Source organism: Lemur catta, chromosome 17 (genome assembly GCF_020740605.2).
Source record: "Lemur catta isolate mLemCat1 chromosome 17, mLemCat1.pri, whole genome shotgun sequence".
NCBI classification, from domain to species: domain Eukaryota; kingdom Metazoa; phylum Chordata; class Mammalia; order Primates; family Lemuridae; genus Lemur; species Lemur catta.
Genome location: NC_059144.1, coordinates 14,465,601 through 14,603,818, shown reverse-complemented (window position 1 = coordinate 14,603,818; position 138,218 = coordinate 14,465,601). Strand labels below are relative to the sequence as shown.

At 44.8% G+C, this 138,218-nt stretch overlaps 3 protein-coding genes and 1 non-coding gene across 8 annotated transcripts; 1 reads left to right on the top strand and 3 right to left on the bottom strand.

Annotated features, from left to right (window-relative positions):
• Nucleotides 1–33,131: 33,131 nt before the first annotated feature.
• On the bottom strand, nucleotides 33,132–61,209 carry SNX5 (sorting nexin 5). 3 transcript variants are annotated; one of them, XM_045529114.1, is made up of 14 exons: nucleotides 60,999–61,209; nucleotides 60,680–60,762; nucleotides 49,344–49,448; nucleotides 48,283–48,393; nucleotides 47,232–47,353; nucleotides 45,606–45,729; nucleotides 44,498–44,593; nucleotides 42,899–43,004; nucleotides 42,736–42,811; nucleotides 41,821–41,860; nucleotides 41,647–41,733; nucleotides 40,203–40,362; nucleotides 35,390–35,475; nucleotides 33,132–33,919 (listed from the first exon to the last, which is right to left on the bottom strand). In XM_045529114.1, exons 2-14 carry the CDS (start codon nucleotides 60,728–60,730, stop codon nucleotides 33,869–33,871), a joined length of 1,215 nt encoding a protein of 404 aa, XP_045385070.1. In that variant the 5' UTR covers nucleotides 60,731–60,762; nucleotides 60,999–61,209; the 3' UTR covers nucleotides 33,132–33,868. The 3 variants fall into 3 exon arrangements, with proteins under 3 accessions (XP_045385070.1, XP_045385071.1, XP_045385068.1); XM_045529115.1 differs by lacking the exon at nucleotides 60,999–61,209 and adding an exon at nucleotides 60,315–60,590 and having other exon boundaries at nucleotides 60,680–60,877; XM_045529112.1 differs by lacking the exons at nucleotides 60,680–60,762; nucleotides 60,999–61,209 and adding an exon at nucleotides 52,637–52,736.
• LOC123622958 lies at nucleotides 54,210–54,446 on the bottom strand. The gene has a single exon (XR_006729695.1). It is a non-coding gene; the product is annotated as a small nucleolar RNA SNORD17 (small nucleolar RNA).
• On the top strand, nucleotides 60,918–75,604 carry LOC123622612 (mitochondrial genome maintenance exonuclease 1-like). Of its 3 annotated transcripts, none has more exons than XM_045529119.1 (5): nucleotides 60,918–61,307; nucleotides 61,956–62,531; nucleotides 66,893–67,109; nucleotides 73,940–74,072; nucleotides 74,454–75,604. In XM_045529119.1, the coding sequence occupies exons 2-5, from the start codon at nucleotides 62,024–62,026 to the stop codon at nucleotides 74,613–74,615; spliced, it is 1,020 nt and encodes a 339-aa protein (XP_045385075.1). In that variant the 5' UTR covers nucleotides 60,918–61,307; nucleotides 61,956–62,023; the 3' UTR covers nucleotides 74,616–75,604. The 3 variants fall into 3 exon arrangements, with proteins under 3 accessions (XP_045385075.1, XP_045385077.1, XP_045385076.1); XM_045529121.1 differs by lacking the exon at nucleotides 60,918–61,307 and adding an exon at nucleotides 61,329–61,340; XM_045529120.1 differs by lacking the exon at nucleotides 60,918–61,307 and adding an exon at nucleotides 61,351–61,524.
• Nucleotides 75,605–96,773: 21,169 nt separating this feature from the next.
• On the bottom strand, nucleotides 96,774–122,061 carry OVOL2 (ovo like zinc finger 2). The gene is made up of 4 exons (XM_045529123.1): nucleotides 121,630–122,061; nucleotides 120,737–120,963; nucleotides 109,312–109,501; nucleotides 96,774–97,479 (listed from the first exon to the last, which is right to left on the bottom strand). The coding sequence occupies exons 1-4, from the start codon at nucleotides 121,727–121,729 to the stop codon at nucleotides 97,163–97,165; spliced, it is 834 nt and encodes a 277-aa protein (XP_045385079.1). The 5' UTR covers nucleotides 121,730–122,061; the 3' UTR covers nucleotides 96,774–97,162.
• Nucleotides 122,062–138,218: the final 16,157 nt, after the last annotated feature.

Below are 138,218 nucleotides of genomic sequence, written 5' to 3'. Positions count from 1 at the left end.
TTTTTTTCCTGTAGAGACGGGGGTCTCATGATGTGCCCAGGGTATGGACTTTGTTTTTAAATTCAAAATTTTACCACTGACCCAGTGGCTTTGGTATGTGTTCTGTGTAAATGCATAAAAGAAGGTGTCATTGCTAAGCTCTCAACCATGGTCACCTGGCAAAGAAAGCAAGGTTCAGATAGGAGGCAGGAACAAAGGGAGACCTTTGTATTAACTCTGTATACTTCTGAATTTATGTGGGGGTTTTTTGAGCAGCATATATTCCTGTAGTCTGTAATTTCCAAAGTCAAAAATGAAGTGAGACAGTTAAAAGTTGTTCTAACAGATTTTGCCACTTTGCTCTGATAAGGCCTCACTAACCCTTAGAATTTAGGAGACTAGACCCAGCAAAATTTCATTTTAATAGAGTTGTTCTATTGTGTTAATACAAATTCAACTCAGACCTGTCACTTTGTACCAAGAGTCTCTTAAGCTAACGGTGGCCTGAACAACCTGACCAGGAAGATGCAGTTGGCATGAGAACAATGAAGGTAAGTCCCGGGCAGGTTTTCTTGAGCTGCCCAAGGGCTCTGCACTTTCTCATAACAATCCTGATACTCCTCAGATTTCACCAAATAAAGAAGTGTCAATCTCCTGAGATGTAAATGTCAATGAAAAAAAGTTACTGTCATTATAGAGGCATAGAAGGAGAAAGTCAAATTTGAGCTCCTAAACGAGTTGAAATCTGGCAAGAATTGGCATGTATATTACTAATTATCAGATACCACGGCTTCCCCTAAGTGATATATGGCATATTAGACTCCAGTGTCATGAAACAGGATTCACAATAAGGAGATTCTAATTAAGGATAATTAAATTTTTTTAAAAGGGGTTGTATATTGGCCTTCTGAGGAGGCTTCCTCACAGGAGTGCAGAAAATAGCCTTAGTGTTTAGTTTTGAGACATTCCACTAGATTCAAAGCTAACTGCATTCCCTTTTCCTCTGCAGTTCTGCCCATCCTTATTAATGCATTTAGCAGCTGACAAAAGCTCCGTACTGACACAAAAACCAATTTTCAACTTTCCCCCCCAAATTAGGGCTTCCCCCCGCTCATACCTGGCCTCTTCCTCAGAGCCTGATAATCTAAGAACATTAACTTCTATAAATCTATTATGATTCTGGGAAAACATGTCACCATATTGACCTATGGTTTCATATGTGTTGACCCAGGTAAATATAGGAAGAGATTTAGTCATAAGTCAGTGTGTTTCTAGGTAACCAGTTCGCCTACCGACTTTAAAAGGAGTTAGAGAGGAGTAATTTGTTTTAATCACTGCAGCTTTCCACCTGAGCAATTAAACATTTGATTACAACCTACCCTATCCTCTCACCTCCCCACCCCCCCACCAAAAAAGTGAAGCAAGGGAATAGTTGGGGGGAAAAAAATCTTTTTTAAGAAAAAAATAGGCCAGGAATAGTGGCTCAAGCCTGTTATCCCAGCACCTTAGGAGGCCCAAGCAGGAGGTTTGCTTGAGATCAGGAGTTTGAGACCAACCTAGGCAATATTTTGAGACACCCCACCCCCATCTCTACAAAAAAAAAAAGAAAAGAAAAATTAGCCAGGTGTGTGTGCCTGTAGTCCTAGCTACTCCGGAGTTTGAGGTGGGAGATTCACTTTAGGCTACAGTGAGCTATGATTGCATCACTGCACTCCAGCCTGAGCATCAGAGTGAGACCTTGTCTTTTAAAAAAAACGAAAGAAAGAAAAGGGATAGTTGGGACTTCTATTTTTAAAGAAACAAGTTGTTTGGAGCTGGTACCTAAAGAGAAACAATGTGTCTTAAACCAATTAATGCTAAATAAAAGGCAGAGCTCACCCTTCTTCCCTCCTTCCTTCCCTCCCTCCCTCCCTTCCTCCAGCAGAGGCTTAAAAAAGTTAAGCAGAGATGTGCTGCTGCTGGAAGTCTAACCTACTGATCATTTAAGTTTTTTACACTATGGAAGGGAACTTGAGAGAATCTCTAGAAGCCCCTGGTTGACCCAAAGGCTTGTATATTGCCTTAACGGTAACAGTTGTGGAATTTGAGTAATGCATTTGTGAAGGTCTAGTAATAAAATGCTGTTCTAGGTTGAGCAACTTCCTTTCTACTGAAGAGATAGACAAAGATATGTAGATATAAATAGAACATTAACCGATAAACTTAAAAGCCCTTTTCTTTGTCTCCCTAATCCTATTTCCCTCTCTCCTGAGACAAGCACCATGATAAATTTGGTGTGTACGTTTCCCTGTACTGTGTATCCTTTTATAGTTTTACTACCTATACTGGTCTCCACGAATGATACAATTTTGCTTTCTGTGTTTTTAGATTTTACTTGGTTTCAGCATTTGTGTCTGAGCTCTCTCCAGGTTGCCCACTTCTACACTCAGTGCATTGCTTTTACCTGTCCCGCGGTATGCCCTTACCTGTCCCGCGGTATGCCCTCATATTTTACTGTCATGCTGATGGACTGTTCGGTTAACAGTGTTTTGCTGAGACAGACAGTGCAGCAGCACACAAGGCACATGCAATGTAGTGGAAAATAGGATGTGGATTGGGGCTCTGCCACCTACTGGCTCTGTAACCTTGGACAACCTACCTTTCTGTGCGTGATTTCCTCATCTGTAATTTGGGGGAAAATAGTAGTATCTACTTCTTAGAGTTGTGAGGATTAAATGAAGCAAGCACTTAGAACAGTACCTGACATAGTGGGAACACAATGTTAACCATCATTACCAAGTGACCAAACCTGAACCCGTCTGCTGGGTCACAGCTTAACATGACTGCGAAATTCCTCTCCAAAATGGTGATGATAACTTACTCTCCCAGTGGTGGCGCCTGAAATTTCCTCACTTCCCACATATTCACTAACACAAGAGTTTTGAGATTTCCCTCCACCGCTGATGGGATGAAAGTAGTTCCTTTTTTATTGGGAACAGCATTATTGCTTGAATAAAATCTGCTTTAAAACGGGACTGCCATCTAGCGGCAGGAGACGTACACTGCAGCTATGGAGCACAAGCCAAAAATAGGCAGAGCTCCGTGTATCAGGGCAATTTGGGCGTTATGGTCACTAACATAAGTCAGCTTTAAATCAAATCAACTACGTGCAGGGTCTCCCATTGTCTACTCCCCGTCTTCAGGCCGCTTGTACTTCTCACCCTTTCTACTGCAGTGACATCGAACCTTTTCTCTAAGACCAAGAAAGAAACCTGCCTGCACAGTCCAGTGAGGCCTCCCTCTTACAGCCAAATGCATCTGGGTCACTGGCTGAGAAAAGTGGAGGGGCAAAAATTAGGAATGAGGTATTTACCAAACTGGCAGGAGACTGCAGCCCAACCAGAGCAGGCCTTCCCTGAGCACTGCTAAATCTCCAGCGGGAGAGATGGTAACGCACACATTGGTGCTGGTCACATGAACCACACAGAGGATTGAGCCGAGTCTGCTTATGAGAGTCCCAATTAATGTCTTTCCAAATCATCCGTGGACTGTCTGCTCGAAGACTTCTAAAATCATAGTCTAGGCCGAGCATGGTGGCTCACGCCTGTAATCCTAGCACTCTGGGAGGCTGAGGGGGGAGGATCGCTCGAGGTCAGGAGTTCGAGACCAGCCTGAGCAAAAGTGAGACCCCCGTCTCTACTAAAAATAGAAAGAAATAAGGTCACAACAAAAAATATATATAGAAAAAAATTAGCTACCCATGGTGGCCCAGGAGTTTGAGGTTGCTGTGAGCTAGACTGACGCCATGGCACTCACTCTAGTCGGGGCAACACAGTGAGACTCTGTCTCAAAAAAAAAAAAAAAGAAAAGGAAAGAAAGGAAGGAAGAAAAAGGAAGGAAGGAAAGAAAGAAAGAAAGAAAGAAAGAAAGAAAGAAGGAAACAGCGGAGTCAGCGGAGGGCTAGCGCAGCACAGGACAGCGCGGGGCATGTTCTGCCCAGTCGCCCACAGGGGCCCAGTGCACCCCTGGAACCCACGGCTGTCACCTGCTCACCAGCCACCCCGTTTTGTCTTTCTTCCCTTCCTTGTTTCACTTCCCCACTACCTCCTCATGCCTCCTGGGGGCAAATAAACGACTGTCCCCGGGTCTGCTTCTGGGGGAGCCCGCACACAGCTGGGGAGCCGCCGACGGGCTGCGTGGCTGGGTCTGCTTAGTCCGCGCCGCGGGTCCCTCGCACATGCTGCTGCCTCCGCAGCGCGTCTAGACGACTTCGGAGCACGTGCACGGACAACCGTTCCCGCACAGGAAAAAGCACTTCTCAGCCGTCCCCACCATCCTGCTATTTGTCATTCCACCCATCTGCTGTCCCCACGAAACACCCACGTCAGCTAAAATGGTACACTGGGCTTGGAATCGGCTGAGGAAACGTCAGCCCCATAGAACAGAGGCGAGGACCCAAATAGCAACTGCGCAGACGTGGTGGCGACACAGATCCGCCCCTTTGCGTGGAAGGCGGGACTCCGAAGCCCAGGCGGCCCCTCGTAGGGGAACTGGCATGAGCAGGGGAAGGAGAGGGTGGGCGCCGGGGATCCTGAGCAGCTAGGTCAGGGTCCCCCCATCGTCTCCTACTCAGTTCTGGGGTGTTCTCCACCCCTCCTCCAGCTGACCTTGCACCAGTCGCTGCTGCTTGCCCCCCCTGCAAGAACAGGGGCGTACTGCAAACACAGAACTGAGTGTGTTTAAAGGTGCTGTTTACTCTTAAATGTTCATCAGTCACTGTTCCAATCAGTCTTTCACGTAACAGTTCAACAAAAATGTGTGGATTTTCATGCCTAAGGTCAGTTGCAGGATGTACCTCAGGGAACAGCATGTGCCTTTCACTGGGAGCTGGGGACTGGATGTTTTTTTCCTTAGAGGAAAAGGATCATTCTAAAAGCAAGGCTATTTTGATCTTAGAGGATTAGATACTTATATATTCATTCATTCTACAAATATTTATTGCGTGCCTGTTTTAAGCAAGGCACTGTCCTGAGCTCCAAGAATGAAGCAGGAAACAGAACAAAATTCCCCACCTCATGGAGATTATAGTCCAGTGGGAAAGGTGGACAATAAACAAATATGTGTATAAATGCCAGGAAATTCTAAGTGCTCTGAAGAAAAGCAAAGCAGAGGATAGAAAATAGTGAGAGAGCGAGGCTGCAGTTTGAGCTGGGAGGGTCAGGACAGGTGTTCCAGTTACCGCCTGCTGCATGACAAACCCCCTCAAAGCTAAGTGACTTAGCGGGGCGTGGTGGCTCACTTTGGGAAGTGGAGGCAGGAGGATCGCTGGAGGCCAGAAGTTCAAGACCAGCCTGAGCAACATAGCGAGACCACATCTCTACAGAAAAAAACACCAAAATTAGCCAGGCATGGTGGCGCACGCCTACAGTCCCAGCTACTCAGGAGGCCGAGGTGGGAGCATTGCTTGAGCCCAGGAGTTCGAGACTGCAGAGAGCAATGATCGTGCCACTGCACTGCAGCCTGGGTGACAGAGTGAGACCTCATCTCCAACAAACAAACAAAAAACTAAGTGACAATCATTTTATTATGTCTCAGGATTCTGTGGACTAACTTGGGCTCCGCTAGGTGGTTCTTTTGTTCCACATAGATTTTTCCTGGGGCTGCAGTCATCTGGGCCTTACCTGGGCTGAAACGTCCAGGGTAGCTCATTCCCATGTCTGGCGTCCTGGCAGGGATGGCTGGAAGGCTGGACCTGCTGGGTGTTGGGACAACAGGGCCCCTCCCTCCAGGTAGTCTCAGCGCCTTTCTGTCTCCATGAGGCCAGTCCACAGGGCCTCTAACATGGTCTTTCCATGTGGTCTTTCCAGCAGGGTAGCCAGACTTCTTACATGGCAGCTCAGGGCTCCAGAAATTCACAAGCAGAAGCTGCCAGGCTGTCTGAAGGCTGAGGCCTGGAAGTGGCACAGGCACACTTCGGGCACATTCTGTCAGTTGATGCAAGTCATGGAGCCAGCTTAGGTTCCCTGGGGGAGAAGACTCCAAGCGGCAGTGCTGGGAAGCCTGGTTCAAGGGGGGCCGGCCCCCCAGAAGGCCTCACTGATGCAGGGATAGTTGAGCAGAGACCAGAAGAAAGGGAAGGAGTGGGCCATGCAGCATGAGGGGCATGCAAAGGCTCAGAGGTGGGGACGTCCTTGAGGGCAGTGGGAAGGGGGAGGAAAGGAAAGAAGCCACTGTGGCAGGAGCTGACTGAGCCACCAGGTCAGGGGGCAGCCAGGGGCCAGACTGCCGTGGCCTGCAGCCGTGGAAAGGGATGTGGGCGTTATTCTCGGTGTGGCGGGAAGCACTGGACCTGCCCTGACCCACGATTGCCCCCTGACCTCAATGCTCTTGGATCCTGAGCTTGGGGAGTCCCCCCCCGAGCGTCCCACTAAGGTCTCCCAGATCGCCCCATTTCACCCGCAGCCTCCTCTCCCAGCACCCTCCGGCAGCGCCTCTGCCAGGGGTCTCTCTGCTGCACTTAGCACCACCTTCATAATTGGTATTTTACTGATGCCTCTTATGTGTTGTCTACCTTCTCTCTCTAGCATGCAAACTTGACACAGGCAGGGATCTTTGTCTGTTTTGCCTGTAGGCCCACAATAAGTATGTGCTGTGTGAGTGAACTCACCATTCGGTTGTCCCCAGCTCACACTAACACTCTTTTGGCACATGGGGGCCCCTAGCAAAAACTGAACGAATTAATTCGGTGACAAAATAACTTTTACAGTTCCACTCAGCTTATCCAAAAGTAAGCAATTATTCAGGGAAAAAAAAGAAGAAAGGAAAACAGCCTTCAAAGCAAACCAAAGAGTGACTAAGGATCATGGGACAGCCCTTCATTCACCTATGATCTTGGTACACTCACTCTATCAGCCAGTTATCAAGAATTGTAGGCGGGGCGCGGTGGTTCACACCTGTAACCCTAGCACTCTTGGAGGCCGAGGTGGGCTGATCGTTTGAGCTCAGGAGTTCAAGACCAGCCTGAGCAAGAGCGAGACCCCGTCTCCAGTAAAAATAGAAAGAAATTATCTGGACAACTAAAATATATATATAGAAAAAATCACCTGGGCATGGTAAATATATATATAGAAATATATATATAGAAAAAATATATATAGAAAATATAGGCAAAACAGACAAAACAGACAAACAGGTGCATGCCTGTAGTCCCTGCTACTTAGGAGGCTGAGGCAGAAGGATCGCTTGAGCCCAGGAGTTTGAGGTTGCTATGAGCTAGGCTGACGCCATAGCACTCTAGCCAGGGCCAAAGAGCGAGACTCTGTCTCAAAAAAAAAAAGAAAGAAAGAAAGAAAAAAAAAGAAAACACACCTCCAGGTGAGATGAGCCCTACTGACTCCCACCTCTTCCCTCCTTGCCCAGGGGCAGCTCCTTCTTACCATCCCTCTTTGATTCCTCCCTAACTCCCCTGCTTCTACGCTGGCACACCCAGGGCTCTGTCCTCAGGGAGCACGATGGCATCCAGCCCCGTGGCTTCTGGCTTCCACATCCCAGCAAGGCTGAGATTCCCACCTCCACCCTGGCATGTCTCACGAGCAACTTGAACAGATGCGAGCCTTACTCTGGATTTCCACCTCCCCAACCCAGCTCCCCCCGGGTCGTTCCATCTCAGTTAATGGCACCTCAAATCTCCCAGTTGCCCAGAGCAAAACCTTTGGTCTCATTCTTGACTCCTCTCTTTTTCTCGATATCTGGATGACCGTATAATTCATTACGTAAATCAGAACTGCCCCAGACAAATAAGGATTTAGGTCCGTCCATTAACCCACATCCAGTCCACCTTAGCTCTATTTTACAAGACGGCCCCAGCATCCGGCCACTTCTCACAACCTCCCGCTGTCATCTTGGTCCCAGCATTCATTGTGTCCTACCTTTATTTTTGCAGCAGCCTTCTAATTGGTTTCCTACTTCTAGCCTTGCCTCTCACCCCCAAATCTGTGTTCACAGCAGCCAGAGCACGCCCGTTAAAACAGAATTGAGAGAGTGTTACTACCGCTCAGAACCCTCCGTGGTTTCACAATTCATTCAGAAGAAAAGCCAAAGTCTTTACAACCGCCCCCAGCAGCGATCTGCTCCCCGTGACCTCTCTGGCCTTGTCCACACGCTCCTCATCTCCTCTCTCTCCACATGAGCTACACTGGTCCTCATGCTCCTCAAACCAGCCAGGCACACTCCTCCTTCCTCATGGCCTTGGCCTTTGCTATTCTGTCTGCCCAGAACACTTCCCCAGGTAACCACAGGCTCCTTCCTCACTTCTGTCTGGTCACAGGTCCCTGATATAAGATGACACCCATCTCCACCAGTATCACCTCCACCGCCTCCCAGCCCTCCTTGCCTTATGTGGCAAATTGTAATTTCTAAAAATGGCCATAGCGATACGTATGGTCCATAAGCTCTTCTGGAACCACTCCTCCCACCAAGAGAGTCTTACTTGCCCCCTCTTGAATACAGACCAGCCTTAGTAACTCACTTCTAACAAGTAAACTGGCAGAAGTGACACTGCAGGACTCCAGAGACCAGCTCTTAATCTGTGATGACATGGGCTCTGCCTGACTCTCCCACTTAGGACATTCTCCCTCTTGACCTACAATGTCACTGGAGCCCAAACTAGCCCGCACACAGAGATCACGAGGAGGGGGTCCGCATGGAGAGGAATCCAGGCACCCGGCCCACAGGCCCCACTAACCACCAGGTGCATGTGTGACCGAGCCTGCTGATGAATCCTGGGACCCGCCTTCAAGTCTTCCAGCTGAGGCCCAGACATGACAGGGTAGAGAAATGCCATCCCCTGTGCCCCTACGCTAGGCCCTGTCCAATCCCTGACCCACAGAATGTGTCAGTTTTGGCCCAATTACTTGCACAGCCATCGTAACTGGGACACCTCATTCAGTTTTTCCCTATCGTATCTCACATAGTATTTATTTGTTTATTGTCTGTCTTCCCCCTAAGACCATATGAGCTCCTTGGGGGCAGGAACTTTTGTCTATTTTTTTCGCCTCAGTATCTAGAAAAGTATGTGGCACACAGTGGGTACTTGAGAAATATTGTTGAACAAATGAATGAAAGAAAACTGCTAAAGAAAACTGCTCCTTACTATAATTCGCAATACCTTCTGCTGAGGCATGCGACCTTTTCCTGAAGAAAGCGTTCTCTGGTGTGTTTTGGACCAGCTCCCTATTAAAAAAAAATAAAATCTCTTGTCAGCCATCTGGAAAATGATAAAGTTGGATCCATACCTCCCACTACACACCAGGAAACAGTCCAAACAGATCAAAGATTTTTACATGATAAAATGTAGCCATTCAAATCCTAGAGAAAAGCATGGCAGAATCCCGAAAGAACTTCGGAGTAGGAAGGCCTTTCTAACGACGACTCCGTCTGCAGCAGCCATAAAAGAAACTGATGGATCGATCAATTCGAACTACATAAAAATCTAAAGCTTCTGCTTGGCCAAAGCAAAAAATTTCAAAAGACGTGTGTGCACACACACACATACACACACACACACACAGACACACAATCCAGCATGGGCAAAATAAAAAAATAAATGACAATCTGGAAGGAAAACTGACAACTTAAATCACAAAGGGCTAAACTTCCTGATATAGTGAAACAAAGAATTCCTAGAAGTTGGGCAGAAAAAAAGACCAAGAAGTTAGGCAGAAACACCATGGGGAAATGGGCATTCAGGCAGTTCACAGTACAAGGAACTACAAACGGTCCTTAATCGTATGAAATTGTTAGCTCTAACAACTGCATTTCTGGGAATTTATCCCACAGATATTCTTGCACATATGTGAAATGACACGTGCATAACGTTACTCGTTATAGCATTCTCCATGGCAGCACAACACGGGAAACAACATCAACATGAGGCTGATAACCTAAGTTACGGTACATCCATGCAACACCATAGTAGGTAAGGAAGAATGAGAATGCTTTTTGTATTGTTCTGGAAAGAACTACTAGATGTATTATTTTTTATTATTATTATTATTTTTTTTTTTTTGAGACAGAGTCTCACTCTGTTGCCCAGACTAGAGAGCCGTGGCATCAGCCAAGCTCACAGCAACCTCAAACTCCTGGGCTCAAGGAATCCTCCTGCCTCAGCCTCCCAAGTAGCTGGGACTATAGGCATGTGCCACCATGCCCGGTAATTTTTTCTCTATATATTTTTAGTTGTCCACATAATTTCTTTCTATTTCTAGTAGAGACGGGGGTCTTGCTCTTGCTCAGGCTGGTCTCGAGCTCCTGACCTCGAGCGATCCACCCGCCTTGGCCTCCCCGAGTGCTAGGATTACAGGCGTGAGCCACGGCACCCTGCCCAAAATTGTCTTTTACACTTTTCTCATTTGTCTCATGGAGACCAGAATTTTCAGCCATGGGGGCATCAGGTGTTAGAGAGAGGCACCTAGTGGCAGCACGTGGAATTACAACCTAGCGCAAGCAGACACTGGAACCCGCTGCCGCATGGGCTACCAGGAGATCCACAAGTGCAGGAGAAATCCATACCAGGAAACACTCATGGGTGAGGCCCCAGCAGGAGAAACAGGGTCAGAAAAATCCACCCATGCACCACCAGACTGAAATCTCCAGTATCACATCCCTCAGGTCTATCACGACGCATAGCACCAAGGAGATACATGTTAGTTACATGAAAAAATAAATAAACAAATAAATAATTGATTAATTCTGAGGATTCTAGAACTCTGCCATTGAACATGTTCTTGTCTTCCTTAACATTATTTTTCAGCTGGACACATCTCTTAAGTTATGAAGTCAATGTAGAACCAGGATTTCAAAACCCTTAGCTGACATAAAAGTGTTCAAAGATCAAGAAATGTTTAGACTTTATGAAATCCTCAAGAACAAAAAGACACCAAGATGTTTGGGTCTCTGGTAAAGCATGAAAAGATGTTCTTGTTTTTTTCCTTTGGCCCAAAGTGGCAGGAATTAAAGACGGCTTACGGGATTGGGAGGTGGGTAGGACCCTAAATCATGCACTCATCCACTCAGCTCACAAATACTGACTGGACCACCCCCAGGTGGTGGGAGATGAGCAGAACTGGAGGCTACTTATCTGAGTCTTGCACACAAAAAACCAGAATGCACTCAAGATGCATCCCCAATCCGGAACTCATCCTGGGGCAGAACAAGCACTCAGCAGAGATCTGGGCGGCTGAAGGCAGCTCGTGATCTCTGACTCTTCTGAGGCCTTAGGGACCCAGGTGCTGGGAGACTGATGCTGTTGGGTGCAAATTTTGGCTTTAAAGAAATTGGGGTGTAAACAGTGATGTAGTCCTAGGGGCTTATGGAGGACCTTAGTTACTGGGGAGGTTTTCTATGGGATTCAAGCAGCCTGATCAGCAAGACTAAGTCAGAGCTTTCTCCATGAGCTGGTGGCCCACGGCTGCCTGTGGACCACTTGCTCAGAATTGGAGGGGTCCCAGGGTCGGGTGTAGCTTCAGAGAGGTGGAAGAGTCAAAAGGATCATTCATTATAAGGTCCACAACAGTCCCCCAAACAAGGACAGTCCTCTTATTTGATGAACTTTTTCTGAGCTTGTGCCTGGCACTGTACTAGGATCTGGAGAGACAGAGACCAATGAGCTTCAGCAATCTGAGGGGTAGGGCCCTTCTCTCCCTGTCACCCTCTTCACAAACCCACTTGAGCCCCTGTTAACTCCCAGCATAAGTTAAGTGTTATTTCACAACTCTTTTACCTTTTTTAAATTATTTTTTGTTTATATGCTTTTATTTATTTATTTATTTATTTTTGAGACAGAGTCTTGCTTTGTCATCCCGGGTAGAGTGCAGTTGCTCACTGCAACCTCAAACTCCTGGGCTTAAGCGATCCTCCTGCCTCAGCCTCCCGAGTAACTGGGATTACAGGCATGCACCACCATGCCCAGCTAATTTTTCTATTTTTTGCAGAGATGGGGTCTCACTCTTGCTCAGGCTGGTCTCAAACTCCTGAGCTCAAGCAATCCTCCTGCCTCGGCCTCCCAGAGTGCTAGGATTACAGACCTGAGCCACCATGCCCGGCCCACTTTTACCTTTATCAAAAGGTCACAGGTACCCAATATGAAAAAAAAAATGAGCAAATTAATTGAACAGTCACGTCACACAAAAGGATACCTAAGTAGCCAGTAAGATTATGAAAAGATGCTCAACATTGATGGTTACATGAAAATGCAAATTAAAACTACAATGCTCTATGACTACATACTCACTAGAGTGGCTAAAATTAAACCTCTGAAAATATCAAGGATCAGTGAGGATGTGGAGCAAGTGAATTCTCATATACTGCTGGTGAGAGTATAAATTAGGACAAGCACTTTGGAGAACTATTTGGCAGCTTCTTCTAAAATTAAACATACACTTACCATATGACCAAGCAGTTCCAATCCTGGGTGTATACCTTGAAAGAAATGAGTACTTATGCACACTAAATTATATGTACAAAAATGTACATTGCAGCTGAATTGATAATGGCCCCAAACTAAATACAACCCAAATGCCCATCAATAGAAATTGGATAAATATATGGTGGTGCACAGCACAGCAAGAAAAATGAATAATACTGATGAATAATATGCAATAATACAGATGAGTCTCAAAAACACAATATTGATCAAAAGAAATCAGACACAAAAGAGCACGTCCCATATGACTAAACTTATATGAGGTTTAAGAATAGGCAAAACTCACCTCCAGTGAGAGAGGTCAGAGTAGTGTTTACCTGTTGGGGCAGTGGGAGATGGAAATTGACTGGGAAAGGGTCCGAGGGAACTTACTGGAATGAAGGAAATGTTCTCTGTCTGATCTGGGTGGTGATTATATGGGCGTATACGTAGGTAAAAATTCATTGAACTGTCCACTTAAGATTTGTGCATTTTTTACTCTAGGCAAATTATGCTTCAATAAAAGAGTAAAAACAATCAAAGGTCTTGGGTGACCACACTGGAGATAAGCATGGCTGAAAAATCAGAAGCTTGCATGTAGTACGATGAATATAGTCATTTAGGAATTTAATATAATTTCATTAACAGCTCAAAAACAGTCACACTTACAGGGCCCTTGGCAATAGCTTCAATGCTTACTGCTCACTGGCACCAAAAGGGTGGCCCTGCCAGAGGTCTCAACAGATGGCCTCCCCTGAGGTGTCCTACAGCTCCTGCAGCACCTAGGGCCAAGCCCCTGAGATGCCAGCTGACCCCAACACTCCAGGCAGCCAGGCCTGTTCAGACTCAGAGAGGGCTCTACAGGTCCTTAGAGGAAACCTAGGAGGCCCAAGTACACTGGACACGCAGAATTGACTTGTAATGAGAGCTTAGAGGAAGGAAGAAGCCCTTTAGGACGGTCCTTGTTTTCTTCTGGGGATGTAGGGCTCTGGGCACCTTGTACTGCTGCCCATGGACCAGGAGTTCCCAACCTGGGCTGCACATCAGGACCACGCACAGAGGAGCCCACCCCCCACACACGAACTGAATCAGAATCTCGAGTGAAATGCTTCTCAAAGGAGCAGCAGCATGGTCACCTGGGAACTTGTTAGGTATGCAAATTCTCAGGCCCCGCTCCAGACCTACTGAATTCAGGGGCTGGACCCAGCAACCTTTGTTCTAGCTGTTCTATCAAGCTCTGCCAGGGAGTTTGATGCACACACAAGTGTGAGACCTAAGGCTGTAATTAGAAATTTGCATTTCTAACAGGTTTCCAGGTGATGCATGCCTGGCTACTCTGGGGTTCACACTTTGAAAACCACCAGTATCTAACTGTCTCATGGATAGAGCCAAGCTCTGGGAGAGAAGTGGGGGTGGGGCCGGGAATGAAAAGCTGCCCAGGTGAGCCACTCTGATGCAGGTGAGAGTTAATTAGCACTTTCATAGATTTTTTCACCACCTACTCTGTTTTTTTTTTGTTTTTTTTTTAGACAGAGTCTCACTCTGTTGCCAGGGCTAGAGTGAGTGCCATGGTGTCAGCCTAGTTCACAGCAACCTCAAACTCCTGGGCTCAAGCAATCCTCCTGCCTCAGCCTCTCGAGTAGCTGGGACTACAGGCATGTACCACCATGCCTGGCTAATTTTTTCTGTGTATATTTTTAGTTGTCCATATAAGTTTTTAGTTGTCCACATAATGTCTTTCTATTTTTAGTAAAGACGGGGGTCTTGTTCTTGCTCAGGCTGGTCTCGAACTCCTGACCTTGAGCGATCCACCTGCCTCGGCCTCCCAGAGTGCTAGGATTACAGGCATGAGCCACCATGCCCGGCCTGAAGTTGATTTTTAAAATAGCAAAAATGAAAATATAAAAATAACATAACAAATAGCAGAAAAGGAAAAAACAAGGATAAAATAACAAAAATAAAACAAAGAAAAAATAAGAGACTTAGTGATAAATAAATACAATGGTAAAATAGGGAAAGCGCACAGAATGGAAAGAGAGATGGACCAAGGTGGAACCCCTGAAGACCTGTCTAACCTGAGGAATAGAAAAAGAAGACTCGGCAGTGTACAAGGCAGTGTCCCCTGGGGACCAAGGAGGTAAGGAGCTTACAGAACAAGGACAGCAGAGGCTAAAAAGAGCCGAGGTGGCAGTCCGATCAGACCCCACCTTCAGAAGTCACTCTTGAGAGGCCAGTTCCGAAGGTGAAGGCGGGTTGACCTGGGCTGAGTGGGCACAGAGCTTTGCCAGGGAGCTCGGGGAAGGAGAGTGGGCTCCTAACGGGAGGTTGCTATGAGAATCTCCAGGAAAACCCATGATGTGGCCTGAATTTCCTGACATCTGTGGCCTTTCAATTCTTTATTCCTACAGAGGGATGGATATTGCTATTTTAATCACTGCCCTGGGCAAGATGTGCCAAAGGTCCCGCACCCTTTTTCTGTAAGGAGTTTATTGTATGTTTGTCCTGACGAAAGCTAAATAAACCAGGTGAACTGCCCCACCTCAACTTCCCAGGAATGACTCTGGCTTGTGCCACGGAGCCAGTCTTCCCCACCCGCCTGCATTGCTGGTGGGAACATACATTGGTACAACCTCCACGGAAAGCAGTTTGGCAAAATCTATCGAAATTACAAATGCATAGACCCTACACTTCCATGTCCAGGTATTTATTTTGCAGATACTCTTGCACACATATGAAAGCATGTATGTACCTGGTTATTCGTTGCCTCACTGTTTGTGACACTGATCAAAAAGACCCAAATGCCTCTGAATAGGGGCATTAGATAAATTTAATATCTATTAATTATTTATATTTGTCTTAGTCCACTTATGCTGCTGTAACCAAATACCTTACGCTGGGTGTTTTGAAATTTATTTTTTACAGCTGGGGGGACTGGAAAGTCCAAGATCAAGGCACCATCCTGGTGTCTGATGAGTGCTGCTCTCTGCTTCCAAGATGACACCTCGCTGCTGCGTCCTCACGTAGCAGAAGGCAGAAGAACAAGACACTCCCTTCAACCTCTAGCCCTTTACAATCACCTCCCAAAGGCCATACCTCTTAATACTGTTGCACTGGGGATTATATTTCAACATGAATTTTGGAGGGACACCATCACTTAAACCAGAGCAATGGTGAAATATTCAATAAATATTGAATACTTATATTTTATTATTTAATATTTATTTTTTAGAGTAAGGTGCATGCACACAATGAATACTATTCAGGCACAAAAAATTTGTAAGAATGCTCTCTATGTACAGACATGGAAAGGTTTCCAAGATATATTTTCAAGTGAACGAAAGCAAGACGCATAACTTCTGTACAAGATAAAATTTTGTTAAGAAAAAGGTGTACATATAGGTAGGGTGTAGAAGAATACATTTGTTTATGTATGCCACCCCGAAAAAGCCTTTGCAAGTGTTGGGAAGGAAAAACTTTCCTCTACTCTCTTAGGTTTAATACCTGGGAAACTGCAAATGAAACTGACCAAAACAGATTAGCAAGAAGAGTTTAATGAAGCGCATGGTGCACATACACATGGAAATGCTTGTGGTGGATAACTCAAAGGGGTGGTTAGAATTGGGGCTTTATCTACCTAACTTAGCAGGGGAAGGGGAGGACTACCTGGGAAGAACAATAGGTTTCCAAATGGGTTATTAGAAAACAAATGGGAGATTAAAAAGTTTGTAATGCTTGTATATGTAGGTGCAAATGTTCTGTCTTCTTCGTGGCCACGAAACTCCTCCAAATAGGGGATTTACAGTAGGTTTACTCTTGGTCTCTTTCCTGTAGGTGGAAGCTGCCCCAAAGATGGAATTTACTGCAGTTCATAGTGGATCCCCACACAAGGCCACGCAGGAAAGTAATATTAATAATAGTGGTTAGGCATTTGTAGGGCACAGGATGGAGGGAAATGGGAACCAGGAGCTTGTGAAAAGGGACTTGGGAAGAATTTTTGCAAAACACTTTTTTAGTCTTTATTTTTTAAACTTTAGAAAGGTATGATTGCATTGCCCATTTTTAAAAGAATTTAAGTTCTAGGCCGGGCGTGTTGGCTCACGCCTGTAATCCTAGCACTCTGGGAGGCTGAGGCGGGTGGATTGCTCGAGATCAGGAGTTCGAGACCAGCCTGAGCAAGAGTGAGACCCCCGTCTCTACTAAAAAATAGAAAGAGATGATCTGGCCAACTAAAAATATATACAGAAAAAATTAGCCGGGCATGGTGGCTCATGCCTGTAGTCCCAGCTACTTGGGAGGCTGAGGCAGTAGGATCGCTTAAGCCCAGGAGTTTGAGGTTGCTGTGAGCTAGGCTGACGCCACAGCACTCACTCCAACCTGGGCAACAGAGCAAGACTCTATCTCAAAAAAAAAAAAAGAATTTAAGTTCTAAAGGTATTTCTAATCTATTTAAGGTGTGTTTCCCCCATTTAGGAAAAGATGGATTTTGTCTCATTAGCAAGGCCTAGTGGGATTCAACCCCTGAGGGAGGTGCAGAAGATTTTATCATCGCCTTTATCAGCATCACTGTAGTTTCTACCCAGGAAGGTTACAAAACAGGGTCAGGTCACCCTTCCCACTTTGCTGGGAAGGACACTACTGCCTGTGTCAGCTGTCAGTCCCAAGACCTCTCTTTGCATCCCCCCCTAGTCTCCAGAAGATCAAAGACAGCTGCAGAGGGTAGGGGGTGGGCTGAGGGTGGAGCCCAAGATCCACTGGACTATGGAAACCTTCCCCCTGCAAGCAGATGTCAGGATTATTATTTGGGCTTTGCATGTGGTAGAGAGAGGACTGGTGAAGCTCCAACAAATGCTTACCACTTGTCCTAAAATTCCTGACTTATTGCCAATAAAAGTTGAAAGTGCTTTCTAGCCTAGAAAGGGAGCTGCTCCGAATTTGAAGAAGATTCCAGAATATAAATTCAAGGTCAATTGAAGGTTTTGCAGATAGAGCTGGTGAGCAGGTCTTAAATGGCCTGGAATTCAAAGATACAAACCAGAGAAAGAAGAGATCAAAGCTCTGGTTCCAGGGACACATCAAAAACAAGATCTTGACACATCTTGGTTCTGAACAAGCCAAGCACTTTCCTCCCTTGGAGCATCTAAACCAGCCTTGCACTCTGCCTAGAATTCTCTGTCTAAATCTGCTCCTGCTGGCTCCTTCTTCTCATCCTGATCTCAACTTAAATGTTCCCTCTTCAGCGAGGCCTTCTCTGGTCACCCAAAATATACTGTCCACTCAAGTGATCTCTAACACATTCCCTATTCTCGTTTATTCTCTTCGTAGCCCTGACTACCAACAAATTCTTTCTTATTTGCTTGTCGTCTATGTCTCCCAGTTAGAACGTGCTCTCATGGTACAGCCAGACTAAATTGTTTTTTCTCCCTGAATCCCCAGTGCTTACAACCAGTTGCCTAGTACACAGTGGATGTTCCATCAATATTTGCTCAGTTAATGAAAAAATGAGTAAAAGCTAAACTTGAGATGTCCATGAAATATTCAAGGAGAGATGTCAAGAAGAGAGTTGTCGAGTAGTCAAGTGTGAGAATGATCCAACCTGGAGGTATAGGGTTGGGCATCATTAGAACAAATTCAGTTTTTAAATTCATAAGAATTGATGAAGTCAACAAACAAGGATTTAAAGAAATATCAATAGAGTCAGGCCAGGCATGGTGGCTCACGCCTGTAATCCTAGCACTCTTGGAGGCCAAGGTGGGTAGATCATTTGAGCTCAGGAGTTTGAGACCAGCCTGAGCAAGAGTGAGACCGTGTCTCTACTAAAAAAATAGAAAGAAATTAGCTGGACAACTAAAAATGTATATAGAAAAAATTAGCCTGGCATGGTGGCACATGCATGTAGTCCCAGCTACTTGGGAGGCTGAGGCAGTGGGATCACTTGAACCCAGGAGTTTGAGGTTGCTGTGAGTTGGGCTGATGCCACAGCACTCTACTCAGGGCAACAGAGTGAGACTCTGTCTCAAAAAAAAAAAAAATGACCCCTCTCTACTAAAAATAGAAAAAATTATTCCTGTATGCATCAGTAAAAAAATACGAAGGAAAAAAAATAGAAAAAATTAGGCAGGTGTGCAGGCGCATGCCTGTAGTCCTAGCTATTCAGGAGGCTGAGGCAGAAGAATCATCACTTGAACCCAGGAGTTTGAGGTTGCAGTGAACTACGATGATGCCATTGCGCTCTACCCAGGGTGACAAAGTGAGAATCTGTCTCAAAAAAAAAGTTGTTTTTTTTTAAATAAATAAATAAATAAGAGTCTGGACCCTGAGGAACCCAAAATTCAGAAGTTGGGTGGAGAAAAGGAAACAAAGAATGAAAGAGACCAGTGAAGTAGAAGGAAAACCAGAGGCTAAGAGACAAGAGTGTTTCAAGAACAAGGAATTGGCCACCCATGTGGATCACTGCCATCGTAGTTGCCAACACGGATTCTGTCAGGACCTTAACGAGAGCAGTTTCAGGGCAGCAGTGGGAGCAAAAGTCTGTGGTAACAAACTGAGGGTTGAATGGGAGGTGAGGCAGGAGCATTGAGTGTCAATGACTGTTTCTAGGAGTTTGGCTGAGAAGGACAGCTGACAAATTGGGTGTAGCTATAGGTGGGTATGGGTCAAGGGAAGATTCTTTTTCCGCTCAACTTTTTATTTTGAAAAATTTCAAACCCGCAGAAAAGTTGAAAGAATAGTACAATGCACACCTGTATACCCTTCACTCTAATTCATTTGTTAACACTTTGCCACATTTATTTCCCAGGCACATATCCGTATGTATTCATTTTGGGGTGATCATTGGAAATAAAGTTGCAGATCCCGCTAAGTGCATCAGCATGCTTTTCCTAAGAACAAGCCCCATTTTCCCACGTGACCTCAATGACATATCCCACTCAAAGAAATTCAGCAATGAATCCAAGTCATCTAATGAACAGGCCATATTTACATTTCTCCACCTGTCCAAAAACATCCTTGGTAGCTTTTTTTCTTTTTTTTCTGGTCCAAGATCTGATCAAGAGTTAGGCATTCCATTTGGTTGTCGTGTCTCTGTAGTTTCCTTCAATCAGAAACAATCCCGTCTTTTTTTGTCTTTTATGCCACTGACATTGAAGAGTTTGGGCCAGTTGTCACGTAGCGTGTCCCACAGTCTCGATTTGTCTGATTGTTTCCTCAGGATAGGATCCAAGTTAAACACTTTTGGCAAGAATATCACATAGATGATGTGAGTTCTCAAGGGAGAGTCTTTTTTAAAGACAGAAAACACTCAGCCTACTTAAGTACTGACGAAAATGATCCAGTAGATCAGGAATGGATGATGGGGACGGAAATTGAAAAAATGAATGAAGTAATGAAGTCTAGAGTTGGCAAGAGGGGTGGGGTCATGGGATAGGCAAAGAGATTTGCCCTGACTGGGAGCAGACACACGTCTTTGGTTGTAATAGACAAGAAGAAGGGGGAGATGGTGTCAATGAACATACTCTCAAATTGGGAGATGAGTGTGTTTGGATCTCATGGCTTTTACTTTCTCAGTGAAATAAGGCAGAGTCAGCCGCTGACCCTACTCTAAGAGTGGGGGGATGGGGAGAGTTGGAGGAAGATAAAATATGACTTGGTCATTGGTGGAAGTGGCAAAGTAGGCTTCCTGGAGAAGTATAAAAAGTTAGGCATAGAGTTGGTGGGAGTGTAAAATGGAACAGCTGTGGGAAACAGTAGGGTGGTACCTCAAAAAATTAAAAATAGAATTACCATATCACCCAGCAGGTCTACTTCTGGTTACATACCCAAAAGAATTGAAAGCAGGATCTCTAAGAAATATTTGTATACCCACGTTCATAGCAGAATTATTCACAACAGCCAAGAGGCGGCGTGGAAGGAACCCACATGTTGGTCGATGGATGAATGGATAAACAAATACAGTGCATTTATACAGGGGAATATTGTTCAACCTGAAAAAGGAAGGACATTCTGGTACATGCCTCATCATAGATGAACTGTTAGGACACTATGGTAAGTGAAATAAGCCAGTCACAGGAAGACGGATCCTGTATGATTACACTTACATGACAAACATAGAGTACTCAAATTCACAGAGACAGAAAGTAGAATGGTGGCTTCCAGGAGCTGGAGGGGAGGGAAAATTGGGGAGTTATTTAAAGGGTGCAAGGCCGGGTGCGGTGGCTCACGCCTGTAATCCTAGCACTCTTGGAGGCCGAGGCGGGTGGATCGCTTGAGGTCAGGAGTTCAAGACCAGCCCGAACAAGAGCGAGACCTCGTCTCTACTAAAAATAATTGTCTGGCCAACTAAAATATATATAGAAAAAATTAGCCGGGCATGGTGGCGCATGCCTGTAGTCCCAGCTACTCGGGAGGCTGAGGCAGAAGGATTGCTTAAGCCCAGGAGTTTGAGGTTGCTGTGAGCTAGGCTGATGCCACGGCACTCACTGTAGCCAGGGCAACAAAGCGACACTCTGTCTCAAAAAAAAAAAAAAAAAGGGTGCAGAGTTTAATGCTCCTGAAGGGTACAATTAGAAATGGTTAATGTGGTAAATTTTTTGCTGTGTGGTTTTTACCACAACAAACACATACATACATACATACGTGGAGGAAAAAGAAGTTAGGTGGGTCACGTTTAGTATCTACTTGAACCTTGAGATAATTCATTTATAGAGAAATCCGTCAGCTCAGTTGCAAAATTTTCTCTAGCCACGTTCCAGTGTTCAGGTGCACATGTAGAGAAAGCAAACCCTGTGTTCATTAATGACTGGGTTCTATTAATACAAAGGGAGATGTGCCCAGGAGCTGAAGGAGTTCGTAAGGAAGTGTGGTTGGCTGTGTTGTCACTCAGTAAATATGTCTCTGCCTGCCCTGCCCCACCCTCAACCCAGGGGATGGAGAAGAGTTCCCTGCGCCCATTGCCTTTGGGCTTGACCATGTGACTTGCTTTGACCAATAGGCAGGCAGAAGTGCCAGTGTGCCAGTTCCAAACTAGGCCTGTGAAGTCTTGCATGTCCCACCCCTCCTCTTATGATCCTGCCGTCTGCCATGCAAAAAGCATGCCCCAGACAGCCCCTGCTCCTTCAACCTCCATCCTAGAATAACAGACACTGGAGCACCAAGCCCAGTTGTGCCAAAGCAGACCGGCAGCACTATTGGTAGGAAGTAAACTTTGCTGTGTGAGCCACTGAAATCTGGGGGCTCACTCAGGTGGATTTCACTATGTATGGAGTTTTTGTTTTGTTTTGTGTTGTTTTGTTTTTTAAGACAAGACCTCATTCTGTTGCCCAGAATGGAGTACAGTGGCACAATCATAGCTCACCACAACCTTGAATTCCTGGCTCAAGAGATCCTCCCACCTTAGCCTCACGAGTAGCTGGGACTACAGGCACATGCCACCATGCCTGGCTAATTCTTTTATTTTTATTTTTGTAGAGATGGGGGTCTCACTATGTTGCCCAAGCTATTCTCAAACTCCTGGGCTCAAGCAACCCTCCTGCCTTGGCCTCCCAAAGCGCTGGGATTACAGGCACGAGCCACTACACCTGGAGGACATGTGGAGTTTTGTATCCTCCTTCTTTCCCTTGAAAATATATCTTCAGCATTTAAAACTTCAAAGATATTATTCCTAGCGGCAACATAATATTCCATTTAATAAATATACCGCAATTTACTTAACTGTCCTCCTAATATTGGACACTTAGGATTTCCCATTTTTTCATTGTATTAAATAACACTGCAGAAAATTTCCTTGTATATAAATCTTAATCCTTAGGATAGATTCCAGAAACAAGCCATAAATACTTTTAAATTTATACTTTTACCAAAGCATAATACACACATGGGTTTTAAAAATCAAATGAAAAAATAACAAAAGGTCAGTGGATATTTGAACAATGCCTCTAAAATAAAAGACAGGAATTGCTGGGGACTTACTGCTGAGAAAACCCCAGTTCCTTCTAGTGGGAGGTTGAATTAATATTTTCACCACCACTAGAATCTGAGATGGTCTCGTGACATGCTTTGTCCAACAAAGTGACGCAGAAGTGACAGTGTCCTGATCCTATGGTCCTGATCCTAGGTCTCAGGAAGAACTGGGTTTCTGCTGGGTTGCAGAACCCTGCCCAGCCCCCCTGTGAACAGCCCAGGCTGGGCAGTGAGAGACCACGTGACGGACAGCCGAGTGAGACCAGCTGAGGCCTCAGAAGATCCACCAGCCCCAACTCACCACCAGCTGCCTTTACACAAGTGAATGACCCCAGGCAAAGTCAGCAGAGCCCAACATAAATCAGCAGGAACAACCAACCAACTGGTAGAATTGTGACTAAAAATAAATGTTATTTTTATATACCACTAAGACTTTGTAGTTTTTATTAGGCAGCATCATTGTGCCAATAGATAACCAATACAGAAACCAAAACTTAAAAAACAAGTAAAGAAACTTCTGGTTTCCAGTCGAGCATATTAAGAACTTGGAAGTCATCACTCCATCTTAATAAATAAAGAGCTGAACAAACTGAAAATTATCAACTCTTCCTAGATTCGTCACACAATTGAGGTCACAGGGCAAACCACTGCCCCTAAAATTGGAGAGACAGACAGGTGGTACAGAGGATCACAGCTTGTCTCTGCAGAGACCATGCACAGAAACCTCTACAGGAACAAGTTTGGGGGTAGGAAAACCAGAGCTATAATGGACAAATTGCTGGAGGCTCAGTGTGGACAAGTCTGAGAGTTAAGGCCAGGCGTGATCTCTCACGCCTGTAATCCTAGCACACTGGGAGGCCGAGGCAGGAAGATCGTTTGAGCTCAGGAGTTCAAGACCAGCCTGAGCAAGAGCGAGACCCCGTCTCTACTAAAAATAGAAAGAAATTAGCTGGACAACTAAAAAATATATAGAAAAAATTACCCGGGCATGGTGGTGCATGCCTGTAGTCCCAGCTACTTGGGAGGCTGAGGCAGTAGGATCACTTGAGCCCAGGAGTTAGAGGTTGCTGTGAGCTAGGCTGACACCACGGCACTCTAGCCCAGGCAACAGAGTGAGACTCTGTCTCAAAAACAAAACAAACAAACAAACAAAAAAACTCAAGCAGACAAACAAACAAACAAAAGTCCGAGAGTTAAAACTCCAGGAGGGCCCAGTCTTGGGGAAGGGGAATGTCCCTACTTTAGTGAGTTTTACCTGCAGGAGCTCTGCTGGGTTTTCACAGTATGGAATGAAGAAAAATCCCCTTGCACTTCTGGTGAAGGGATGGGGAAAATAACCATTTTGAAATACATTAGAGCACTTTGTCCTTCTGAACAAGGCCTCCCTTCAAAAGAAACTCTTTCACCAGAGCCTAAGTATTGGGGTTTTATCAGAGCCCATCTGACCCAAGGAAAGGAAAATATCCAGCTTCAGCTCCCGCTGGCCATCCTGTGCGTCCTAAGGGAGGGGCTGAGAAGCACTTATAAAGTCCACAGTCCGGAGCAGAGGCTCACCAAGACTGAGACCTAAACACAGGACTACAGAACCCTTCCCCTCCCGCACATCTTATCACATTACTAAAGGCATATTTGCCAGAGTTCCTTTTACCTAGTACATCATGTCTGACTATCAAGAAAAAATTACAAGGCATACTAAAAGACAAAAAATAGTTTGGAAAGATAGAGCAAGCAGCAGAATCAGAATCAGATACGGCAGGAATGTTGGAATTATCAGACCAGAAATTCTTTTCAAACTGACTTGGCTGGGTGTGGTGGCTCATGCCTGTAATCCTAGCACTTTGGGAGGCCTAGGAGGGAGTATTGCTGGAGGCCAGGAGTTCAACCAGCCTGAGGAATGCAGCAAGACCCTGTCTCTACAAAAAATAAAATAATTAGCCAGGCATGGTCGTGCTTGGCTGTAGTCCCAGCTATTCGGGACACTGAGGCAGAAGGATTGTCTGAGCCCAGGAGTTTGATGTTGCAGTGACTTAGGACAATGCCACTGTACTATAGCCTGGGCAACAGAGCAAGACCTTGTCTCCAAAAAATACAAATATTTAAAAAATAAATAAATAAATAGGCTGGGTGCGGTGGCTCACACCTGTAATCCTAGCACTCTGGGAGGCTGAGGCAGGAGGATCGTTTGAGCTCAGGAGTTAGAGACCAGCCTGAGCAAGAGCAAGACCCTGTCTCTATTAAAAATAGAAAGAAATTAGCTGGACAACTAAAAACATATAGAAAAAACATGGTGGTGCATGCCTGTAGTCCCAGCTACTCAGCAGGCTGAGGCAGGAGGATCGCTTAAGCCCAGGAGTTAGAGGTTGCTCTGAGCCATGATGACACCACTGTACTCTAGCCCAGGCAACAGAGTGAGACTCTGTGTCTTAAAAAAAAAAAAAAAAAAGGAGCTTATTGTCTCTCTCCTTAAATCTGGGCTGTCCTTGTAGATAGTTTTGGTTTACAATTTGGCCAGTCCATGTAAAATAACAGCCCCACTCCCGTCACTTTCCCTCATATACATCTGGCCCTAGCACTCATCACCTCGTCTCTTGATGTGTTTACCTGTGTGTGTGTTTGTTGCCTTTCTTTCCCCAACACACATATTGGATTATCAGCTCCATGGGCGAGGAGAGTGTCTATTTTCTCCATCGCGACCCTCAGTGCCCAGTGCCTAGTAGGAGCTCACAGATGTGTGGAACGAATGAGCTCATCTTGCGCCCCGGTGATCCCTGCCCGCCGGCCCTGCACCCTGAGGAGACGCATTCCGGGCGTCCCCCCACCTGCCTGCCTGGCTCCGGGCCCTCACTCCCTGAATCGCAGAGGTCATTGCACTTCCAGCCCTCCCTACTTGGTCCTCCTTTCCCTCAACCTGCCAGTGGTGTCTGCAGGCCCCACTGTCCACTTCATTTTTCAGACAAGGAAACTGAGCCTGAGTGACCGGTACCAGGAGGCAGGTGCCTTTCCCTCACACCACTGGACGGAGGTGCCGCCTCCGACTGCCAAGGGCCCGGCCAGGCCCACTCAGCGGACCCGGAACTGAGCCTTTTCTCCTCCCAACCTGCACTGAGGCCTGAATTGTCCCTAACGTGGAGAGAGCAAATGCCCTCCCTGCAGTGTGAAGCCTCATTAAATTGACTGTTAACTTCATTTCATGTAAAGCTGCCGAAGGAAAAAAAAAAAACACAACAGGGGCTGTTAGACCTTGGCCAGGGTCCCCTCGACTCTCAGGACGTCAGAGAGAATGAGGAAGAGGGATGAGGAGGAGGGTCCCCCAGATGGCCTCACCCAGCGGCCCCCTCTGCACCTGCCTCCCTCCAGCACAGCAGCCCGCCCTGCCTCCCGGGCGCCTCAGGGGAAGGCCTCTGTAATTTGGGAGGAACCCGCACAGCCAGGACCTCTGACAGTCACCTGTGACTGCTCAGCAGGAAGATTTGGGCAGAAGCGCTTCATGGGGAGGCGGCCCCAGGAGGCGAGTGTGCAGGTGAGACAGGGTCTCTTGCAGGACTGTGTGGAACCCATACCCAATTCACTCCATGGGGGAGGAACACAAGGACCCACTAGCTCCTGTCCCTTGCTGGGTGAGCGTCATGCCCAGAGCACCAACTCTGGGCATTCCAAGCCTGGTAGAGCCTGTCCCTGCGGTCAGGGATGCCCTGTGGTCAGAGAGGCAGGCAGATCCTGAGGTAGGATGCTGCTGGGTGTGCAGGAAGGAGGTGCAGGTGGCCTGGTGGGCCAGGGCCCCTGGGACAACAGAGAACAGCATTGCTGATCCTGGGGACCTGCAAGGCCCCGGCCCCAGGGGACAGAGAGCAGAGGATGACCCTCTAGGGGGGCATTTCAGCAGAGGTGGCCAGCTCGGAGTGAGAGGGCCCACCCCCTTCAGGCTGGGGACTGACTTTTCCAAGCCCACCTGGCTGAGGGGCTTTGCCCACACAGGCACCTGAGCACAAGGCCAGAGCTTTCAGAGAGCTGCTAGCTCCAAGAGAGCAGGATCTGAGCCACCACAGGAGAGCTGCAACTGTCGCCTCTGGCTACACCATGGAAGTCCTGAGGTATGAACTCTTCTGCAGAAACGGGGCTCCTGGAATCAGCCCCCAGACCAACGGCTCCACATGCAAAGGTACAGACAGCATGGACTGAGGGCCTACTGCGTGCACAGCTGCAGCCAGAATATGAGCAGGGACCTGTAACAGAACACCAGGGTCATATTCTTGAAGCACTTACTGAGGATGGATGACTTATCCCCCCATGCTCACAGCCCCTCGGGCTGGTCTTAGCTACTGTCCTCCTCTGAGGTGGGACTGACACTCCTGATGCCCCTCAGGGCCGGGGAGGGTACCAGCCCCTTCACAAGCTGCACCCACCTTGTGCTCAGACTAGCCTCCCCCCACCTCACAGCAGTGCTTCAAACACATCACAGAGTCCTGACCCCGAAGGAGCCACAATCCAGCTGGGGAAACAAGGCCCTGAGGAAAATGAGCAAGAGAAGTTAAACCACAGGACAGGCAGTAATACAAGAGCGGCTACAACCGGGACCGAGATGTCCCCCACCCAGGGTCCGCGTGGCTGCCGCCTGCTCAATCCTTCTTGTAATGCCCTTTCTCAAGAAGTGTCCCCAAGAATACGTAGAGTGGCACTTGGTGGATGGGAGGGGTTGTGGCCCCCTACTCTAAAACCCTTGCCAACACCCCTTTCCACCCCTTGGGGCTCTGCAGAGGAGCCTCCCTGTTAGCAACTGCAGGAAAGCTGCCCCTTTCATCAAGCCAGGGAGGGGCCTGCCGGTGGGAACAGAGCCCCCAGTCCTTGGGAAACTGCTGAGGAGGCAATAAAATTAAAGAGAAGGACAGCAGGCAAATTACAGAGGGGAAGAGGGTGGCAGGATAGCCTTTCATCAGCCCGATTAGCCATGGAAGGAGGCCCAGCCGAGCAGGGAGAGGAAAGGCCGGGGGGAGCTTGTTCTGTTCTCTGCCTCCTAAGGAACTGAGGGCCCCTATTTTTTTTTTTTTTTTTTTTTACGTTTACTGGTTTATTACAAAGGGTATTTTAAAGGATACAAATAAACAGCCAGAGGAAGGGATACACAGGGTGAGGTCCCAAGCACAGGAGCTTCTGTCCCCATGGAGTCAGGGGTGCCACCCTCCCAGCACATGGATGAGTTCTTGTTCACCTTCTTGTAAGCTTTATGCGTTCAGCAATCCAGAAGCCCCCAAACCCTGTCCTCTTGGGCCTTGTACAGAGACATCGCTGATAGGCACGATTAACCATGAAGGACCATGGTGGATGTGACTGGACAAAGGGTATGATCTAATACAAACAGACTGAGTGGGGAAACCCGGCAAGGCCCGTCTGTTCAGATTCTTTTTGGCCTCTCTGTGCAGCGTCCCTTCCTCCAGGGGCACTGAGGGCCCCTCCAAAGCTCAGAGGGCCAAGCCCAGGCCTATCCCTCTGTTCAACCTGTCCCCTCACTGCAGGGGGAGGACCCAAAGATAGTCCCAGATATGCCATTTCTCACCCTTTGATGCTGGGCACCTGGCCTAGCCTCTCAGAGCCTCGTTTTCCTCATGTGTAAAATGGGGCTGATGAGAACCCTGGGCTCCCAGGCTATGACTGCGATCCAACTACAAGTGGTTCTTAACCTTTAACCCTACCAGAATCACCAGGCGAATTTTTTAAACTACTAACATTTGGGCTGTATCCTGTACCATTGAAACCAGAATCTTTGAGGGTTAGAGGGGTGGGGACATTCCAGGCACAGGGACAACTGGTGCAAAGGGAGGCCGCAGTGGCTGGAGTGGAATGAGGGAGGGAGCCGGCACAAGGAGACAAGGTCAAGAGAGAGAAGTCAGGGGAGTTCCAATTACATTGCTGAGTGACAAACTACCCGACAGTGCACAAAACAACCACTTTTTAAATTATGCTTGGGGCCTTTGGGGTCAGGAGTGTGGACAGAGCTTAGTGGGAATGTGTGTCTATCACACAATGTCTGGGGCTTCAGCTAGAAAGAGGGGAATGTCTTGGGGGGACAACTGTCCAATACAGTAGCCACTAGGCAGGTGTGGCTATTTAAATGTAAACTAATTAAAATTAAAGTGTAAAACTCACTTGCTTCCTCACTTGTACTAGCCACACTCCAGGTGCTTAACACAGAATTGCCAGACCTGACAAATAAAAATGCAGGACATCCAGTGAAATTTGAATTTTAAATAATTGACAAATAATTTTTTTAATGTAAGTGTATCCCGCATGGGACATATTATACTTAAGTATTTGTTATCTGAAATTCAAATTTGACCCCTTTGGAAAATATAATTTTGGAGGGCGGGGCATCCAATGAGGGAGAGACTTGGGCTTTTATGGGGAGTCACAGAGGGTATTTGCAGAGAAGGATCACAATCTGACTCAAAAAGACCCCTTTGGCTGCTGTGTCCAAACAAAACCTAAGGGGTAAATGTCCACCTGGGAGGTTGCTCAGGTTGTACCTAAGCCCTGAGCTAGGCTGAAATCAGACCCCCCCCAGGACTTGGTAGTGGAGGAGCTGGCTGGCCAATCCCAGCCTCTGGGCCCCACTTCCCTCCTGGCTCCCCCCAAGGCCCCTAGCTAGTAGCACCTCACTTGGCCTCACCTCTGCCCCCAACTCTGGGGCAAGTCACATAGGGTCAGTTTCACTCCCCCCAACCCTGTCTCACAGGGACAAGGGCTTTAACAGGCAGTGCAAGAGGGGTCAAAAGCGATGCAGACACAAACCAGACTTTAGAAAAACACATAGTACAAGCCCTGTTGGGATTTGCAGCAGGCGTTTCAACGTTTTTCTCGTGCTGCAGGGATTTCCTGTCTTCTCAGACATTCACTCATGGGGGAGGGAGGAAAGAAGGAAGGAAGGAAGGGGCTTCACTAGTGCTATTTGCAGGCTCTCTTTAGCTCCCTTCATCTCCTCCCCTTTGGGTCCTTTTCAGGTATTCCTCCTACTCCTGCCACATTTTCTGCCCCCAGATAAATGCCCGCCACCCGCCTGTCCACAGAATCAACTCTCGGGCTCATGATAGAACAAATGCAAGCAGCAGACAGGCCCAGGGAGCAGCAGCTGGGTCCAGCTGGAATCTCCAAGGCTGGCTCTAGCTCAAGAGTTTCCACCTTCAAGCAAGCGCTCAACTGCTTCTCAGAAGCCTGCCTAACCTCAGCAGGGCAGGGCAGGGCCATGGGGAACTGGGACTTATGTGAACTATGTCAAGAACTGCCATGGGCATCAGGCCTGAATCAGAATAACTGATACACACAAGCCTAACACCTCAGTAGCATAGTGACCATCAGAGAGCATAAATCCTCCCCTCCTGTGGTTTTGCAATGTGGAGGGGACAGGGCAAACATCACATCATCTCCATTGCATCTCCAAACCCCATCAGGACAGGAAAGGATCTGCAACGTGGCAGTTAAAACATAAGTCCCAAAACATAAGCAGCTGGCCAGTCTTCTGCCACATTATCCTTGCAGCAAGCTTCAGTGGAAACCCTATACCCCAAATCCCTACCCTTTGACTGATGCTAAAAAAATCCCCTCAAATAGGCACATTCTTTAGCTGTGGGTACAACCAATGAATTAATGCACATTGGTAAGAGACGGCAGGCAACCATCAAAAATAAGTGTCTGTGACCAAGTTTGTGGGCTCTTCTTCTCACCTTTTGAATATTACAGGTCCCACAATTTAACAACCTTTTAAGTTTTGTAGGGCATGTATTACAAAGTAATCTCTAACTGGTTAAAAATTTAATTGGCATTTGGTTAAAATTAAAATCCTCCTAAATAGTTCCCTAAATCATTCACACCTCCAGGGAAGGAAAGCTTTGGGGGTGGGGGGATGGATGCTTCAGGGAGAGGGAGAGAGAGAGAGAGAGAGAGAGAGAGAGAGAGAGAGAGAGAGAGAGAGATACCTTTGTCTGTCTGCAGGGGGCTTGGGGGAACCTGCAGTGGAATGACAAAGATGCACAAGAACTGCTTTGGGGCCTCTGGAAAGCTAGCCTGTGAATCTCCATGGATACCATTCCAAAGGGAGAGACAGTCAACAATCAGAAACCTCTAGAAACCCCAACTCTGTCATCTTGAATCATTTCCTATAAAATACATATATGGATAGGAAAAAAATCTGGGAACATTTAACAATTGACTTATTTATGAGATGTGGCAAAATAGGGGACTTTTACTTTATAGTTTATTCATTTTTGTATTATTTGAATTCCCTGCATGTATTACTATTATAGTTCAACATAAAGATTAAAAATGGGCCGGGCTCGGTGGCTCACGCCTGTAATCCTAGCACCCTGGGAGGCCGAGGCGGGAGGATCGCTCGAGGTCAGGAGTTCAAGACCAGCCTCAGTAAGAGCGAGACCCTGTCTCTCCTAAAAATAGAAAGAAATCATCTGGCCAAGTAAAAATATATATAGAAAAAATTAGCTGGGCATGGTGGCACATGCCTGTAGTCCCAGCTACTCAGGAGGCTGAGGCAGTAGGATCACTTAAGCCCAGGAGTTTGAGGTTGCTGTGAGCTAGGCTGATGCCATGGCACTCTCTAGCCCCGGCAACAAAGTGAGACTGTCTCAAAAAAAAAAAAAAAAAAAAAGATAAAAAATGAAAAAAGTCAACGTCTTTGAATGGTGACCCACCAAATCTCCAGTAAGAACAGTGTCTGGAAAGGCCACCCAGACAAGAGATACCATGCGTATGTGTGTGCGCTGCAGGGGTGGAGAGTGCATGTGGGAGGGCCCCCCTGGACCTGACGGCCCCCAGCTGTCTGAACTTCGTAACCAGCCACCTTCCAGGCACATCACATGGCCCAGATCCAGAGCCCCATCACCTCACAACTGTTTGACAGAACATCCAGATGAGGGGTACTGGGTCAGAATGGCCTCAGCAATGGAGGTTGTGTTTTGGGTCCCCACGCATGTGAGGACTACTGCAATTCTGGAGAGGACTGCTCGTCCAGGACGACACCATCCAGAACTACTTGAAATAGCATGACATTTCCTTCCTGCTACTGTGGGACTATTGGCTGCAAGCTGATAATCAGCAGCTCTGCAGGAACGCCTGGCTCGCCTTTAGCTGTGGAGAGGCCCATGCAGTGGGCAGCTGGCTGTGCTGGGTCACCTCTGTCACCTACAGGATGAAGGCTGATGGTGCATGACACTCACTTCCTCTTCTGCTGAAGACACCTTCCAACAGAAAGTGCCCTTCACAGAGCTGAGCCCGGGGAAGAAACCTCACAACCCCAAAACGTACGCAAGGCCAACGTCCAGGAAACAGACTCAAAAATGGGGGTGGAACAAATGAACATGCTGGGAAGTGAGCCGGCCCACTGCTTGTGCTTTGTTACCACAAGTGACCCCATGTGACCTCAACTTTCTACAAAGGCTTTAGAGCCCAAGAGGTGGTCTTCCCTTGCTTATCACCAACTCATTTTCCTTTGGGGAAGATGCATTACCTGTGAATTGTGGGTTGTGTGTGCTGTAACAGTTCTCCTAGCTGCATGACCTTGGCAAGTCATAGCCTCTCTAGGCTGGACTCCCTCTAAACCACTTCCCACTGCCTTCATTTCCTGCCTCTTGAACCCTTCAAGGAATAGGACTCAGGCATCCATGTGGGTTTTCCTGGAGGATTGCTAGCTATTAAGTCTTTCAAAACATAGCACAGAACACCGGAGCATTAAGCTAGAAGGCAAAACAAACAAAAACAACCTCCCCCACATCTTGAAGTGGCCCAAATTCCAACAGAACATTTCTCCAAGTGTGACCTAAGCCCATCCCACTCTGGCAAAGCTCTTCCGCAGCTGTGGATGGAGCTCCTCCTGCCGAGGCCTGTCCAGAACCTGCCTTCCCTCACATCTGAACTCATGGGCTCTACACTAAGGCCCCAAGGCCAGTCGCCAGAGCTCCTCTGATCACACTTGCTGCTCAAGCAGCTATGGCGCAGGCGCCTGATGCCAGGAGCACCAGATCTACTGAGAGCCGACGCCAAGCCCTCCGCCACAATCAGTGTGTGTGCACGCAGTACTATGGACAGTATGGAGGTGACAGGCAGGGAGGCAGACAGAGATGTGATTAGGAGCCCACACTGAAGCTACCACTGCCGAGTTTAAATTCCCTCACTTCCTGCACCATGTTTCCCAACTGTGCCTGTGCCCTGAAGGTAGGTAGAAGGCACATAGTTAAGCTTTAGCTGCCTGCAACTAGCCCTGGAGGAAAGACATCAACACCAGCTAAATATAAGAAAAACAACCCATATGGTGTTGAAATCAGTTTTGCAACCCTCATACCAGTTATAACTGGTTATAACAGATGCTAACAGTGGTGGGTAAAATGCTTTTAACAGTCTCAAAGGATCTTCCCATGAGTTACTTGTTAATTACAAATGTAACCAGTAAACTTCATTCTACAGAAAATGTGGCAGACACCACCTTAAGTCTCAAGACACACACTTCCTGAGGACACAGAATCCCTGTTAAAATCCCTGGCAAAACCCACAAACCTCAATCACGACAGGAGCAAACAGACAACCCCAGATGCAGGGAACTTCTTTAAAAAAGCCTGTAGTATTCAAAAATGTTAGGATTAGAACAAAGGCCCCTGGGATGCTGAGCAAGAGGACACTGAAGCCCTCTCGCCACAGCCAAGGCTTAGTGCAACTGCATTCATGGCACACCCTGGCCTTGTTTCCCATAAAAACACTCATATAGTAGCATGATTTATTATTTTATTATATACTTTATAAAAAACAAAAGCCCAAACACATACATCTCCCACTATCATTAGGGAGGGAGTTCACATCTTTCTTACTGGTGAAGTGGCTCTTCTAAAGGAGGCCCTATTATTTGTTTCTCTATATAGCCTTAGATACATCTCTTCCCCCTCAAGCATTTATATCACAACTATAAAAATGGAGCTGCAAACAGTATATAAAGATATATGAGATTTTCTTGTTGTTATAGTACAAACACTTGAGGTTATGGGAGTATTAGGGCAAAAAAAATATTAAGGAATGGAATGTCTTACCTGTAACAAAGCAGCTATTTATTGTAACTGGCACCTCCCTGACAATTAGTAGGGACACGGGCACACAAAACATGAGACAGACACGGGCCAGGTGACAGCTTCTACTTGTTTCCAAAAGGCACGTGTCCCCTACACCCTTTCTTAGTAACTAAAGACAAACTATAGAAGAACTCAGTATTTAGATTCTGTCCACTTTGAGGTATTAAATGCAGAAGGAAAGGATTAGTTATGTCCAAGCAGCATGCAATAAAAATTTTTAAACCAACATGGTTAATTGTTAAGATTTTTAGAAATCAAAATATTTATTCACATAATTTTAAACTAAAGTCAAAACTAGTAAGTCTTCCGTGGTAATGATTTAAGTGCAAGTGATGCTTGGCTTTCTTTCACATTCATTTCCTTTCTTCAGAGTAAAGGCAGATCAGTTGTTCTTGAACAAGTCAATGCAGCTCTGCAAGAGGGAGACATTGTTCTGGAAAAAAAAGTCAAGGTAGACCAATGAATCACTGGAGTCTAAGATTTGCTATATAGCTGTAAGAATACAACACAAGTCCACAGACACAGCCATGGCTTTTCTCAAGAGAGATCTGACACCAGCCAGACTAGGCCGACACTACTCTTCATTAAGTCTCAGTTGACTGCAACCTGCCCTTCATCCCTATGGCATGCTGGAAGAGTTCCTCTCTCTGAGGGTCTAGGCTGTTTGTTGCTGGGAGAGGCTCCCAGCAAAAGTTACAGCATCTTTGCCCTCACCTGTTTCCTCCCAAATGTGATCATGCCAGTCCTGCTTAAAGTCTTAACTTAAACGCTATATAAATGAGTTGTTCTGGCCAGGTGTGGTGGCTCATGCGTGTAATCTTAGCACTCTGGGAGGCCAAGGTGGGGGGATCACTTGAGGTCAGGAGTTGCTGAGCAACAGACTCCATCTCTACTAATTAGCTGGGCATCATGGCGCATGACTGTAGTTCCAGCTACTCGGGAGGCTGAGGCAGGAGGATTGCTTGAGCCCAGGAAATTTGTGGTCGCTGTGAGCTAGGTTGATGCCATGGCACTCTAGCCTGGGTGACAGAGCAAGGCTCTGTTTCCCAAAAAAAAAAAAAAAAAAAGTGTTCTATGAAGTTGAAGGCCTTAGAAAAGAAAGACCGGTTGCTAAAAATTAGTTGTGGGTAAGATTACAGATGAGATTATAATATAATATTCACACAGGAATCTGCAAAAATTGCTTTATAAAGTTCTCACATTAACTTCAAAAGGCAAGTAACTATAAACACATCTATGTTCTAGTCAAAACAAAGGATTTTCCAAAATACATAACAATGTTTAAGTCTTCCCACTTTAAATCAAACCTGAAAGCCAGTGACATTTAGTACCCTCCCCTCTGGCCTCAGGTCTGAGGACTGACTTGGCTGCCCTGAACCAGATGGCACTCTGAGCTGAGCTGAGTCCTGAAACCACCCCCAGAAACTGAGTGTGGGGAGCACCACATTCCCAAGAGGTCCCTAGCAGAGCACCCTTGGCTTGCCACTGTTTCTGCACTACAAAAGGATTATCAGAATACACACTTAGCAAACCAGAAAACAATTTCTTTGAAAAAAGATTTCCAAGAAAGCAAGACACCGAAGAGCTTATTGATAACTTAGGTTCTTCAGAGAGTGGCCTGCAAAGGCCTCAGAGTCAGGTAGGACACCCTCCACCAAGAATGCTCCTCTCAAAAAAGTATTTCAAAATGTGAATTTACGGTTTGCTGTAGCAAAAATACTCTCATTAGTGGCTCCCTCTACAAGCATTATAGAAAATTAACACAACAAGGCAAACTCACTGCCTGACTGACACTGGGATAAAAACTTGGCGCGGGGGGGGGGGGGGGGGGGGCGGGACGGACCTCTAACAAGTTGGCTTGAGGAAAAAAAAAAAAACCACTAACAACAAAACCCCCACTTACTCTGGCATGCTTTATTTCCAGTTCAGACATCTCGATTAGATTCTTTCTAAATGCTGCCACTCTCTTCCGTTTGAAATTTACCAGTTCTATAGGAAGAAAATAGTTAAAGTTTACAAATCCAAGAAAAATCAAACAAATTTTATATTCACTTTAACTTCCACATATTCCTAACAAATAATCTCCAAAGGTTTCACTTACGACCGTTATTTTCTCACATTATCTCTGTGACTGCAACACATACTAAGTGTCTCTCTTCATGCTCACTGTGGAGATATGGATGTCATTGCCTTCAAGAGGACAACAGCACCCAATCACCAATTCCCATTCATCCTGGGAATGGCAGTTGACTGCTTGGGTGATGAGCAGCATAGGTGCCGATGACTGAGGACAGGCTGAAGGAGGGGTGGTGGTGAGCCAGACATACTCTCTACCACTGGTTTTTGAAAACAGGGTGACAATTCTTCTCAAAAGTGGAGAACAGGCCCATGAAAATGTTCAGCATCGCTAAGGACTAGGGAAATGCAAATTAAAACCACGATAAGATTATAACCTCATACCTTTAGAACGGATTTTATCAAAAAGATGAAGTGGGCAACAATGCAGAGAGAAGGGGATCCTTCTATACTGTTGGTGGGAATGGAAGTTAATATAGCCATTATGGAAAATAGAACTACCATATGATCCAGAAATCCCTGTTCTGGGAATATACTCAAAGGAACTGAAGCCAGTATGTTAAAGGCATATCTGCATTCCTATGTTCACAATAGCCAAGATATTAAAATCAATGTAAGTGTCCATCAATGGATGAAGAAAATGTGGTGTATTAATAGATACACAATAGTATTCAGCCTTTAAAAAGAACAAAATTCTGTCATCTGGGACAATATAGATAAATCCAGACACTATGCAAAGTAAAATAAGCTAGAAACAGAAAGACAACAATTGAATGATCTTACAGGTGGAATCTAAAGAATAAGGTGAAACTAAGGAGAGAAGAATGGTCACCAGAAGTTGGGGGTGGGGTGGGGCAGCGGTGAGAGTAAGGGAATGAGGGAATTGCTGCTCAAAGGGTACAAAGCTTCAGCTGGACAGTTTTGAGATCTATTACACAGCAGGATAACTACAGTCAATATAGTAATGCATGTTTCAAAATAACTAGGTCAATTTCAAATGTTATCACCACAAAAAATGTTAAGTGAGGAGACAGATGTTGACTACTTTTATCTAATCATCTACACATTACATAATACATACATCAAGTCACACTGTACTCCATAAATGCAACACAGTTATGACTTTTTTTCTTTTTTTTTTTGAGACAGAGTCTCACTGTTGCCCGGGCTGGAGTGAGTGTCGTGGCGTCAGCCTAGCTTACAGTAACCTTAACTCCTGGGCTCAAGCGATCCTTCTGCCTCAGCCTCTTGAGTGGCTGGGACTATAGGCATGTGCCACCATGCCCGGCTAATTTTTTCTATGTATTTTTTTAGTTGGTCAGATAATTTCTATTTTTTTTTAGTAGAGACGGGGTCTCGCTCTTGCTCAGGCTGGTCTCGAACTCCCGAGCTCAAATGATCCACCAGCCTCGGCCTCCTAGAGTGCTAGGATTACAGGCGTGAGCCACTGTGCCCAGCCAATTATGACTTATTAAATGTAATATCTTAAAAATTAAAAAATAAAAAGGGAGAAAACCATTACTCTCATGTTCAAGATAGATTTATTTTGGATATGATCTGTAAGACATGTTCCCAGTTCTATCTTTTCTTTTCCTATTGCCACTATCAGGATTCAGGATTAATGACCTATTGGAAATTGGAGTAAGCCAAGAATATGTACTCCCTCTGATCCCTTTACTATGTTTGTGACATTAAGTTCTGCCTTGCAGATTTACTTTGCTAAAACTTTGGCCATCACTCCTTTGGTAAAAAGCTTTGTAGCTCTAGCTGGTACTCAAGGGCACTCAGAGAAGCCACTCTCCTGTCTCACTGTCTCTATAGTACTGCCCAAAAGAACCACAATGAATGCAGCCACATTAAAAAGTCACAAATTTTATAGTGATACGTTAAGTATATAGCACTAGCACTGTAATGACAACCCCTTGGATATCCTATGTCAAACAGGTCTTCCCGGAGGTCAATAAGCTCCCCTTCTTCCTCTATACCTGCACACAGGTCCAGGCCATCTGTACACAGGACCACAGGAGACAGATACACACTAACATCCATCTCCTGTGATACCAGCCCTAATCACCATTTGTGCTATGTTCCTTAAACTGACTCAACTCGTATAGTCAGCTCAGATACAAATCTTAGAAAGAACTCATACCAAAGGCAAATAGGTTAATACTTATCAATCTCAGCATTCTACAGAACACCACACTTTTAGTATAGTATACCCAGGCTTGCGTTTTGAATAAAGAGGATATAATCAAACAACACAGGGGGATAACATACGTAATTTAGACAGGCCTAAATTGCACCATTCTGACTTTTGTGGTTTTTCTTTTATCTCCTCCAAAACTGTCAAGAGCCACTAAATTGGCCTATATAATTACCTAAGATTTCAACTCAGTAGTTTTGAAGTATCTACTTTTCCTTATAAATTTATTAGATTTTTTTTTTTTAAAAACTACAAGAATTGAAAAACCCAAAAACAGCCTGGTGAGTGTGTCTGCATGACATTTGCCAAGTTCCAATAAAGAGAAGCTCTGTGCCTTACAGTTAAAGCATTGTAGTCCTGAATAGACAAATCCCAGAAAGCCTAAGTTTAGACGTCCCAGGTAGCTTTCAAACATGTTACTGAACAGAGATCATTGGTATCACAGCGACCACTATCAGACATGCCTAGATTTCCCTACCACTGGAAAACAAAATACACCTGAGAAAACTAAATGAAATGGGGATTTCTATTTTCATGAAAGCTTGCTTATTTAGGGGGGAAGAGGAGTTGAGTCAAGTGCAGTGTCCTACTATTATTTCATTCACATTCTGGGAGATACATTTGAACATTTGCTCTGGAACATTCCATGGCCTCTAAGAACACCACAGAAGATCCATAAGATCCTCTAGGGTAAAGACTACATATTATGGCCGGGCGTGGTGGCTCACGCCTGTAATCCTAGCACTCTGGGAGGCTGAGGCGGGCAGATCGCTCGAGGTCAGGAGTTTGAGACCAGCCTGAGCAAAGAGCAAGACCCCGTCTCTACTAAAAATAGAAAGAAATTATCTGGCCAACTAAAATATATATAGAAAAAATTAGCCGGGCATGGTGGCGCATGCCTGTAGTCCCAGCTACTCGGGAGGCTGAGGCAGTAGGATTGCTTAAGCCCAGGAGTTTGAGGTTGCTATGAGCTAGGCTGACGCCATGGCACTCACTCTAGCCAGGGCAACAAAGCGACACACTGTCTCAAAAAAAAAGAAAAAAAGACTACATATTATGGCCAGGTGTGGTGGCTCACATGTGTAATACCAGCACTTCGGGAGGCCAAGGCATGAGAATTGCTTGAGGCCAGGAGTTCAAGACCAGCCGGGGCAATATAGTGAGATGGAGGTTTCCACAAAAATAAATAAAAAACCAGGCACGGTGGTGCACACCTGTAGTCCTAGCTACTTGGGAGGCTAAGGTCAAGGTTGCAGTAAACTATGATTGGGCCACTGGACTCTAACCTGGGTGACAGGGAGACTCTGTCTCTTTAAAAAGGAAAAGGAAGAGGCCGGGCACGGTGGCTCAAGCCTGTATCCTAGCACTTGGGAGGCCGAGGCGGGCGGATTGTTTGAGCTCAGGAGTTTGAGACCAGCCTGAGCAAGAGCGAGATCCCGTCTCTACTAAAAATAGAAAGAAACTATATGGACAGCTAAAAATATATATATATAGAAAAAATTAGCCGGGCATGGTGGCGCATGCCTGTAGTCCCAGCTACTCGAGAGGCTGAGGCAGAAGGATTGCTTGAGCCCAGGAGTTTGAGGTTGCTCTGAGCTAGGCTGACGCCACGGCACTCACTCTAGCCCGGGCAACAGAGCGAGACTCTGTCTCAAAAAAAAAAAAAAAAAAAGGAAAAGGAAGGAAGAAAGAAAAACTATGTATTATATTCATGTTCAATGGAAATGGTGTACTGCCTCCCAATAAAGTTAATCTGTATTTAAAAAGTCCCCTGCTCTGGAATAGGGGAAGGCAAGAAAGAATCCTGTGGACATGGACTAGAAGTCAGTGTAGACTCATGATCCCTGAAATCTGTGTATATGTGCAACTCTGTGCATGTGCACACACACCTACATCTCCTGGCTCCATCTGCTGGAGACAGACACCGCAGGAACAATGAACACACTTAGCATTATTAGATATAAACATGAACAAGAACTGTTCTGGAGTAAAGGACTAACAGCTAAGATAACCGATGCAATCCTCGGCCGGTTCTTACAGTGGAGTACATTATTGGGACAAACATTATGAGACTACAGACAGTAGACTGAGTTAAGTATACTGCCGTGGCTAACTGTATTGTAGGGATGTAAGAGAATGACGACAATCACAAGAAATATATATAACAATGTTTTTAGGGATAAAAGAACCATGATATATGCAACTTAAGCTCAAATGGTTCAATAAAACAAAAACCAAAAAAGCCCCAGAGTGTTTATGAACACTTAGGAACCGTGACAACAAGCATGCGTGTGCAAGTGATATAGTAGATGGAGGCGAAGTGCTGATGCTGGATGATGCTAGGTGAAGGAATGTGGGTGTTTTCTGCACTATTTGCGCAACTTTTCCTCTGTTAAGCTTGAAATTATTTCCAAAGAAAAGAATATCCCTGCTTGACCTTCTTTTGCAGATTCAGAAAGCTGTTCAAATTTCTGGCAGCATTCTTGCTGGTGTGCCTCAGCCACCTTGACGTCTCTGCTTTTTAACCGGGCCTTATCCAGAGCTTTGTTTGAGTTCTCATAGTCAATGAGGGCTTTGGTGCGTCTGTATAAGAGATCCTGAGAAGGAAATTAACAGGCACAACATAAAAAGACTACAGAGAACTGGAGTACTAAATAAATGTCTAAACCAGTCTAACCATGTACCCAGTGCCAATATACTGTCTAAATTGTTAGATGGCAAGAACTAAGCAACCCCGACACCTCCCTTTCCCATTATTATTTAATCTCTAGCTTCAATAGGGATGAGCAACTCTGACAGCATTGTTGACAGCTTTTTCCAGAATTCTTTATATGGCCAGGGGAAAACTCCAACAGAGTAAAAACAGAAGAATTTTTTCTCAGTTGATTCAGTAACTGTAGGTAATTTCAAAAAATTAAACACTGCGTATCAAAACACACGTACAGTTACAGCTGGGCAGTCAAGTGAAAATGCTGCTAAAATATGACTGGGCCATGAGATAGTAAGAAACATAACCCTTCCCTACAAATCCTGCTTCTGGTAGTCTATCCTGGGGATCCATCTAATCTGAAATAAAGATTCTTCACAAATCTTATAAGCAAAGAAGATATCTCAGTATCTAAAATTGGCAATTATGATGCATAGATTATGCTGTTCTTAAAAACTGGCACAATAATTAAAGCCAGATAAAACTATCTTACCTACTTTTGTATATACTCAAAAAATTTAAAGTGAGCTCTTAATTCCATGAAAGAGGAAAATAAACTACACATCTAAAATGCATAAAATAACTAAAAATAAAAGTACACTATTCGGTAAAAATGTATTTTTACTTTCTGATGACATTTCCCGTTGTTATATATAACCTTAGAAGGTATAGAATCCTACCTACCTAATTTTATGTTGCCTGACTTAACACACTTCATGTAAAGTTAACTTAAACATTCAGACAGTTAAGAGTACATGTTTAATTCCCAAACAATACTCTGTTTACCGTCTTGTTTTTCATAAGTAACGCTTTATGGCTCAAAGTCTACAGAGACAGCTACAATTCGATAAAAACTCACAACCCCCCCAACCTTTTCTGCCTCAGAAATAGCCCTTTCAGCGTGTTATATCTGCACCCAATAACCTATAATGCCAAAAACTATTACTCCATACAACCCCTATAGTGCTGCCAAGAATAAATATAAGCTTTAAAGATACGATGCCACAGAAAGGCCTATCATTTACACAAACACACCTGACAAATTCCTATCTTCCTACTGAGGATAAAGTAACTTCCCTTTTAAACAAAGGGAATACATCTCCTAACATGAAACTTCTCTGTTCATGGCAAGGTCTTGTACTGCTCCAATGAATAAAATAACTTATTGTCTTACCTTAGCAGCCTCTATGTTGAGCATGTAGTATCGGAGCAGCTCTGTCAGCTTTAAATCTTCATCTGATGAGACTCGACCCTCTACTTTCTATTTAAAAAAGTTAAGGTCACCATCAAGGCAGAAATCTACAGATTATAAAATATGTATTATAAAGACTGACACAAAAATCCTTACCCTAAGTTTTTCAAATAGCTCAGCAACCTTCAATAGGTACCTGAAAACATACACATAATTTTGGTTTAAGGTCTTAAATAAACTATGAAATATGATCTTATTAATACTCCAAGACATGAATGAATAAACTCCTAGCCCTTAGCAATTTAAAATAGTGCTTTCATTCCAATTGGCCTAGAACAGTACAGAATGGCTACAAACTGCACATGCTTAACAGTGTCATGCAGTGGCACCTCTCTTGGTGGCCTTTCAGTCATCCTGCCATGTGACCAGGATAACTCTTATCAGACACCAATGCTGTATTTACCAAGGTCAGGTTCTAATAAGCTACTGCTGTGGCCATCACAGCTATAAAATATGCTACTACTTCATTTGTCTTCTGCTGTTAACTTGACTTTCAATTTTAAATCAGAAGTAATACCACCTGTTATTTCAAGCCTAGGTGTTAAGCAAGAAACACCAGAAGTGCCCAGGAGAGAGAAACTGTGAAAAACATATATAAAAATAAGTGCAAGATCACACTGGGGTGATTATAGTATTTTCACGACCACCACAACCAAACCAATAAAGTCCAGGGCACTATGAGGCAAAATGACAAGCACCAAGTACCAAAAGCTAAAAGGTAAATTTCTTTCAAAGACAAGTCCAAAATTAAAACTGAGACATTTAAATAAAGGCTTGGCAACACCTACCACATTTGTTCATCTACAGAAGAGCTAAGTCCCCTACTGTCTTAGAAGTGTCTCAAGTACAGAGGATGTAAGACTTGAGAGCTGAAGACTTTCCTTAATGAGCTTGTATCTCATCTCCAAGGCAGAACTGAAACTATGTAGCCATTACTCATTATTCTTATAAGTATACCAGTCAGCAGTCTTCAATTAAGTAATGGCAAATGCTTTTCCAACAAAAACTTACTTTTTGATGACCGTGGGCTCTTCCAAAGCCAGGCTATGCAAGCAGGCTGCAGTGTGGATATAGTCATCAGCAACATCTGCAAAAACAAGGATAGCCCTTTTTAGAGGAACAAAGCCAGGCCATTAGCAAAGCTCTAAGTGGCTAGGGAATGAATGGTACTTGCTTTTATGAGATCTGGTCATTTTGTCAGCTTTCGCACAGGAATCCTTGATCCTATTGTAATAATTAATAAGGAAGTTCTTCTCTTGCTCAAAGAAGTCATCTACCTCCTAAAAGGAGGAAAAAAGAAATTTAAGAACTAGACAATTCAAGAATGTGAATACGTACTTTGTATTAGAAGAAATATTCTGACAAAACTCATGAATAAAAAGTTTAACCTTTATAGAACAGGGAATTACACAAATTTATAACACACTATTTCATAACCAAGACTGGCAAAAATCAACGGCTGGCAGAAATTGTCAACAGAGGGAACCATTTTGAAGAACAATCTGGCAATGGCCAGTAAAACCTTGGTACCCTAAGACCCAGTAATTTCTACCGCTGGTGCAGTGGTTCTAAGTGGGACACTACCATCTAGCCTTGGATACCTGCATCTGTGTGTGGGTGTCCCCCCGCACCCGCCAATTTGGTTGGTTTCAGACTGGGAGGCAACATTGACCTCTGATAGGCACTGGCCAGGGATGCCAAACATCCTATAATGTAGAGGTTCCCAACCTATGGTGAGTTTGTAATATACAATGTAATAATAATAGAAACAAAGTGCACAATAAACGTAATGTGCTCAAATCATCCCGAAACCACCCTCCCCCTGGTCCCTGGTCCCCGGATAAATTGTCTTCCATGAAAATGGTCCCCGGTGCCAAAAAGCTTAGGGGCCACTGCAAAATACATAGACAGACGACAGTCCCAAATATCTTAAACTGGGCCAAGGACAGTTCAAGAAGTTTCCAAATTTCTGACAATGTCCTCGCTACTTAGCACCTGGATTCTGGACTCCCTACTCAAGTCCTGGACTTGCAAAGCCAGACACCATGTATTAACCATAATATAAAGCTAACTTAGTTAAAAAGGAAAGGCCTAAGGAGTGAAGAAACAGATCACACCCATGTGAGTAATGAGAGACTTGCATATTAACTTATTTCCTATTAGTAGAACAGCACTATTCAATAGAAATGTATGAGCCACATGTACCACTTAAAAATTTTCTGGTAGCCTCACTATGAGGTGAAAAGAAACAGGTAAAACTAATTGTAATAACATCACAGTACACATAAAATATAATCATCTCAACACAAAAAAGTCCACATTCATTTAATGTTCTTTTCTTCGTATTAAGTCCTTAAAATCCAGTATGCAAAAAAATCTTAAAATTCAGTTCCTTAGTTGTGCCAGCTAAGCTATATGCCAAACATTCACTTGCCACCTCTGGCTGGTGACCACCACAGTGAACAGTGCAGTTCTGGAGAATGGCATAAAACAATCTCACAGCTTATTTTCTTTTTAAAATTAATTGAGTAACCTCTCTCCTTATAGAATAATGAAGATTCAAGTGTGGAAAGGTTCCTGTCACCTCTCCAGGGATGATGAACAAGCTGCTTTGTGAAAACTGAGTAAGCAGATGAAAATGACCAAAATTTGAGGAAAACTTACATTTCTTAAAAGTTAACCATTTGTATCACAAATAACCTCTCCCAACGACATAAAAGGTCACTTATTCCTCTAAAACAAGAATTTTTTCAAACAGCCAAAAGCCACTTACCTTAACTCCAGAAAAAAGGACTTCATCAGCACTTTTCACTACACTTTTAAAAAAACCACCAAACATCTCTTTGGTATTTTTCCGTCTAACACTGAGCTAAAGGAAGAAAATTTCAAAAGAACATTTTATCATATTTTTCTAGGTTCTCTTAAAAAAATTACCATTAACATTCCAAGTAATCCTTTTTATTAGTATAGATACACACATAAGATACCTTTAATTCTCTCTTAACCAAGTCTAAAACACATAACACATGGAAAAACCTCCTAAACACAGGCCACCTCATTCTAAAAGGCTAACTTAAAAGAGATTTTTGAAAAACTGCCTAGGCACTAAGTCTTAGTGGCTTTTAAATCCTTGGTAGAATTACTGTTCTGTTCTATCCACACTGTTTGTTAAGCTTCACCAGACAGAAGACACTGAAGAAATCTCTAAGTTGGAGCTTTTCTCACATATATTAAGTAGCAAGGAAAACAAATAACCAAACAAAACAAACATGTATGTCTCCCTTCTACAAAAAGAGTAGCCAGGAAGAAAACAGCCACGTGCCGTGGCTCACGTCTGTAATCCGAGCAACTAAGAAGGCTGAGGCAGGAGAATCACCTGAGGCCAAGAGGTCAAGACCAACCTGGGCAACAGATCATGACCCTGTCTCTACAAAATATTTAAAAATTAGTTAGGCACGGTGGCACACCTCTGTAATCCCAGCTACTTGGGAGGACCGATTGAGCCCAGATTTTGAGGCTGTAGTGCGCTGATTATACCACTGCACTCTAGCCTGGATGACAGAGCAATACCCCCTCTCTTTAAAAAAAAAAAATAAAAATAAAAAAAAGATCAATTTAAGTTCATTCTAACAATCCCAAACAGAACTGAGGGAGAAAACTAATCTTTGGAAGGGTAAGCATCAAAATTTTCTTTAAGCAGAGTTTTACAAAAATGACACACAATTAATCTATAGGCAGGGGGAAGAGCATCTAAAGAGGTTCCACTATATAGAAAATTCACAACTTATAGTCTATTTTTCAGAAAGTATAAAGTATGTTGTTAAAGTAGAGTCTTAAAACATTTTTAACTGTATCACGGAAATGAAATTAAAATGTCTTACATCCTGATCATATTCTAGGAAAACATGAAAGTTGCGATCTTTACTGAGAACAGGGTGAGAAGAAAGCCGCTGAAGAAAGACTTCATGGGAGGATACAGTCTTCTTAAAGACAGCAAGATATTCACTGCAAAGAGACACATACAGCATTCAGTTGGCATGGCTCAATATCTGACCAATAACGCTCTCGTTAACCCTACAGTTTGGCTGGTGCCACTACTACATGAAACACGCAACTGAACTGCAACAGTATTTTGGTATAACCTGGTATCTAGTTAGGTAATAAGGCAGTTGCCATTTTGGAATCTGTGGAATGAACCGATGGTGGAAAAGTGATGTTACAGCTGGATTTAATGGATCCAGTTTGAGCCCCAAAAACTACGTGAAATTACTGCTATTATTTAGCAGCCACAGAACATTTGTTTCTACAGAACAATGAAATCCCTTTAATTCTGCCGCCCTATACGCAGTGTTAGTCTAACAAGGCTTGGAATTAGCAGATATTATAAAGCAGCTTTATCTCAAGCTAGACATTAAAGATCACTTTAAACCTCCCAATTGTAGAAACATGGGTGTGTTGTGTTCAGTGCTTTACCCCTAGAACTGGTTATGACAGGCACTCAGGTGTGTGCTAAATGACTCAATACTTGGAGTGTGAGCACCACCCTAGATAATATGGACTTGGGGCAGGGCAGCTGATGATGGAAGACGGGAGGGGTGAGTGTTTTTGAGCCAAGAAAAGTGCAAGGATGGTTTAACAAGAAACTTTTCAAAAATCCAATTTTGTTTGAAATAATTAAATTACAACCAGATTTTAATGTGCTGCCTATAGAGCTGGACTTCTTTTTGAGACAGGGCCTCACCCTTCTGTCACCCAGGCTAGAGTGCAGTGGTGTCATCATAGCTCACTGCAGCCTCAAACTCCTGGGCAAAAGCGATCCTCCTGCCTCAGTCTCCCAAGTAGATGGGAGTACAGGCATGTACCACCACACCCAGCTAATTTTTCTATTTCCTGTAGAGATGAGGTCTCACTCTTGCTCAGGCTAGTAGGACTTCCACTTTCAAGCCATCAAAGTGGTTATTCAGAACGCTGCTTTGTAACAGCACTCACTATAATCTAGTTTCTCCTATTCTAGTAACCAAACTTCAGAAGAAAACTCTGTATATCGTGAGCAGCTTAAAAAGTAATTTCTAAAGACACAAAGGTTTATCTCTTCACTATGCCAGACCAGCATTCCCTAGCAAGCATGGACTAGACTAGTTTTTTATGGGAAAAAAAAAATTTATCTAGTAGTGTCAGTGGCCTCTGAACTCAATGTACAAAGACCATGTCCCACACACACTCTGCAAAATGTAGTTTTTATAAAACACACTAGGCAACTAATTAACAGCTATACTTTTAATTAGGTTTTTCTACTTATTTCTGTAAATAGCACCATTATTCTATTTCTCAAAAGACAGGGCTGGCTGGGCACAGTGGCACACATAGCCCTGTGATCCCAGCTACTCAGGAAGCTGAGGTGGGAGGATCACTTGAGCCCAGAAGTTCAAGACCAGCCTCAGCAACATAGCAAAATCACACCTCAAAAAAGAACTAAAAGATAAAGCCCACCAAGAAAATCCACTTACGCTTCCAGTTCTTGTTTCATCTTGGCAAATTCTTCTTTGGTCATAGACCCTTCACCCTCTCCCAATTTCTGCATCTTTTCTCGAGGGCCATCAAAGTCGGGCTTTGTAGGAGCAGGTGGAATCTGCAGCAGAGACAGGTAACTCATGAGTCTCCCAGCCCAGCAGCAATGTTCTCGTTTGTGCCATATGCAACTCCTGTCAGTTTTGGTGCACAGGAGACAGCTACGCAAGCGCAGCTGTCTAAATACTCCTGTTTTTCTCGTAACCTTATTCCTTCTAGCCATTTAAAAGAAGCGTCCTCCTCACAGTTGGGCACTCATTTTAACTGCAATCATTTGCTCACTTTACCTGTTACATACGAGTGTTAGATCATAGCTGTGTCTACTGCTTCAATATTCGCCTAAAACTAGTACCATCGATGCTAAAAACCAATCATTAACCATCAAGATTATAAAGTCTCCAGGTTTCAAAAGGAATTCCCTCTAATTCCAAAGGATAATCAAGATTTTAATTATGAATCAAGAGAACATTCCTAAACACAAGCTTCAGTACTAATTTTGTTTCATTATTAAGCAATCATCATTTGGGCAGATAAAGACATACTTCAGTCTCCCTTAAAATTGCCCAAGTCTCGGTTCCTGCAGACAAGAATTCACTGAAAACTGCCTCCTCACTCCTTGAACACTTTTGAGAAATCTCTTCAGATGCTAACACCAATACAGAGGTTTCCTGGAAATCAATTCTACTGCATTGGGAAGAAAACACCAGAGAAAAAAACCAAACCTAAAGGTAGGTATAACTTAAATCATTAAACTGTTTACCCTCTTACAACGTATAGAACGTAAGCCTGTATGCTTCGACTCATAGCTATAATATATTCTTCACATATTTTAGACTTTACCAGTAACTGAGTTAGCACATACCCTAGTAGGCAGATGAAATCAGACTTTTCACAATCCATTATGGTGTGGGTAAAAGTTTCTTTAAACAAAATGAATAGCAAGGTAGAAGAAAACTAGCATAATTATTTGATTTTCTAAAGTGTACTCACAATAAGCCCAGCATAGTCTGTTGTTTCAATCAGAGTATCATGTAGCCACACAAAGTCCTCATGTTGCCTTGTAACAGAAAACTCTGGGCTCTGAAATGTGGGCAGTGTGGTCTGTAAAGAAAGGAGGGAGAAATTAACTGGTAACCATTACTTTTAGATTAGGCGGCTCAGGTTTCCTGGGCTGAACAATGGAAAAATTCTCAATACAACATCACGATAAGATCCAATAAAGAACAATATATGATCTCCCCCCACCACTATTAAAGTCTCAACTAAGATTCAACCTAGTCTCTAAGGGATTCTTTTCACAAAATTTCACCTTTTTGAAGCTTGCAATGAACATCCAAAGAGGCAAGAGTCTACCAGAAAAAGTTAAGTTCCAGGAAGTTAATCCTAATTCTATTTTTCAAAAAGTCTGAACTTACTCCAGTTATGACAAAAAAGAAAAGTATTACTGTGTTAAAAGTCTTAGCTACAGTTTACTACTGCTCTGGAAATTGTCCTTGCCTTCCCTTTTATTCCAGTGAATGCTTATTTCACCTTCTTTGATCAGGTTAACCCAGGCAGAGAATCATGTGGGCAGTCTTTACACAGTCTTCTGAATAACTGAGGTATGCTGGTATGCTAACCAAGCCACCAAGCCATTAAGAAAAAAACTGTGTGGGAGGTCCTTCACAACTTAGTAAATATGAAAAACAGGCCACAGACAGGTATTTCCCTTGGATGCAAATTAAAAACAAAGGTGGAAGATGTGAGCTGCCTAGGTAGATGGTCCCCCTGCTGCATCACCTTGCCTGGTACACTTTCCCATGGAACAGAGTACAAGACACAGTAAGATCTGCAATACCTACAGCCCTAGGGCTCTACCACAGTAGAAATACCGAAGCCTTTATCTTATTCAAGTAAGACTGATAAGGGAGGTTCCCCAGTTAGCAACAGTGATACATTATAAATAAATAGCAACCATTTCAGTTCCGGGAATCTCTTCTCTCATCCACTGTAAGTAACAAGGCTAATACAACCTAGCACTGTTTGTATTGCACAGTCATTCTGTCACTTACCTTGGTGTGCACTGTAAATTTAACCTTATCTCTCTCGCTGAGAGCATCAGGTATGTCGATCTGAAGCGAGGGATCAACATTCAGGTCCACGGACACAGATCTCAGCTGAAATACATTTTTGAGTATTAGTCTCAAATTCACTTGGCCCTAAAAATTATCCTTTCAAAAATGGGAGGTAGTTACTGAAAAGAAGTTTATATATAAAGTCTACAGATAAAGTTTACATATAGAACAAAGTCATGAGACATCTCTAAGTTAATCTGAAACTGAGAGAAAACTGCTCTTCAAATGTATAGGTGTATCCAAAGTATGCCTATAATCTGAACAAAGCAACTGTTCTAATTCTAATGCCATGTACATTGCATATTTTATGTTTACATGAAAAACAGATTTCGCCAAGTACTAAGGCTTGAACTAGACAGAAAATTCAGAATTTCTAACATAAATGCCAAAATACAAAGAACATTTAAGAGGCATTAACCAGACCACACAAATATCTGAAAAGAAAACCTGGGGAGGTGTCACAGAGAACAATCATGTAGTGTAGGATTCTGGGTGGAAAAATAAGAGTGGACCTATTTATGTTCAGGTACTGTTTCAAAGAGCTAAGAAATCTACATGGGATGGGGGAATTACAAAAACTAAACATGGCCTTAATCCCACTATGGTTACATATGAGCGACAAATGTGAGCTCAGCCCTGGAAAGAAAATTAACTGATTTTGTGAGCCGGAAATTTAGAGGCAAAGGTATCCAACTCCATTTTTGCCAGTCCAAAAAACCCAGAACCAAAACAAAACAAAACAAAAAATAAACCTTTTAAAGAATACAGAAAGAACACAGTGAAAGCACTAATAAGAACTGGGCTATTAGGGAAAAGTGGTTAAAATAGTTTTGCTATTGAATTTAAAACAAGGTAAAGTCCTTAATTCTTAAAGCCTAACACAAGAGGCATGAGGGACTCATGAAGGAGGCATGTAGTTTCTCCATTCCTCCTCTTACCGTAACCACTACTAAAGTAAAGTTGTCATAAACTCTAGATTACTCAACACAGGGAAAAATTCAAGTGAAGATTGGAGTTAAGAGGATGAAGTATTTCCCTTTAAATTTCTAGGCTGGCCACAGTGGCTCATGCCTATAATTCTCGCATTTTGCATGGCTGAGGCAGGAAAAATGTTTGAGGCCAGGAAGTCAAGGTTACAAGTGAGCTATGATCATGCCACTGCACTCCACCCTGGGCCAGAGCAAGACCCTGTCTCTAAAAAAAATTTTTTTAAATTTCTCTGTGCATTATTTTCTTTAAAATAAAGTTTAATAAGTGTTGAATTTAACCTCTAAAACTTGAAAACCAGCCCAGTCAGCTATAAAAAGACTAACATGTGGATTACTTCTCTCTCACATTGTATCTTACAAGTTTTTAATTAAATACTTCCCTTTTTTGTAAGCACTAACCACTAAAAAAATAATTTTTAATTGTGAGAACCAGAAGTAGCCCTATAACAATGGCTTTCTTCCAAGAAATAAACTTCAAATTGTCATCAGAACTTCATTTTATTAAAAACATCAGCTATTAGTAGGATTACATTATGCTTAACAACAGTCTTGAGATCTCAACTAAGTACTTTTCCTTCCAAATGAATTCTTGATGACTGCTATGAAATATCAGCTTGTTTGGCTTAATTTTCACATGTTCATTTATGAGATCTCTGCAAACAAAGATAAAGCTTCAAGGTCAGGGATACTTGTCTGTAACTGTAGCTCTAGCATATTTCTTGATAAAAGCTTCCTCCTTCTGGTAAGTTACCACTGGGCAAATATAGCCTTCAAAAATATCTCAAGACATAAACTGAAATGTGATTGGCGAGAAACACTGACCATTCTACCAATCTTATGCTTATCTGCCAGGATCAGGCAAGTCTGAGTACAGGAATAAAGAGGACCAGGTGTTAAGTGACAACGGACACCGTAAGAAATGGGGGCAACTCACAGGATGAGTCTAAGGCATATACCATGATTCCTTAGATTCCATTTCCTAAAGTCAGAAACCCCAGTTTCTAGTACTTCCCAACTTAATGTGCTGACAATTCCATTTTAGCTCACTGCAAGCTGAGCAAACTCAGTGAGCCTGAAAATTCCACATGGACTACCACCTTTGGAATTAGGGTGGGAGGACCCAAGGGGGGGTGTAATTAAGTAAACGGGGTTCATGTAAGCCCCACAGTTCAAGCTACAATGGATGCTACCAGCTGCTTTAGCCGCTTTCCATCCCACTGAATATTATCTTCTGGTTTTGTCTCTTTTGCCATATATCTCAATCATGCAGATGTAATACCCAAGACTGTATCTGTCTTCCTTTCTGGTCACCATAGCAGTATTTTTTTGGTATAAGAGAGTGATGAAGACACGAAGGAATAAAGAAAACAACTAAGTTTTGAAAGACTACTTCGATAGCAGGATATCAAACATCCCAGCTTCTCCAGTAGCCATTTTTGCCTGGACATTTCACCCTACAAAAGGATTCAAACAAAAATCCAACCACTTGACATGATAGTCTTAACCACCAAAAAGCAGGTAACACACAACAGTCTATATTTGGGTCTTAAAGAATTGTCTGAGAGAATATTGGCAAAATTCCCTTAGCATCCAGGCCATCATCAATTCAGCAGTCCCCAATTACAAGTTCCTCGTACTGTAGCACGTAACCCTCCAGATGATGAAGCAGACATCATCTAACAAAGTTGCTTAGAGCTCCTAAGTCAGCATTTGTGTCCTCACTCCGGAAGCACCCAGCATGATTAAAAGTTCAGCATTCCTTTTTATGCTCTGTCAACAAAACCAACACCCCAGTAGTCCCATGCCATAGTACGTGCTAAATAAAACCCCAGGCTCCAGGAGTGGGTGGCACTCTTCCCCTTTCACCCACCACTATCCCCTAATCTTGAAGCACAGAATACTGCTTAGCTGTGATGGTCAACACTGAGTTCTCTGACTTGGGCCATAGAATGGACTTAAGCTTTAAAACTGACTTTTGTAGATTTCCCTAGAAACCACTGCATCACATATCCAAAGTTTTAGATGGAGGTTCAGCTCCCAAAGTACTTTCCCACCAGATCAATCCCTATAATAAAGATAATTACTCTCATAGCAGTAAGAAATAAGGGGCAAACAAGCATTGCTTCATTTGGAAGACACATTTTTAACTGCTTTAAGAAATCTGAATGCTTTTGGCAAAAAAACTAAGGCACTTCCCTGAAAGGAGAATAACTGTTACAGGATGCCTATGCATTTTCTCACCTGCTCATCAGCTTCACTTTGGTACAAGACTTTAATACAAACGCAAAGCTCCCTCTTCAAAAGGGTTAATGGCTCACACATAGCAGAGGGCACCTAGTGACTAGACAACACAAAAGGTAAGACTGTCTGAAATTTGAAAACCACAAGGGGAACAAAGAAAATACATACAGAAGTGTAATTAATGTTGAGTTGTTATGGTGACAGCAGACTCTGCAGCCAAAATGACAAGACACAGAAAAAAAAAAAATTCCAGTTACTCCGATCTGCCAGAATGGGGGCTAGTTGAATAACTATTTAAATCCATTTAATTAGTTAATACAAAACTATCTCAAGGTTTGTATAAGATGTAAGACGTTTATGCAATATACAATGCTAGCCCTGCCCCTATAATATTTCCATATTTATTTACACATCACAAAGAAACTACTACAGATAAAAAAAAGATTACTCATATACATTTTTAAGAGACAGAGTCTTGATATATCGACTGGTCTTCAACTCCCAACCTCAAGGGATTCCTCCTACTTCAGCTTCCCCAGTAGCCTCATATATATTTAAATGACCTTCTTTCTACTTTCCATTCCAGAAAGAGAAGACATGTACTCAGCCAGTAAGCTGTATCAGTGTGGATTCCTTCAAACTGTTACTCTCCTGACTAAGGATTTTTGCTTTATTATCCTTCATTCGACCGTCTAAAGAATGAAGACCTCTGCCAGGGAGAGGGCCAATATGACAAATCATCCATGAATGGTCTGTTCACAGCATGGAGCCAAGAACCCTGCCTCCTTGATCAGATTTTCACTTCGATTACAGGAACCCAAAACAGTATACTTCAGCTGGCAAGGTACTCACACCTTGCCTAGGTTAAATACTCACTAGCAAGGAAATAAAAAAATGTTCCACCACACTCTAGATTTGCATTAATTTCTGCAAATATTAAAGACCCGCAGGATACATATTTACATGTATTACTTGGTTACTGTTTGAACTCACAGGAAAAAGTGCTCTAGGAAATTCTAATACCACATCCTTCCCCAAACCCTGCTTTTACGGTTCAAGTATTGGTACTCTAAATCTGCAGCCCCCAACCTAGAGGTCTGGTACCAGTCCGTGGCCTGTTAGGAAGTGGGCTGCACATTACTGCCTGAGCTCTGCACCTGCCCTGCGACACCCCACCCCTAGTCCATGGAAAAATTGTCTTCCATGAAACCAGTCCCTGGTGCCAAAAAGGTTGGGGACTGCTGCTCTCAATTGTTACTGTTTTTTTCCATCCTGAAGATAACCAAAACCAGTATCTGTATTCAATCCCAGCTTTTCATTGTGGCACTGGTCCATGAAAAACAGCTGAACTAACTATAAGCAATATATTAACTCTGCTTTTACAGGTATATCCTCTCAATCACCCTCCCCCCAATTGGTTCTCCCTTTCCTTTCATCCAGGCAGCAATATCATATCTCAGTTCTCAAAAGAACCAAGGACTTCTAAAAGAGCTCAGTCTGCTAGCATAGATAATAGCTATAAAAGTCACACAGGTAGAAGCTTAATAAAATGCTAGGTAAAAGGCTGCAGCAAGTGATCAGATTTTCACCACTCATCTTTGTGAGATGGGACCCAGAGGGACCTATCCCTGCTGACACCAACCATCCTTACCAATAGTCTACCAACACCCAAGCAGTCCACAGTAGAACACTGCAGAGTGCAGGGCATTTGGAGGCTACATAGCCTCAAGTTCCTAGAACAGGAACTGAGGCTTGGAAGGAGGTCAGTGCAGCACACTCAGCGAATGGATAAACTGAATCATCATTTCACAAGGCTGCAAGTCCATGCACTGGTGGAATCTTAACATGGAACCAGAGAGATTAAATTGAAATTACTGCCTTAAATAACTCATTCATGTCAAGAAATCCAACCTGAGCAATAGCTGAGACTCTGTTTCTATAAAAAATAGAAAAATTAGCTGAGCGTGGTGGCTCATGACTATAGTCCCAGCTACTCAGGCGGCCAAGGCAGAAGGATCACTTGAGTTCAGGAGTTTGAGGTTACAGTGAGCTATGATGCCGCCACTGGACTTTAGCCTGGGTGACAGAGCAAGACCCCGTCTCCAAAATAAAAAAAAAAAATAAAGAAGGAAATTCATCTCATTACTAGGAACCTAAATTATTTTCAAATGAATTCATAAAGCAAAAAGGTTAAGCTATGATCTGTAAGGATCTCCTAGCAGAGAAATCCCATTGGGAATCAACACACTACTGCTACAGGGAAAGCAGCGCCAACAAATGAAACTCGGAAACATCAATCTCCTTCCTTCAGCACTGAAGCCCTTCACCCACTACCGAATCCCATCAAGGCCTCCTCCCAAAAGTTCCCTCCTGTATCAACCAGAAGCTGACATGCTCCTTATTACTCACGTGGATGAGGGTACTTAAGAACATTCACGGCCTTCCCTTTATGCTCTTGCTTTATGATCACTCTGAGATGGAAATAGGTTTGAGAATTTACTTTCATCACCAAGAAAGATGATTTGCAACACTGGTAGAGCTGTCTGAACTTAAACTTGTTGGTCATCTCAGTTTGAGACACAAATCGCAGCATGGAGAGAAGGCTGACTGCTTTGTGGCTGGACATTTGTTTTGAGTCTGAGGTAGAGCAAACGTCCCAAATCATGCAGGTGTAGCACTCAGAAGGCTGAGCAATACTTGTGGAAACTAGAGTCTGAGGCAGGAGGACGGCTTGAGCCCCAGAGTTCAAGGTTAGTCTGAGCAACATGAGACCTCCGCTCTTTTAAAAAAAACAACCCCAATGGTCATTTTATCACCCACCAGCTACCACCTAGTACCCATCAGCACAATGTCTCAGCTTTGTAGTGAAGTGAGAGCCCTGAAATCAGAGCCATCTGCATTTATAGTCTTCACCATTTATCCTGCTCAGAATGCTTAGCAGTGTGCCGTTCAGAAACAGAACTTTTCAGGCAGAAACTGCATACCACAGGTTAACATAAGCAAGCTATTTTGAGAAAATTACACTTTTCTGTCCCGACCACACAGAACTGACTGAAAAAATTATGCCAATATGGAAAATGGGAAAAAGCCAAGCCAAGGACCCAATTTCTAAATTCAGCCCATTCCTCTGCCCCTCATACTGCAACTAACACTTTCTTCCCTTCTTATTTATGGTTTGCCCTGAGGTGTCAAACAGTTAAGACAATTTTCCATGTCCCTCTTTTAGGAGAGATATCTCTTCTTAAGAGTACCTCAGGCTGGGCTTGAGGGCTCATGCCTATCATCCCAACACTTTGGGAGGCTGTGGCAGGACGATTGCTTTAAGCCCAAGCCCAGGAGTTCGAGACCAGCCTGGGAAACACAGCAAGAATCCATCTCTACAAAAAAATAAAGTAAGTTAATGGGGCATGGTGGTACATGCCTATAGTCCCAGCTAGTCGGGAGGGCTGAGGCAGGAGGATCACTTGAGCCCAGGAATTCAAGGCTGCAGTGAGTATGATTGCACCACTGCACTCCAACCTGGGCAACAAGCAAAACCCAATCTCTTTAAAAAAATAAATAAATCAAAGAGTACCTCAATGGCCAATCAGAAAATGATAGATATCGAAGGTGAGGAAATCGTTTTGGGGGAAAGTCAGAGCATGCAAAGAAACTTCTCAATTTATACTTTTAAAAAAGCCAGTTTACAACATTCCCGCGAGACAAGACATCCTGCAGCCATCGTCCTTTGTAGTTCCAAAATGAAAAGGCAGAACTTACAAAGCTCTGAAATAAGTCTTTTCTAAAAATTGGGACCATTAAAAGTTACATTGTTTCCCTAAATACTAACTTTACTGCACATTTCTTTGACCACTGGCCATTTGAGAAATTAAGGGTCCTGAGCTACAGAACTGTTCTCACCTAATTTGCTAAAGCAACAAGGCTCTGATAATAAAAATAGAATTTTAAATCAAGTTTCTCTCTGTAGCATGTTTCTCAGTGAACTTCAATTCTAGCCCACCATGCTTTACAAGCACTATGGCACAAGCAGCTCAGGTTTCTAACGTCCAAAGCTGGCACTTCACTCACAAGCACAGTAAGTACATAGCCGCTCCTCATAACCCTGACTGCCCAGAACTCCCTGAAGAAAACCCTTTAATCACCTCTTACTAAGGCTCCTCAATATTGGTGGAAAATATTCAACAATGCTTTATTTCATGTGGCATGTTATTTCTTTAGGCAAGAAATTACTGATCACAGACCTAGAAAAATTTGCAGCTGGCATAATACCACAACTTGACCCCACCCATACCACATCATTTTAGAACGCCGTCAGTTTAAACCAGTGATTTTCAAACAGGGACCACTGTCTCTCCACTAGCCCCCCAGGACATTTCTGACAATCTCTGCAGATATTTTTGACTATTTCAACAGGAAGGGAGGAGACGGTCACCTAGTAGAGGTCAGGAATGTTGCTTAACACCCTACATTGCACACGATAATCCCCAAGAAAAAATGGTCAGACCCAAAATGTCAACAGTGCTCGGATTGAGAAACCCTCTTTTAAACTACAGCTCTAGATTAGATGCTTAGTCAACTACTAGATCTCACCAAATATGAATTTAGATCTTAAAAGTAAAATCTAGAAAATCCTTACAGCCTCTTGGCCATTTCTACCTACGGCCAAAAAAATGTGAGCAGATCATGACCTGCTGAAGTAGTATTCACAAATGGGGACCTTAAGACACTGTGTGCAAGTTACTGAACCAGAACCAAGGCGTGGGCAGCTTAAGTTATACTTCCTTATTTTAAAAAAAGAAAAAAAAGTCAGGAGTGTAGCATAAAACTTCGGTCTACAATATTTGGTTATTTGGACTTGCTGCAGTTTTGGTCAAAGTTCAGTATTGTTCCTATACTAACAAACTGCAGGACACTCTTTCATCCTAGCTGATGGAGTCATGTGCCCCCTGTGGCAGCTTCCATCAGTTCAAAAAACACCCACAAAAATCTTTTTACCTGCAAACCAGAGCAGCAGCATTTAGGCGATACATTAATGACTGGGTATGAGAAGGACAGACACCATCCAACAAAACCCATGTAACCAATTAGTAAAAGTTAAGGCCAGGTTGTTATTGTCAAGGAAGGAGAACCCCTCATTAAAAACAGCACCAGGCTGGGAAGGATCATCACCTAGCCCTTTCAAGTGCTGAGAAACATAAGAACAGGTTTCAACCTCCTTATAGGGCTTTTCCCTTCCGTGTGCTCAACTTACTTTGGTCCATTTACAGTCAGTCATAAAGCAGAGGAATCTAAAGAATCTTTAGAATCAAAGAAAAGTCCCAGGAGACAGTCAGGTCTCCAACATCTACAAATAATGCTGTTGTGCTCAATTTGCCACAGGTTTGCTAGACTAAAGGGAACATGACTCAACCCCAGAGAAACACTCCCAAGACACACAGTAAATTTGTGAGTGGGCACCTAAATACAGTGTCCAACTATTTAATGACTTCTGGCAAAGAGAAGGCCTGTAGAATCCAGAAAGTGAAAAATGTCTGGACATGGGGGTAACTTATTTTTAGAACAAGGTTCTTTCTGCCTAATCCCCAATTATTTCTCCCTACCCACTAAAAATCCCAGACATATGAGAACTCTCATCCAGTCAATGTGGGAGAGAGGGCAGTTTCTTAGGTACCACAAAGGTGGGACCAAATGGTGCTAGACTTCATAAAACCCAAGTTCTCTAATTTGAAGATCAAAATACAATCTTTCCCATTAGTAGAGGACTAGTTAAGAACCAAACTAACCATGGAACTCTGCTGAGAAACTCCAACATCTTGAGCTAAAAGATGTTACAAAATGGAAGTGTCCCACTATCAGACACAGCTCTCTTAAGTTTTGCTGAATTAGTCAGAATGAGCATTGTACTAGCATTCAAAATCTTTAATCAATTATGCTTTCTACCTTATTAGCAGGTCTTAACCCCATCCTCATGGGAATCCCACACCAAAGCAAATAATCAGAACATTTAAACTTAAACATTCTCAGTAACAATGAAAATGATTTCAGTTAACTAATAAAACTGTATTAGAGGGCCAGGCGCGGTGGCTCCTGCCTGTAATCCTAGTACGCGCACTCTGGGAGGCCGAGGCAGGCGGATCCTTTGAGCTCAGGAGTTCGAGACCAGCCTAAGCAAGAGTGAGACCCCTGTCTCTACTAAAAAAATAGAAAGCAGTTAGCTGGACAACTAGAAATATACAGAAAAAATTAGCAGGGCATGGTGGCTCACGCCTGTAGTCCCAGCTATTCGGGAGGTGAGGCAGGAGGATCACTTGAGCCCAGGAGTTTGAGGTTGCTGTGAGCTAGGCTGATGCCGTGGCACTCTAGCCTAGGCAACAGAGACTCTGTCTCCAAAAAAACAAAAAAACTGTATTACGGCTAAAAGTGTTTGCCCAAGATTTGGCCTCCCCTTATTATTTTATACTTAACCCAAACTCTCTTTTGGTTAACTGTAAAACCAGAGACCTGATCCACCACAGCACAGTACTATTATTAACAGAGAAGAAATAAAATGAAGCCACATGTTAGGGTAATATTTTAGTTTTATTATCTCCTCATTTATATAATTTTAAAAAATCAGAAGGAAAACAATGCCTCTTCACTACAGATATGGACAAAGTTCCCGCGGCCACTAAAACCAGGAGGCAGGAAATAGCCTTCATAACCCTCCTCCAATTTTGCTGGAGGATCAGAATGGGGAAGTCATTCTAAAAGCCAGTTGCAATATACTGTACTAATAAATAAGGAGGTAGGTTGAGGCAATCAAGCCCTTTTACGTGGCTGATTCTGGATCAAGAGAGCTAGAAGGAAGAATCTACCAGAAAATAAGAAAAACAAATTGCTATCAAAATTCCTATCCCACATCTACACTTTTGGGAGAAAACTACCCAAAGAATGGTAGTCTCAAGTTCTCACCTTCAGGTTTAGTAAAAAATTTCAACTTTTAAAGAGATAGCCCAACCAAGATCGCCCATGTACAAAACTATTTCAGCAACTAACAAAACAACGATTTTCTTGTTGGAACAGTCTAGCCACTTTGGAACTTTGGTATTTACTGACTAGATGAAGTTTCTATCATGGTGCTTTTGACTTTCAAAGATACAAATTTCTGAGATGGATCCAAGTTGCTTAAATTTTAGACAGCTTGTACTTTGAGATTTTAATTTTTCTGTCGAAAAAATTACTTTCATGTTGATGATTCTGCACATAGGGTTGTGGCTCACAACCTGCATCATAGTAAAACTAACAAGACTTTAAATTTAAAACCAATAAAAGAGTTGAGACTTGTCACTTAATCTTTAATCGACTATGGTAACCACGGTTTATTGCACTAATAATCTTTTAGACCTCAAGGTATACGCGGCCTGAGGATAACTTACATAAATAGACAGGATTTAAAAATAAATACCAAGTTAAACAAGTATTTGAGCACCTACTAAAAATTACACAACTCCCACAAAGACGCGTTTAGCATTTACCAAGTTCTAAGAAAAATGCTTCAGATAGCTGATTTGATGGAATTTCCCCAGTTGTTTGGGCCAAAACGACCGTTTTCTCAAAGGAGGGGGAGCAGGCAATTTTGGAGGCAAAAAACCAAACTCTGTCGTTTACTGCATGTTAAGCGGATTTCACTTTCACCTACCAGTCACCACGATGCCAAAATAAGTTTTAAGAAGGTTTAACGTAACACATTCTGGTTTCTCCAGGGATTAGCCTGAGACTGGCCGAGCGTCCGCTCGGTACTGGGCACCGGGGTGAAGGCTTCTGAGTAAAGTCCCGGGTCTCTGGTTCCCTCCTTAGCAAAACCGGGGGGTCCGCAGGGGCTGCCGGAGGCAGCCTACAGGAAGGACGGAGCCGGGGAGGATGCTCGGGGTCTCGCGGGTGCTTCCCGCGTTGAGGTCCACGAGCAGCCAGGGCCCTGCAGAAGGGCAGGAGAAAGAATGTAGGGGTCCAGGAGCTCGGCGGGGCCTCCCGCCCTGGAGCCTCAGGCGTGAGGACGGAGCTCACCTTGTTGCGATCCTCCTCCTGCTGCTGCAGCAACTCGGGAACCGCGGCCATGGCGACGCGGGACTCGAGCAGGGGCCGCCTGGCTGTGCGAGGAAAGAAGAGGCTGCACCGCCGCCGCCGGGGCGCCTCTCAGGGGCGGCCACAGCCCCGCCTCCGCTGGCCTCCCTGCCCGACGGCAGCAGGAGGCCTCGGGACTCCGCCACCATCCCAGCAGCCCCGGGAGCAGGCGAGCAGGGCGCCACGTGCTCCCCCAGAGCGGCCTCCCCGTCCCCGCTGCCGTCCATCTTGGAGCCGGGCAAAGATGCAACGCGGGGCCTACCCTTGCTCCGCACCACGCGGAGAACGCCGATCGCAGGACCGCTACGGGGACACAGAGCAACAGACACTATGCTGATGAGGCGCGTCTCAAGAAAGACCGCGCTTCGGCGCGGGGAATTTATTACTCAACCCGGCTCCAAGATGGCGACGAGGGATGACGTAACAAGATCTCGTGAGAACAAAAGGGCGCGATTTGCAGGCGCCCGCGCTTCCGCCTGAGGGGAGGCACTCCCTACGCTCACGCGTCCCCAGAGGGAAACTAGCAACAGCCGCGGGGGTGAGCGCCGCAGTGCATGCCGGGACTGCCTGTGTAAGTCGAGCCCAAAGCGCGGGACGGATGAAAGTACGGGTCCCGAGAGGTTATTCACCCCCTGGGAGTTAAGCGAAGCGTGGTGGTTTCTGATGTACCGACCCCTGCTGTGGTCTGGGCTTCTATTTAAGCCGGCTTTTCCCTAATCCAAACTCCCGCCCTTTACGGGGGCCACCCCTACGGCGGAGCGGGAGGCAACTCGCTGGGGATCGCGAAGGTGGGTCCTGCTGACCGCCTCTGACCAGCTCCCTCTGTAAAACCGGGTCAGAATGGTGTCTACGTTAACGAGTGTGAGGATTAAATGAGAACTATCTATACAGAATATTTAGCAAAGAACCTGCTGCTTAGGGATCGGTCGTGAACTGTTAGCTGTTAGCTGCCATGGCAGCTGTAGGACCGACTCCTTGGTTTGGTTCTGTGTCTCACGCACAGGCCTCCCTTCCTTGGCGTCACATTTCTTAAGATTAAAGATTCGAGAGGTCTTGCCCCAAGCTGTCTACTAATTCATATTTAATAAGTACTGGTGCTTCAGGTATTCGTGAGAATCTTTTTGGGAAATAGCTATATCCAAAAAGTTTATTGAATACAGTTTTGATGTGCAATATCATTGTGATACAGCTTTCACTTTGGTGGTTTTCTCTTTAATAGGATTACAAAAATATAAAAGGCCCTCGACATTGCAAATAGACTAGAAAGAAGTGAAAACAAATCTAAAGATGAAGGCATTTCAGACCATTTGCAAGCAGCTCAGAAGTTCAAAGCGTTTTTCAGTGGAACCGGCTGCCCTTGGGTATTTCTCCACTTCCTGTTATTCGTGTGGCCGGAACAAAAAAATGAACCCATATGAAGAAGTGGACCAAGAAAAATACTCTCATTTAGTACAGTCTGTCTTGTCATTCAGGGGCCTTGCCCGCACCCCAGAATCACTGTTCCATGAAGATGCTTTACTGTATGGACCTGTGAGTAAGCAAAAACCCCCAAAGCAAGAAGAAGCGAGAGTTCCACAAAATTGGTTTCCTATCTTCAATCCAGAGAGAAATGTTAAATCAGATACAAGCGATCCCTCAATTCCTTTGAAAATCCCTTTGCGAAGGAATGTGGTACCAAGCGTGACCCGAATCCTTCAGGAGACCATGACAAAACAACAGATTTTCTATCTGGAGAGGTGGAAACAGCGAATGATTCTGGAACTGGGAGAAAATGGCTTTAAGGAATATACTTCAAGTAATTCAATTGTAGTTCTGTATAGTCACTGTTTTCTAGAATATAGAGCACTGGTGTCAAAAGAATGAGGGTGTTTTTTAAAACTTACTGGTGAAGAATTACTTTCAAATAATAGTAATTAGCATGAAATAGCACTTTATGTGTGTTAACTCACTTAACCCTCATGACAGTCCTGTGAAGCACAGATACTATTATCCCCATGTTACAGATGAAAGAAGCACAGAGATCAAGTAATTTGATTAAATGATACATAGCATTAATTTGTTTTATCAGCTACAAACTTATTATTAGAATTGCTTGTTTTTCTGGATTATGGAAAAAAGTCAGTCACCTGAAAACAATTCTGGTTTTCTGCTATGAATTCTGTTCGGAATTTAGTAAATACCCATTGCTCTACTTATCAGTGTAAACTGATAAATTTAAAAACCATGGCAACAGAACACATGATCTATATTTAGATCTTGGTAAATGGAGATACTTAAATGTTCTTGATAAGGATCTGAGAATAAATTTTAGCCTTCGATTTCTAATTTACTAACTTAGACAAGTGAGGAGAACAGATTCTATTAAAAAAAAAAGACCATTGATATAGGTGAATTAGCTGGTCCCATTAGGATTATATAGGTGTCTTTAGGTAAAGCTAAGTTTTACATCTATCATTCCGTAGCCCATGCTTCCCAGAGAGCCGAAGGTGTACCCCTAGTGGTACATAAGCATTTTTATTTTAAGACTAGTGTACTTATTTTCAAGCACCTTTAAAAAATTGCATTTGTTTAAGTGTGTAACATATTAAACATGTCAAATGTTTTTTAAAAATTACTATATGTAAGTGGTACTGGATATGGCAAAAATGGTCAAGGTTAGGACTTCACTTCTTATAACATTCCTCAGCTGTGTGGGCCAAGGACAACATGCAGGGGCTAACTGCCTTCTTAGGATAGTTAATTATAACGACCACCAAAATTATACTTTCATTTTTTTTTTTTCCTTTTTGAGACAGAGTCTTGCTATGTTGCCCAGGCTAGAGTGCCCTGGCATTGGCCTAGCTCACAGCAACCTCAAACTCCTGGGCTCAAGTGATCCTCCTGCCTCAGCCTCCCAAATAGCTAGGACTACAGGCACGAGCCACCATGCCTGGCTAATGTTTTCTATTTTTAGTTGCCCAGCTAATTTTTTTTTTTCTCTCTATTTTTAGTAGAGCCAGGGTCTTGCTCTTGCTCAGGCTGGTCTTGAACCCCTGAGCTCAAGGGATCCTCCTGCATCAGCCTCCCAGTGTGCTAGGATTATAGGCCCTGTGCCCAGCCCTTTATTCTCTACTTTCTAAGGAAGCAGCATAAAAATCTTTTAATGGCATCGTAAGCTTTTAGTCCTGCCACTAGAATTTAGAATTGATAGTTTCCTCATAAACTGTTTTGATTTTCTTTAAATCCGGAATGTCACAGGTGAAATTACTGAAAAGAAATGTAAAGGCAGAAACCTGCTGGGGCATGTGGGACCCCTAGAGTCTGTAGCTTTTGGCACAAAGTAAGGAACTATGCCCAGGGCCTTCTAGATAGATAGAGGAATTTCTGTTTGGAATGTGAAGGAGCCCTAACAGCCCAGGCCCTGAGGAAAACGACGGTTGTTTTTTCAGAGTCAACTTTGTTGATCTAGATAAGGGCTGTGCTCTGTCTCTCAGTTAACTCAGTTAACCTTAAGTAATGAGCAGAATCACTTTAAATAAATAAATAAAGGGAAAAATCACATACAGATTAGTGTCATGGCCAAAAAAAGAGAAAAAGCATATAACTCACTAAATTGGTTAATATGTCTGAAGAGGTAGGCTGAAAAATATTGGATCGATAAATTCCTTTTTTCCTGGTCTTGTCAAAGGCTAGAAGATGTGCCCAGAGCTGGCATTCTTCCAAACACTGAGCAATTTCCCAAGCTCAGTTCACCTTTTGAAGATTGGCAAGAATGAGAAAATCTGATTTACTCTGATCTATATTTGTGTTGATCATAGTGGACAGGGCTGGGTTTACTTTCTAGTTTTTTTGCTATACTGATTTTTTTTTTGGAGACAGGGTCTCCCTCTGTCACCCAGGGTAGACTGCAGTGGCTTTATTATGGCTCACCGCAACCTTTGTATTTAACTAAAATAAAATTACACTATGGGAAAAACATGTTTACTTTCTGATGACATTTCTGATGTAAAGTTAGCAGTGGGAAATGAATTGTCTGTATGTATGTCACAGTTGATAAAGCAACTTTTTTGCTTCCTGTTTTTATTTTATTTTATTTTATTTTTTGAGACAGAGTCTTGCTCTGTTGCCCAGGCTAGAGTGAGTGCCATGGCGTCAGCCTAGCTCACAGCAACCTCAAACTCCTGGGCTTAAGCGACCCTTCTGCCTCAGCCTCCCGAGTAGCTGGACTACAGGCATGCACCACCATGCCCGGCTAATTTTTCTGAATATATTTTTACCTGTCCATATAATTTCTTTCTATTTTTAGTAGAGACGGGGTCTCTCTCCTGCTCAGGCTGGTCTCGAACTACTGACCTGGGGCTATCCACCTGCCTCGGCCTCCCAGAGTGCTAGGATTACAGGCGTGAGCCACCGCGCCTGGCCCTGCTTCCTGTTTTTAACGTGTTTGTCTTCTGCTTTATTAATCTACTTTATAGATGAATGTTACACTTCTTCCCCCTAGGGCTTAATTCTATCAGTCTTAAATTTCTTGTTGGTCTTTTATGTATTAATGATTCCAACTGAACCAAGTACATTTAGAAGACAATACCTTAGTTCTTAAGTTGAATTTCTTTCTTTTTTTTTTTTTTTTTGAGACAGAGTCTTGCTCTGTTTCCCTGGCTAGAATGCTGTGGCATCACCCTAACTCACAGCAACCTCAAACTCCTGGGCTAAGTGATCCTTCTGCCTCAGCCTCCCAAGTAGCTGGGACTACAGGCATTTGCTACCATGCCCGGCTCATTTTTTCTCTGTATATTTTGAGTAGTCCAGATAATTTCTTTCTATTTTTAGTAGAGATGGGGTCTTGCTCTTGCTCAGGCTGGTCTTGAACTCCTGAGCTCAAGTAGTCTTGCCTCGGCCTCCCAAAGTGCTAGGATTACACAGGTTAGCCACCACACCCGGCCCTAAGTTGAATTTCATTTAACTCTTCAAGTAATTTCCCAGAAGGGATTCCATTTTTTACCAATGATATCACTGACCTTTCGAAATCTTTGTAAAAAATACTTGACATAGGTAATATGGTTTAATATTACCTCATTAAATGCATTGTTTTCCTCCTTTTCTGTCTCCATGTGTATTTCCTCCTCTGATTCTGTGTGTTTCTAAATGGTAGTCTCTGAGTTTGCCTCTTGGCTCTAATGTGTGGTGGACTGGAAAGAACACAGATTCTGGTGCCAGGCTACCTGTCCAGCTTTTTGCTTTTAGGCCAATTAACAGCGCTGCATAGACCACAGGGCCTCATTCATTAAAATAGGGGTAATAATCCTTATCTTGCTAGATTGATGTGTTTGAAAATTAAATAATGTTTTGAAAACACCGAGGCCACTGGTTAGCATAACAATGCCCCCTCTTCCTTTCTTTCCCTTACCAAGAAACAAATATAATATTTTTTGCATTTGTTGAATCTATTTGTGTTCCCTTTTCTTAAAAATGTATAAGGAAAACAATTCTGGGTACAGCAACCATCTCAGGCTGTTCTAACACTTAAAAAGAAAAGTGCAGAAGAATATCATATTTTCCTCTCCCTCCAAATCCCACGATATCTAATTCATTGTGTTTTAATTTGTATGTGCCTTGACTTTCATTCTTTGCTTGTCACTAATCCTATTAGTAAAAGGATTCTCCCACCTATGTTCATAATTAAGTTGTGATAAAAAAAAGAGCCATAAACAGAAGCACAGTTCCCTACATTTCTATAGATTTTTTTTATCACAACCAGTTAACTTATTAAATTGGATACTTAAATACATAGCACCATAAACTAGGTGTGATCTTACAGCTCCTAGATCTGTAACATGTACTTCTAGCTTTGGCCTAATTCTACTAGAAATACTTCCTTTTAAAGCATCTTACTGTCTAAACTACTGTAATACCTTTAGTTTTCAAAGTGCATGCTTAGGTTTCACAAGACGCTAAAATTTGGTTTCTTAGGGGTTGTCACTTAATAACTTGTATAATTTAAATTTTTTCTTTATTACCATATAATTTTTATAATTATATATTTTTATATATTATTATATATTTATATAATTTTACCTAATTTTTAATTTTATCACTCAGAGGTTTTTTTGAAATCTGTTTTTTAGTACTAGCTTTGTTTGGTTTCCCCCCACTTCTTTTCCCCTCTTTTCTTTTCAGACATGTTTTTACAAGGGAAATGGTTCCATGAAGCCTTGGAAGGCATGCTTTCACCCCAGGGAAACTTAAAAGAGAAAGATGAAAATCTCAAATCTGGTTATGTCGAAAGCGTCCAGCATATTCTGAAAGATATCAGTGGAGTTCGTGCTCTTGAAAGTGCCGTTCAACATGAAACCTTGAAGTATATAGGTCTGCTGGACTGTGTGGCTGAGTATCAGTAAGTATGAGATTGTTTCCATCACAGTATGGAGGTGAATTAGTGCAGGTTGGGCCAGATGCCTGTCAAACTGTACGTTTTCCTCTTCACTCCTGCTTCAAGGAATGCCTGTAGATACTGCTGCCTCTGCATCTTTAAAGTCAAAACCTATGTGACAGGTTAAACAATTGGGTATGGGGCAGGAGGTGAGGGCAGATATAGGGGGAAGAGCCACACAATCCTTGTCAACCAATATTCCAAAATCAAACTGTTTGGTGGAGAAAAGGTATACTTTTCAATATCCCTAGCATGGCCTGTTTTCCAGCCTGTGCTTCCTCCCTTCCTCCCTTCCTCCCAAGCAAGATACCAGCCATATGATCCATAATTTCTGCTTTTTCTTTCCTGTTTTCCTAAAGATTGTATCATGAACTGTTGGTTTTGAAAATCACCTTTCTTCCTGGCTTCCAGGCAATGGTTGACATGCATAGGAACTCTGAACTCACTAAAGCTTCCTGCAGTTTTTTGTTTTTTTTCTTTTATTTTTTTATTTCAGTTTGAGCATCCAGGGACTTGCAGTATTTTAAATTGCTGCTGTGTTACTGTTTTTCCCAGTACTCCAGATTCCAAGGGTAGCTGTAACCTGGAGGTGTCCCTATGCCAAACAAAGCAAGGGAACAAGAAGAAGGGATAGGGAGAAAAATCTGTGTGTGTAAACCCTGGAGCTGTAGTTAAAATTTAAGTTAAAGAAAAGTGACAGAATATTTATTAGTCTGGAAACTACTTTAGAACCACCTAACAGTTTTATGCCATAACAGCTTCCTATCTGAGAAGAGCCCTGTGTGCCAAGAAATTTAATAGGCTATTTTGGGCTGCCCTTTAGATTACCAAGGGAGCCATGCAATCACTTCTACCCAAGGCCTACAAGAAAGAAGTTCCTGACACCAAATGCTTTTCATAGGGATTATATGTCCGTAGCACTGCTGTTTGTTTTTTGTTCTTAAAATCAGAGCATCAACATTGAGAATATGAACATTTTTGAAACTTAACATTTTAGAAATTTAAAAGGAATTTTTAATGGATAATGTATGCACTTTGCTAATTCAAGCAATTAAAAGTGAATCCCCCACACCCACTCTGTTTTTAACTTCTGTTTAAAAAGTTTTTGTGTTCCTGAGATATTTTATAACTATATGTATAATCATTTGCCCCACACCTACACTTCTTAACACAGATGCTATACCCTGCTTTTTTTCCACTTAAAAAAAGTATTTTAGACGTCTTTCCTTATTTGTTTATATAGATCTGCAACATTCTTTTCTCTTTTAATAATTTTCCATTACCCAGAATTAATAGTTAATAACACTGTTATATTTGGTTCTTTTTTAAAAAGAAATTAATACAACATTACCAATTAAGCTGAAGTTCCTTGAGTCACCTCCTCCCTCCTCTCCCAATCCCCTGGCCAAAGGCATTCACTGTTGTAAATTTGGTACTGTGTCCTTTCAGTCTATTTATTACCCTCTTTAACACACACAACACTATGTATAATACACATACGCACACAGCACTTATGTATTGTTACACTCAGAACTGTGAGAGTCACGATATATAGAAATCTCTAGACACACAGTATCACAAAGCTGTTAAGATACTGGGCTCAGGAGCCAGACTACCTAGGATCAGATTCTGGCTTTTCATCTAAGCTTAGGCTAGTTACTTAGTCTCTCTGTACCTCAATTTATTCATCCCTAGAATAAGACCAATGATAGTACCTATCTCATAGGGTGGTTGTGAAGATCAAATGAGATATGCCCTGAATAGTGCTTAAAATGCATATTATCTATTCAACAGATGTTTTAAAATATATACTATCTATTCAATAGATGTTAGCACTACTGTTGTGATCCACTTCTCTCCTGTTGACTGGTGTTTGGTGTTCCTTTGAATGAGCCATGTCCATTTCCCTACTGGGAACATTCAGGTTATTTCTATTATAATGTTTTAGTGTTACAAACAATGCTGCAGTGCATGTGCTTCCTTGTATACTACAGAGGTTCTCTGGGCAGATGCATTTGTTTATTGATTTTGGATGGGCGATAAATGTAGTTGGAATAAATTCAACTGGTTTGAAGTAGACCTGGACATGAATACTTCTTAAATCTCCCAGGCGTTTCTCACTTGCACCCGAGATATCAAGCTATTGCTCTCCCAGTACTGACCTAAAAGGGAAATTGCTAGGTCAAGGGTATGTGCATTTTAAATTATAAAAGATGTAAGTGTGCTTATTTGTGAACACCTTTGACAACACAATGTTGGTAATTTTGATAGCATTGTATTTTCAATCTGCATAAGTGAGGAGGTTGAGCATCTTTTCATTTGCCTAAGAGCAATTTGTAAACTGTCCATTGCAATTTTGAGTTTATGCTACTAAGAATTTTAAATTTTTTTTGATTGACAAATAATAGTTATATATATTTATGGGATATAATGTTTTGATATATGTATACATGTGAAAGGATTAAATCAAGCTAATTAACACACCTGTCACCTCACCTACTTACCACTTTTTGGTGATGAGAGCTTTTAAACCCTACTCACTGTAACTTCTAGGCTCCAGTAATCCTGCCACCTCAACCTCCTGAGTAGCTGGGACTACAGGTGTGCACCACCATGCCCAACTAATTTTTAAAAAATTTTTTTTAGAGACAGGGTCTTGGTATGTTGCCCAGACTGGCCTTGACCTGCTGAGCTCAAGTGATTCTTCCACCTTGACCTCCCAAAGTGCTGGGATTATAGGTGTGAGCCACCACGCCTGGCCTCTTTTAGTGGTTTAAAAATATACCATCCAGGTGGGGGGGGGTGGAAATATACCATCCATTATTATTAACTGTGGTCACTATGCTGTGCAATACATCACTAAAACTCATTCCACCCACCTAAATGAATCTTTGTACCCTTTGATTATCATCTCCCCTTTCTTCTCCTCCTGCCCGCCAAGCCTCCGGTAACTCGTGTTCTACTCTCTCTGCTTCTGAGTTTCGCTTTTTTGGATTCTACATATAAGTGACATCATGAAGTTTTTGCCTTTCTGTGCTTGGCTCAGTTCACTTAGCATAATGCCCTCCATGTTCACCCACGTTGTCAAAAATGACAGAATTCCGTTGTTTGTATTCATTTATTTATTTTTTTGAGACAGAGTCTCACTCTGTTGCCCGGGCTAGAGTGCCATGGCATCTGCCTTGCTCACAGCAACCTTAAACTCCTGGGCTCAAGCGATCCTTCTGCCTCAGCCTCCCGAGTAGCTGGGACTACAGGCATGCGCCACCATGCCCGGCTAATTTTTTCTATATATATATTTTTTAGCTGTCCAAATCATTTCTTTCTATTTTTAGTAGAGATGGGGTCTTGCTCTTGCTCAGGCTGGTCTCGAACTCCTGACGTCGACCCATCCTCCCACCTCGGCTTCCCAGAGTGCTAGGATTACAGGCATGAGCCACCGTGCTCTGCCAGAATTCTGTTGTTTTTAAAGGTTGGATAGTGTTTCATTCTGTGAAACCACAGTTTCTTTATCCATTGATGAATATGAGAGTGCAGATGTCTTTTCAACATACTGTTTTCAATTTCTTTGGCTATATACCCAGAAGTAGGATTGCTGGATCAAACGGTAGTTCTAGTTTTAGTTTTTTGAGCAACCTCCATAGTCTTTTCCAAAATGGCTATACTAATTTACATTCTCACCAACAGTGAACCAGTGAACTTTTCTCCACATCCTCACAAACACTTGTTATCTTTTGTCTAAAATAATAGCTATTCTAACAGATATCCAGATACTGCTTTGGGTAGTATGGACATGTTAACAATATTAATGGCAATGGCTATTCACAGGCACAATCATGACCCACTACAGCCTCAAACTCCTGGCCTCAAACAGTCCTCTCACCCCAGCCTCTTGAGTAGCTGGAACTACAGGCTAGTGTCGCCATGCCTGCTGCCCATTTTTTCAGTTGGGTTGTATTCTTGCTATTTAGTTGTTTGAGTTCCTTATCAAATGTATGGTTTCCAAATATTTTCTCCCATTTCATGGGTTGTCTTTTCATTCTTAATTGTTTCCTTTGCCATGCAGAAGCTTTTTAGTTTGATGCATTTGTGTATTTTTGCTTTTGTTACGTGTGCTTTGGGGGTTCTATCTGGGAAATCATTGGCCAGACTAGTGTTGCAGAGCTTTTCCCTGTTTTCCAGTAGTTTTACAGTTCCAGGTCTTACGTTTAAGTCTTTAATTTTGAGTTGATTTTTGTATGTGGTGTAAGATAAGGGTCACATTGCATTCTTCCGCAAGGGGATATCCAGCTTTCCTTTGTTAAAAATCAATTGACTGTAAATGCACGCTCCCTGTCCTGTTCCATTGGTATATGTGTCTATTTTTATGCTGATAACATGCTATTTGATTATAGTAGCTTTATAATACACAGTCATGTGTCACATAACAATGTTTCAGTCAGCAGTAGATCACATAGACAACAGTGGTCCCATAAAATTATAATGGAGCTGAAAAATTCCTAATGCCTAGTGATGTCACACCATTGTAACATCATAGCATAACATATTACTCATGTGTTTATGGTTATGCTGGTATAAACAAACCTACTGCACTGCCAATCGTGTAAAAGTATAGCACAGACAATTATGTACATTATAGTACATAATACTTGATAATAAATGACTGTTAACTGGTTTTTGTATTTACACTGATCCTGACCCTGTGTAGACCTAGGCTACTGTGTGTGTTTGTGTCTTAGTTTTAACAAAAAAGTTTAAAAAGTAAATAAATAATTTTAAAAATAGAAAAAAGCTTATAGAATAAAGAAAGAAAAAATACTTTCATACAGTTGTATAATGTGTTTTAATTATTATTACAAGAGTAAAAAAAGTTAAAAGATTAAAAAGTTTCTAAAGTAAAAGGGTTATGGTAAGCAAAGTTTAATGTATTATTCAAGAAAGAAACATAGGTTTTTAATTTAGTGTAGCCTAAGTGTGCAGTGTTTACAAAGTGTACATTGGTGTACGGTAATGTCCTAGGCCTTCACATTCACTCACCCCTCACTCACTGACCCACCAGAGCAATTTCCAGTCCTGCAGGTTTCATTCACGGTAAGTGCCCTATACAGGTATACCATTTTTTATCTTTTGTACTGTATTTTTACCATGCCTTTTCTATGCTTAGATGTGTTTAGATATACAAATACTGACCATTGTGTTACACTTGCCTACAGTGTTCAGTATAGTAACATGGCTGTACAATTTTGTAGCCTGGGAGCAATAGGCTGTACCATAGCACTTAAGTGTGTGGTAGGCTGTACCGTCTAGGTTTGGGTAAGTGCTCTATGTTATTTGCACAACAGTGAAATTGCCTAACAACCCAATTCTCAGAACATATTCTTGTTAATTGATATGTGACTATACTTTGAAATCAAGGAGTGTGATGCCTCCAGCTTTGTTCTTTTTGCTCAAGATTGCTTTGGCTATTTGGGGTCTTTTGTGGTTCCATATGATTTTTAGGATTATTTTTTCTATTTCTATGAAAAATACCATTGGAATTTTGATAGAGATTGCATTGAATCTGTAGATTGCTTTGGGTAGTATGGACATGTTAACAATATTAATTCTTCCAATGCATGAACATGGGATATCTTAACATTTATTTGTATCATCTCCAATTAATGTTTTACAGCTTTCAGTCTGCTACTACGATTTTTCTTCACATTTTTAAGTTCTACAGTTATACTTCATTGCTATAAACAGTGATCTATGGCAGAAATCTTTTTTAAAGGCATTTTGATTTGTTTAAGTGAAAGAATCAGGAACGGCAGCCTCCTGGAGTAACTGGGGCCCTTTACTCACTCACATAGATTGTTAAACTCAGCAATATTACAAAATAATTATAAAGACAAAATTATCTATAGACTTGCACTGTTCAATAGAGTAGCCACTAATCACATATGGATATTGAGCACTTGGATGTGGTCAGACCAAACTCAAGTGTGCTGTAATGATATAAAACTAGATTCCAATGACTTAGTACAAAAAAATGTAAAATATCCCATTAATAACTTGTTATATTGATTATATATTGAAATGATAATATTTTAGATATGTTGGTCAGGTAAAATATTAAAATTTCACCTGTTTCTTTTTTTTCTTATCTATGTGGCTACTAGAAAATTTAAAATGACACGGCTCAAATTTTATTTCTTTCAGACAGTGCTGCTCTAGACTGATCTTATAGATAGATTATATAAGTTGCACTTATATCAGTTGCACTTATATAAGTCTAGAGCTGTAGTGACATGACAGGAGTCCATGGAGGTCCAAAGGAATTATGAGAAAGGTTAGAAACTTAAACAGCAGAAAAGTTGTTTCGCACTTCTCCCATGTGGCCCACATCTATAGCTCTCATGGGTGTGCTTCAGAAAGCATTTTCCATCATACCTTCGATGGGCTCATTACTGACCTGAATCAGTAATGATTCAGAAGAAAGAGAGCATTACAGCTTTCTAATCCTGAGAAGTAAAGCCCATTTTAAAAAGTGGAGAGCTGGATGTGGTGACACATGCCTGTAGTCCCAGCTAATCTGGAGGCCTCAGTGGGAAGAATGGTGGAGTCCAGGAGTTCGAGTCCAGCCTGGGCAAAATAGTGAGACCCTGTCTCTTTAAAAAAAAAACCAAAAAAGTGGACAATAGAAGCAATGGTCATTGGGTGACAAGTATAAACTTATGCATAAGAGGAGAGTTAACCTAATAGAGTTTTTCAGTTTGAACTATTATCTACAAAGACTTCCTTTGGTTTCTCTTTAGGGGTGAGCTGTGTGTGATTGATTGGAAGACATCAGAGAAACCAAAACCTTTTATCCGAAATACATTTGACAACCCACTGCAAGTTGTGGCATACATGGGTGCCATGAACCATGATGCCAACTACAGCTTTCAGGTCAGCACACCGAGCCTCTACTTACTTAAAGCTTTGCTCAGTGCTTACAGCTACTTAAGTCCTTGGGGGGTTTTACTCCATTTTTATCCCACTGCTCACTCTGTCCCTTGTCCATCTCCCACTTTAAAAAGCATGTTCCCCCCTATTCCTGGGTTTTGTTTTTTAATAGTTCTTTAATGATCACAATCCATTCTTTTATCTGTCATCTTTGTGTTCTTGTGTGTCCTAGTGCAGTCTTTCATCAACCCACCTTAATTCCTGTTAGGAGATATTACTGTAGATTATTTTGTACTGACTGAGTTTGCCCTGGCGTAAGAAGGAAATGAACCTAAACGCTGGACCTACTGTAATAATAGTAGAATTGCCCTTTGTTTCTTCCAGGTTCAGTGTGGCTTAATTGTGGTGGCCTACAAAGACGGATCACCTGCCCACTCACATCTCATGGATGCAGAGCTTTGTTCCCAGTACTGGGCCAAATGGCTTCTTCGACTAGAAGAATATACAGAAAAGAAAAAGAATCAGAATATTCAGAAATCAGATTAGGGAGCAGATGCTATTTGGGAACATTCAGCAGTTTGGGAAGCCATATAGCTGTTTACTGTAATCTAAAAACGTTCATAGGTGCTACCGAATTGGAGTGCTACATTAACACAAGCAGAAATATTAATGTGTTGAAATGTATTGCTACCAAAAATTCTGAAGAGCCAGGAAAGTCTAGATTTAAAGAGCTGGACTTCAGCACATAGAATACCAACTATTCCACATCTACTGTTTACCTGAAAAGAGGGCAAGCAGGATGGGTGGTCATGCTGGTGACTCTTACACTCCCTTGGTAGACCATTTTGTGTCCTGGGCAGGATGCCCAGTCTTTGAACTGAGATTGGAAGGCGGTGAGGCTAGGTGTGCCAAGGCTTTCCCCAGGGTTCACTGGGAGGAAAGAGGACACACACCCCTAGGGTGTGTGGAAGGAGAAGACATTGGCCAACTACCACTACCAGTGCAGTTTCCTAAAACTTGTTTTATATGTTGGGGTTCTCTATATATTTCATTTGGGGAAAAAACTAACATTTAACCCTTTTTAAAAATAAATATGTGATTATTCAGCCTCATGTAAATGGTGGTCTGGAAAGATGGACATATTCCAAGCCATTGGCAGTATGGCTTGGCATACCACCAAATCACCCCCAGAAGTAGCCAGACACCTGTTTGCAAATCATAATTGTAGGTGTTTTAGTAGCTATTTCTGGCGAGAGTCAAAGGATCATGTACATGGAGAAAATTTATCATATGTAGAATTTTTCAGCTATAGGGGAATAAAAATGTCGAGTTTTTTCTGTGTTTGCTAGGTAATAAAAATTATTAGTTGTCATTTGGTTTGGGAAACTTAAATAAATGCCCATTATAGCCTTGGAAGAGGGTTTCCTGTTTAAGGAGTGAGTCTGTTAGCATTTAAATTAAAGTTGCTGCTTTAAAAAAATAGTAGGGTGCTACGATGACTTTTTTTATTAGCCATCATTTGTGAGAAATAAAATACAAGGAATGACTAATGAGGCTTATTAGTTTTGTTTCTTTTTATTTCAATTTGTGTGTTTATAGGATAATTTCATAAACCTAGAGATGGTTTGGACTTTGTGGTTTGGTTTTGGGGGTTTTTGTTTGTTTGTTTTTTGTTTTTTTCTTTTTTTCATCTCATTCTGTCGCCCAGGCTGGAGTGCAGTAGTGCAGTCATAGCTCACTGGACCTTCAAACTCTTGGGCGTAAGTGATTCTTCTACTTTGTTAGCCTCCCAGTAGCTAGGACTATAGGTATGTGCCAGTATATTGGCTAATTTTTTTTTTTTTTCCTGTAGAGACGGGGGTCTCACGATGTGCCCAGGGTATGAACTTTGTTTTTAAATTCAAAATTTTACCACTGACCCAGTGGCTTTGGTATGTGTTCTGTGTAAATGCATAAAAGAAGGTGTTGTTGCTAAGCTCTCAACCATGGTCATCTGGCAAAGAAAGCAAGGTTCAGGTAGGAGGCAGGAACAAAGGGAGACCTTTGTATTAACTGTGTATACTTCTGAATTTATGTGGGGGTTTTTTGAGCAGCATATATTCCTGTAGTCTGTAATTTCCAAAGTCAAAAATGAAGTGAGACAGTTAAAAGTTGTACTAACAGATTTTGCCACTTTGAGAAGGACTCACTAACCCTTAGAATTTAGGAGACTAGACCCAGCAAAATTTCATTTTAATAGAGTTGTTCTATTGTGTTAATATAAATTCAACTCAGACCTGTCACTTTGTACCATGAGTCTCCTAAGCTAACGGTGGCCTGAAGAACCTGACCAGGAAGATGCTGTTGGTATGAGAACAATGAAGGTAAATCCCAGGCAGGTTTTCTTGAGCTGCCCAAGGGTTCGCCACTTTCTCATAACAATCCTGATACTCCTCAGATTTCACCAAATAAAGAAGTGTCAATCTCCTGAGATGTAAATGTCAATGAAAAAAAGTTACTGTCATTATAGAGGCATAGGAGGAGAAAGTCAAATTTGAGCTCCTAAACGAGTTGAAATTTGTCAAGAATTGGCATGTATATTACTAATTATCAGATACCACGGCTGCCCCTAAGTGATACATGGCATATTAAACTCCAGTGACATGAAACAGGATTCACAGTAAGAAGAGATTCTAATTAAGGATAATTAATTTTTTTTAAAGGAGGTGTATATTTTGCTCTTCTGAGGAGGCTTCCTCACAGAAGTGCAGAAAATAGCCTTAGTGTTTAGTTTTGAGACATTCCACTAGATTCAAAGCTAACTGCATTCCCTTTTCCTCTGCAGTTCCTTTTTTTTTTTTCGACAGTCTCACTCTGTTGCCCGGGCTAGAGTGAGTGCCGTGGCATCAGCCTAGCTCACAGCAACCTCAAACTCCTGGGCTCACGGGATCCTCCTGCTTCAGCCTCCCGAGTAGCTGGGACTACAGGCGTGTGCCACCATGCCTGGCTAAGTTTTTCTATATATATTTTTAGATGTCCAGCTAATTTCTTTCTATTTTTAGTAGAGACGGGGGTCTCGCTCTTGCTCAGGCTGGTCTCAAACTCCTGACCTCGAGCGATCCTCCTGCCTCGGCCTCCCAGAGTGCTAGGATTACAGTACCACCGCGCCCAGTCTCCTCTGCAGTTCTGCCCATGCTTAATGTATTTAGCAGCTGACAAAAACTCCGTACTGACAGAAAAAACAATTTTCAACATTCCCCCCCAAAATTGTGGCTTCCCCCTCTCATACCTGGCCTCTTCCTCAGAGCCGGATAATCTAAGAACTTTAACCTCCATAAATCTATTATAATTCTGGGAAAACATGTCACCATATGACCTATGATTTCATATGTGTTGACCCATGTAAATATCGAAGAGGTTTAGTCACAAGTCAGTGTGTTTCTAGGTAACCAATTTGCCTACCAGCTTTAAAAGGAGTTAGAGAGGGGTAATTTGTTTTAATCACTGCAGCTTTCCACCTGAGCAATTAAACATTTGATTATAACCTACCCTATCCTCTCACCTCCCTCCCCCCAACAAAAAAGTGAAGCAAAGGAATAGTTGGGGGAAAAAATCTTTTTTAAGAAAAAAATAGGCCAGGAATAGTGGCTCAAGCCTGTTATCCCAGCACCTTAGGAGGCCCAGGCAGGAGGATTGCTTGAGACCAGGAGTTCAAGACCAGCCTAGGCAGTATTTTGAGACCTCCTGTCTCTACAAAAAGAAAAAGAGGAAAAATTAGCCAGGTGTGTGTGCCTGTAGTCCTAGCTACTCTGGAGGATGAGGTGGGAGGATCACTTTAGGCTACAGTGAGCTATGACTGCATCACTGCACTCCAGCCTGGGCAATAGAGTGAGACCTTGTCTCTTTAAAAATAAAAAAATAAACCGGATATTTGGGACTTCTATTTTTAAGAAACAAGTTGTTTGGAGCTGGTACCTAAAGAGAAACACTGTGTCTTAAACCAATCCATGCTAAATAAAAGGCAGCACTCACCCTTCCTCCCTCCCTCTCTCCCTCCCTGCCCCCAGCAGAGGCTTAAAGTTAAGGCGAGATGTGCTGCTGCTGGAAGTCTAACCTACTGATGATTTAAGTTATTTACACTATGGAAGAGAACTTGAGAGAATCTCTGGGAGAAGCCCCTGGTTGAGCTAAAGGCTTATAACAGTTGTGGAGTTTGAGTAATGCATTTGTGAAGATCTAGTCATAAAATGCTGTTCTGGGCCGGGCATGGTGGCTCACGCCTGTAATCCTAGCCCTCTGGGAGGCCGAGGCGGGTGGATCGCTCGAGGTAAGGAGTTCAAGACCAGCCTGAGCGAGACCCCGTCTCTACTAAAAATAGAAATAAAATTATCTGGACAACTAAAAAAATATATATAGAAAAAATTAGCCGGGCATGGTGGCACATGCCTGTAGTCCCAGCTACTCGGGAGGCTGAGGCAGTAGGATCGTTTAAGCCCAGGAGTCTGAGGTTGCTGTGAGCTAGGCTGACGCCACGGCACTCACTCTAGCCGGGGCAACAAAGTGAGACTCTGTCTCAAAAAAAAAAAATAAATAAAAAATAAAAAAATATAAAATGCTGTTCTGGGTTTGGGTTCGGGTTTGAGCTACTTCCTTTCTATTGAAGAGATATATAAAGATAGATACATATAAATAGAACATTAACTGATAAACTTAAAAGCCCTTTTCTTTGCCTTCCTAATCCTATTTCCCTCTCTCCTGAGACAAGCACCATCATAAATTTGGTGTGTACGTTTCCCTGTGCTGTATATCCTTTTATAGTTTTACTACATGTACTGGTCTCCATGAATGATACAATTTTGCTTTCTGTGTTTTTAGATTTTACTTGGTTTCAGCATTTGTGTCTGAGCTCTCTCCAGGTTGCCCACTTCTACACTCAGTGCATTGCTTTTACCTGTCCCGCGGTATGCCCTTACCTGTCCCGCGATATGCCCTCATATTTTACTGTCATGCTGATGGACTGTTCGGTTAACAATGTTTTGCTGCGACAGACAGTGCAGCAGCACACAAGGCACATGCAACGTAGTGGAAAGTAGGCTGTGGATCGGGGCTCTGCCACCTACTAGCTCGGTAACCTTGGAGTTACTCGACCTTTCTATGCGGGATTTCTGCATTTGTAATTTGGAGGAAAATAGTATCTACTTCTTAGAGTTGTGAGGATTAAATGAAGTAAGCATTTAGAACAGTGCCTGACCATAGTGCAAACATTATGTTAACTATCATTACCAAGTGACCAAACCTGGACCTGCCTCCTGGGTCACAGCTTGAACATGACTACGAAATTCCTCTCCAAAATGGTGATACCAACTTACTCTCCCAGTGGTGGCGCCTGAAATTTCCTCACTTCCCACATATTCACGAACACAAGAGTTTTGAGATTTCCCTCCACCGCTGATGGGATGAAAGTAGTTCCTTTTTTATTGGGAACAGCATTGTTGCTTGAATAAAATCTGCTTTAAAACGGGATTGCCATCTAGCGGCAGGAGACGTACCCTGCAGCTATGGAGCACAAGCCAAAAGTAGGCAGAGCTCCGTGTATCAGGGCAATTTGGGCATTATGGTCACCAACATAAGTCAGCTTTAAATCAAATCAACTACGTGCAGGGTCTCCCATTGTCTACTCCCCGTCTTCAGGCCGCTTGTACTTCTCACCCTTTCTACTGCAGTGACATCGAACCTTTTCTCTAAGACCAAGAAAAAAACCTGCCTGCACAGTCCAGTGAGGCCTCCCTCTTACAGCCAAATGCATCTGGGTCACTGGCTGAGAAAAGTGGAGGGGCAAAAATTAGGAATGAGGTATTTACCAAACTGGCAGGAGACTGCAGCCCAACCAGAGCAGGCCTTCCCTGAGCACTGCTAAATCTCCAGCGGGAGAGATGGTAACGCACACATTGGTGCTGGTCACATGAACCACCACAGAGGATTGAGCCGAGTCTGCTTATGAGAGTCCCAATTAATGTCTTTCCAAATCATCCGTGGACTGTCTGCTCGAAGACTTCTAAAATCATAGTCTAGGCCGAGCATGGTGGCTCACGCCTGTAATACTCTGAGAGGCTGAGGTGGGAGCGAGACCCCTGTCTTTACTAAAAATAGAAAAAATTAGCTGGACAACTGAAAATAAAAACAAAAAATTAGCTGGGTGAGGTGGTAAGCGCTGTAGCCCCAGCTACTCGGGAGACTGAGGCAGGAGGATCGCTTGAGCCCAGGAGTTTGAGGTTGCTGTGAGCTAGGCTGACGCCACAGCACTCTAGCCTGGGCAAAAGAGTGAAATTCCATCTCAAAAAAAAAAATAAAATAAAATAAAATAAAATAAAATAAAATAAAATCATAGTCTAAAGGGATTTAAGAGATGTGAAAATGCTAGATATTAATCATCAAAGACATAGATACATTTTTAAAGGTCTGTACAAAAAATATTCATGAAAGGTAATTGTGTAAAAAAAGCAATGTTGCTGGAATGTTACATAACATCTTTAAGTAAGTATAATATTGTCACTAAATTAATGGGATATTAAAAGTTTAAAAAGTAGTCTAAATAAGAGTAAGTAAAGGTCAACTGTGATTAGAAACAACCATTCAGGTCAATCTAGACTGTCCCACAGCACCAGGCTCACACCCATTTCTAAGCTGTTGTTTGTTTCTGCTGATACCGTTGCCTAAAAGAACTTCCCTTCCTCCCCTTGTTCAGCCATATCTTAACTGTCTAAGTGCCTGGACCCGAACCTCAATCCTACTGATGTCCATCTCAAGTCTAACCTGCTCCACAGGAAGCAAGATGGTGGAGTATAGGAATGAGGAGTCTCAGAGCCAGGCAGATGTGGGTTCAAACCCCAGCCCTGCAATGCTAGGAGAGTCACTTCACCTCTCTATGCCTGTTTCCTAATTACCAATTTGGGGATAGTGCTCACCTCAATGTTTCTAGAAAAATTAACATAGGAAAATGTGTGACAAATGCTGAACATGGAATAGGCACTGGGCAAAGATTAGTTTCTTCCTCCTTGGAACTGACTCCACCATTCATTGAACTCCTATGGTGCCTTTGTTTTTACCACCCACTTTGATTCTCATTTGCATTCTACCTTTTTCTGTTACTTCACCATTTCAGATGTATATATATTATCATCTCCCCAGTTCATGGGAAATGTCTACAATGCTGGACAAATGTGAAACATTCAGTACCTACATACTGCTTGTTAAATGAACTATTCTACATATGAATGCTTCATTTTCCATTACCATGATCAGCAGTTAGATGTGTGTGTATTGTTGCTTTTTAATCCAAGACTTGGGTAATAATAACTACAGGATATGATACAGGTGGTCACAGGTTGAAAGAATTGGGTACATCTTGATTCAAAGTCAAAAAAGTGAAGTAGGAAAAAGCCATGTATTAATAGAAGAACATTTTAAGAGAGAGATAAGTGAAGGGACAGAGGAAACTACCATTCTCCGGAATAGCAGAAAAAGAGCTGGGGGTCAGAATGGCTAACCAGAGAAATCACGGTTAGTGCTAGTCATTCCTTTGCTAAGAGGCTGTGAGTTCACTTGTGAGCTCAGTGATTTGAAAGCTATGTGTAGAATTAGCAGAGTCAGACTTGTAAAATGGGACTTGTGAGGCAGTACAGAGAAGGACGTGACACTGAAAAAAATTCATGGGATCATGAGTTAGATGGTGTGTTAGAGTTTTCCAAAGAGAAAGAACCAATAGGATATGTAGAACTAGGTATATGACAGGGTATTTATTAGGGGAATTGGCCCACACAATTATAGAGGCTGAGAGTTATAATTATAGAGTCCCCCAGTCTGCTGTCGCAAGCTAGAGAATCAGGGAAGCTGGTAGCATGGCTCAGTACAAGTTCAAAGTCCTAGAACCAGGGAAGCTGAGAACTCTCAGTCTGAGGCCAAGAGCCTGAGACCCCTGGGGATCCCTGGTGCAAGTCCCAGAGTCTGAAGGCCAGAAAACATGGAGTTCTGATGTCCAAGGGCAGGAGAAGAAGCGTGTCCCAGCTGCAGAAGAGAGACAGGGCAAAGTTGCCTTTCCTCTGCCTTTTTGTTCTATGCGGGCCCCCAGCCAGCTAGATGGTGCCCCACGCACACACTTTGGGTGAAGGTGATTCTTCCTTACTCAGTTTACTGATTCAAATGCCAGTCTCTTCCAGAAACACCCACACAGACACCCCTTGAAATAATGCTTTACCAGCTATCTGGGTATCCATTAATCTAGTCAAGTTGACACCTAAAGTTAACCGTGACAGGTAGTAATTCATTCCTTCGCCCAACAAAAGTTTATTATTGAGTATCTGTGCAGGACACTGGGGCTACAAGACACACGTGGAGTTTGCGGTCTAGAGGAGGGGCAAACAATTAGCAAGGAAGGAAATGTGCCATGAAGAAACAGAGATCACTGAGCCAGGGTGGGAATTGCAACTTTGGACTGGGTGGTCAGAGAAGGCTCCTCTGAGGGGTACGTGTAAGATGGAAGCTGAAGGATGAAAAGAGGCCAGCATCATAATGAGCCCTGGGAAGAGGATTCCAGCAGGAGGATCAGCGAGTTCAGAGACCCCAAGGGAGGAAACAGAGAAGCATGTTTCGTGCGGGAGCCATAAGAAGATGGGGTGGCCAGAGAGCAGTGAGAAAAAGGAAGGAATTTGGGGGCCGGTGGGGGAGCCAGGTTATGCCCAACAATACACCATGGTAAGGAGTTTGCATTTGCTCCCAGGTAAGAGAGAAAGGCAGGGATATGCAGGGGAATAAAGTCATGCCATTCTCTTTCAAGAAAGGAGCAGAATGCAGGGGCAGGAGTCCAAGCAGAGGCTGGATGATCTAGGATGGCTCACTGACATCTCTGAGGTTGGCTCAGTGTCCGCTGGGGCCATGGAGATGCCAAGGCCTGTGACTCTTGTCCTCTAGCCTGGACCCGTTCACGCAGCAGGGGCAGAAGAGTTCCCAGCAGCAGCACTTTACAAGCCTCCGCTCAGGCCATGTTCACTGGTGTCCCATTCGCCAAAGCAGATCACATGGCCAAGGCAAGATGAGAGGGGTGGAGAAATAAATTCCACCTCTTGCTGAAAAGAGCTGAGAAATCACTTTGCAAAGGTTGTGAATCTAGGGAAGGGAAAATGGGGCCATTTTTATAACCTACCATGCTAACAGCGTGACCCAGGCAAGTTACCTAAAGCTTTTGAGCCTCCGTTTCCTCATCTGTAAATGGGCAAAATAACAACTACTTCCTAGGGTTTTTATAAAGGCAAGAAATAAATTTAAAGTGCCTGGCACATAACAGATACTCAATAGTAGCTGTTTTATTGTTATCATGATGAAAAATTTTAATCCCTATTGGATAAATGTGCCACAAAAAAATCTTTGGTTTTGCCATATCTGAGGACCACTTAGATTTGTTTGTTTGTTTGTTTGTTTGTTTTTTTAAGACACAATCTCATTCTGTCTCCCAGGCTAGAGTACAGTGGCATCATCATACCTCACTGCAACCTCAAACTCCTGGGCTCACGCCATTCTTCTGCCTCAACCTGCCAAATAGCTGGGACTACAGGCTCACACCACCACCTCACCTGGCTAATTTTTCTATTTTTTGTAGAGACAGGGTCTTGCTCTTGCTCAGGCTGGTCTTGAACTCCTGAGCTCAAATGATCCTCCCAACTCAGCCTCTCAGAGTGCTGGGATTATGGGCGTGAGCCACCACACCCGGCCTACATTGTTATGTATACAATATTTTTCATTAAACAGGCTCAGTCTTTTTATTTAAAGCAATTGGTTTCAATAGTAAGCTTATCTCACTACTACAAAGGGAAATGGCTACCATTTGCCCTAAATAGAAGGTAATCGTAAAATAAATACCATAAAAAGAGGGTATTTGAACGAAAGGCAGGTGACAAAGGCTATCACCTACAGAGGTTTTCTTCTCAATATAATCCGAAAGACAGAAAAAGGATGGACTTTTTCACTGCGTGCTCCAGTGTTATTTAGAGCGGCACAGCACAGTACATAAAATTATCCAAGTTGTTTAGGAAACGCTGAAACTGGACCAGAAACAAGAGGGAGAAAATTGTCTGTGTAAAAATTTCCACCCTCATGAAGAGTGGGACACAGACGGGACAGGGGGCGATGACGTGGTACCTCGGGGCCTGCCACTTCCTATCCGAGCAGCTCTGGGCCCATCCCACGTGGCCCATCCCACTGACATGTGGAGGCCTCGGTTTCCTCCATCGGAAACTGCGGTTACTGACATCTGACCTGTCTCACAGAGGCCCTGCAAGAACCAGCTGTGAGCCCGTATGTCACAATGCTGCGTAGTCTGTAAAATACCGAATAACAGAGCAGAGTGTAAGGGTATTCCCCGAGGCGAGGCACGAACAGGTGAGCCGTAGAGGAAGGTGGCATCACGGAACCAGTCACAGTGATGATGCTGACATCAAGGAGCCGGCCAGCTGCAGGACCCTAGCAAGGAGAGGACTGGCGGCCTCCCACCCACCTTCCAGTGCCAGGACCTCTGGTTTGTCACCAGGGCTATCAGCTGACCCTCGCTCCCAGCATGGCAGCTCAGGTGTCACCTGAAGACTGGCATTGACTGAGAGGCCTCCGCCCCACTTCCGATGTAGCTTTCTTCGCCGCATGCCCAGGGAACAGCTCCCTAGTTAGGGATTCCAAGCGCCTCTCCCCGACAGGGAGTCCCAGCCGTCCCACGTCGCCGAAGGCAGCCACCATATGCGTGGGGAGACTCCGGGAACTGTTCACTACACATGTGTAACCCTGGCTCTCAAGACCGGGCTGGTGGTCCCTGCTCTGGGAAGCTTCCTAGGAGCCCTCAGCGGTCCTTGTGCCTCCCGTTGCGTTTGACGGGGCCTCTGCCCGCGGCCTTCACAGCTACTCGCGTATCCACCTGCCGCCAGACTCCGCGCAAGGCTCAGGCTGCATCTTCCCTCTGCCCCGGCGCTGCCTCAGCCCCCGGCGTGCGGCGGCCGCTCAGGTTAGTGTTGTAAGCGACCATTCCTTTAGCAGTCGCTGTGCCAATGATGGCTTCTTACCACGATCCTGAGAATTTCTGCCTGAAACTTCTGTCTGGGTGCAGGTCAGGCCAAAGTCCCATGGAGTTACCACCCTGGGGCCACCCTTAACCATTGAAAAACCGGAGTCAGCGGAGGGCTAGCACAGCACAGGACAGCGCGGGGCATGTTCTGCCCAGTCGCCCAGAGGGTCCCAGTGCACCCTGGAACCCACAGCTGTCACCTGCTCACCAGCCACCCTTTCTTCCCTTCCTTGTTTCACTTCCCCACTACCTCCTCATGCCTCCTGGGGGCAAATAAACGACTGTCCCCGGGTCTGCTTCTGGGGGAGCCGGCACACAGCTGGGGAGCCGCCGACGGGCTGCGTGGCTGGGTTTGCTTAGCCCGCACCGGCGGGCCCCTCGCACATGCTGCTGCCTCCGCAGCGCGTCTAGACGACTTCGGAGCACGTGCACGGACAACCGTTCCCGCACAGGAAAAAGCACTTCTCAGCCGTCCCCACCATCCTGCTATTTGTCATTCCACCCATCTGCTGTCCCCACGAAACACCCACGTCAGCTAAAATGGTACACTGGGCTTGGAATCGGCTGAGGAAATGTCAGCCCCACAGAACAGAGGCGAGGACCCAAATAGCAACTGCGCAGACGTGGTGGCGACACAGATCCGCCCCTTTGCGTGGAAGGCGGGACTCCGAAGCCCAGGCGGCCCCTCGTAGGGGAATTGGCATGAGCAGGGGAAGGAGAGGGTGGGCCCCGGGGATCCTGAGCAGCTAGGTCAGGGTCCCCCCATCGTCTCCTACTCAGTTCTGGGGTGTTCTCCACCCTTCCTGCAGGTGACCTTGCACCAGCCGCTGCTGCTTGCCCCCCCACCCTGCAAGAACGGGGGCGTACTGCAAACACAGAACTGAGTGTGTTTAAAGGTGCTTTTGCCGGGCGCGGTGGCTCACGCCTGTAATCCTGGCCCTCTGGGAGGCCGAGGTGGGTGGATCGCTCGAGGTCAGGAGTTCGAGACCAGCCTGAGCGAGAACCCCCCCCCCCCCCCCCCCCCCCGTCTCCACTAAAAATAGAAATAAAAATTATCTGGACAACTAAAAAAATATACATATAGAAAAAATTAGCCGGGCATGGTGGCACATGCCTGTAGTCCCAGCTACTCGGGAGGCTGAGGCAGGAGGATTGCTTGAGTCCAGGAGTTTGAGGTTGCTGTGAGCGAGGCTGACAGCATGGCACTCACTCTAGCCCGGGCAACAAAGTGAGACTCTGTCTCAAAAAAAAAAAAAAAAAGGTGCTGTTTACTCTTAAATGTTCATCAGTCACTTTTCCAATCAGTCTTTCACGTAACAGTTCAACAAAAATGTGTGGATTTTCATGCCTAAGGTCAGTTGCAGGATGTACCTCAGGGCTCAGGGAACAGCATGTGCCTTTCACTGGGAGCTGGGGACTGGATGTTCTTTTCCTCAGAGGAAAAGGATCATTCTAAAAGCAAGGCTATTTTGATCTTAGAGGATTAGATACTTATATATTCATTCATTCTACAAATATTTGTTGCGTGCCTGTTTTAAGCAAGGCACCGTCCTGAGCTCCAGGAATGAAGCAGGAAATAGAACAAACAAAATTCCTCACCTCATGGAGATTATAGTCCAGTGGGAAAGGTGGACAATAAACATATATGTATCTAAATGTCAGGAAATTTTATTTATTTATTTATTTATTTTTGTTTGTTTGTTTTGAGACAGAGTCTCACTCTGTTACCAGGGCTAGAGTGCTGTGGCATCAGTCTAGCTCACAGCAACCTCAAACTCCTGGGCTCAGGTGATCCTTCAGCCTCAGCCTCCCGAGTAGCTGGGACTACAGGCATGCGCCACCATGCCCAGCTAATTTTTTATATATATTTTTAGTTGGCCAGATAATTTCTTTCTATTGTTAGTAGAGACGGGGTCTCACTCTTGCTCAGGCTGGTCTCAAACTCCTGACCTCAAGCGATCCTTCCACCTTGGCCTCCCAGAGTGCTAGGATTACAGGCGTGAGCCACCGCGCCCGGCCAGGAAATTCTAAGTGCTCTGAAGAAAAGCAAAGCAGAGGAGAGAAAATGATGAGAGAGCGAGGCTGCAGTTTGAGCTGGGAGGGTCAGGACAGGTGTTCCAATTACCGCCTGCTACATGACAAACCACCTCAAAGCTAAGTGACTTAGTGGGGCATGGCGGCTCACTTTGGGAAGTGGAGGCAGGAGGATCGCTGGAGGCCAGAAGTTCAAGACCAGCCTGAGCAACATAGCGAGACCACATCTCTACAGAAAAAAAACACCAAAATTAGCCAGGCGTGGTGGCGCACGCCTACAGTCCCAGCTACTCAGGAGGCCGAGGTGGGAGCATCGCTTGAGCCCAGGAGTTCTAGTCTGTGGTGAGCAATGATCGTGCCACTGCACTCCGGCCTAGGTGACAGAGTGAGACTTCATCTCAAACGAACAAACAAAAAACTAACTGACAATCATTTTATTATCTCTCAGGATTCTGTGGACTAACTTGGGCTCCGCTAGGTGGTTCTTTTGTTGCACACAGGTTTTTCCTGGGGCTGCAGTCATCTGGGCCTTGCCTGGGCTGGAACGTCCAGGGTGGCTCATTCCCATGTCTGGCGTCCTGGCAGGGATGGCTGGAAGGCTGGACCTGCTGGGTGTTGGGACAATGGGGCGCCTCCCTCCAGGTAGTCTCAGCGCCTTTCTGTCTCCATGAGGCTGGTCCATGTGGCCTCTCACATGGTCTTTCCAGCAGCGTAGCCACGCTTCTTACATGACAGTTTAGGGCTCCCGAAATTCAGAAGCAGAAGCTGCCAGGCTGTCTCAAGGCTGAGGCCTGGAAGTGGCACAGGCATACTTTGGGCACATTCTGTCAGTTGATGCAAGTCACGGAGCCAGCTGAGGTTCCCTGGGGGAGAAGACTACCCAAGGCGGATCTACTCAAGGGGATCCGGAGCCCCAGAAGAACTCACTGACCCGGTTATAGTTGAGCAGAGACCAGAAGAAAGGGAAGGAGTGGGCCATGCAGCATGAGGGACATGCAAAGGCTCAGAGGTGGGGACGTCCTTGAGGGCAGTGGGAAGGGGGAGGAAAGGAAAGAAGCCACTGTGGCAGGAGCTGACTGAGCCACCAGGTCAGGGGGCAGCCAGGGGCCAGACTGCCGTGGCCTGCAGCCGTGGAAAGGGATGTGGGCGTTATTCTCGGTGTGGTGGGAAGCACTGGACCTGCTCTGACCCACGATTGCCCCCTGACCTCAATACTCTTGGATCCTGAGCTTGGGGAGTCCCCCCCCAGCATCCCACTAAGGTCTCCCAGATTGCCCCATTTTACCCGCAGTCTCCTCTCCCAGCACCCTCCGGCAGCGCCTCTGCCAGGGGTCTCTCTGCTGCACTTAGCACCACCTTCATACTTGGTATTTTACTGATGCCTCTTACGTGTTGTCTACCTTCTCTCTCTAGCATGCAAACTTGACACAGGCAGGGATCTTTGTCTATTCTGCCTGTAGGCCCACAGCGAGTATGCTGTGTGAGTGAACTCACCATTCGGTTGTCCCCAGCTCTCACTAACACACTGTTTTGGCACATGGGGGCCCCTAGCAAAATCTGAATGACTGAATTAATTCAATGACAAAATAACTTTTATAGTTTCACTCAGCTTATGCAAAAGTAAGCAATTATTCAGGGAAGATGAAGAAGAAAGGAAAACAGCCTTCAAAGCACCCCAAACAGTGACTAAGGGTTATGAGACAGCCCTTCATTCACCTATGATCCTGGTGTGCTCGATCAGCCAGTTATCAAGCAATTATAGCCTGGAAACACCTGGATCAAGGGAAGAGGGGCTCAGGACAAGAAGGAAGATGCCAGCTGTCAGCAAGGGGAGGGCAGAAAACTCAAAATACAAACGAGGGAGTTGGGGGGTGTTTCGGAGCAGAGCCATCTAGGGCCACCCAGCTGGGACTAACAGGCTCTCCAAGCCAGGCCTGCAAACCACCTGACAATGGGAGGTATCTGTAATGACAATTACAACACTTTCATTTATTTTTTTCTTTTTCTTTTCTTTCTTTTTTTTTCCCTTTTTTATTGATGGAGTCTCACTATGTTGCCCAGGCTGGTCTTGAAGTCCTGGGCCCAAACAATCCTCCTCCTGAGTAGCTGGGACTGCAGGCGTATGCTACCACACCTGGCTTTACCATACTTTTAAAAGACCAAATTATGTTCATTGTCCTCTGTTTAAGATGAGGAAGTACACATATTTAAGAAAAACTTTCATTCAAAGCAATGGACAATAGCACCATGAGAGCAGGCGCCTACCCTGTTACAGAAAACACACCTCCAGGTGAGATGAGCCCTACTGATTCCCAGCTCCTCCCTCCTTGCCCAGGGGCAACTCCTTCTTACTGTCCCTCTTTGATTCCTCCCTAACTCCCCTGCTTCTACGCTGGCACACCCATGGCTCTGTCCTCAGGGAGCATGGTGGCATCCAGCCCCGTGGCTTCTGGCTTCCACATCCCTGCAAGGCTCAGATTCCCACCTCCACCCTGGCATGTCTCATGAGCGACTTGAACAGATGCGAGCCTTACTCTGGATTTCCACCTCCCCAACCCAGCTCCCCCCGGGTCGTTCCATCTCAGTTAAGGGCACCTCAAATTTCCCAGTTGCCCAGAGCAAAACCTTTGGTCTCATTCTTGACTCTTCTCTTTTTCTCCATATCTGGATGACCGTATAATTCATTATGTAAATCAGAACTGCCCCAGACAAATAAGGATTTAGGTCCGTCCATTAACCCACATCCAGTCCACCTTAGCTCTATTTTACAAGACGTACCCAGCATCCGGCCACTTCTCACAACCTCCCGCTGTCATCTTGGTCCCAGCATTCCTTGTGTCCTACCTTTATTTTTGCAGCAGCCTTCTAATTGGTTTCCTACCTCTAGCCTTGCCTCTCACTCCCAAATCTGTGTTCACAGCAGCCAGAGCACGCCCGTTAAAACAGAATTGAGAGAGTGTTACTACCGCTCAGAACCCTCCGTAGTTTCACAATTCGTTCAGAAGAAAAGCCAGAGTCTTTACAACCGCCCCCAGCAGCGATCTGCTCCCCGTGACCTCTCTGGCCTTGTCCACACGCTCCCCGTCTCCTCTCTCTCCACATGAGCTACACTGGTCCTCATGCTCCTCAAACCAGCCAGGCACACTCCTCCTTCCTCATGGCCTTGGCTTTTGCTATTCTGTCTGCCCAGAACACTTCCCCAGGTAACCACAGGCTCCTTCCTCACTTCTGTCTGGTCACAGGTCCCTGATATAAGATGACACCCATCTCCACCAGTATCACCTCCACCGCCTCCCAGCCCTCCTTGCCTTGTGTGGCAAATTGCGTTTTCTAAAAATGGCCATAGCGATACGTATGGTCCATAAGCTCTTCTTTTTTTTTTTTTTTGTTTTGTTTTTGTGTGGTTTTTTTTTTGAGACAAAGTCTTGCTCTGTTGCCTGGGCTAGAGTGAGTGCCGTGGCGTCAGCCTAGCTCACAGCAACCTCAAACTCCTGGGCTTGAGCAATCCTCCTGCTTCAGCCTCCCGAGTAGCTGGGACTACAGGCATGCATCGGCTAATTTTTTCTATATATATATATTTTAGTTGTCCAGATAATTTCTTTCTATTTTTAGTGGAGATGGGGTCTCGCTCTTGCTCAGGCTGGTCTCAAACTCCTAACCTCAAGTGATCCTCCCGCCTTGGCCTCCCAGAGTGCTAGGATTACAGGGGTGAGCCACCACGCCCGGCCCATAAGCTCTTCTGGAACCACTCCTCCCACCAAGAGAGTCTTACTTGCCCCTTCTTGAATACAGACCAGCCTTAGTAACTCACTTCTAACAAGTAAACTGGCAGAAGTGACACCGCAGGACTCCAGAGACCAGCTCTTAATCTGTGATGACATGGGCTCTGCCTGACTTTCCCACTTAGGACATTCTCCCTCTTGACCTACAATGTCACTGGAGCTCAAACTAGCCCACACACAGAGACCACGAGGGGGGATCCGCATGGAGAGGAATCCAGGCACCCGGCCCACAGGCCCCACTAACCACCAGGTGCATGTGTGACCGAGCCTGCTGATGAATCCTGGGACCCGCCTTCAAGTCTTCCAGCTGAGGCCCAGACATGAGGGAGCAGAGAAAACCCGTCCCCTGTGCCCCTATGCTAGGACCTGTCCAATCTCTGACCCACAGAACGTGTAAGTTTTGGCCCAATTACTTGCACAGCCATAGTAACTAGAACACCTCATTCAGTTTTTCCCTATCGTATCTCACATAGTGAGTATTTCTTTGTTTATTGTCCGTCTTTCCCCTAAGAGCATGTGAGCTCCTTGGGGGCAGGAACTTTTGTCTATTTTTCTCGCCTCAGTATCTAGAAAAGTATGTGGCACACAGTGGGTACTTGAGAAATATTGTTGAACAAATGAATGAAAGAAAACTGCTAATTAAAGAAAACTGCTCCTTACTATAATTCGCAACACCTTCTGCTGAGGCATGCGACCTTTTCCTGAAGAAAGCGTTCTCTGGTGTGTTTTGGACCAGCTCCCTGTTAAAAAAAAATAAAATCTCTTGTCAGCCATCTGGAAAATGATAAAGTTGGATCCATACCTCCCACTACACACCAGGAAACAGTCCAAACAGATCAAAGATTTTTACATGATAAAACGAAGCCATTCAAATCCTAGAGAAAAGCATGGCAGAATCCTGACAGAACCTCGGAGTAGGAAGGCCTTTCTAACGACGACTCTGTCTCCATCAGCCATAAAACAAAACGATGGATAGATCAATTTGAACTACATAAAAATCTAAAACTTCTGCTTGGCCCAAACAAAAAATTTAAAAAGATGCGTGCATGCACACACACACATACACACACACATACAATCCAGCATGAGCAAAATCAAAAAATAAATGGCAATCTGGAAGGAAAACTGGCAACTTAAATCACAAAGGGCTAAACCTCCTGATAGAGTACAAAGAAACAAAGAATTCCTAGAAGTTGGACAGAAAAAAAGACCAAGAAGTTAGGCAGAAACGCCGTGGGGAAATGGACAGACAGGCAGTTCGCAGAAAAAGGAACTATAGTCGGCCCTCCGTAGATTGAAAATATTTGAAAAAAAAATTGAAAATATTTGGAAAAAATACAAATGAAAAAACAATATGGTATCAAAACTATGTAGATAGCATTTACGTCGTATTAGGTAACATGAATAATGTAGAGATAATTGAAAGCATACGGGAGGATGTGCATAGGTTATATGCAAATACCATGTGATTTTATATCAGGGATTTCAGCATCTACAGATTTTGGCATCTGAGGGGGGTCCTGGAACCAAACTCCCTCAGATACCAAGGGACTTCTATACACATGGCCCGTAATCATATAAAAAGACATTCCCTCTCTTTTTCTCACACGTAATAAGAGGAATGTAAAATAAAACTAAACTGACAAACTATTTCTCCCCTGTTGGATTGGCAAATGTCCCCAACCACAGCAAGGCAATGTTGGTGGCGATAAGGACGTGGATGCTTCAACACATTGCAAATTGGTACAATCTCCGTGCAGGGTGATTGGGCCATATCTATCAAGACTATGAAAACCAGCAACTTAAATCACAAAGGGCTAAACTTCCTGACATATCAAACAAAACAAAACAAAACAAAGACCTTCTAGGAGTTAGGCAGAAAAAAAGACCAACACCCCCGTGAAAAAATGGGCATTCAGGCAGTTCGCAGAGCAAGGAACTACAAATGGTCCTGAATCGTATGTCATTGTTATCTCTAACAACTGCATTTCTGGGAAGTTAGCCCACAGATATGCTTGCACGTATGTGAAATGACATGTGCATAAAGTTACTCATTACAGCATTCTCCATGGCAGCACAACACTGGAAACAACATCAACATGAGGCTGATAACCTAAGTTATGGTACATCCATGCAACACCATAGTAGGTAAAGGAGAATGCTTTTTGTATTGTTCTGGAAAGAACTATTAGATGTATTATTAGAAAAAATGCAAGGTGCTGAACAGTATGTATAGTATGCTATCTGCTAATTAAAATTTATTTAAGAAGAAACTGGAGAGCAAGAATACACATATTCATATTTGCTAATATATGAGTAAAGAAACTTAGGAAAGTTACACAAGAAGCTAATAACATGCTTAACTACAAGGGTAGAGGAGAGGCTTGGCAGATGAGGGACTGGTTTGGACAGAAGAATTTTCTTCGCATACATTTTTATATATTTTTTTATTTCTTCTGAAAACACCACATGGTTTGGCATAAGTGATTCACTCATTTAGCTCCAAAAGCAGGTCCTTTACCAAAAGCCAGAGCCTGTGGACCTCAATCTCTTTCAACCCCTAAGACTCCATCCCTGTGACTTCTCCCTCCCCCACCTTGGAGGCCTCTGAGTGAGCCGGCCCCCGGCTGCTTAGAGCATTGGCTACTAAACAGCTCTCAGATGCTGCTGAGAATGCCTGGTGGTTATACCCTCTCCCACCAGGGCTACCCACAGGTGAGGACTAGGCTGCCTCCTTGTCTCAGGTCAGGACAACTTCTATGGTGCCATTCACACTCCAGAGCTCCCCCGGATCAGGCTGAGGCTAGACTTCCGTGGATCCCACACCTTGGCCTAGTCCCTTCCTCTGCTGTACCTGGCTTCCCTCACCTCCTTATTGGTTTCTCCCAAGAGCCCCCTCAATGATTCACTTACCTGGGAGTCCCTATCTCAGGCTCTGCTTCTAGGACCCAACCTAAGACATCATCAGTCTAAATCGCACTGATGGATAACAGATTCCTTTCTCCAAAATGAACGATTGGTAGACACTTGTGACCAGCATGGGCACCGGCGTTTCCACACTGATCAGGTACTGACCTCTCACCAACCCAAAGCAGCTACTGCTGGGTGACGCAGTACAGGTCAGTAGTTCATGGATCTCCATTCTGCCACCTGCAGACCCAGGGCTCCCGGGCTGCCAGCCTGAGAACTGGTGCCCTAAGTCATGGTCCTGGGCATCTCAGCTGGATTTCCTGGCAACTGGCTGAGAGCAGGACAGGCCAACAAGGCTGGGAAGAGGAGTGGATCCAAAAGGCTAGAGTGGAAATCTGTTGGTTTTGCCTGCCATCCTAGAGACTTCAAGTTGGCCACCATAAGCCTTTCCCCATTCTGCTGCATAAATGTGCTGCGGCTGCTTTTCTGCTGGGGAACCACCGTCCCATCCCTCCCAGGCCAGGGGTACAGCTGCCCTGCTCTCTCCACTCATCAGGGGAGGCAGGAGATGGCTCAGACCTAGGGTGAGAGGGCACCACACCTCCCAGGACATGGCGAGTGGTTGAGGGCAGGCCCCAGAGTCAGCCCATGATCTCAGGCTGAAAGAGAAACCCTCCTGCTGAGTGACTGCACTGTGGGGCAGAAGTCCAGAGTCTTCTGGGCTCTATTTGAGCCTGTCTGAGAAAGAAGCCACCATGTAGAAGACTTGAACTAAAGGACGGAAAGGTAAGAGATGATACTATTTAAGCACTAGATCCGGCCACCCCTGAAACTGGAACCCGAGACTTTTCAGGTAATATATTCCTTTTTCTGCTAAAGTCAGCTTAAACCAGGTTTCTGTCACTTGCGACCAAAAGAGTTCTGTTTAATAAAAAATCTGACCCTAAAGAAAACATTAGCTGGTTCACAATTCCCTGTGCAAAACAGGCCACAAGCCAGATGCTCCAGGCAGACATTTGGACATTCTTTTCTAAGAATGCTCATTTTTATTGTCTACATGACCCGGATAGCTGAGGAGAAAGCAGACCAACCAACCGCCTTCCAGCTTCTGTCTCCTACGTGGCAAGAGCTAGGAGACCGCACCGAGTCAGCCCCCTGGTGTCAGGATGGAGCCCTCAGTGCCGTCCGTCCGAGGAGGCCACACACTGTGCCACTTGGAGACTGGGTGGTGCTGCAGCCTTGGCCCAAGCTCTGGAGCTTCAGATGAGCAAGAACAGGACCTATGTCACCTGGCAGGCGGGCCCAATGGCACTTGAACCCTGACAGCAAGAGGAGGCAGAGGGGTGAGGCTCCCTCAAAGTCGGCCCTGGTCTCATACTTACCTCTGTAGCATCCCAGTCAAACCTGAGGCCGTTTCTTTCCTTTTTGAAGGGAGGGTGGGGACAGAGAGGACAATACATGGGTTTTGGCTGGACTTAGGATTCCCGGCCTGTTCCTCTGATGGCCAGCAGACAGACTCTGCAGGGGCCTCATCTGCTCACGGGGAACACGGCTGCTGACCTGGGGGTGCTCCGAGGACTGTCCCAGAAAACATCTGGGCAGGGAGGGATGCCCAGCTCAGTGCCTGGCACATTGTAGGTGCTCAAAAAGGTTTGTTTCCTTCCTTCCAAAGGAAAAGTGCCGATTTGGAAGAGAAATGTTGACTCAAGCTATAGGATATGCTACTTAAAATGTCCAAATCTTGGTATAACGCCCATGGTGTGGGAGAGAAAGAAGTAAGGAGAGAAGGTGGAAGGAAAGGAAGGATAGGAAAGGGAAGGAGGAGGGCAGGAAGGAAGGACTGACATGAGAAAATGGCCTCATTATTCACATTTCCCTGGGCCAGGGAGGAGCCAGGCAGTGCCCAGGGCACTGGGAGCAGGCAAGAGAAGGACAACAGGGTGGAGCTGACCAGCAGGAGGGTCCTGGGCCCTTTCTGCTGCCCCTCCAGCAAGGGAGGGACCGTGGAGACCCCCGCCCTCTGGGCCAGCGTCCATCCTTTTGCCCTATCTCAGTCTCCAGGACTTCACTACTCATCTCCCGCACCACTGGGACTGACCTTCACGGTGAGAAGGAGGCACCAAAAGGTCACTGCACTCAGCAGTCACGTACCCTGTGGGACACGCCTGATGCTGCTGTCCCTCCTGCAAGAGAGCGAGCCCACACATCTTACCCCATGGAGGGCCTCCAGCCAGTGCATCAAGGCCTCTGCAGAAACCCCAGGGCCATAAAAACAGACCAAAGACTCTGTGAGTTCCCTGCCACATCACCCAGGCATCTCTGCCCACCAAGCTGCCAGCCCCTCAGTGTGGGTTCCTCCCCCAATCAGCCAGTTATTCTTCAAATCCACCCCACTAATATAAAATAATCAAGCCCCACCCCCATAACCTGAAATCAAATGCACCCAAAAAACCTTAACAGGGAGCTGTAGCTCAGTGCTCTAATTTGCTTTTTATTTTTATTTATTTGTTTATTTTTTGAGACAGGGTCTCACTGTGTCGCCCAGGCTGGAGTGCAGTGGTACCATCATAGCTCACAGCAACCTCAAACTCCTTGGCTCAAGCCATCCTCTTGCCTTCCTGAGTCACCGGGACTATAGGCACGTGCCACCATGCACGGCTAATTTTTTTCTATTTTTTGTAGAGATGAAGTCTCCACTATGTTGTCCAGGCTGGTCTTGAACTTCTGGCCTCAAATGATCCTCCTGCCTTGGCCTCCCGAAGTGCTGGGACTAGAAGCATGAGCCATTGCACCTGGCCTGTTTTGCTTTTTAAAGAAAGTTTCACAAGAACATTTCATTTATTAAAATAATTTCTGTAAAGTCTTTCAGAATAATAAAATTCCTTTTCCCTGCTTGAGTAGCATTTCAAGTGGAAGTACTTTTATTTCAAGGCACCGTAATGAGCTCAGCTAAGAAATACCTCTCCGTCCATGTGTGAAAATCCTAAAAAAAAAAAAAAAAAAAAAAAAATCCTACACGGTGATCGTGGCCATCAGGAATATGGAAAACACACTTTGGTAATATGCATGTGACTGTGTCTGATGGCACGTGTGTTACAGGGCCTGACATCACCACCATAATTGACAACTTTGGAACGGACCCTACTGTGCCCATGTCCCAAAAGGACAGAGAGGTGAACTGAACACTTGTAATTAAGAAGAGCCAGTGGGTCGGGGGACCCTCAAAACCAAAAATCCGTGTAAACGTGGCAGTGTTGGCATCTCTCCCCTCCTGCTTCTCTTCCTCCTCACTGCTTCTCCTCCTCCTCACTCAAGTGGGTATTCTCCTGGTGTGTGGACGTCAGCTTGCTCTGCAAAAGGGCCGCCAGTTTTTTGGATGTCTTTTTGAGAAACGTGCTGCCCGGGTGGGCGCTGTTCACGTGCAGGTACAGGTCCTCCTGGGTGGGGCCCGTGTAGCCGCAGTCCTCGCAGACGTAGAGCTTGTCCCTGCGTTGCTTGTAGGCGTACTGCTGCTGCACCCCGTGAATCTTCTTCAGGTGGGACTCCAAGGAGCAGCGCTGGGTGAAGGCTTTGTTGCAGACATCACATTTGTAGGGACGAATGCCTGCAAGGACGAGGGGCAGACATATCATCGGTTGGTCACAGCCAAGCCAGAGCCTCCCGACTACAAAGCCACTAAAAATCATGAGCAAGGATTCATGGCAACATGAGGAAAATGAGACAAAACTGTCTACAAAGGATCATAACATCTGCACGGGCAAACCTAGCACAAAGGGGTGCCAATGCGGCAAAAAATGCCACCTGCCTTTGGGAGGAAGATTTTTACTCTTCCAGCTTGTATGCCTTAGTGTTTTTATTTTATAGTGGGCAAAGTACACTTTGTTTTTATATTATTTGGTATAGGTTTCCCCAGAAACAGACCCTGAGACAAAGATTCCAGGACAAGTAGTTTATTTGAGAAGCGATCCCAGGAAGCACCTGTAGGGGAATGAAGAAGTGGGGCACGGAAGGAAAGGAGCCAGTCACTGTGGGGGGCACCAGGGCCCCATCCCGCTGGGCAGCTCAGGAGACAGCACAGAACACACCCTCGGAGTGATCCTGGCTGCTCCTGGGTGGAGCCGAGTCTCCCTCCCCGGCACGTCTGCCCGTGTAGACAGAGCGGGCTCCAGTGGGAAAGATCTCAGGCTGCGGGGGTGGGCAGCTGCAACCTGGACAGGTGTGCCTGGAAATGGCAGGGGCTGAGGACATCAGCAGGATACTAATGGCATCTGCTACAGTTATGAAAATCATTTCCAAACTAGATCTTGTGCTGGCTTTAGAATTAGTGGGACTTGCCTTCTAGCAAGAGTTGACATGTACAGTGTACACCAGGGAGCTCAGCTCTACCAAACCACAGTCATTCCTACCTCCATTATTGGGCGCTCACCCCGGCTGTGTGCAGTCAGAATGTCAGATAAAGACATGTAAGCGTAGACCGTGTGTGTGTGCATGTGTGTGTGTGTCATAGACTATTTAGATGAGCTTGGACAGCACAGTATTTTACATACTTGCTAGAGCCTCTGAATAGCCTGGATAATTTATTAAAATCTTAACTCATTTCTCCTAAGACCCATTCAGTGGGTCTGGGGGGGTCTGGGGTAGGGATCAAGAGTTTGTATTTTTAACAAATGTCCCTGAACATGCCAATGTTTAATTGGCTTTTGGGAACCACCAGTGGTGAGATTCTGGTTCTGGCCCTGCCTGAGGTCAGGTAAGTTAATGGCAGGGCAGAGACCTCAGACCACACCCAACACCCAGTGTCCTGCACTGGCAAAGGCCACCCCTTGAGCTGGCAGCTGGACAGGAGCCTTGCAGTCAAACAGAAGGTTGGAATGGGTCTGTATGGGCCCTCATCATCTCAGAGCCTAGGGACAGGAGGGCTGCTACCTGCGGGAAGCCCTGAAGCCTCGTACAGACTCCTGGGCCTGCCTCAGGGACCCCAGGCACTAGGTCTAGGGCTGGAGTTAGGAAGCTGCATTTTATTTTTACATTGAAAAAAGGCAACTAGTTGTTCATATCTAAAAGTATTATGCTCCCAGGCTTAAGGTGCAAAATAACATTAAATTAAAAAATAGGCCGGGCGCGGTGTCTCACGCCTGTCATCCTAGCCCTCTGGGAGGCCGAGGCGGGTGGATTGCTGGAGGTCAGGAGTTCGAGACCAGCCTGAGCAAGAGTGAGACCCCGTCTCTACTAAAAATAGAAATAAATTATCTGGCCAACTAAAAATATATATACAAAAAATTAGCATGGTGGCGCATGCCTATAGTCCCAGCTACTCGGGAGGCTGAGGCAGAAGGATCGCTTAAGCCCAGGAGTTTGAGGTTGCTGTGAGCTAGGCTGACGCCACGGCACTCACTCTAGCCTGGGCAACAAAGCGAGACTCTGTCTCAAAAAAAAAATAAATAAAAAATAAAAAATAAAATAAATAAAAGCTCCCTCTTTCACCCCATGCATCTCTTCTTCCTTCAGTCCCAACTGTCAACAGTTTCTTGTGATTCTTCATGTTTTCAACAAACTATATATATATATATATGTGTGTGTGTGTGTGTGCACATATATATATATATACACATACACAAACACATATACATAAGATTAATAAATATACTTAATTGCTCTGGGTGTGGCCTGAGCAGAAGTTTAAAAAAGCTTTCCCAGGAGACTATGGTGCAGCCAAGCATGAACTGGAGTGTTCTGAAGAAACGCACATTTACATAGGCACAAGCATGGATGGCCCACACATGGATGGCCCACGCATGGATGGCACACACATGGATGGCACACACATGAATGGTCTACACATGGATGGCACACACATGAATGGTCTACACATGGGTGGCACACACATGAATGGTCTACACATGGATGGCACACACATGAATGGTCTACACATGGGTGGCACACACATGAATGGTCTACACATGGATGGCACACACATGAATGGTCTACACATGGGTGGCACACACATGGATGCCATGCACGCAAAGCTTTGGAGAGAAGGTCTGGAGTGTGGGGAAGGCCACTGTGTCCTTTTTTCTCTCTCTACTCACCACCTCCAAACACCTGCTAGTATTCGTGATAATTTTCATATTAACTGTGGCTCTTTGGGCCGTGGGATAACAGACCTCCCACCTTTTCTCTTAAAACTATTCCCGGGCTGAGATTAGGGTGATGTGAGGCAGGCCTCTGCCTCAGGCACAAAATTTAAGAGCACAACAAAAAACTCCGTGATCAAGGTAAAGAATATTTTAAGGCACTATTTTACAAAACAAAATATTGAATGAATGGATAAACCCCCCTGGCCCTAGAAAAGACAGGCCACCTCTTTGGGACTAGTTTTCCCGCTTTAGCTTTCACGTTTGCACTGTAATGAACACTTTGTGTTTCTGGGGGCCTTGGGCTCATAGGGTGGCAGACAGCTGGCTCCCACCACCCCTGGCAGATCAAATGACAAACCTGACTTCAAACCTACAACTCATCAAAACAGGAATTCACCTGGAGACCAGGTGCTCCTTCCAATAGTTAATGGAAATAACCTGCTGTTGTGTTGAAACATCCAAACTAAAAATATGGGGAAACCAGCACACTTACATCAGGCTTTAACCTGGACACAACAAAATTCAGAGGGTTCCCACCCCCAAAAGTGATCTGGAAGGAGATGTGCCCCCTAGGAGAGGCCAGCCACGCCACAACTAAGCCCACTGTGCACAGGGCCATGTCTCTGTCCTCTCTCCATTCAGCATATCCTCTGAGCATTCTCTGTGGGGTGAGCACCCAGCAAGGCCTGGACAGCACAGGCTAGAAGATTTTAAAGCCCCATACCATAACGACAATGGAGAGTGGGGAAGACAGCCATGTGGGATCTTCTTCTAGGGAGGGGGTGATATTTGAGCCTGGCTTGGAGGATGAGTGACTTGCAGACGTGGAGATGGAAAGTAACGGTAGGCCCTGAAAGCTCTGGGTATGGCATTTCTGACTTTTACAAAAATATGCTGCTCCGCACCCCAGCCCTCCTGTCCCTCCTCACCCCCGTGTAAATGCCACCATTTACACCTCACTCATGGGTGCAGGCAGACACTGTCATGTGGAGAGCCCCTTGGAGACCCTTTCTAGACTTGGGAACAAGCCCCTCCCTCCTGGAGAACCCCCATCCCCTGGGCAAGAGGGTCTGATGCTAAACCCCACCCCTGAAAGAAACATGGGGCTTACCCATCCTGATGCTCTCGAGCAAAGGCCAAACTTGCCTGCATCTAAGCAAGATATGAGAACTGAAAAGTACTGTGTCATGTGTGCACCAGACATCATTAACGTACTGATATCTATACAAGTACCAGAGTCCAGGGCCATTGAAAAGCCAGGCACTGCAGATCTGCCACTCATTAACTGAGTCCATGTGCAGGTTGCTTAATCCCCTCCATGGCTCAGTTTCCTCACCTGTAAAATGGGGATCATATTCTTACCCCTTGTATAGCTGCTGTGAGAATTAGCCAAGCTATGCCATATTCTCAATGGGATACAGCTTCAAGAGTTTACAATCCAGCTCAACCTGATGCAAATATGCCCCATGCATAAGCTGGCTGGTAGGCACATGAGTAGTTCATATTTGTTTTTAAACTACACCTATATGTATACTTTTTATATTTGTATGTGCCTTTTTGGGGTATTATTTCACAACAACAAAAAAAGATAATTTTTAAAAATGTGATCACTAGGTGGCTGGTGGAGGAGAGAGGAGACTTCTTACAGTCTACCCTTTTGGATGTTGTACCAGAGTCCTGTATGACCTAGTCCTAAAAATATTGTTTGCTGGGTTACCAAAAAGAGTTTCTTCTTTTCAACTTTTCTACTCCTAATAGCGAATCAAGCTTCATATCACAAATCCCCAAAGAAAATTCTTCATTATTGGAACTTTCTGCTTGCTCTCCTTGCTATATAGCTCAACTGCTCCTTTATCCAAACGTGAAGATTTTTATAGGTTTCCTGTGGGAGTGGACATTTACAGCAATCTCCTTGGAAGGCAATTTGGCAATGTCCATAAAGAATCGTAACGTGTCTACCCTTTGGCCCAGAAATTCCACTGCAGGGAAATGATCCTATAGAAAGACTCACGTAGGTAGGCAAAAGACATACAAAATATATTATTGGTAGTATTGCCTGAAATTAAAAAAACAGAAATCTGGCTACTCGGGAGGCTGAGGCAGGAGGATCGCTTGAGCCCAGGAGTTTGAGGTTGCTGTGAGCTAGGCTGACGCCACGGCACTCTAGCCCGGGCTCTGTTTCAAAAAAAAAAACAAAAACCAAAACACAGAAATCTGCAAATGGAAACAGATGTCATCAATTGGGGAACAGGAAAAGTACCATGCCTTCACACTGGAAATTTTGTCACGATTTCCTATTAAGAAATACCCTGACATTTGTTAAAAAAAAAAAAAAAAAGTGAGGTATATCTACCTGTGCAGATACAAAACAAGCTCCAAAATATATACTACATGAAAAAAGCAATGTGCATCCAAAACTTCTAGGGGGAAAAAAAATGAATAGTGGTTTGCTTTCAGGAGTGTAAGTGGGACCTGGTGTGAAAAATTAGGGAGTCCTAATTTTTTTTTTCATTTTTTTTTTTGCCCCTAATGACCAAATTACTTTTTTTTTTTTAGCTAAAACATAAATTAAGATAAAATGAAAATAAAAAATAAAACAATGAGGAGAGACAGTTTGATAACTAGAGAAGGCAGTGCTGCAAGACAGCATTCAGGCCACTAGGGGCAGAGGTCACTTAATTCCTTTTCCTGCATCTGCCCTACTTCAAACTACTTCCAATCTGCATTTTTCCCAGTCCCGTCAATTCTTCCCTTTAGGCTCCAAACAAAGACACCATTGTTTTGTCTTCTTCAATCAAGATGGGATTTGTTAGCCTTCTCCTCCCTCTCATCTTAGCCCCTGACGGAAGATAAGGAGAAGATAAGGCGAGAGGCATTCCCATGGGCCTCCGACAACACTGCAGACCAACACTGCAGCTTGGCCCCCGCCCCCTCCCCTGCTCCCTGACCTGGAGGATCTGAATTCCTTAGCTTCTTCTCTCTATGGAATCCAGCAGCTTCCACAGGAATGGCATGTATCTTGAATGAGTCAGAGTGTAAAGTCATAACCAACATGGGTTTATGACGTCCCCGGCCAAACCTCCACCCAAGACTGAGTGGGGAACCCCACTCCACTGTTTACAGTGGCTTACTTTCTTCTCTATAGCTTTTTATACTGTCTGAAGTCTTTTATAGGATAAGCTGTCATCTTACAAATGAGCAAAATAAAAATACTTTTCATAAATGCTGTACTTGACCAAGCCTGGCCCCAGCATGACTCTGCACTGTCCGCACGTTCCCAGGTGCCGCTGGACTGCGGACCACACGTTGGGCAGGTCATTATTTTTTACTCTAAAATACCGATCTCCCCCTCCCCCATCAAAAGCGAATCATTTACTTCAACGGATAGCCATTCTTAGGAAGTATCCCAGCTGGTTCAACCGAGAACACTTAAATAAATCCAAAAGAATATTCTATAAAAACAGGCCCATGATGTTTTTCCCAGGCTGTGAACTGAATATGCATTCATTTCTTGAAAGCTCACGCCCCCTCTGTTTTGACTTGAGTTGGGTCAGCAGGCATCATTTCCCACCTTGGCCTCAGGGACCCTGTCAACGTCACTGTAACAGAGCAACTCCTTGGATTATGTGTAGTGGATGCAGCTGGTTCCCACCCAGACCCCTGGCCTGTGGCCCTGCACATCCCCAGCTGTCGTGTGTGTAGTGGCAGCTAACAGGGCCTGGTTGTGTCTTCTCTAAGGAATGGGCAGCGGGTGACTGACCTCCCAGATGCCTGGGGGGTATGCCTGTCTTCAGCCAAGGTCTGGCTGAAATGGGTGCAGAAATGTAGCAGGTCAACTCGGGGGTCCATCATTCACATGCCAGAGCCCCCTGGGGTGGCTGAGGCTGGACTCCAGCTGAGAGCACAGCCTCTGCCCTGTCCTGCCACCCTCCTCCTCCACCCTCAAATCCAACCTAAGACAATCTGGAAGCCTAAGACAACCTAAAGCCACTTGTTTGCTGACATATTTTCACAAAATGTTATGGAAGTTTTTCTGCACCAGTTGGTTTCCCTCTTTCAATCTTTAGCCAGATGTCATTTGACTAACACCCCCCTTCCCATCACCCACTCTCTTTCTTTCTCTCTCTCTCTCTCACTCTCTCTCTCTCACACACACCCCCCCCCCTCTGATTTACCTTTTCTTGGAGAAGTCTTATCCAAAAAAGAAGTTCTAATCTTTTCTTTCATCTGCTTGGATATTAATGCAAGACATTTTCAGGCTCTAGTTTCCCTGGATCTTTTTCAAGATGTTTCCTTGTGTTTTGAGTCTTTCCTTAGATGCCCTGTTCCCTCAGTAGTTGCAGGGGATAAGAAGAGATTGGGGTGGGGTGGGGGGTGGTGGTGTTGCAGATTAACCCTGATTCTCTCCACTGTCTTTGCCCACTTCACCTATGTCATAGCTACGATTCTCCAGAGAAGTGCCCTGGGGTCCCAGATAAGTCTTTAAATTGGTCACAGCCTGGTCGAACTGGACTGCAAGCAAATGTACCCCTCATTCAACTGTCTGCTGTATTTATGGTAAATGTTTATATCTTTGTTTTTGACTAAATACAAGATTACTTACAACAGTCAACAGCAAAACCCCAACATTCAGAGCTCAGTCAAAGGCCAAGACCAAATGCCCACTGAACTCTGGTGAGATCTTTTGGAGCCAGTGAGTTTGGTTCACATGAACTAAAACAATGTCCAAGATTTCCACATTTTTGCTCACTGTACTGACTGTCCCTTTCGGACAGAGCTCAAGAGATGCAGAGCTGGCCTGTTCTTCCCGCTCACAGCACCATGGCCCGCCCAGAGTTTGCTACCAGCTGATGTGTGAAGAAGCCTCTTTCTGGTCCATGATTACTTGGAGGCACATCTCCATCAGAAAATAGATCAAGGCAAGGGAAATAAGTCCAAAACATTGTCATCCAAAATAAGTCCAAAACAATGTCATCATAGCTCACTGCAACCTCCAACTCGTGGGTTCAAGCAATCCTCCTACCTCAGCCTCCCAAGTAGCTGGGATTACAGGGATGTGCCACCATACCTGGCCAATTTTTCTATTTTTTTGTAGCGATGAGGTCTCACTACATTGGACAGGCTAATCTTGAACTCCTGGCCTTAAGTGATCCTCCTGCCTTGGCCTTCTAAAGTGCTAGGATTACAGGCTTAAGCTACCATGTCCAGCTGAATTATCATTAAATTTTTTTAAATGGTTATTTGTAGATTGCAATTATCATAGTCAGTGTTGTCCAATAGAAATTAAAATGCAAGCCACTTTATAATTTAAAATTTTCTAGTAGCTTCATTAAAACAAGTAGAAAGAAGGAGGTGAAATGAATTTTAATAATATAGTTTGTTTAACTCAATATATCCAAAACATTACCATCTCAACATGAAATCCCTATTAAACATTGAGATGTTTATGTTCTTTCTTTGCATTAAGTCTTAAAATCTCACATCCGTTTTACACTTCTAACACACCTCACCTTGGACCAGCCACACCTCTGGGGCCCAGGAGCCATGTGTGGCCAGCGGCTGCTGTCCCGGCCAGGACAGCTCTGTTTTCCATTCTTGGATGCCGCCCAAGTGCCAGCCTTTCCCCTAATGGCATAACTGTGTAAAGGCCTTTGGGAAAGCATCAGGTGGAAGATGTTTTTATTCACCAACTTAAATGAGAGTCATAAGAGTCACCAGAAGAGCAGGAGATGGACAGAACCCGGGCACCTCCGGCCGGGTCCGAGGGGGAGCAGGTTCTTGCTCACTCTGTGGGCAGAGGATATCACTGCACCACTGAACCCACGTGCTCACAGGCTCCTCTGCAACCTACTGAACCCCAAGCTGGAGTGTGCGGTTCATGGTAGGTCTGAGTTTCCCTTTATCTCACCTTCCTCCAGAAGCAAGCAGGCTTCTAGAGACTGCAATGGGGCAGGCTGGGGATGCCCCCTCCTCAGGGAGGATGCTGAGAAAGGCGCTGGGAGGCAAAGGGGGCAGAGGCGGGGATTCTAGAGAAGATAAAAGATCATGAACTCTGGGACCAGCCAGTTATGGTTCCCAACTTCACCACATAAGGGTTGTCTGAGCTCCCTGAGCCTGGTTTCCTCATCTGTGAAATGGGGGTAATAACAGGACCGACTTCTTGGGGCAGTTTGAGATGACAGGAGACACACTGAGGGCCTGGCATGAAGGACAGTGACTGTGCTCAGCTTGCTTCCGTCTGAAGGAGCTGTGTTACCTTCTGAACGGTCTCCCAGTCTCTGCCGAGCCACCCTCCTCACTTGCTCACTCTTCTGCCTCCCAGGGGCAGACACTGTCAATGCCCCACCCAGACCCCTCATCTCAGACAGTCCCTGCGTCTCTCTGCCTAAGGATGCTCCCCAGGAAATCAGACAGTGATGGGACAGGCAGCCGGTGGGGAGAACCGCCTGGGAGCTGAGGGTTCTAGGACCTTGGACCCCCAAGCAAGGAGGAATGGGGGTTGATAGAGCAACCTGGGGTGCATTCCACGTGGTTCTTTAGAGGGTCCCCAGCAGGGTTGTGCCCAGGCTGCCCACAGTGATAACCCACTCATTATTAACATGCTCTGATTGGCTGTCTTCCCTCCCTTCCTCCCCTTCCCAGCCCCCACTACGTTTCCTGGGATCATTTCCCATATAAACCCCTCACACCCAATCCTTGCATCAGGATCTGCTACTAGGGCAGCCCAAACTAAGACACTCGCCATCTGCAATGCCCTTCCTCCTCTGTCCGACTGTAGAAATCTTGCTCATCCTTCAAGGCCCAGCTGAAAGGCCACGTCCTCTGAGAAGCCCCCCTGGTATGCTGTCAGAAACAATGCACCTTCCAGGAGTTTCCACTGGTATGTGCCACTTTTTCTTCGGTCTGGCACATCTGCTGTTTCGCTGTGTCACCGTCAAATGTCTGAGTTATTTCTCCCTATGTTGGCTGAGATCTCCATGAGCACAGAGCTGAGTCCTAGGGCCTGTTACACCTCACGTCCTCAGGAAACCTCTGCCAATTATTGCAACTTTTCTACTGCTACTAATTAATATTTACTAAGCACTTACAATGTACGAAGGACTTTATATGTAATTTTTATCCCCAAACCTCACAACCGTCCCTTTGGGTGATAGGAATTAAAATCATTGTGCCCATTTTAGAGATGGAAAAACTAAGGTGAAAAGACAGGTAATTTAGACAAAGTCTCAGAGTCAGCTAACTCAGACCTGGAGTTCTTCATTACTATGTGACTGACTCAATTTGTAAACTCTTCTCTGAGGAGCTGTCAGTGCCGAGTGTTTCTCTTAGTCCCCATTGATGGAGAATTAATCACAGATGAGGCAACTCCATCAGCTCAACGTTTGCTCCAGCTGAAGGTACCATGCTCCCTAAGCCCCCTTCACTTTGTCCTAGAGGCCACGGTTGGGGAGTGATCACAGAGTCTAGCAGGCAAGGAGCAGAAGAAATAGGCCATGTCCTCAAGGACATCCCCAGAGAGGAAGAGCCGAGAAACCCTCCAGGGCAACCACTGACAAGCAACTTCATGAGTGGTTCCCGTATCCTCCTGCCCCTGGGGTCAGGTGCCCACGCGCCCAGCCCACCAGTGCCCCACCACTCCCTAAGCATTCTCCCCACCCTGACCTCATGGCCATGTAGAAGTCAACCTTTTACTGATTCACTGGTGCTAGGGATTAAAAAAAGAAGCCTTATAGCCAGACCCAAAAGAGTACACACTATAGGATTCCAGCTACCTCACGTTCAAAAATAAGCAACAGTAATTTCATGGTGTGAGAAGCCACGATAGTGGTTCCCCTTGGAGGGCAGGAGGGAGAGACTGGGAAGGGCAGTGACTTCTGGGGGCTGGAAATAGTCCGTTTTTTGGTCTGGCTGCTAGTTGCATAGGCGTGTCCACTTTGTAGAACTTCCTAAATCCGTTGAGCTAAGCACTTAGGATGTGTGCACTTTTCTGGATGTATGTTACACTTACACGAAAAGTTCATTTTGGAAAAAGTTTTTAAAAAGGAAAAAAGAAAAGAAACATTTTAGGATGCCAGCCCACTCTCCAAGGTGGAGGTCACTCTTCCCAGGCCCGGGAGGCAGCACGAGGCTGGTGCTCTGAGAGCAATCAGGTGTGATAGGAACTCTAAAGAACATGGGGTGCAGGGGACCTAAGAAGGGCCCTGTGGGGGCTGAGTAGCTGGGAGCCCCATCTGGAGGGAGGACCGAGCACTTTCCCAGCCCCACCAAAGCGCCAGGGGAAACCCTAAACTCTGAGAGGGTCCACGGGACTGCAGACAGCAAATCCTACGAGGCTGTCAGGGGAGGGTGGCAGCCTGGATGGGGCTGCGTGGGTGGCCATGGGCTGGGGTGATCTGAGGTGCCTTGTGACAGGATGAGAGGCTGGGCGGGGACAGGATGGGATTTGAAACTGGGACCCAGACTGTGGCAGCTCTGCACGCAGCCCATCGAGATGAGAGATGCGGAGTCTGGATTTCATCCTGCCCAGAGTCGGACATTTCTTAGCAGGGAAGTGGCATCCTTAGAATCTCCTCAAGGGGTCACTCTGGCAAAGGTGTGGACTACGGGGCTCAAGCAGGGAGGCCGAGAGGCCAGACGTTTCTAAGATCAAAGTAACGAGGCTGTGGACAATCAGAGGGGCTGGGAGGGAGGCCAGAGGGGACCTGGGACTCTGTGGAATGGACCCACATGTCACATGTCAGGAGACACAGGAAGGTGCGAGGGGAGGGAGGCATTGCCCGCTGGGCTCACGCAGGAGGCTCGGGTCAGCTGTAAGGGAGCTGGGCATTTCCCTCTTCCCATCCCTCGGGAGGAACAAGATTCTACTCTGAGATAGGCTGACTTTCCCAGAGAGAGGCACAAAATACTTGCAGTGGGACCACAGGAACCACATTCCAGCAGCCAGGACCAAGGAGGCTGCACTGTGACAGCCCCAGTATCTGTGTCATGCATAGTAATTCTCAGAACACTTCCAGCCAGTGATTTGTTTTGAGCCTCACTAGAACTCATATCATTATGCCCATTTAACAGGGGCAAAAAACAGGCTATGACAGGTGGCTTGCCTGCCCAAGGTGACACAGCCAGCAGGTGGCAAAGTCAGGAGGTGAACCCAGACTGGGGGGTGCGGGAAAATGCCCCATCCTGTGACCTTTCTAGAACGACATTCTCTATACTCCCCACTTGGTTCTCTGGTGGGAAAGGAACAGGAAGTCTTGGCCAGAATAACAAAACCAAGCGCAAAGCACATGCCCCCTGCTCACCTGTGTGCGTGCGGACGTGTCTCTTCAGGTCGAAGGTGTCATTGAAGCCCTTGCCGCAGAAGGTGCACAGGTGTCTCTTGACCTGGTTGTGGCACTTAAGGTGACGGTTGAGCATGCGCTGCAGGCGGAAGCCCTTGCCGCACAGGTCACAGCTATGGGTCACCGAGTCGCCGCATGTGCCTGTGGTGAACTGGGACAGAGAGAGGCTGTGAGGGTCCCTGTGCAGGTGGGCACGTCCCGGTGGGCTCACCAGGGAGACCCACCTCCCTGTGTCTCTAGGTTTGGCCTGTCTGTGGCTTCTGCCCCTAAAATTTCCAAATAGGCTTTGGAGAAGGTGAAACAATAGCTGGCAGTTTCTCCCAGTATTCATTCTCCCCTTCTTCCCTAGAACAGAATTCTGATTTCTGGCTGGTCACACTGTCTTACAACAGCCTTACAACAGGCATGGTCGTGTAACTACCTGGCCCATGGGACAGAAATCTCCTTGGGGGGGAAAGAATGGTGCTTTCTCCCTTCTTTACTCGTTCCTGCTAGCTAGAGCAAACCCTCCAGGGCAACCAATGACAAGCAACTTAATGAGTGGTCCCCATATCCTCCTGCCCTAGGAGTCAGATGTCCACAGGCCCAGCCTACCGGTGCCCTGCCACTCCCTAGGCATTCTCCCCACCCCGACCTCATGGCTGGCATGGCCTTGCAGAGGTCAACTTTTTGCTGATTCACTGGTGCTAGGGATTAAAAAAAGAAGCCTTATAGCCAGACCCAAAAGAGTACACACTATAGGATTCCAGCTACCTCATGTTCAAAAATAAGGAACAGTAATTGGACCAAGAGGTGGAAGCATGCTTGATGACGTCATGGAGCCTGTTATAGATAGTCCCCAAAGAGCCACAATCCATTCCTTCCACCCTGTACCTGCAGGCTGTTCCATCCACTCAGAGATGGAGCCGATTCCCCTCCCCTTGAAACTGGGCGTACTTATGACCACTTGGACCAACAGAGAGCAGCGATGATGTGTCAGTTCCAGGTCTTAAGAGACCTTGCAGCATCTACTTCCTCCCTCTTGGAACCCAGCTGCCATGCTGTGAGGAAGGCCAAGCTAGCTGTGTGGAGAGCCAGAGGCCACATGGAGGAGCACAGAGGGGCCAGATATGAAGAAAGCCTCACTGGACCTTCTAGCCCAACCCAGGGCTGCTACCAACTGAGTGAGTGACCCCAGAGTAGGACGGCCTGAGCCGTGCCCCAGTTCCTGATGCACAAAATCATGAACACATAAAATTATCATTTTAGAAAGTGACTTGATCAAGATCCCCCAGCTTCATCATCAGTAAAACCATAACCAAACTCCAGTGTCCAGACTCCCTGCCTAGTGCTGTCTCTAAAGAAGAAAACTGAATCTGCATTTACGTGATGAAAAACAACAGATCTGACATATTCAAAGGTTACCAATTCAGATCCTTTACAAGATAGATCCAATTGCTCTGCCAAAATTCTGTTCATAAAAAGGCCTAAAAAATTTACTTTCACCCAAACATCATGAGCAAGATTGGTCCTTTCCTGGCTCCACACTCTCCTAGCCTCAAGTACCCTCCTCCTTTCATCCAGCCTGGGTACTGCTCTCCCCTAAGGCCCAGCTCAATTGCTCCCTTGATGCTGCAGTCTTCTGCAAATACTGCAGTCCATGCCCAGAGGGCTCACTGTCCCCCTTAGACCAGTGCCTTGCAGACGACAGCGTGCCCACGCCTGGGGGTCTTGTTAAAATGCAGGTTCTGCTCCAGGTCTGATGGGGTGTGCCGTGCTGCATTTCTAACCAGTGCCCAGGAGATGCCACTGCGGCTGGTCCACGCACCACACTTGGGAAGTGGGGCTGGAATGCTAGCCCTCACAGAGTTCATACTTCATTTCATCTCCCTCTAGGGGTTTGTTACACACACAGTTCAACTCAAGGCCTTCAGGACACCCAGCAAGTGCTCACTCACGTCCCTGCCTCCCTACCCCATGCCCCATAGCTAGCCCGAGGGCCAGCACCCAGCGCATGTGTTGATGGGCAGCTGGGAGCAGCTGGCAGGATGCAAAGAGACTCAAGGGAGGCACAAGACCCCCGAACAGGGTTTCCCAGGCTGCCTCCTCCACCAGCAGTTCATGGTCATTTGCTTGGAGCCTAATTTGCTTCAGTGAACACTGACAAGTGCCTCATCTGCATGCAACGGCCCTGTGCACAGAGCTGGAGGCAGCACAGTCACTGAGGCCATTGACATCTAAGAGGCCCAGGTGTAATGGGAACTTGGGAGGGCACCCTGGACATGGAAGATGCTTCCACAGGAAGTGAGCTCCTCAGCCAGATAAAGATGAGGAGGAAGAGAGGGGCCATGGCAAAGAATCCCTCCAGGAGAGGATGGTGGGAAATGGGAACTGTGTGCAGTTCAGCAAGGCTGGCCTGAGCCTGGGAGAGCAGCTGATGATGACAGCAGTGGTGGCTGAGAAGGGCAGGGTCCCCTAATGGAGCTGGAATATAGTCAGAGGGCAGGAGGGAGCCATGGAAGGCAAGGGAAGACAGCCACAGGGGTTGAGTCTGATGACCCAGTGGGAGGCTGTCCTGGATCCCCAACTGCCTCACTTCCCAGAACAGTTACTATCCCCACCCCCACCAAATGGGAAGGGAGGGCCTGGCCCTTAGCCTGAGGGAGACCCCACTGTGCACAAGCCTTTCCTAGCTCCTCACCCAGCAGTCCCCATCCTAGTCACTGCAGCCCTGGAAGGGGTGTGAAAAGGCGAGCTATGGCCCTCTAAGTACTTTGCGCTTCTCAAGGCCAAGTCTACACAGATAAAGGACATCTAAGAGGTAGTGAGAGACTAATGAAATAGAATGTAGACAACCAACCTTGGTAACTCCAACTAATTAAAAATTAATTCCAGGTAAAAGCTAGAACTTTCTTTTGGAAGTCTTCTTGAATGTGCCCAAGGACTCACCAGCCACAGTTAAAACCCGAACTCTTGTTTACTTTAAACGTTTTGGTAAATTCTTATTTTTAAAAGGCTCTGCATGTAATATGGATATCTTCCGTTATAGTCCAGAGTGAAAATCTCAAATCACTGGCATTATTTTGTTTGGCAAGAATAAAATCTTGAAGGGCCCAGAGAAGGGAAATTAGTTGACAATTTAAGGGAGTTCAGGGCCAGAAAATCATCTGACCAAGATAAGAAAGCTTTTTAGAATAGGGGAGAAAATGGGAATGGAGAATGGGGTTGGAGACTGAGGTGCCTCATCGACAGGAGGAGCTTTCTTCTGTTTTTTTTTTTTTTTTTTTTTTTTGAGTAAAAACAGAAATTCTCCAAGTATCCCTGAGCAGAGGCAATTTTTCCATTTCTTCATCTTCACCTATGACCCCATATGACAGCATAGAAAACCGAGTCACCAAGAAGTGGCTCATTTAGAGAATTCACTCTGAGGTGGATCCTCCATTTCCTAAAGCCCCACTTGCCACACTTATGACCAATCCAGCCACCAGACATTAACAAATCATATTCAAAGTCTGAAGAGAGCCTTGTTGAAGAAAGATATAAGGTTAATTAAATGACTGATGAAGCCAGACTATTTCACTTTCCAGAAAGGAAGGGATATTTGTAAGATAAATTGCTAAACATGAAATGTATTACAAAAGTGTATTTCATGTGTCTTGTGCCTTGAAATTTGGTCTGTAATAGCAAAAAGCTGGAAACTACCTATATGTCCCTCAACAGGGACTTATTGAACTTCCAGCCATGTGAGTGAACCCTAATGGATGTCCAGTCCAGTCATGCCCCAGAAGACCCCAGCTTAGCTATCATCAAGAGAAACTCCAGGCAAGAACCGCCCAGCAGAGCCCCGTCATTCCACAGAAGTGGGAGGTATAATAAGAAATTATTTGGCTACCAAATTTGGGGTTATTTGTAAAGCAGGAATAAATTAACTGGAATAGTAATAAACACATGAATCTCTCCAGAACACCAGATCTGCCACATGCCTAAGTGTTCTCGCCCAGGATGGGCTGCATGATACAGAAGATACATCTGATTCCTGGAATGATGTCCCATGGGCCAGAGGGCTGGTTCTCCTTCCCTGGATCATGGGTCTGCTCACTGGGCAAAACTTTATTATGTTTACACAGGCTTGTACCTAACACTTTACCTCCTAAAAGTTCAAAAAAGAGTTAACCAATTTTATCTTGTTCCTCCACTCTACAAGTAGTAGACCAAACTTAGTTAATCTTAGTCACAGAATGATAGTGCAATAGAGAGACAAGAAACGCTGAGGGATCGAATACAAACCTAGACCTGGCTAGCTGTGTGATGTGAGATGTCATTTAACACCCGTAGGTCATGATTTCCCCACATATAAAACAATAAAATGGTATCAGATGGTCTCCTCAGCAGTAAAAGAAGCTAAGAGCAGGGTCTGTTTTCCAACTTTCTAAGTTCCATTCCTGTACCACCACTTACAGACTGTGGGATGTAGGCAAGTTACTTAACTTCTCTGAGCCTTAATTTCATCAGCTGTAAATCGTGGATAATATTGATATTTGCCTCTTGGAAATAAATTAAAGAATTAAATAAGAAAACCTACTTCAAAAGGACCTGGTGCTCAATAAGTCCTGTTATAGTTAGACCAGCTCCAAAATTCTGTGATGCTAAAAAAAAGGTAATTCATCAAAATTCCTTGTTTCTCAATTTGCTTTTGAATTTTTCTCTGTAATGGCAGAAAAAGGGAACTAAGATTCAGAATGAGCCACAAGGCCTCCCTTCTTCATCCGCAACTCTGTGATCTCAAAAGCTCTGAAAACCAACATTCTCATACTTACCATGAGAGAAGGGAAGATACCGTGATCATGAAAACCAACATTCTCACCTATTTCCCTTGCCAGGGAAATCTGATCTGAGCTGATGGAAAAATATGCACAGACTTTATTCTATCAACATTCATGTGTTTTGATACAGAAATTATTAACATATTTAATTATAAGGTACTGCTCCAGACCCACCAGGGTGGTTTTATACCATGCTACCTTCTGAAAAAGCTTAATAGTCTCATCCTTAATCCAAAATTAACGCCTTGCAAAAGGCTTATTAACGAAGTGGGGAAACTACCCTAGATGGTGGGAAATAACATCAGTCTGGAAATTAATTTGGAGCAAGAAAGGTAAAGAGAGAATGAATAACTCTCCAACCCCACAGCTTGGTGCTTTTCTGTTCACTGTCCTGTTTTCTGCGGGGTCTCAGCTTTCATTTTAAAAAACACACAAAATTCTCCTGAAATTCTCCTGAAATTCTTCCTCTGAAAAACAGACCTCTGCAGCAAAAACAAACCAATCATTGTATCGGGGCTGCTAAAAATGTCAGGAGCATCCAGGGAGGCATGGACTTCAGCTGACTAACTTCAAAGCTGGCTGAGATCACTTATCTGTCAAACTTCTAAAGAAAAAACAACAACAAAAAAGAACAACTCTTTATTTTCTGTTGATGCCTCCACCAGACAAGTTCATGAAACTAACGGTCCCATTTCCTGTGGGAGGCTACTCTGAGTCCAGGTCTATCTTCTGGTGGCCATTTGGACAAGATTGCCACTGACATGTTCGCTATGTTTGAATGCTCAAAACATGCCAAGCATATTTCCTCAACCCCTTTGGGATTCAGACTCCCCTCCTGGTCCCATGTGCCATTTCCTCAGGCTTTACAACTCCCCGGCATGGCAGGATGGAGAATCTCCTTGAACGCAGAGATGACAATGGAAATATATCCTTATAACCCCGTAGAAGAAACTGAGGCTCAGAGATCTAACCTACCCACGGCCACATGATTTATAGTTGCCCACACTGAGATTTTTAATGTCTTGGTCTACTGTTTGCAAAACTTGTATCTATACTTCTCTTAGGATAGGTCCACAGCAGGTCTGGACATGATGAGAGGGAGGGGGAAGGGGTATGAACACCTTGTTCATCTCATATGGAGAGGGATAGCTTAAGATTCCATAATGTCAGACTGTCAACACCAATGGCTAAGGTGCCAAAGCCACTTGTTGAGGTGGCTACCATACTGGAGAGTATAGTTGTCCCGCAATGCAATACAAAAATGCTGAAAAATTAAGCATCCTTGGGTTGAGCTTTGCCATAAACAACTGTGAGGAACTCAACAAAAACTCTCTGGGATTTCCCTTTCCCACCCTGAAAGTAAGGAGATTGGGCCACATAAGCTTTAAAGGTGCCTGTAGTAGATCCTATATGGACACTCAATTATCTATTCCACCTCCTTTTGGTGGGCCTTCTTGTACTGCAGAAGCTAGAGAGTTAGAAACTACATTTCCCAGACTCCCTTGCAGCTAAGGTTTGAGCACCGTAGGGAGATTTGAATTGCACCCTGAGTTCATTGCACAGAGGCAGGCAAGAGGCAGTTCTCTTACACTCTGCAATAGCAGAAGCATCATAATGCAGGAACAGACACCCACAGCTCCCTAGGTGGCCCAGTTCTGCAGTGTGGCTCTGAGAGTCATTTCTGAGAGCTCAACTTGGCCTTTCTTTAGTGCATTTAGTACCTTTCTCTACTTAAACTAGCTACAGTGGATTCTCCTGTCTGCAGCTAAACTCATATAGTCCTTTCCAAAAATAAAAATTCACTTTGCCTACATTCAAGTTTAAAACTGATGCAATGAACACATATTGTTCTCTTATTTCTCTTTTTCCCCCTTTTAATTAATTTAACCTTTATCAAGCATCCATTCCAAGCATTTTTCCAGATTTCCCTTTTCTTCTTCCTTCCTACATTCTCCTCCAAATGCTGTCACTCATGTCTAGGGACTGTTGACTTCTTCGCCTCCCTATATTCTTTTTTTTTTCTTTTTTGAGACAGAGTTTCGCTTTGTTGCCAGGCTAGAGTGAGTGCCATGGCATCAGCCTAGCTCACAGCAACCTCAAACTCCTGGGCTTGAGCAATCCTACTGCCTCAGCCTCCCGAGTAGCTGGGACTACAGGCATGCGCCACCATGCCCGGCTAATTTTTTCTATACATATTTTTAGTTGGTCAGATAATTTCTTTCTATTTTTAGTAGAGATGGGGTCTCGCTCTTGCTCAGGCTGGTCTCGAACTCCTGACCTCAAGCGATCCACCCGCCTCGGCCTCCCAGAGTGCTAGGATTACAGGCGTGAGCCACCGCGCCCGGCCTTATATTCTTGTTCTATGTTGACGTATGTCCTGTGGTGAGTCAGGTGTTACTGCACTGGGGTGCTGGGGAATACAAGCCCAATAGGAAGCATTACCTGGCTCTGATGGATCTAGAGTTGAAAAGAGAAGTCTGGTTGGCCAAATGTGGAGGCAGGAAGATGGTCAGCAAGTTACAAGGGGGTAGGGGTAGGGGCATTCTGTTCTGTCTTCAGAGACAGAAGACAAGAAGGAAGGAGTCTGAATGGAGCTTATGTTCCCCTTCCCAATATGAAACAGACAGGGCTTTAAAAACTACTTAAATCCAAGATTCCTAGCAATACTTAGAAATAACTAATTGGCCATCATTGGAGAATTCAGGTCAACCAACTTATCTTTGTTTATAAATAAAAGTAAATAAAGGGAATCAAACATTATTCTGCCTTTCCTAAATGAACCGTCCCACTGGGAAACCACACAGTAGATGAGGGGAAGTATCTTTCTATAGAAATACATCAGCTAATATGGAATATTGCTGTTTTTAAAATTTTTTTTTTTGTAGAAATGAGGTCTCCCTAAGTTGCCCAGGCTAGTCTCAAACTCTTGCCCTCAAGCAGTCCTCCCACCTCCACCTCCCAAAGTGTTGGGATTACAGCCTGGGCCACCACACCCAGCTTATTGCTGTGTTAGAACACCAATAACCCAAAATATTTAGGCCCTGAGCATCAACAGCTGCTAACATCACAAAAAGAGAGATAACCAGGCCAGCGTGGTGGCTCACGCCTGTAATCCTAGCACTTTGGGAGGTCAAGGTGGGAAGACAGCTTGAGTTCAGGAGTTTGAGACCAGCGTGAGCAAAAGTGAGACCCCTGCCTCTACACAAAATAGACAAATTAGCCAGGCTTGGTGGCGTATGGCTATGGTTCCAGCTACTTGGGAGGCTGAGGCAGAGGGATAACCTGAGCCCAGGAGTTTCTAGGTTGCAATGAGCTATAAGGTGCCACTGTACTCTATCCCAGACAACAGAGCAAGACTCTGTCCCCAAAGGAAAAAAACAAAAAGAGAGAAAGAGATAACCAAATATTAAGTGCCTCTTGATAGAACAGACACCTCCATTGTGACATACTCTAACCAAAATAAAATAAATCTGATCAAGCATATAGAGCTGTGTTGTCCAATAGAACTTTCTATGGTGATAGAAAAAAAAATTTCTATTCTGTACTGTTTAATACAGTAGCCACTAATCACACATGGCTACTGAGCACTTGAAATGTGGCTAATGCAACTGAGGAACTTAATTTTTGGTCTTACTTAATTTGAAAAGCAGCTCAACTGTAGATCCAACTACCCTTTTAGAGAAAACCTAGGGGACCGAGGAATGTCAAACACTGTTGTGATGCATTCAGCAAAATCCAGACTGTTGGGAATTCTACAAAACAAATTCCCCAGAGACATACTGCTCTGCCTTTGATTTCCTAAGTTTCTCTACCCCAGGGCTAGAGACCTGCAAATGGGTCACAGCACAAAAGGACTCAAAGGGACCTGACATCCTTTCCTGAAGGTACGTCATCTCCCTACCCCAATCTGTTTGGTAAATTACAGAATCCTCAGTAGTAAAGAAACACTTTCACAGCCCGCCCTGAGGCACACAGTCAGAAGGCTGGTAGGCTGGGAAAGGCCACACTTCCTAACTTGCACCTGGGATTCCTTTCCAGCTCCACTCACCACAGTCAGGTTGTTGAATCCCATATCCCTGCTGCAAGCAAAAAAAAAATATTAGATGTTAAAACTTGCTCTATGTTGCTGTCAGCTAACCTCCTATTAGGCCCTGTTTCCTGCCCTTCAGCCACCAGACCTGAGTCCTTTCCACACTCCAGCTGTGGGGCTCAACCCATGCCTCCCTCAGGCCTGCCCCTCTTCCTTCTCCATAACCTTCAAACCCACATCAAGAAACCTTCCCCACTCAGAACTGATCACACTTTTCCGTGTGCTTCTGGCTTGGCATTCACTTTCCTGCAATGGAGTTAATAATATTGTATCTCCCCCCAACCCAAATAATATCTACAATTAGTGGGCACATACCATGTTCCACTCTTAACTCATTCATCCTCACAGCTCTAGGAGGTAGGTACCATTATTACCCCCATTTTACAGATAAGGAAACTGAGGCCTAGAGGGATGAACAGCTTGCTCAAGGTCACACAACTAAGAAGAGAAAAAGCCAGAGCTCAGATGCTTAACTGCTACTGCCGGACAATTCTGCAAGGAACACCAGGGTGGGAGCATTTTTAGCTCCCAGCTGCCTTGTACATGGCAGGCACTCCATAATGTTACATGGGATGAGTGCTGCCTGTCTATGCCCAGCACTTGCCCAAACCTGCCCTTCCTGGGAGCCCACTGCCCAGTGTCTTCAACTTATTAAAACTAAGTCATTAAAACAATGCACTAAGTATGGGCCTCATTCTTGAGTTGCTTTCCTCTTTTTCCGCTAAAAAACTAATTCTTAGAGAAACTCTGTGGGTTCAACATTCCTTGCAAAGAACTTGAGGCAGAGAGAAGGAACCTGAACATCCTCAGTAAACAAAAACTCCCCTGCTAACTATGGAAAGAGGGCTCCTTGTTAACGGTCCGGGAGCAAACTGTGCCACTCCCCTCCCCCCAGCACACAGGCAAGATCTTGGAAATAAAATTGGTTTACTTATTCCTTTAATCCAGCGTTCCAATGGCCTTGTTCACCTCAGGCAGAAAAGACAGATCACCTAAAATGTTGGTTTAAGAGACTGGATCTTTCTCATCTACCACTACCTCTCCAGGGGAATCCAGGCATTTGGGGAACAGAGGGGCAAATTGGCTACACAGACTCCCAAAACAACGTTGCAATTGTCCTTCCAGCCTTGCATAAATATGCAAGTGGGACACAGTAGAATTTCCCGAAGGGAAAAGCTACTAGCCTCAGGCAAACAATTCCCTCCCACTTAACCCCACCAGGCCCAGAAAAGCTTCAGGCCTGCTGACTTTGAGCCTCAGCCTCACACGTACCGCTAAGCAGCGAGCCCGCACAGTGCCGGGCGGCATCCTTTAAAGAGATCTTTTCCTTGGGATTCCAGCTCAAGTCTCAAACTTCAATTCATAACCAAATGCGCCGGGGCCCACCCCAGAGGTAAACCCTGGGATCCAGGAATGTGCATAGGGGAGGGATGGCCTCTCCCAGGAGAATGCGCGCTGCTTTCTCAATCCGCTGCAAACGCCAGGGTTTTCCCTCTCCGCTATACTCCACTCCCGGCCCGGGCGGTGGGTACGCACGGGAGCACCCTGGAATTACCACCTATACCCAGGGCCTTCAGCGCACACGGCGTCGCACTATGGCCCACTAGCCTAGGAACTGGGTCATGTGATTCATAACCTCTCCCCCCCCACTCTCCCCCTCAACTCCCCACCCTAGCTCCAGCTGAGTCAGTGGAATAGGATTCCTTAATCTCGGGGGGGTAGCGGATACCTTTGAGTAAGGCCATCATGGAAGTTCTGCCCAGGAAAGCGCAGGTGAGCGTCCGGATAAGACGTTGTCTACACTTCCAGAATACTCAAGGGGGCCCCCCGAAGCGCGACCATAGAGGGGAACAGATACTCCAACCCATTGAGGTAGAGGCGCTAAAGAAATCTGCAGGTGAACCCTTTTACCCATCAATTTAATTCAAGAAGATTTGAGAGAAATGACAAATCGAATGTGCCAAGCACAGACCTGGCTAACAGGCAATGGGAATAGCTGTTGTGAGAGGCCTACTATGTGTCAAGCTGCCGCCACTGTCCTCAACACAAGGATGACTGGGAAACTCTCAGAATCACAAGGCGCAAGGAATTACATCCCAGAGGGTGGCATTTCGGAGAGCCCGGGTCCCTCCTTTCCGATCCCAGGAACCCCGACAGCTTGGTTATTCTTCAAGCCTTGTGCGCAGAATGGGCTGCTGGAGGAAGACGCCTGTGTCTGAGCCTTTCCGGCATTTCCAGAGGCCACACTAGGCACCAGGCTTCAGGCGGACCGAGGCCACTCTCAGAGCCGGCCCCGGGCGCAGCGGCGCGGGCGGCTACCCAGCCTGCCCGAGGACGCGCCGAGGCGCCCTGGCCGCGGCCCAGGGGCAGGTGCAGGAGCGGCGCGGCGGGCGCCTGGGTGCGCGGGCGGGCGCGGCAGGGAGGGGCGCGGGCCCCGGGAGCCTGACGCCAGGGCGTGGTGCAGGTGGCGGCGGGGGCAGAGTCGACACCGTACCTTGATTTTCGACCTGGCAACCGGGCGCTGCTTCGCCGCCAGGTGTCCATCGGGGCCCTCGGCGTCGCCGGGCTCGGGGGTTTCGCGCTCGGGGGCGTGCGGGGACGAGCTGCTCTCGGCGCCTCCAGGCTCCCCCGCGCTGCTGCTGCTGCTGCTGCCGCCGCTGCTGCTGCCGCCGTCGCTGCGGCAGTCCTCGTGGGGGTCGTGGAGCAGGCGGCCCAGGCCCACTGTGGAGAGAGGGGCCGCGCCCCGACACACGCGTCGTCAGGCTCCGACGCCCGCGGCAGTTTCACCTGCGGGCGGTGCCGCGCCTCCCCGCCCCGGACCTGGGCACCTCGCCAAGTGGGCAACGTCGCGGGGGTGGGCTAGTAGGCCCTGGCTCGGCCCCTCGAGCTAGTTTGGGGTGCTGGAGGCCGCTCCTCAGCATGTGTCCTCAGTGCCGGCCCCCGCGCCCACGAGGAACTGAGGGCCATGCGCGGCGGAGGACCCCGCGCGCCAAGTTTCCTCTCCGGGCGGGGTAGGCGTGTCTGACCTCTCCCCGGCTAGCCCCAGAGGGGCTGCTGGACCTTTGTGCACCCTCATGAGAACGTGGGATCAGAGGTAGCCCCACCTGGCTTTCAACCCCTTCCCGGGCCACCTCAGCCCGCGCTGCAGCCAACGGTCCCGCCGCAGGGCAATTAGAGGCTCTCGCTAGGGGGAAGGGGGCGCCGAACGTCCCGGGCTTCCCAGCCTCTCACTCCCCACCCTCCCCCGCCTGGAACGCCCCTGCATGCCCCTCGGAAGAGGGGGAGGAGGTGGGGAGTCCAGCCCCCGGAGAGGAGCAGACAAGACCCGCCACCCCTTCCCCCACCCGGGGGCCCAGCGCCCAGGCCCGGCCCCCGCGCAGCGCTCACCTGGGATGTAGGTGTCTGCCCTTTTCTCATCCGGGAGCTCATCCCAGCTGCGGACCGAGACCCCCGGGCTCCTCCTCTTCACCAGGAAGACTTTGGGCATGGTGGGGTCCCCTCTCCCGATTGCAACCCCCTCCTCCCAGCTGCTTCCCGCTAGGGGCGGCGGCGGCTTGGTCCCCGGCTCCTGGCGGCCGGAGCCCGCCTTCCCGCCTCGCCTGCCCTCTCTCTCCACCCCCAGCCGCGACGCGGCCCAGGCCTCTCCCCCGCTCGCCTAGCGACTCCCAGCCTTCCGGCTCGGCGACACCTATGCCTTAAATCGCGGGTGAGACCACGCCGGGGAAAAAGTTTCATAAGGTGGAATAGAAAAGGCACCAGGAAACTTAGGAGTGAGCATGCGCTCTGCAACATAACGGTGTCAACAAGCTCGCTACCTGTCCGACCGGTTCCGGCGGCCGGGGCTGCCTGTTCCAGCCCTTCCTTAGGCATGAATGTTTGCAAAAGAATTTAAAGTCTGTTCTTACCCCCTCCCCTTTTAAAAAGAGTAAGAACATTTTTTAATCAACCCCCCTGCCCCATTCCCCCATCGCATGCACCTCGGGGCGAACTCTACGAGGTAAACCCCAGGTCCGCCTCCCAGGGCACCCCCCGCCTCCGCTAGTTGGGGCCTTCCACGAGCTCCCTCCCACCCCCCCGTGGATTTGTCTCCGACAAGCAAGCCAGAAAATGGCTCAGTTCCTCCTGCGAATCGTTCCTGGGGCTTGCTGAAATCTGAAATCTCTGCAGTCGAAAGGGGGAGACGGAGGCGGGGGCGGGAGGGCGTGAGGGGAGACGCCCCAGGACTCTGATCTGATAAAGGGGGGACTTGGGGGCTTGAGCTCCGCATCCACTACAACAGCCCCCCAAATAAACATAATAAAAATAAATTTTAAAATTCAGCATCTTTAGAACACATTATTTTACTGATTTGTGTCATACAATCTTAACAAAAACAAGGTTTGCTCTGCCAAAGCACCTTCCACCCCAAGACGTTGCACCTCAGAACTCCATCGCCCCAAATAAGCACGCAATAGAAACAAAAGCCAAGTGCATGTTATGCAAACGCAGCTTCGAAACACGCTTCCATTCCTCGCCCATTCCCACTATAGCCTTCCCTAACCACCCAATCCCCAAATTCTGGGTCTGGGAAATACCTTTCCAGGAAGCCAGTAAAGTGAAGACTGACTACACCTTCTTGCCGCACCTACCGGGGATGTGGCTGGAAAGCTTTGTATTTATTTTTATTTTTGTCTTTTCCTATCTATGTCTGGAGGGGAGAGGGAGAGAAGTAAGGGCAGTTGGTAAAAGATGCCAAGTTTCTAAAACAAATGTGCCCACGTTGGGGATCGCGCTGCCCTTCCCAAGGCCCTATTCCGGTGTGCCCAAGACAACGGGCACAGCCTCCTGGGGTCGCTGCGGTCGCCCTCCTCCAGGACGTAATCAGACACGTGCCAGCTGTCGGGGGCGCGGGGGCGTGTCTGGCCCGGGGTGCCTTGGAGCCCGCAGCTCACCCAACAGCCAGCCTCACCTGTCTGTAACCTGACCCGCTGTGCGCCCAGCCCACGGGACCCGGGAATACAGCGGTTTTCCCTGTCCTCTTCCGCCTTGGAATGGCCCTTGGGGACACAGCAGCCTGGTAACGGATTTCTCGGCGTGGCTGGCGTACTCTCTCGGCGCGCGCAGACGGGGCGCAGCTCTCCCCGGGCTGCGCAGGGGACAGGAGCGCCATGCCTCCAGGTCGGCCTTCGGGGAGTCACCCTCTCTGGACTGAACTCTGAACTCCGGATTTTCGCTGAGGAAAACCAACTAAGAATGAAAAAGACTTTGATCCCGGTGAGCCGGAGGGAAGGAGAAGGAAGACATTTCTGTAGCGGCGCAAGACAACGAGGCTTCTTTCTTGTCTGTGAGGCTGATGGCGCAGCTTCTGGGAGACTCTGCACATGTATTTTTATCTGCCAACAAACGAGATTTGCTAGAAAGAAGAAACTTGGGTTGAATGAAAGAGTGAAAAATAAAGTAAACCTGTAAAATCACAGAATTATTCCATCTCTAAAAATCTTCAAAACTTCACTTCATTCAAAATTCCTTATTTTATAAAAGAGGCAGTCATCCCCACTAATAAAGCTTTTTTTTTTCTTTTGCCTGATGTCAAATCAATGAATACCAGGACAACTTTGTCTATTTCCGTTATTTGAAAAGCTTATAGAATGGTGGGTTAAAAGGCTAGAAACCTCAGCAGCAACGCGACGTTTATGGGTTTAGGGATGAAAACTAATAGAGATAACTGCACTTTTATTTCACGATTGTTGGGCGCCCACCTGCTGTATTTGCTAGGTGCTTCTTTGAGAGAAAGGAATTTTAATGTGTTTTCCCTCTCTCTTTTTTTTTCTTGATCAGAATTGATAGGGGGTTATCAATACTGTTAACATATACAAAGAACCAGCTTTTGTCTTTGTTGACTTTTCTCTATTGTAAGGTCGGTTTTCTAAGTATTATGAAAGGAGTTGATAGAGCATCCCTGAAAGGATAAAAAATGAACCCAAATCTTTAAAAATCTCAAGCCTGAAGTTGAAAGAGACAGGAGACATACGGTCCACACCCCACCGAATTTGGAGGGTGAGGGGCCTGTATGGTATCCTTGGTAGGTCTGTATCCAGCCCTGCTTAAATACTTCCAGTTCTGGGAAGCTCACTATCTCAAAAAGCAGCCTAGTCTCTGGTTAGACAACAGTGATGTTAGAAAGCTTTTCTTTCTGCTTTGTAGAAATCTGCTTTCCTGCCTTTCCATCTCCCATCTTATTCTGTCCTCCCCCCCCACTTCCAAATTCTTGAAAGCAGCCATCTGTGTTCTCCCTGAAGACTTCTTTTCTACAGTAATGTAAAGTCAGGTTGAAAATAGACAGGTACAAACCTGCTTGGTGGCATTCTCTGAGCATATGGCTATTAGGAGAGATTAGGATGTCGGGAAAATATTCCAAAGGAAAAAATTTTAAGTTTTTATTGAAGTATAGTACAGTATTAGAAACATGGACAAATCAGAAGTACACAGCTTGATATGTTTTTTTTTAATTTTTTTTTTTTTTGACACAAAGTCTCACTCTGTTGCCTAGGCTCGAGTCCCATGGCATCAGCCTAGCTCACAGCAACCTCAAACTCCTAGGCTCAAGCGATCCTCCTGCCTCAGCCTCCCAAGTAGCTGGGACTACAGGCATGTGCCACCATGCCCGGCTAATTTTTTTCTATATATTTTTAGTTGTCCAGCTAATTTCTTTCTATTTTTTTTAGTAGAGACGGGATCTTGCTCTTGCTCAGGGTGGTCTCAAACTCCTGAGCTCAAATGATCCTCCCACCTCAGCCTCCCAGAATGCTAGGATTACAGGCATGAACCACCATGCCCAGCCAAACTTGATATATTTTTACAAACTGAATTCACCTGTGGAACCAGCACCCATGAAGAAGACAAGATGCCCTGCTGTCACCATTTCATTCAATGTTTGATCCGTTTTCTTACAGGTACAATAAGACAACCCCCCCCAAAAAAAGAAAGAAAAAAAGAAAAAGAGAAAATAAAGGCATAAGGATTTTAAAGGAAAAAACAAAACTATCATTATTATTTGTAGTCAGTATTATTGTCTATGTGGAAAACTCAAAAGAATCTATAGATAAATCATTAGAATTAATAAGAGTTTAGCACGGTTACTGTATAAAAAAATCTGTGCGTGTGAGTGTGTGTGTGTGTCAACTACAGTTCTACATGCCAGCAACAGTCAGAAAAATAAAAGGTCTAATGAAAAAAATGATTTACAACAACAGAAATACAAAGCACCTTGGAATAAATTTTTAAAAATATTGTGCAGGCTCTTTGTGAATGAAATTCGAAAACTTATCAGAAGATATTAAAGAAGACACTAGTCAGTGGAAAGATTTACCATACAAATGGATCGGAAGATTCAGAATAAAATAGAGGCCCCCAATCCCCAAATTCATCTGTATATTTAATACAATTCTTTAAAATACTTGACAATAGGTCTTTTTTGTGGCACCTGATACACTTGTTCTAAAGTTCATGTGAAAAAAGAGTCAAAACACTCCTGCAAAACGACAAGGTGTGTAGACTTGATCCATCAGATACCAATGGTAATCAAAATGGTGTGGCATTGGTACACAGAGACCACAGTACCTAACAGAGAGCCCAGAAACAGCCCTCCACATAGGTGCATACGTTCAACTTATGAGAGAGGGCATTGCGGAGCAGTGGGGAAAGATGTGGCATTCAATATGTGGAACCGGAACAAGTGGTTATCCAGTTGAAGAAAAATAAGGGAGATTGAATAATGCACATGCATAGCAATTTCTGGTGCATTAAACATGTAAATGTTTATTAAACATGTAAATGTAAATGTGTGTGACTACATATATGTATATATACAGAAGAATATCTTTATGACCATAGGATACGGAAGAATTTCTTAAAACCTAAAAGCAGGGGGGAGGGGGGACAAGGGCAATATATGTAACCTAAACTTTTGTACCCCCATAATATGCTGAAATTAAAAAAAAAATCTAAAAAAAAAAAAAGAAAATTCCTGGAACATAGAAAATGTTTAATAAATATTTGTGAATGAATGTAAAAAAAAAGACCAAAAGCAAACCATAAAAGAAAAGATTTGATAAATATGACTGCAGAAAAAATTAAGAATGTCTGTTTATCCAAACACACAATAAGGAGAATGACAGGCTAAGCAACAAACTGAGAAAACTTTTTGCAATATATTTATGTTACAAATGATTAGAATCTAGAATATATAAAGAACTCTTATGAATCAATAAGAAAAAGGCAAACTTAATAAAAAAATGGCAAAAGGCAAGAAAAGTCATTTCCAGGAAGAGAAAATATGAATGGCCACCAATATATAAAAAGTTGTTCAATCTCATCCATAAACAGGAGAATGCAAATTAAAATGAGGATGAAATACTGTTTCATATCAGACTGGCGAAATTTAAAAAGTCTGAATATACCAAGTATTGGTGAGGATATCAAGTAATGAGACCATTCACACAGTGCTAATGGGTGTGTGCATGGATTCAAACATTTTGGAAAGAGTTTGACTTTTTCTAGTAAAATGGAACATACACATGTTAAAAGGAGCCAGAAATTCCACTCCACATTGCTAATCTAGAAAAAGTCTTACACTTATGCACTGTGAGTCACAGATAAGAATACTCATAGTAGTAGCATTCATTATACTAAAAAAAAAAAAAAATCCAACCTAAAAAAAAGACACAACCAAAATACCTATAAATAACTCATTGGGTGAATAAATTGTGATAAAGTCATACAATGAAAATGACTGGGGTCCACAGCCACACACATCAATAAAGCCACACGATCACAAACATAGTTGAATGAAAAAAGCAAATTACAGAAAAATTGTGTAAGATTAAAAAAAAAATTTTTTTGAAACAGAGTCTCGCACCACTGCCCAGGCTAGAGTGCTGTGGTGTCAGCCTAGCTCACAGCAACCTCAAACTCCTGGGTTCAAGCAATCCTCCTGCCTCAGCCTCCCAAGTAGCTGGGACTACAGACGTGCACCACCTCCGGCTAATTTTTTCTATTTTCAGTTGCCTGGCTAATTTTTTCTTATTTTTAGTGGAGATGGGGGGGGGCGGCTCGCTCTTGCTCAGGGTGATCTCCAACTCCTGAGCTCAAGTGATCCTCCTGCCTTGCCCTTCCAGAGTGCTAGGATTACAGGCCTGAGCCACTGTGCACAGCCTCAAATTATTATTATTATTTTATTTTTTGAGACAGAGTCTCACTCTTTTGCCCAGGCTAGAGTGCCATGGCGTCAGCCTAGCTCACAGCAACCTCAAACTCCTGGGCTCAAGCAATCCTTCTGCCTCAGCCTCCCAAGTAGCTGGGACCACAGGCATGCGCCACTATGCCCGATAATTTTTTCTACATATATTTTTAGTTGTCCGGCTAATTTCTTTCTATTTTTTTTCTAGTAGAGATTGAGTCTCACTCTTGCTCAGGCTGATCTCGAACTCCTGAGCTCAAATGATCCTCTTGCCTTGGCCTCCCAGAGTGCTAGGATTACAGGCGTGAGCCACCGCGCCCGGCCTCAAATTATTTTTTAAAGCAGATAAAACAATATGTTATTTAGGAATACAAACATATATGTTAAAACCATTAGGTGGCAAGCAACAGGTTGGAAGAATCTCAAGAGAATTATGTGGAGTGAAAAAAGTCAATCCCAAAGTTTATATATTTTATGATTCCATTTTTATAACATTCTTGAAATGATAAAATTATAAAAATGGAGAAAAAATTAGAGATTGCTAGTAGTTAAGGTTTTGTAAGATTTACCATTGGAGGAAGCTGGAGGACACACAACTGCATGCAAATTTATATTATCTCAAAACTAATAATTAAAAAAAATCATTAAGCACAGTAAGAAAATGACTAATAGGAAAGTCAGGATAGTGGTGGCCACTGCGGGAGAGAAATGGGCATAAAACAAGGAGGTTCTCGACACAAAGAACAGGCAAATGTTTGAGGTGATGGATATCCCAATTACCTTGATTTGATCATTACATATTGTATGCATGTATCACAATATCACATGTATCCCCAAAGTATGTACAACTATCCATAAAAATGTTTGGAAAAAAACCCAAGGAGGGACAAACAGGGGCAGGGGTTCTGAAGTACTGGTAATGCTGGATTTCTGAACCAGGAAAATAAGAGTAATTTTTCTTATTTCACTGTGTATACATATTATATACACTCTTATCCTTGCCTATATTATTTCACAATTTTTTGGCTTTATTGAGGTATAATTGACAAAAAATGTATATTCAAGTTATACAAAGTGATGGTCTGATATACATCTACATGGTGAAATGATTACCATGATCAAGATAATTAACATATCCATCACCTCACATAGTTACCCTTGTGTATGCGGGTGGCAAGAATACTTACTCCTCTCTTAACAAAAAGTATACGATACATTATTATTAACTATAGTCGGCATGCTCACATCAGGTCTCCAGAACTTATTCATCTTATAGCCGTAAGTTTGTACCCCTTGACCGACATCTCCCCCTTTCCCCCACCTCATGCCCCTGGTAACCACCATTCTACTCTCTGTTTCCATGAGTTTGGCTTTTTTACATTCTACGTATAAGTAAGATCATACAGTATCTATCTTTCTGCGCCTGGCTTATTTCACTTAGCATAATGTCCTCTAGGTTCATGCATGTTGTCGAAAATGGCAGGATTTTCTTCTTTTTTTTAAGGCTGAATAACATCCTATTATATATAATATATATAATATTTTCTTTATCCATTCATCTGTGAACGGACACTTAGGTTGTTTCCATATCTTTGCTATTGCTAACAATGCTGCCATGAACATGGGAATGCAGGTATCTTCTTCGAGATAGTGATTTTATTTCCTTTGGATATATACCCAGAAGTAGGATTGTTGGATTATATGATAGTTCTATTTCTATTTTTTTTAAGAGGCTTCTATACTATTTTCCATAATGGCTGTACCAATTTACATTCCCACCAACAATGTCTAAGGGTTGACTTTTCTCTACATCCTTGCCAACACCTGTTATCTTTTGCATTTCTGGTAATAGCCATCCTAACACTTATGAGGTAATATCTTGTGGTTTTAATTTGCATTTCCCTGATGATTAGTGATGTTGAGTACCTTTTCATGTACCTATCAGCCAATTTGTGTGTCTTCTTTGGAAAAATGTCCATTCATGTCCTTTGACTATTTTTTAATCAGGTTATTTGTTTTTTTTGCTATTGAGTTATGTGAGTTCCTTATGTATTTTGGATATATCCTTATTGGATATATGATTTTCAAACATTTTCTCCTATTCCAAGGGTTGCTTTTTCGTTTTGTTGATTGTCACAATATATATATATATATATATATATATATATATATATATATATATATGTTTTGAGACAGAGTCTCATTCTGTCACCTCAGGTAGAGTGCAGTGGTGTCATCTGCAACCTCAAACTCCTGGACTCAAGTGATCCTCCTGTCTCAGCCTCCCGAGTAGCTGGGACTACAGGTCCACACCCACGCCCGGCTAATTTTTCTATTTTTAGTAGAGACAGGGTCTTGCTCTTGCTCAGGCTGGTCTCCAACTCCTGGTCTCAAGGGATCCACCCACCTTGGGCTCCCAGAGTGCTAGGATTATAGGCCTGAGCCACTGTGCCCAGTCTTGTCACAGTAATTTTTAAAAGAGAAAACCAAACTAGCTCATGTAGTGAGCACACATCATGCCTGTAGAAACCTTTTGCACACCTTTACGTTTAGACAATAGACAATTGTTTTCCGGCACTCCATGCTTCCAGGGTGCAAGCATGTGACCAGGTTCTACGACTGGCATATACCTATAGACTCCATTTAGAAATGTCAACATGAACCAGGAGGAGCCCTCAGCATCCACTGTGGCAAGGGTGATGGAGAGACATCCGAAGTTCAGAGAGTGCCATGGTCAGGGTCCTGGTGGTTGAGCCCTTGCTCAGCAAGGGTGGTAGGTACGGAGGCAGCTGGCCGGTGATGGGGGCAGTGACAGAGCCCCCACAGGGCAGACCTGTACTTTAATTTGAGTGTGAATTCAGGCTATTTCCTTCCAAGGCCAATTCTTTGGTCTCCTGAGATTCCAAGAGCTACCTAGCATCCTTGAATGAATTCCTTTTCTGATTCAACTAGCTGAGCTTTGCTGCCACATCTTGGGTTATCAACTCTGCAATTGGCCTTGTCCCAGGATAGCATTAAGGCCATCAGCTGTCTCCCGATCAAGGACAAGGTCTCATCATCCCCAGCCTGCCATAATTCAAAATAAAAATAATACTAAACCATGCAATATCATCTTAAATCTCTTCTTTCTAGACTAATTTGCAAGGTGCTGGTTAAACTCATTAAAGCAGAATCTCTCTCTTTCTCTCTTCTCAGCCCCTCTCTTTTGTGCTCCTGCTTTTCTGGTGCCCTAAATAATCTGCCTCGAGCCCTGCACTGCCCCAAATGGGGACCTGGATGGTCACATGTGGCCATGGGCTACCAGTACTTGACAGGTGGGCAGTCTGAATTAAGATGTGCTATCAGTGTAAAGTACACACCAGATTTCAGACTTAATATGAAAAAAGAATATAAAATATCTTATTAATAGTGTTGTATATTGACTTACAGGAAGTGATAATATTTTGAATATATCAGGTTAAATAAATTATTAAAATCGATTTCTTTTTTTACTTTAATTAAAAAAATTTTTTATTTTAGAGACAGGATCTCACTATGTTGTCCAGGCTAGAGTGCAGTGGATAATGACAGGTGTGATAATGGCGCACTGCAGCCTTGATCTCCTGGGCTCAAGGAATCCTCCCACCTCAGCCTCACCTCAGCCTCTTGAGTAGGTGGGACTACAGGTGCACACCACTGTGCCTGGCTGTTTTTTTTTTTTTACTTTTTATGTGGCTACTAGGAAATTTAATATTATATCTACAGTTCACACTGTGTTTCTATTGGACAATGTGGTTCTAGACTAGAAATGACTGGTATGAAGAAGCTATATTGTTCTAGAAGGCTTCCCTAGGCACCCTAGAGATGTTCCTGATCAGCATGTGATGGGGGAGGGTGACAGGGCAGTGGCATTGAGAAGCCAATGCCTTGGCTTTGAAACCTGACTCTGCCACTGACAAGTGGTTCTGCCATGTCTAGCGATGTGGCAAAATCATTTGAACTCTCTGAGCTCCAATGTCTTCATCCCTAAAATGGTACAACAATGTGTCCACCTACCTACCTAGGGGTTACTAGGAGAATCAAATGGGATCATAATTGTAACTGTGCTTGTAGGAAGCGTCATCCTACCTTTCAAATAACAATGACCAACGTCATTCGAGGGCCTTCTATGACCTAGCTACTGGTCACATGCTCTGGACACATCTGTTACTGAGCAACCCTTTGTGGAATAGAAATACTCTTTTTATTTCCATTTTACAAGTGAGAAAACAAAATCTTAGAAAGGTCAAGAGCCTCTGCTCTTAGCCCCTCACTAGGGCTGCAGCAGCACGCTAAGAACGTGCATCCTGAGTTCAGCAGGAACTGGCAGAGTGTCCAGCAGGGCCCCCAGTCTTCCTGGGATGTGCCAGGTGGGGGAGCCCCTCGCCTGAGGTTACTCAATCTGTAAACACACTTAGAATTTTCCAAGAACAAGAGCTCAGTGTCTCCTCCATGCTAACAAGCTCTGCCCGCTCCGGGCGCACCTGTGTCTGGGGAAGGATGGGAAAGGGAGAGTCTACCTGAGGAAGACACCTGGTGTTTTCACCTGCCCTCTGGCATTCATTGCCTCGTCTTCCAGTGGCTGAACTCTTACTTTCTCGAATTGCTCCTTCCCTACTCTCAGCCCATGCGGTTCTAGGCAGGCTGACTTCACCCCGCCTGTGGGAAGCAGGCATTCAACCCAGCTAATGAGAGCCTTCTGCCAACTTGGCCACATGATTGCTTCCAGGGCAGATGTGAGACCCAAACAGAACCAGCTCTGTGGATTAGCTGTTGTGGAGATTCCCTTTCCTCGGAGGAGAGGATGCGATATTAATAGAAGCCTGGAGCAGGCAGCCGCCTTTGCCACCAGCAGCTGCCTAAGGATGATGTCAACAGGGGAAAGAGAAGCCAAGAGATGGAGAGAGCAGGAATGGGACCTCAAGACGGTGCTGGATCTAGCTCTGCCTGAAGCAGAATTTACCCCTGCAGTGGTTGAATAAATTCTTCTCTCCTCTGTCTCTTTCTCTCTCTTAATTCAGTTGGAATTTTGCTTTCTTGCTTGCCATCAACTAAATACCTATTAAAATGACACTTGCTCATTTCTATGCTCTCCCAGTGACTCATGGAAAAGACAGTGTGACCTTTTCCAATGAACTACACACTGGCTCTGCAGAGGCCACCAGGCCACAATAACTTTTTAGCTACTCTCAGAAGGCAGAGGGTATGGTTCTGTAAATTAAGGATATACATGCGAAACAACAAATCTATGGTACCATTTAGGGTACCATAAAATATAAATGAAAATTGACAGCTTGGGAGTGAGTTGATTATCATTTTAAGAACTATTTGAGATGCTTAAGATGCTTATAGGTGTGCATGAATCCAGATCCACAAACTCAGGTGTGTGGATAATGTCACATGATTGTATTTTCTTTAATCTGACTCCACGGTTCCATCCCAGAGTGGTGAGTTTGTCATACAGCCACCTTCTTCCCCCTGAGCTTTAAACCCTGTCCCCAGGGAGGGGCGTGAGGGTCCTCACTGCTCTCTGGATCCTGAGCCTCTGTCCTCCCCAGCGTGAGCAACCTGCCTTCTCTCCCGCCATGGTCCTGTGCCTGCACCTCTCTCTTCCTCACTCATGAATTTTGCTTTCTTTAAAGACTGCAAGAGAAGTGCCTTCAAAAGACCTTACTGTCTCAGAGTAGACCCCTAAAGATAAGAAAGCAAGAAGGAACAGCTATCTGATTGGTACTGATGGAAGAAAAATTACTACTAGAACAAAACACAAATTAATGTTGCAATACTTTTCCTGCCACAAGCTTTTTTCAACAATTAACTCATTATTGCCTTTCAACCGTGTGCATGGCTATGTGCTGTTTGAGGGGTATTTCCTGTCTGAGGGGTAAATGTTAACGTGGAAGCCCCGAATGAGAAAGTTATTCTCTCTTTAATTGTTTTGATCCTTCTGATTAGATATAGGACAAGGTCTTAGCTTGGTGCTAATAGGTCTGTAACACCTTCCTAACACTAGCTAACCTCCCTTTAAAGAGCAAACCAATCTCAGATTCTTTGGCAGGTAAGCAATGAGTATCTGGCTAAAATTTGATTTTATTTTGTTGGTCTATGTCTATGCCTTTCAGCTTTCCCTCTGTTTATGGCAAGTGATATTGGCTTCCCATTTCTAGTAGCAATGTAAAATTTCTTCCTTAAGTACATTTATTGAGTGATGAGTTGAGTTAAAAATAAGTATTAAGTAGATAACATGTGTTAGTCTAGGTTGTCTAAGAAGCAGATGCCGGGAAGAGATTAGACATGCAAGAAATTTATTAGGGGGAATGTCTGCGAGAGAAACAGAGAGGGAGCCGGGAGAAGGTTTGAGAGCTGTGAGACTACAACGGAGGGCCGGCCCCAGTGACCAGCTAAGAGCAGGAAGGCAGGAAGGGAGATTGGGGGAAGCATCCTAGTCTGCAGGGCAGTTCTAAGGCAGGTTTGGCAAGGCCTGTCACCTGTCAGAGGAGTCCCATGATGGGCCAACTGGGCACCCGACTCTTCTCAGCCACTGGCTGGAGCCACGGGCTCCCCCGGACACGACGATGTCCTTCAGAGCGCAGTCGCTGAGGCCCCAGGTCCGTCACATTCCCTGCAGTCAGAGATGGGGGTGGCACATTCTCATGGCCACCGTAGGAGGGAATGGGTGGTGCCTCCATGGAGCTAAAACCCTGAAGTTGGTGTCAGAAAAATGATTTGGTGGCAGCATGGTTCTAAAAGCCTTTGAAATGCGAGAGGCTGATCTTCCTCCTTGCTCTCTCCACTCTGGTGGGCTGAAAAATGCACCCATCACCCCCAAAAGATACCCATGTTCTGATTCCTGGAAATGTGAATCTTACCTTCTTTGGAACAAAGGTCTTTGCAGATGTAAGTAAATTAAGGATTTTGAGATGAGGAGTTTACCCTGGATTGTCTGGTCTGGGGGGTGGGGCCTAAATGCCATTATAAATGTCCTTATAAGAGAGAAACAGGTATATACATGCAACGGAATACAATTTAGCCATAAAAATGAAATTCTGTCATTTGCAGCAACATGAATGAGCTTAGAGGACATTATATTCAGTGAAATAAGCCAGGCGCAGAAAGATAAATACTGCATGCTCTCTTTCATACGTGAAAGTCTAAAAAGTTGATCTCGTAGAAGTACAGAGTAGAATAGTGGTTACCAGAGACTGGGTAGGGGCTTGGGGAGATAGCCAGAGGTTGGTTAAGGAATATGAAAGTACGGCTAGATAGGAAGAATAAATTCTAGTGTATAGCAGTATAGTGTGACTAAAATAAACAATTTACTGTATATTTTCAAATAGCTAGAAGAACAGATTTTGAATGCTCCTAATGCAAAGAAATGATATATGTTTGAGGTAATGGATATGTTAATTAACTGATTTGAGGATTACACATTGTATATATGTATTGAAATACCACACTGTACCTTGTAAATAGGTACAATTATTATGTGTCAATTAAAAGTAATAAATAGAGACAGAGGGAGATTACACAGACAGAAGAAGTGGAGGCCATGAGACCACGGAGACAGAGATTGGAGTGATGCGGCCACAAGCCAAGGAATGCCGGCAGCTACCAGAACCTGCAAGGGGCTGGAATGAATTCTCCCCAAGAGTGTCCACAGGGAGCTTGGCCTTGATCAGCAACACGTTGATTTTAGCCCAGGGATACTGATGTTGAACTTCTGGCCTTCAGAACTGTGAGAGAATAAATTTCTGTTGTTTCAAGTCACCACTTTTATGGTCATTTGTTACAGCAGCCGGAGGAAATGAATACAGCCATCATCCCTTTCTCTCTTCCTCTCTCTCCCCTCTTTTTGTGCTTTCCTCCTCCTGGTTTTGATTCTCTTTACTCACCTTCTGTGGTTTTTATTTCTAGCTCTCTCTTTACTCAGCACAAATAAATCTACTTGCTAACCAATGACCCTGCTATGCCTGTTTTTCAGGAGAAGTTTGTGACTGCCTCTGAATATTTCTTCTGTTTTGTTTTCTCTCTTTGTGGCTTCCTTCACTTTTCTTATGTAGGTCTTCTACTAACCAAAACTTTCCCCAAACCTGTAACTCAAATCACATTCATTCCCCCAACCTGTGTTAGGTGATAGGGACCCAAAAGGTAAACAAATCTTGGTTCCTGGCCTCAAAGGGTCACTATATAGAAGAAGGAGACAGAAAGGGACATTAAAAAGAGTCCAAGGTCAGGCACAGTGGCTCATACCTGTAATCCCAGCACTTTAGGGGGCAGGAGGATCGCTTGAGCCAAGGAGTTTGAGGTTACAGTGAGCTATGATTGGGCCACTGCACTTCAGCCTGGGCAACAGGGTGAGACCCTGTCTCTAAAAAATATAAAATTACATTTAAAAAGAGTCCTGATGTCTTCCAAGTGCTTTGGTAAAGGCCTGCATTGGGTATTGTTGTGCAGAGGAGGTAATTGTTAATTCTATTGTAGTGTGAAAGGTGAGGAAGTTTCTGTAGAGGAGTTGATTTTTGAGTCCTGACTTCCCAATCAGCAACGGTCACCATCCCTCAAACGTTGTATATCTACTATGTACCAAGTACTGAGCAATTCCCTGTGGCTAACATAATGTGGCAAGCAGGTTTTTGCCTATTAAGTATCTGTTCCCTACTTTTTTTTGACAACAGAGCTCTCATTTTATTTGGCAGAGTAGTGTACCCAATTCAATGTTCTCTCTTCCACCCTCCCTTTCAGCAAGTCATACCATGTGACAGTTTCAGCCAATGAGTCATAAGCAGAACCCTGCTTGGATGTGATGTCTGGAGGTGTGGCAGCCATTCTGTGACAATGAGGATGCCAGCATGCCAATGAAAGCCCAGGTGCCAAAGTTGGCAGTGCAGAAAGGAAGAGCCTGGGGCTTTGAGGGCATCCTTGAACAACTGAAACAATGCCTGAAACTGTCTATTTTTATATTCCTTATAATGAAGAAAAATACCCTCTATTGTTTAAGTCAGTGCTATTTCTTGCAGCCAAATGAGTATCTAAGACAGTAATATTTTGATAAAGCATGATGTACAGGATGTTGGAGGAAGAAGAGAGAGAAAGAGTGTGTGGGCTTTTATAATAGAGAGTACGGTTTATTTCACAGCTGGATGACTTTGACACTTTCTCCTAGGTACTTCACTGTCCCCTCCTTTTGAACCTTGGTAGGTTCTATGACAGCTTTGACCAATAGAATATGGTGCAAGTGATGTTGTGTCAGGTTTTAGGCTGTGAGGGATCAGAAATTTCCACTTCCCGTCTCTCTGAGTGCTCACTCTGGGGGAAGCCAGTGTTCATGTAAGAAGTCCAAGTACCCTGAGAGAAAGCCCAAGTGAGCTACAGGGAGAGGGGGCGATGTCTGATCAGCTCTAGCTGCTCCAGCCACCCTAGTCTAGGGCCAGGCATGTGACTGAAGATGACCCCAGCCTCTGGCACCATCTGACTATAACTGCATGAGCCAAGTGACAGCTGCCCAGCTGAGGCCATTAACCCCCCAGAACCATAATAGATAACAGGTAGTGTTTTAACCTCCAAGCTTTGGGGTGGAGCAATAGGCCCCCAGGACTGGTAGATACAACTATTATCATCATTTTAGAGATGGGGAGATGGAGGCTTAGAGAGGTTCCCCTGTGAGAGCATCGTGCCAGGATGTGGCCAGCCCAGATGTGAGTCCTTGCTGTCTGACTCCAGCTGTCTTGGTTTGGAGAGAGTTTGGAAAGGAAAGGGCGCCAAGGGAGTTGAGGGTAGAAAAGTGTCCCCTGGCTGTAGAGGTCCTGGGGACCTTCGCCTGAACAGTTCTGGGGAAGGAACATGGGCAGAGTCAAGACTGCAGTGGGTAGAGCCATGAATGGAAGGTAAAGACGTGAAAAACCGGCAGAGATAATTCCTTCCGGAAGGTTGGCTATGAAAAGGAGAGAGGCAGGCTCCCATCTGGAAAGAGCATCTAGTGTGGGAAGTGTAATTTTTATTTAAACTTTTTATTATGAAAAGTTTCAAATATACGTAAAGTAGAATAGTACAATGAAGCCCCAGACACCCACCACCAGCTACAATAATCATCAAATGGCTTCCTCCACTGGGAATATCTTGAAATACATCCCAGATACATAATTTCATCAGATAATATTTCAGTTTTTTTTTTTTTTTTTTGAGATAGAGTCTCACTCTGTTGCCGGGCTAGAGTGCTGTGGCGTCAGCCTAGCTCACAGCAACCTCAAACTCCTGGGCTCGAGCAATCCTTCTGCCTCAGCCTCTCAAGTAGCTGGGACTACAGGCATGTGCCACCATGCCCGGCTAATTTTTTCTATATATATATTTTTAGCTGTCCATATAATTTCTTTCTATTTTTAGTAGAGATGGGTCTCGCTCTTGCTCAGACTGGTCTCGAACTCCTGAGCTCAAACAATCTGCCCACCTTGGCCTCCCAGAGTGCTAGGATTACAGGCGTGAGCCACCGCGCCCGGCCAAATATTTCAGTTTGTATTCCTAAAATACATAACCGCAATACCAGTATTGCTGGTGTGTGTCATAAATCTCTTTCAGGTTTCCCCTCCAGCTCTACTTTTTCCTTGCAATTTATTTGTTGAAGAAACCAGGTTATTTATCCAGTGGGCTTTCTCACAGTCTAGATTCCACTGATTCTGTATCTCTGGTGCTAGCATGTTCCTTAGTCCCTTGTATTTTCCAAAACTGGTTGTTAGATCTAGAAGTG

Bases quoted from the DNA above. Each gene is read 5' to 3' on its own strand.
- SNX5 (XM_045529112.1), bottom strand. From the start codon at position 52,717: ATGTGTGAGCCATTAACCCTTTTGAAGAGGGAGCTTTGCGTTTGTATT. The intron at 35,476-40,202 runs GTCAAGCAGGGA...TTCTTCCTATAG, and splicing joins TTCTGAATCTGCAAAAGAAG to AACTGGTAAATTTCAAACGG. The intron at 33,920-35,389 runs GTAAGTGGGGGT...TTTTTTTTCCAG, and splicing joins TGGAAATAAAGCATGCCAGA to AACAATGTCTCCCTCTTGCA.
- OVOL2 (XM_045529123.1), bottom strand. From the start codon at position 121,729: ATGCCCAAAGTCTTCCTGGTGAAGAGGAGGAGCCCGGGGGTCTCGGTC. The intron at 109,502-120,736 runs GTACGGTGTCGA...TCTCTGTCCCAG, and splicing joins TTGCCAGGTCGAAAATCAAG to TTCACCACAGGCACATGCGG. The intron at 97,480-109,311 runs GTGAGCAGGGGG...TCGTCCTTGCAG, and splicing joins ACACGTCCGCACGCACACAG to GCATTCGTCCCTACAAATGT.
- LOC123622612 (XM_045529119.1), top strand. From the start codon at position 62,024: ATGAAGGCATTTCAGACCATTTGCAAGCAGCTCAGAAGTTCAAAGCGT. The intron at 67,110-73,939 runs GTAAGTATGAGA...GTTTCTCTTTAG, and splicing joins GACTGTGTGGCTGAGTATCA to GGGTGAGCTGTGTGTGATTG. The intron at 74,073-74,453 runs GTCAGCACACCG...TGTTTCTTCCAG, and splicing joins ATGCCAACTACAGCTTTCAG to GTTCAGTGTGGCTTAATTGT.